At 39.5% G+C, this 144179-nt stretch overlaps 1 long non-coding RNA gene across 2 annotated transcripts; it reads right to left on the reverse strand.

Moving 5' to 3' along the window:
- Window positions 1–18678: 18678 nt before the first annotated feature.
- On the reverse strand, window positions 18679–75263 carry LOC137096437 (uncharacterized). Of its 2 annotated transcripts, XR_010909474.1 has the most exons (5): window positions 75118–75263; window positions 66386–66444; window positions 64872–64977; window positions 19990–20173; window positions 18679–19150 (listed from the first exon to the last, which is right to left on the reverse strand). It is a non-coding gene; the product is annotated as an uncharacterized lncRNA (long non-coding RNA). The 2 variants fall into 2 exon arrangements; XR_010909473.1 differs by having other exon boundaries at window positions 18679–20173.
- Window positions 75264–144179: the final 68916 nt, after the last annotated feature.

Here is a 144179-nt window from a genome sequence, read left to right on the forward strand (position 1 = left end):
GAATGATTGTAGGTGAACTACAAATCCCAACAACTACCGCTCCCAAGTAATAAAATCCGTCAGTCCCACCAACCAAACCCCACAAGTATTCAAATTTGGGTATATCATGTGTTTGTGCCAAATTTGGTCAAATGAATGAAAATACATCCTGCCTATCAGATATTTACATTACAACTCATAACAGTAGCAAAATTACAGTTGTGAAGTAGCAATGAAAATGATGTTATGGTTGGGGGTCACCACAACATGAGGAACTGCATTAAAGGGTCATGGCATTAGGAAGCTTGAGAAACACAGTACTAATCCCTGAGTGTTCAAAACCAAAACTGAAACTTATCTCAGCCTCTAATGATGTCACAAGGGGCAAGCATGAAATATAACTTTCCAGAACATACATTAAAAAAAAACCCAACCCAATGGGAAGATATTTTCTTGTGGTGACCTAAAAGCATCAGATCCTGTCTGATCTTGGAAATTAATCAGGGTAAACTCTTAGGATTTGAATGGAAGACTACCAATTAATAGCAGATGATGTAGATTTTTTCCAGGGAAAGGAACTGGCAATACTACCTCTGAATATTCCTTGTCTGAGACAAAAAACTATGGATAAATGGCATTTCCACAAGTCAACAGATGACTTGATACAGTCACCTAGTGAACATTCTCTCCCCCTAAGTCCTGGCACCAGCGAGGGGAGAGAAAGGGAGCTAATGGGTCCTTTGGAGAGTCTACAGTACCCACTTCAAAGTAGCTTGCAAGAGCAAAACATAGTACCACACCAAACATTTTCATTGGCTACCCCAAGGCTGTTGAATGCCCTGCCAGAAAAGATCTGACTGCTAAAAGAGCTGTCAGAATTCAAAACACAACTGAAGACCTCTCTCTTCCAGCAGGCCTACCCAGTGAGTTATAACTATGAACTTTAAAGTCACATTGTATGTTTATTGTGTTTTAACTTTTGTTTCATGTATTAAAATATAAACATGTTTTAAAATATGCATTTATGGATGTATTTTAGCTATGTTGTGACCTGCCTCGAGCCATAAGGAGGGGCAGGTATTTAATACAATATTATTTAAATAATAATAATAATAATAATAATAACCTTTTGAACTCTCACACATGCATTCACGGAGAAAGAAAAAATGAGAGAAGATTCTTTTCAAGGCCTGAGATTCCTCCCCACTGCCCTGAGGACCAGAGAAGAGAGTCCAAAGATCTGTGGTCCTTAAGCACAATTGCTGTACCTGACCTCCCTAGAAAAGGGCATAGCAGGTGAATCAGACTTCCAGACGGGCCCTATATCCCAGGATCTGATCCCAGGTTTTCTGTTTATCCCAGATTATCTAACAGTGGGGACTCATATAATCCAGTTTCATGTAGAAAACCTGGGATCAGATCCTGGGATATAGGGCCTCTCTGGAAATCAAAGCAGAAATTGTCCAAGTGCTCCCTCTATTTCAGATCAAGTACTATTCCACATAGAACAGGTTGCAGCCCTTATTCTGACAGCTGCTTCTAGCTGCTAGAGATCTGCTTTAAAAGTGGGTTGAGAGCATATGTCAAAAAGCTATTTTTGTCATTTTGAAAAGTTACTTTTAGATGCTTAAGTCCAGAGTAGTGATAAGCAAGTGCCATACAGAGCCTTGAAAACAGTGTTAAAAATTTACAAGACAAAATCATCATGTAAAACATGGCATCCCTAGTAGCTTCAGCAAGCCATCAACTTCACCATCCATCATCATCAGTCACCATCTTATCACATTGTATGACACAGCCATCAGCACATATAAAAGAGGAATGATTTGTAAAGGCAGAATTTGTTTGTAGCTTGACATAGTGAGTGAAGTAGACTATCGTTTCACCTTGTCTAAATATTATCAGGTTTTGTGAAGTACCTTTCACGTTTCTTTGTGTGTGTTTTAAAAATGGATCGTTAGCCTTTCCTAGCTGGATGAGTGCTGTTTTCTTCATCACCTTTCACTGTCATGCCTGCTGAGGTACATATAATTTAAGCTGTCATCTTCAGTGTTGAGCAGCAGCATACCTTTGGACTTTCCCACATGTACCAGTTTGTCTGGGTTCATGCTTTCTTCCCAAAGGAAATTTCAGTAAAAACCACAGAGGATGTGCCCACAAACCAAACCCAATGCCACCCATGTTTTTAAGCTGCCTCACCAATGAGAATTTGCTGAAAAACAAGACGTTAAGAGAAAAATCTCCCCAGGAAAGCTACTATCTCACACTAACATAGCTGGGCAAATGGGGCTTTGACCTTTCAGTATACATGCTGGATCCTTCTTACTGGTTGGTGAAATCTGCCTACATAGACTCTGCTAGTGGTAAATGCTTTATTGAGGAGTCATGTGGTTTCTGGAAACCAGAGGAGAGCAATGGCAAACCTATTGAAAAAGTTAGGTTTAGATCTGTTGGTTTTGATCTTTGAATTTGTTAGCTTCAAGGGATCTTAGCAGACACTATTTGTTTAGACCAGTGATTCTCAACCTGTGGGTCCACAGATGTTTTGGCCTTCAACTCCCAGAAATCCTAACAGCTGGTAAACTGGCTAGGATTTCTGGGAGTTGTAGGTCAAAACCTGGGGATCCACAGATTAAGAACCACTGGTTTAGACCCATCCATTCCAGTCTGACCTTTGGCCTTGGTTTCACAGTTGGAAACTGTTTTAGAGAGAGTGTGATGCCCTGTTGCTTCTACTGACCATCTCAGCATCTTTCACTAGTGTTTGTGATATTATTCTACAATGTTTCTCGGGGACGCGAAATGGATGCATGGTGCCATGTTGATTCCCATTCTTCCCAAAGAGATGGATCCAAAAGATTGTGCTAGTGGAATTCTATCTTCCAGTGCCACCTTGTTTTCCGGCTCCTGGCCACTGGCCCTATTATGCTCCCTCACCCCAACCCATAGACACTACCAGAATATTTATCACACCATTTAGAGCCCTTCCACACAGCCCTATATCCCAGAATATCAAGGTAAAAAATTCCACATTATCTGAGTGTGGACTCAGATAACCCAGTTCAAAGCAGATATTGTGGGATTTTCTGCCTTGATTTTCTGGGATATAGGGCTGTGTGGAAGGGTCCACAGAATCACAGAGCTGGAAGAGACCTCATGGGCCATCCAGTCCAACCCCCTGCCAAGAAACTGCATTGAAATCACACAAGGGAAGCATGGCATTATAGTCCTGCCTTTCTGTTTTCCTATCTGAGTTATGACAAAGTTGGAATGCTCAGATTTGGACAGCCAAGATTGGGTGTATTTCTTCCCAAAGGAAAAGGAGTCATCTGACCCCATGGGATATAGGGCTGTGTGGAAGAGACCCCAGTTATGTTGTACTATTTCAATTGTACTTGCAATGATACCTGATGATCGCACTGCCCTTTCCACCCTGGCTCAGGAAGCGAACTCTCTGGCGCATCACCAGATGCAGATGGCCAAACACACAGGAGACACTGCGGGCAAGATGATCGCCCACGCCGTGGCAATCAGGAGGCATGCCTGGCTCAGATCCTCTGGCCTATCAACATCATCGAGGCAGGTCATTGAAGACCTCCCGTTCGATACCTTGGGACTCTTTAACGCTGGGCTGGACGACAAGCTAAAGTCAAATCATGACTTCAAGACTTTGGCTGCCAAGTGCGGGTTCGAGAATCAAAACCAGGCACAGAGAACCAGATGGTTCCAGTACAAACGTCGGCACACGGTCCCGTACCGCACCATCCAATACCGCCAGCCATCCCGTCCTCTGCATGCTTCCCAACAAACCCACCCTCAACAACCTCAACAACAACGGAGGCAGAATACTTAAAAAATAAAGAAAAAAAACAATAATAATAATAAAAAAAAACAAAAACAAACAAAAAAAACAAAAAACAAAAGTAAATCACAAAAATAGTATCACAAGGAAGGAAGAAGCGTCAACGAACTTAAAAGGAATATATACATATACATAAAAATCCTCATCGAATAGATGGAAGTTCATCGTTTTTAATTACCCCATCACTAACCCATCCCCTTCTACCTCTCTTCCCCTCCCCTCCATACCACCTTCCCTGGACCTCTCCCTTACACACCCCCTCTTACCCACCCCCTCTTACCCACCCCTCTCTTACCTTACCCCCTTCCCTATACCCGGGGGAACTTTACCAATAACAGGACTCTCCTGTACTTTTCCTACTATACTATCCACTAAATATTGTTCTCCCTCTATCTATGTATTTATATTTAGCTTTAATAAAATAAAATAAAAAAAAAAAAAACAACAACGGAGGCAGCACCGACAACAGCGTTCACGATCTCGCCAGGCCTCAGGAGGCAACCAGGCCAGGCGCCGCATTTGACGCCCTTGCAGACGATACCGTTTGCAGTTTCGTTACCGATGTTGTTCCCATGTACATTTTATATCCATTTTTGTTTATCTTTTGCTTTATTGGTTTTTATCTATTCTTGGAGAAAAATTATGATTACACAGAGAAAGAGAAAATATGAATTGGGGAACATTTAAACAGTTGTACCCTAATGATGTCATTGGCACTATTTCTTATCTGCATGAATGCTGTTGTCATCACCCTATGTGCCCTTCTTTGTGCTCCATTATTAGTTTGCTGTGATTTTTTAAAAATGGTTGTAATAGCACTATTATCCATGTCATCACTATGGCACATCATCATTGCCCAGATCTCTCATTGTGAGAGATGGCATAGGAAGAGAAACAGACTACACACTGCCATATTTTATGTCTTCATCTTGTGAAGTGCTTATAACACTAGCCAATTACTTCAGGTTGTCCTATTCAAAACTGCTTCACTCATACTGATTAAGCCATAATAACACTATTACAGCATGACCTAATTATATGGCACCTATCACTGCCTCGACCTCACATTGTCAGAGGTGATGCTTGAAAAGAATTGAGCAACACCATATTCTGCCATTTTTGATATCTTTCTTCTATGAAAAACAAAAGTGCTTACATACTAGTCTGTTGTTTCAAGCTGTTCTGTTCAAAAAACACACCATTCTTAAGCCATAATAACACGATTATGACATGGCATCATAGCATTATTACACTAAAGGTAAAAGTAAAGGTCCCCCTTGGCATTAAGTCTAGTCATGTCTGACTCTGGGGGGTGGTGCTCATCTCCATTTCTAAGCTGAAGAGCCAACGTTGTCCGTAGGCATCTCCAAGGTCATGTGGCCAGCATGACTGATTGGAGCACTGTTACCTTCCAGCTGGAGTGGTATCTATTGATCTACTTACTGTGCTGTCGCACGCTTGGCCTGTGCATATGACTGTAGACAGGACATAAATTCTGTGTGCCCAACGGGACGCCGGGGCTGCCTCAGATTAAAGGTCCTTGGATCTCCCCAAAACAAAGTTCTGTAGAGGCTTAAAGTAAGTCCAACAAAGTTCTTTATTGATGAAAACAAACAGGCACTTTAAAGCTTTCTTAACAGTCTATTGGCTCTTGCAATCTTGTTCACTGGGAACAGGCACTATCTTCAGAACTGTATACTAACTAATAGGGAAATCCTTAACTTCTGATCTGGGCAGTCTGTACTTGCCTCTGTTGCCGTGGAGCCCCTGCACCCGGTACCAACTGCGTCTGGCTTCCGCGAGTGACCCTTACCAAGCAGAGCTTTGTAGACTTCCAGGGGAAAAGAAGGAGTTCAGGTTTCAGTGATGGCTGGCTGAAGTCCCTCAGCAAAGGAGCTGTAAGGCTGCAAAATCCTCAGCCAAGCTGTGGGCCTTTTCTCCCCGGCCAAGCTGTAGGGCTGTATAACCCTGGCCAAGCTGTGGGACCTTTCTCCCCGGCCAAGCTGTAGAAGACGAAGCTTTCTACAGGAGCTCTTTGTATTATGTCCTGTGCGAAAGGCTTCTCTGTGTGGACTGACTCAAAAAGGCTCCTATTCCCTCCAAAACTCAAAAAGGGGCAAGACCAGGGAACCTGACGATAATTGACAGGTGGCTTGCCCTATCATTGCAGCCAAAAGAAGCCACCTATCTGCAAAGTCCCTGAAACTTAGGACTATAACAAACATTAAATGCAAAGCAAACAAAATTGGAGCTCCTGGTGCAGTTGTACCTGCACACTCACATTTGCATGTTTTCAACCTGCTAGGTTGGCAGAAGCTGGGGCTAACACCAGTAGCTCACCCCCGCTCTTCGGATTCAAACTACCAACCTTTTGATCAGCAAGTTCAACAGCTCAGTGCTTTAACCAGCTGCTCCATCAGGAGCTACAATATTGCCTGAAAAATGAAACAAAAATTTAAAAAGTAATACTGTGGTGCGTGATATTACAGAAAAACAGTAGACAAATTTTTGAAAAATAGCCCAATCCAGTAAAGGCATCTGAATACAGTGATATCTTGAGTTAAGAGTTTAACTCATTGTGAGTGATCTCTTAACTCAAATTGCTCAATCTCAAAGTGAATTGTCCTATTGAAAAGCATTGAAATGCTATTAATCCATTCCGGCCACTCAGACCCCCTCTGCCAAAAAAAAAAATCCATTGCGTTTTTTTAAATAAGAAAAATGTACTGTATAAATAACAAATAACGTATAAATGCATATTCATGTACGACAACAAATAAAGAAAGATCAACTTTAAAATGGTAGAAGCACAAAGTTGTGGCAAGGAAGCATAAAGCACAACGTGAAGAGGGAGAAGCATAATTTTCTTCATACTGCACTATTTCCAGCCTCTCTTCCTCTTTTGCTTCCTCTCTCTCTCTCTCTCTTTTCATGAAGCCAAACATATCAGGAATAAAAACCACACAAAATTGACTCACACAAAGTTCCTGAAGCGGACAGCAATATCTTAAAATGGACAAGAGCATGAGGCACAGATGCACGAGGCACGAGGCATGGAGGTTGCTCCCTTCAAGCCCTAAAGTGTTGTACTCTCGTGCTAGTGCTCAACTCAAAATTCTGCTCGTATGTCAAAGCAAAGCTTGGTCAGAGTGGCAGATATTAACTCAAAACCTTCTTAAGTTGGAGTCAAGGTTCCAATGTTTTAGCTTTAAATGGTTAATAGATTAGAATTTCAATGTTATTGCACTATCACAACATTATGTGTATTTGTGTGTATATGTATATGTGTAGTCAGTTATGAACAAGACAGGTTATGTATGTTTGTTCTTAAGATGAATTTATTTGTAAGTCAGAACAGGTACATTTTAAGTGTAACTAATAGAATAATAGAATACTAGAGATGGAAGAGACCACATGGGATATCTCAAAATATCTTATTGAGGGCAAGAAGATATTTTCAGCAAGGAAAAAAAATCACATTTCCAAGAGCTGTACTGTACAACAGAGCCAGAAAAATCATAATTTCATGTGGTAAGGCAAATGTGAAACCAAAACATTGATATGATGGTATAACGGTGAGGTGTGAGGAGAATGTAGAAGTCACCTGAAAATTTGAGCCATAGTGTGCAGAATGCAGTGGACTGCAACCCTATCTCTCATTTCCATCTTCTAATTCCATGGAAATGATGAATGTTTTGAACTAGTGACTGGAGATGAATGTGAGAATGTAGAATTTAAAAGCTGACTATACAGAGATCATTTGTGGTAGGAAATGAATGAAGGCATGATATATATATATATATATATATATATATATATATATATATATATATTGCACTCTTACTTCACAATCAGGACTTCACAATCTTGATGGATGTCAAGGTAGCATCACCAGCCAGGAATATGTTTGATCTGTGACCCTGTCTGGATAAAGGAGATATTATCTTACTGACACTGGCTATCTCCAGGCAAGGATGGATGCCATATCACTTCTTTAACTGTCACTACATTTAAACATATTGAATTTTGCAATAGCAACACAGCTTGTTGGGACTAAGGGTGTAGGCCTTGCGAACTCAAAATTTCTTGTGTACCAGTCACAGAAACATTTTGTTGGTGGCCTCATAATTCTGGAATTAGCTAAGCCAGGACAGGGAGCTATTACATTGGGTTTATTGAGTAGACATGCATAGAACTGTGCTTTGCAAGTTTAGTGGGCAAAATCTCCGAATTACAAGGAATTCCATCTTGTCCCACCCAGCTTGCTTTGGTCCTGCTCCATTTCCTTAACCCCACACACTGCTGTAATGTGGAGCTTACTACTTTTATTAAAGAAGCATTGTACATGAGATATGTATGCTGTGATGGGAAAATTATTATTTCTTCAGACGTTTGCACATGTATGTTATGTCTAGATATATGCATCCACTGAGCAAAGGAAGATGCATATGCAAACACATACATAACAGAGACAAATTGAAACCTGAGGCAGAGTTTTCATATGGCATGAGTAATACAGTACTTTTCACCAGAGGCAATTCAGCTGTTTCCATATAATGTATCAATTTAGAAGACAGTGAAGTGTTGGCTAATGATGTGTTTGCATGAATGCATGACCTTTTGTTTTGTGTCTTATTCTTAAGAGGATCATTTATAAATCTGCTACTAGAGGAGGCAGAGCAAGCACGGCAAGCTAAGTTTAAGAACTCCAAGTATGCTTTCCATACAACTGAGAATTCTCATTAGATAAAGAATAAACTGGGTTGCTGTGAGTTGTGTGAGATCTCACGACCTCTGAGGATGTGGGTGAAACATCAAGAGAGAATGCTTCTGGAATATGGCCATACAGCCCAGAAAACTCACAGCAACCCAGTGATTCCAGCCATGAAAGCCTTCAACAACACAAAGGATAAACTCTTTAGGTAGCAAAATACAGAGCACTATTGTAATATAGTTTCCGATTGGAACTTGGGAAATCTAGTTTATTTCCCCAGTGAGTCATGAAACTCATTGGATGATAAAACATTCTCTCTCAGCATAAGTTTTGAGGATAAAGTGGGGAGAATGCAAACCACTTACTGGATGTGGCATTGAATATATTGGAGGGAAAGTGGCATAGATATATAACTAGATGGCCACAATATTATAGTGGAAAGAGAGAGAAGATAACTGCACTCAGAATTATGTGGCAGCTGCACAATCCATCCTTCATTGATCAATTGTGTTGTTTCACAGCCAAAAATGTCAACAAACACAAATGTGTTCAATCCATAAGTACAACCACATGTAATGTGAGACATGTGCAATGGAACCACATGCAGAACTCTACTTCCTCAGCCTTGACTACACTATTCTAAATTGGACAAAAATATCAGGCAACCTACACATGCAAAAAAACTCCCCAAAATGAACATAGTCTTATCACCCACTGTCACTTCTATTGAAGAGTTGTTTCATATTGTTTTAAAATTAATCCTTTTGCTGAAGGAAGGACCTCGACATCTTAAAAATATTCTTATAAATTTCTTCTTAATAGTGCTGGCATCGGAACTTTTGTATTTTTGATTTTTTTAAAATTCAGAATTCTTTTTAGTAATATAAGGCCCTATCAATTGGCAAGAATGGAAATAATTTGAAATAATTTAGTTTTGTAGTTTAATGTGCAGACGGAAAGATAGCAACAGATAATAAATACACCTGCATGAAGAAACGTTATTATCTCTTCCTCTTGCTGTGTGCAATTGTATGAGTCTTCACAGAAGTAAATATTATTTCTGAAGAGATACCTATGTTTGCACCACTTGTCTTTTCTTTTTTTAGAACTGGGAAAGAACAGTTTTTAAATGTGTATTTTGAAAGTTTTGTGGGGTTTTGGTAATTGCGAAGTTCTCATTGTACAATAGAGGTCACAGCAGCATTGCATAATGAATGACACTGTTAGCCTGCAATCATTGGCAGGGAGTTGGCTTGTTTTTTTATATAATTTGTTTTACAAAGCCAAGCTTTATATTAGATGCTTTATAAATAATTAACAGTTGCAACATTGATTGATCCTGATACATTATTTTACTGACCTCACAATTTTAGATCTGTTGACTGAGGGAAAAGGTTACTTGATTAATCACTTATCTTTTAAGCAACTGATTATGTGACTGATTACATTTAAATTAATTTGCATCTTAGCAACATCTCCAGATAGAGAATACACAATTTAATAAACAAAATTGCTATTCATGGCTAAAAAATCATGGATGTTTAAGGTTTATTTCTTCTATTTGATTACAATTGTACATTAGAGGGGAACATGTAATCTGCTGAAATCAGAATGATGTCTTCAGTAGAGCTGCCACTTAAATATTGCTGCCACCAGTGAATTAACTAGAGAATCCACCTTTCCCCATAGGGTTAGTCCTATCATTAGCAGTGAGAAATCTTGCTATCTAGCTGTCCCTTTCCTCTCTAGCTATTTCCTTCATTTGCAGGTAGAGTTGTGTACCTGTGACACAACTTGTTCCAGGCCACAAAATAACCAGGCCCCATCTGTCGGAACACAGATGCCTTAAAGGGCCAGACTCAGAGTTAGTTCCAAAACAGAGCTTATTAAACAAAGGAAAAAGACTCAGAGACACTTAACTCAATGCCGCTGGTCAAAACTCAAAGGTAAAAACCAGTCCTGGTTCAAAAGGTTAACCAAAGTAATAATCCGGATTATCCGGAGAAAAGAACCGGATTAAACAAAGTACTCCGAAAGTCACACAAAACAGCACAGCTTGTAAATAGTTAACAAAACAGAGAAGCCGCAAGGAAGAAAGCATAGTCAAGCAAACTCCAGGGTCGTAGCAAGTAGAATCCGAAGTAGGAAAGTTCCAAAGTCCACGGAAGCAGCATTGTAGTCAAACCGGTACAAGGTCAAGGAAGGGGGAAATCCACACTCACGAGAATCCAAGCTGAGTTGAAAGCACACACAAACAGGAGCAGCAACCTGCAGATCCCACACCCAACACCAACATGGAACAGGCAGCGACAAGTCCAGACAATACCCAATGCACAACCGTATACCAACACCTTGCCTTCTGCAAAGATTCCCCATTTCAGAGCTTACTTTTATCTTACACACCATCATCAGAAAATGAGCTGACCTCCGCTCCATCATTATCCCTTGCAGCTGTTCTTGATTCCACATGTGAATTCCTACTCCCATCTCTCCAACTTCTCCATCTTCTGTCAAGACTTAGATCCCCCCAAGACTCAGATGTATTTCCCAATTGCCAGTACTCCTTACCAGAGAACCCTAGAAATGTATCACTAGACGTCGGCTCCGCACATACAGCTTGTACTTCTTTTACCTTAGTCTAGTCCAAAGTGTCATCTCCGTCTTCATCACTCCCTAACCCATCACCCCCAGAGAAACCCAAGAATGATTCCTCATCTGTAGGAGCAGTAAGTATATCCCAGATCCTCTTCCTCTGTCGCTCCTCATCCGATTCCTGCTCCTGAGTATTTGAGGCTGGATCTACACTGCCATATAATGCAGTTTCCGAATGCATTTTAACTGCATTGAACTTGATTCTAAGAGTCTACACTGCTATATAATCCAATTCAATGCAGTTAAACTGTATTCTGAAACTGCATTATATGGCAGTGTAGATCCAGCCTCAAATATGTAATAAACTACAGTAAGCAAAGGAAGGGTCTTCTTGCCATTAGGTGTTTTTAAAAAGTCTGAAATACTTCTCCAAATTGATATGTTAGCATCCAGGTTAAATTTGAATGTAGTTTCAAAAAGCTTTAAAAGAAAACACACTGCACAAAGAGAGCACAGCTAAAGCTTGTTTGTGCCTTGCAAATGTTCTCTACTCCTCTATTTTCAAGGACAAACTCTTTTTAGACATAGCTATCCAATTTACAGAGTTGTTCGTCTTCATATTCTTTTGAACGCAAAGCACACTTTTGACTATCCAGGGATGACAGATTGACTCTTGTAGAGCTGAAGAGCTTTAATTTAATGTCCAGTCATTGGGAAAACTACACAAAGGAGCTGAAGAGGGTTGATATAACAGCAGCATGACTCGAATTTACAACTACCAGCCTTTTTGGAGAGAGTTTTTAAAAGCTTTCCTTAGTACATTCATCATGTTGCTGCTTTTGTGTGCTCTTCAGATCCCTTTTTGAAATCTTTTTGTGCCTCTAAATTCTGATTTCTATGATGACAAGAAACAGCCCCTTGTTTGGCATCAGAGTTTTCATCTTCCTTTTCAGATCAAGCTTTAAGGCCAGTGAACATGGGGCACATACCCCAAATCAAACCAGAAGGTGCTCCTGGACATTCTCGTAATTATGATGAGGATGATTATAAAAAATCATCATTTTTTTCTCTTATATAAGCCGATGCAACAAACTAAACAAGGAAAGAAACAATTTGTGGCTATGCCTACACCAGGTGAAACCATCTGGAGTAATTGGTCTGGAGACATAGAGAAAATAACCTTGAAATATGTGCAATTGATCTTTGGAACAGCCCCAGATTACGATGGAAAATGATGTGATTTTAATAATGAATGCAATGCTTTATGTTTTTAATGTGCATTTAATTTTAATTTCAATTTCAATTTTAACTTAAGTGTATTTTAACTGTTTGTTGTCCAAAGGCATTGAATAGTTGCCATATGTAAAGCCGCCTTGGGTCCCCTTCGGGGTAGAAAAAGGCAGGATACAAATAGAGTAAATAAATAATAATAAATAATAAATAATTTTCTCCTTTTCCTCCTCTCTTCATAGAATCATAGAACCATAGAGTTGGAAGAGATCTTGTGGACCATCCAATCCAACCCCCTGCCAAGAAGCAGGAAAACCACATTCAAAGCACCCCCAACAGATGGCCATCCAGCCTCTGCTTAAAAAGCTCCAAAGAAGAAGCACCCCGCACATTATGGGGCAGAGAGTTCCACTGCTGAGCAACTCTTTGACCCGTCGCAAACTCTGTTCCTGCGGGAGGAAAATTGCTAGCATGTCCCTGACGTCACGAGACGCCGCCTCTCGCCCCGCCCCTTTCTCCGCCCCTTTCTCCATGTGAGCGTGGTTTTTCCTGTGCTAGGGTAGCATTGCCCGCATTTTCTCTCAGTTGGCAGAATTCAACTGAGAGAAAATGCGGGCAATGCTGCCCTAGCAAAGGAAAAACCCCGCTCGCAAAGAGAAAGGGGCGGAGAAAGGGGCGGGGAGAGAGGCGCAGGCTCATGACGTCAGGGACTTGCTAGCAAGGTTTTCTCCAGCAGGAACCTAGTTTGCGACGGGCCTTACAGTTAGAAAGTTCTTCCTAATGTTCAGATGGCATCTCCCTTCCTGTAGTGTGGAGCCATTGTTCCACATTTATGTCTGTTTCTATCTCTACTACCACTATTACACACAAAGAGAGAAAAGTGCTGAAGGGAGGCATTATGGAGGGAAGGATACCTCCACAAGATCTTTCCACAAGTAGAGACAAGAGCTATACATCTGGTAGCAAAGCCCCTCTGGAATAGTGGTTCCCAAACTTTGGTCCTCCAATAGTTTTGGATGTCACCTGGATGAGCAAAAGTTGGAAACCACTGCCATAGAAAGTCCAGTTTGTTTCTTTTTGCGCAAGATAATTGTAGTGATTGATTGATTTTGTTAAATTTCTATCCTGCCTTTTCATTACAACAAAAATATGCTGAAGCAAGCTCCCCACCTGACTGATGCCAAAGTGAACAACAAACGTTTAAGATATTGATCTTTCACCCTACCATACACTTTGTATTATATTAAATTCAATTTAATTTTTCAACTATATGAACAGCATATTGGAGGTATATTTGTTGATTCTGCAAAGATTTTTTGATGGTGACACTGTCTCCCAACCTCTCTGCTTTATCATCCTTCTGCCAGCAGAAAAATATGTTATTTTTATTCAACCATCCTTTGACAGATGGAGTGGTCAGATTTTGAAAGTACTAGCTATTTTATTCAGGTTTTTTCTGTATTTTTAGGTGACTCAGATATTATGTTATGCTTTAATCAAGACTATTTATCAGATGTAGATGCCATGACACAGAGCAATGTTTTCACTAATGTTAATCCATTGGGCCATACTGTTCAGTTTTATTAGCTTTGCGACTATAATGCAGGAAACTACTAAATACTGTTTATAAGTAATGAGAACTGATATATGCTTTCCCGATAGCACTGGAACAAAGTGCAGCTTCAGCATGCATTATGTCTGGGTTTTTTTAATGGTACCTATTTGAACACCACTACCTTGCAGATTTAGTAACTTGCAATATCTCTCAAACTCATTATTGGAAAATTAACAAGATCTCACTATATATCGCTATTCCACTGTAGAACTGATAGGGTGTTTATATAACATACAAGTGGAACTAACAGGCTTAATGCATGTCTTACTCATCGATCTGGTCATGTCCTTTTTTTAATTTGTGAAGCAATTGGGAAAAAAAAAAGGCTTGCATAGTTTGCATGCTACCATCCCTGGAGGCATTAAAAGGCATCATACATCAAATCAGCTTTTTCCTACTGAGCGTCCCCTGAAAGTACAACACCCATTACACCCATGTAACAGAGGTCCCAGAGGATCATGACAATGGAAACTACATCTGAAGGGCTCTGGGATGGGGAAGACATTATGGAATTTAGTTTGCAGAATTATTTTTAATGGATGATTTCTCAAATTCCTTTAGTGATTTTGGAGGTATGTGTCATGGCCAGCAATGAGTCTGGCCTGGTTTGGCTGTTACTGGGTGCTTGGAAGGGTCAATCTGATCTCCCTCCCCAAGGAACGCTTCACAGGCTTCTGTGATTATCTGCATAGGCTTAATGAAATGAACAGCAGCTGAGATCTCTGGATAAATAAGTGGTCTGGAAGAGATAGCTCTTTGGGATAATATTGTACTTTGGTATTCACATCTTGGACTTTGGCTGCTACCCCTGGGTTAGAACTCTGAACCTCAACCTTGTTCCTGAAATTCTGTTTTGGACTCTGTTGCTCCTGTAACCTTATCATGGACCTTAGCTTGGACCTTGTGGAATCTGAATCTTGGACTATTTTTCTGGCTTTGACTTATGGACTTGGACTTCAGTATGACTCTTGACTATCTGGCTTGACTTTGGAGCTCTCTCCTCTTGAACTCTGGAACATTATTCTAAGTGAACTCTTGGCATCTGACTTTTGGACTGCAAACTTGGCTACTGTTTATTTTTGCTCCTGGACTAGCTTTGTAGTACTCTTAGCATTAATTGGACTTTAGACCTTGATTTGTGTTACCCCAGCCATGTGCTGTATTTCTGTTTTATTATCCAGATCTTTGAAAGAGTCAGGTTTTTAGTTTCCTGTTTAAGTAAATATGGTCTTGACTCATCCTGTGTTTGTTTGATAAAATTCAGCTCTTCTTACTGGGGGAAAGCCACCCGCAACATAAAAATGGGGGATTCAATCAGGAGATAAAAATTTAAAATGAAGGCACTCTTTTTGTCATAAAGCAATCTTCTTTGTATCTTAGCTTACCACTAGACTTACACTTCAGTGTGCTGGCTTTCACAGCTGATAGCTATTACCTTTTGGGGCATTTGGGGACACTTTTTCTACTCCTGTAATTCTGGTCTACACCAACTTGAATTTTGATATCAATGGTGTTGGGGGGAAGAAAGCAAATAGCACCTTCAAAACTGATATATTTTAGTACGAGCTTTCATGCATATCAATGAGCACAAAAAACTAATACTAAAATAAGATGTAATGGAATAACAGTGCTATGTCAATGTAGTATAACTGTTATCAAGATGGTAAAAGTTACTTAAGAGGATAACAAACAAGTTATGAAATGCTGCATTGCTTTGTCTTTGTCTGCGTCTACAAGGACCAGGCTTTGGTACAGCAGGTTAACCACCAGCTGCAGTAAATCTTGCTAGTCGAAAGGTTAGCAGTTCGAAGCATGGGTCAGGGTGAGCTCCTGGCCTTTAGCCCAGCATCTGCCTACCTAGCAGTTTGAAAGCAAAATATGAGTAGATAAATAGTTACCACCTTAAAGTGGGGAGGTATTTAAGGCACCCATAAGGAAATGCCAGAAAAATGCTGATGATTCAATCAAGGAGAAAGTTTATGAACAAAAGTACTTTGGCAGGGAAGATGGAGCAACAGCACCCCCTGTGACTGGAACCGAGCACAAGCTTCCAAGATGCTGAAGATGGGAAAGCCTATAAAATACCTCTATCTATGTACAGTTGTCTGTCTTGTCAGTTTATAACGTCATTGAATGTTTGCTGTATATGTGTTCTGTGATGCGCCTTGAGTCCCCTCCAGGGTGAGAAGGGTAGAATATAAATACTGTAAATAAATAAATGAATACAAAGAAGGACAAACAAACTTTTGCATCTTGAACTCAATTAGTCCCAATTGAAGTCAGAGGAGTACAAAGGGGGGAGGGAGAAGAGATAAGCTGGGGCATTTTTAAAGCATCTAAAAAAGTGGGACAACACAGGGGACTGTCCCTGCCAAATAATTTGGTTGGTATGCTATGACTGTTAAAGTGGAATTATAATAATATGGTATGGAAGTGCCCATAACAAAAGATGGACCTTTTTAAAGGATCATCAAGGCCAAGGGAACAGTTGAATTGTGAGATGTAAACCAGGAATGCTCCTCCCTATTTGTTGCAGTTGAGAAATGGTTAAGGGTTGAAAAAACAGCTTTCCATACAAAACCTCCCCCCCCCCCCCGCCCCCATTCCTTGCAGATCTTTCTTCAGCCAACAAGTCTACAAGTAGCATGATTAGCTGTATTTTTTCATTACCTTTGTCAGGTTTTTGTTTTTCCTGTGTGTCTGCCCATGCATGTATGAATATGCTGTCAGTCAATTGGTACCATGCATGGGCAGACACACAGGAAAAGCAAAAAGACAGTAGATCCTGTATCATTTGTTTTAGGGGCAGGCCTGCAGAATACACTCATTCTGCTTGTGGATTTTGAAAAGAAGAAAGCTCTCCAAATGCTTTTTGTCAAGTCACTTTTCATAAGCACATTTAACATGTTTTCCAGAACAATGTTCTCCTTTGTAAGTTTGTAGAGATAACTCAGTATAACAATTTAATCTTTCACCCACACAACTGCAGAACCGTTTAGGAAAGCCGTAACCCCAGAGAGAGAATATGATGTGAACTGGTGTTTTAATTATACTACATGACAATCCAGTGTAAAATGAGTGTTCATGTATGCTTAAAGAAATATTCTTAATGAATGAATGTTTTTCCATCTTGTCAGTGACTTTTGATTTTTTTAAAAAAGAGATAAAGCTTATTTCATGCCTCCTTGATGTTGGTGGGCTTTGCCTGCTTGAAGTTTCTCAGATAAGTCATTCAACAACATATCAAAGTCAGTAAGATTTGTCTTCCTATGCTATAATAATATTTTGTGTCATCCATGGAAAATCACAAATGCATTATGTTTTGTACAACTCCCAGAATTTGCGAGAGTAATTTTAGCAAAATCTTTATCACATACAAAGAAGTTATTCATTATGGGCAACAAGTTTAGATCTTTTGACAGCTATAAAAGATTTGAATGTGAATAAGCTTTTTGTCTATAGATGCAACTCTTTCACTGTTTCAATCCCTTTAATTCAACTAGGACATTTCTAATTAACCCTAGCTTCCTGTTTTATAGAAACTGGGAACATGTGATTACCAAGCTCAGAACAAACCAAGCTCTGAAACAAGTTGTTTTAAGGAAAGAGAAACAATTGATAAAACAATGAAACAATGGTAAACTTGATGCTGGAATTTGCAGTTCTCCTAAGCCCCGAGGGACATCTGGTGAGCTAGCTAACCTGGATAGCAAATCAGGAATCAGGAACCAAAGAATCCACCAGGATGAAAGCGAACGACAGAGGCTTTATTCAATTTGCACAAAAGGGACACGTGTACAGTACAGGTGCTTGAAGGGTACAAGTGTAAAAATATATTCACAGGCAGACATCTTTATACACAGGTTTGAGTTCATGAACATTTGCCTTCCTTTTATACAATTTAATAATAAAATAAGAAAAATGGAAGAGAAGCAGTATTTGGGTGATGTCTAGTAAGGGAGGGGGAGAGAATGGAGAGATATGAGAGAAGGGTGAAGGGTGAAGAGTGGGGGCCTTGCCAAGGCTGAGCAGCAGCTGAAGAGGTCATTTGCAGTATTTTAGTATACGTTTTACTTGTTTGATTATGTGTACACTTGCAGAAGAAGGAAAATAAATTTTAAAAATAAGCAGAAGGTGAGAGATGAGGGGAGGGGAGGGGACATACATAGTAGTCAGGGAAAGAATGAAAGAGATACAAAGTGGCTGGGCCAGGGAAATGGAGGTACTTTGGCTACTATGTGGCCACCGGCTGGCGGGGGAAGATGATCAGCTCTGCAACTGCAGAGGGTCGCTGGCATGGACTGGTCTGAGCCGTGCTGCTGTGATGTGGATGTGTGGGGGTCTGGGCAGGCCTGTAGCAAGGGGGGGGGGGGGGGGGTTAGGGGTTCAACCCCCCCGAAATGTTTCAGATTTTTTAAAAAACCCCAGTTTACTCATGAATTTTAACTGGTTAACCAAATCCCCATGCTAAGTCTATGAGATGCAAAAAATTAAGAATCCCTCCAGAACTGCAAGCACTATCTCAAGAAAATATTTATTTATTTATTTATTTATTTATTATTCGAACTTATATGCTGCCACTCCCCTGGGGCTTGGAGCGGCTTTCAAGAACAGGCTAAAATCGAACACAATTTAAAAACAATTTAAAACAATTTAAAAATAACAATATTAGAGATCAAAGTCCCGTTGAAACAGATATGTCTTACATGCCCTGTAGAAAGCTGATAAGTCCCGCAAGGCACGGACTTCAGGTGGCAGAGTATTCCAGAGTGATGGTGCCACTGCTGTAAAGGCTCTGTGTCTGGTTGCTGTTAGACGCACGGTCTTGAAACTGGGAATTTCCAATAGATCTTGGTCCTCAGAATGGAGGGATCTCTGGGGTTGGTAGGGGGTGAGGCGGTCCCTCAGGTACATCGGCCCCAGACCATGCAAGGCCTTAAATATTGACAATTTATTCTCTGGAATACTCTGCTACGGCCCTGGGTCTGGGGGTCATGACAGGTGGATTGCTGCTGGTCCTGGGAACTCAGGGGACCACAGGAGTTGGAAGCCATTCTCAATTCATTTTGGCCTCCATCCTTGGGAGAACTACAGATTGCAGAGTCCACATTCTGTGTATCTTCTATTAAAGGGGGAATCTGGGGTCCATGATAACAAACTGAAAAACATAGTGTTGAATTCAGATACCCCACTAATAGAAAGATGGGTTTATCATTAAGGTGAGATACCAGACCACTAGTATAACAAATTCAAAATTTATATTGTAAGTCCGCATACTTTTTTTTATATTACCCTTCTTTTCATCATGCATTTCTCATGTTAATTTTTACCTCTATGCAATTGTTAGAATCAGTGCACTGGGGAAAATGAAGTACACTACACATTGGGTTTTGCTCCAATATTCATAAGGATTGTTGTACATAAGCTACTATTCATATGGGTTTCTCTGAACAAAACATAAAGGCTAAGCCTGTACATAAGTATGGATGAGTGGAATGTGATATTCCTTACAGAGAAATGAGGCTTTTCCCAACTCCAACTGTTACTGACTAGGAAGTAGCTAATGAAAGGAATCACCTGCCTGTGAGATCAACTGGTTATTTTCCAAAGAAACATTTCCATTTACCCAGTTTGTGTAGGGCCTCTTTTCTTATAGTTCAATTGTCTGTTTGGACATATGTTTGTTTTAACTTCTGTAGCAACAATATCAGAAATAAGGAAGTCAAGAAACCTAATTTCTTTCATTTTGCTTTCTGCTGACACACTGATAGCTGGTGAGAGAACTTCTGGCTCAGTCAATGCTGGGATTGTTCTATGAGGTGGTGCTTTACTAATAGCTTTATTATTTACCGTGTAAGCAAAGGAAGTACTACAGCTTAGCAGGAGCTCAGAGAGATCCACTTTCAGCCTGAAACGAGGCCACTGCAGAGAAACAAGTAATTAAAGGGTACAATGCCTGTAATCAATTGCACACAGGTTATCTTTGATTGCTCTTACCCAGGACAAGGTATCCACCTGCCTTGCCAGCCAGGAGGGGAAAGAAAAGTACTTCCATTATCTTTTGTTTGAAGCTCCTTTTCTGTGAAAACAAGGCCATTCTTATTTGAAATCTCCCCATTTAATTAACTGGGTCCAAATGCCTGCTGAAGATGATACGTCCCATCAAACATGGCCCTGGAAACTGCAAGGGATGGAATGAAAGAAAGAAGAGTTCATTTTCTACAAAGACTTCCCACTACTACCACCTGCCTACTTTCTTGTTCACATATGCTGGAAAGATGAGTCACTCATGCTCTAACATCCCTTGGCCCTGGAGGAATAGCTGCTTTTGAAATCACATATATTTTTTTGTTACAGAACATTGTTTTAAGGAACTGTAGGGAAAATCGCCCCCATTTGGGTTCAAGAATGGAGGATTTGAAGACAGCAGTTAATTTAATAGCAAGCTGGTGCAGATTTTTAGCATTCAAACTGAGCAATCTGAAACTGATTCTGGATTTTTAAAAATGCTTCCAAGATGTGGATGCAGAATCCATGGATACAGAGAACTGACTGTACTAACTAGTGGTTATTCATAGCTTTTATGGACATTACTTTTTCTAATGAATCCCTACACTTATTCTTCAAAAATTACTCAACTGCCTCTAAAGACATCTGACCTCATCAGATACTTTTCAGTGGCATATGCCTTCCCTTTTGCGAATGAGTCTGCCGGCTCCCATCCAATGATGTAGAGTTACTTCTGTTAGGGTTCCATTGCAAAAGTGAAAGTGAACTAGCATATGTCACCATGTTGGCAACATGGGAAGCTTCCCATGTTAGATAGAAATCAACAGAAGGGAAGCAGGGGATGGACACTTTACCCCCATGGGATGAGGTGGGGGGGGGAACCTGAGTGAGGTGGGATGTGGGGTAATGGGTACCCCTTCCCCCCACCCTTTGGGCACTGCTGGATTCGCCATGATGCATGACAATTTCGGCCGTCAGTATGATAAGGTCCATTGTCTATGGGGAGATATAGATGTCATATGGATTTGGGGCCAGCTTGGCCATTATACATAGGTAGACATTTTCCTTCAAAAATTCAGCTGCGCACATCATCAAGCCCAAAAGACATGCTGTTTCCTAATTGTTTCAAATATTACTTGAACCCTAACCTTTCTGTGCATTTTCATCAGAACACATACCATTATTTAAACATTATTTCTGATGGATGACTACTTGCGCCACTCATTAATTGTCAGTAAATGTGCAATTAGGATAATTGAGGCGTAATTGTGATGAATACCACAAGGTGATCTTAGAAAAACCTCCATGTGTGTGGCTTAAAAATGCGTTAGGGTTTGGGGGGCAGAGGGAGATTGGTAGAGGATTTATAATATAAATATGATCACAGTTTTTAGAGTTAGACAGTTGTAGCAGATCAAGTGATTTTATAAAGTCAATCTACATGAATATTCTAGTTGCTTCTAGAAATGGGAAAAAGAGAAAGTGTGTATAAGTCTACAGACAAAAGTTTGTGTAATGATTAAGAAGAATCAGAGCCACTTCTTTCCTCTTTATTTTCCTCACCCCCCACCCCCCCTCTCTCTGTTGCCATTGGAATCTTAATCTCTCTTTGATGCCTTATTTATATATCTGCATGGAAACATGGAGTGTTCTAAATTGCCTTGTGGCACTGATGTAGTCGGTTTCCTGCAGGGCGGACAAAGTGGTAAACATGCTTTAATTGAGATGTCTTCCACGTATGTGCCAGGAGTTCTTGCAAAATAAAATTACATCCCTTCAGCACAGTGTATTCACTCCTTATCACATCGGCAACAGTGTGGGAGTGATAGGATAGAAGATGGAAGCACAATACCCAAGGCCACATAGTCAGGGAAGGCTTAAGACAGCAGCATTGTTATAACACTTGGACATCTGTCACTTGAATAGTTACATGATAGAATTTGGATATAGTAACTCTTATTGTACATTGGCTCTTTGTCAGCAAAGGAAATTTGACTGATAGTAAGTATTTTTAGTCTTAGTGCTATTTCAACTTTGACTTAGTTTTCAAATAGCTGTATCTCTCACACTTGATACATAAAGAAATTGCTCTGTTCTGGAATTCCCTACTAGGGACAATAAAGTCTAAGCTGGCTCTTTTTCTGTTGTTGTTCCATGAGCCGGCAAAGACTTTTGGATTAGGGAAGGCATTTGGGAGCCAACCAGTTGTTGAGAAAGGAGCTTCTAAACAAGTGGATGCTGTATTTTCTCCCCCATCCTCATTGATGATTGTGAATTGTATTATTAACTTAATTGTAATTTAAGATGTGAATTTGCTTTGTATTTTTACTGCATCTTTGTTTTGTTATATTCTAAGCTACCCCAAAGCTGGTTTCACTGCAGTGATGATGATATTCAAATATTCCTTCTTTGCTTTTTTTTTTTTTTAAAAAAAACCTCTAACATTTATACCAGTGGTTTCCAACCTTGTTTTCGATTAGAGACCACTTTGACCAGGGACCACTCTCCAACATTAAATTCAAAATGGTTATGAATCAGTTTTTGGCCAACTTTAGATTTGGTTTGGTTATTTGGGGTGCTGATTCAGAAAATCGCATTGAATAGACCACGCCAACTCTAGTTTCTGATACAGAACATATGGCATCCAGTAGTAACCATCTGCTCTCCCACAGAAAACCATATTGAGTAAGCCTCAGCACTATAAGAGGGTTTCACAAAACCAGTCACTCTCATTGTAACAGTGTAGTAATGGTGAGGCCACAGACCACATTTTAGTTCTTGTGGACAGACCGCAGGTTGGGAACCACTGGTAAATATAATGGAATGCTAGCATTCCAGAAGAATTTGGATAATAAATTATAGCCTAATGTATAATTATTATATAATATTATTTGATAAGGGCTACAATTAATCCTTTTCTACTTCTTTAATATACTGCTCACACCATGATAGGTTGTTAGACAATCAATTGATTTTTTTTCCTTCAAATTCATCCTAGTTACTTTATCTCTCCCTCTTTCTTTCCCTCTTTCTTCCCCACTTTCCCCCATCCGGTTTTTAGCAACCCTCAACCTCTTTTCCTCAATTCTTATTATATTGGTAAGGTTGGATGGCTGCAGATGTAATAGATTGCATTGGGGATTTCTGCCTTCTGGACACAAAAATCTGTGCTCTGCCATTGATATTTGGAAAGCACACTTCTTGATTTGGGTGACAGGACAGCAGAGAGGAAGCAGAGAGGCCACAGTGATTCAGTTGTGCAGAAAAAATGTTTTGCATATGTTCAGAAACTTTCAAACATTTCATGTAAAGAATTAACTCACTGATATTTGCAATTAATTCTTTATTTCAATACTTGTAGGAGATCAATGCTCTCTAACTGAAATAAACCACTCTTTATTAATTTTTAAATGAAGTAAAGAGATTATAAGCCTAAACCCCATGGTTTGGGACAGCTTTCTCCAATTAGATGTGCTAGGCTTCTATCATCCCCAGGCACCAAACCAATGATGGTCTTTATACTACTTGTGGGGAAAAATTCCAGGTGGGAGGAAGTTAACTTTAAGAAGTAACTTTTGAACGAGTCATTCTCTGTAAATTGCATGGTTTGGTCACTGAAGGTATCTTAATCTACTGAAGGTATCTCAATGTCTTTGGATTCTTTTATCATCAGACACCACCACTGGTACTTGAAATTAAAAACTTAGCAGCTCTATTTATTCTACTTTATGTGGTAGCTCTGAAAAATGACAACAATAAGAAAACAGTCATACACATTTCTGGATAGTTATGATTAGACATGCTCTGAATCAAAACTTTTGCCATCAATTCCTCTCTATCGGAAAGTTCTGATTACAATTATGGTAACAATCGTGCATGCGCGATTGGTGGGGATGAGAGACAGGGCCTTCTCAGTGGTGGCTCCTTGTCTGTGAAATTCCCTCCCCAGCAAAATTCAATCAGCCCACTCTCTCCTGACCTCAGGAAAAAAACCTAATACATGGTTTTGGGACCAAGTCTTTGACCAGTAATTGGAGTAGTGCAATAAGTGACCATGACTGAATGTGATAGACAAATTGAACAGCCTTGGATTATGATTTGGATTGAGTGATTTTAATTGATGTTTTAATAATTGATGTTTTAATTGCTTGGATTTTAATTGTTTATTTTATGGATATATTGAATTGCTGCCTGTTGTAAGGCCACCCTGAGTCTCCTTCGGGGTGAGAAAGGCAGGGTAAATATGTGGTAAATAAATAAACAAACAAATAAACAATGGATAGGGAAGGCACAGGGTGTAACTATATATAGATAAAATGAGAATAGATGGGGCAGAGACAGAAAATAATTGCTGCTTTTAGCTATATATTTGCCTGACTAGCTAACCATTTTTGTGGCCCAGTAACCTATCCTCTGAATACCTTATTTATCCTGACATCTGTTTAAATCATCAAGGTGCTTTAGGGTAAGTCTTTCCTTCATAAAAAAAATCCTGAATTTCTCTTACAGCAAATTCTCTACTGTACATTTTCTCCTTATGCTAAGACCTCCAGCTGTGTTTTTCAAATAACTACAAGAGACCTAGTTATGGATGGAACAGGGTATGGTGTTTTGTTTGAAGGTATAGAAAGCATGTTTCCTGACAAGTTTTCTAGTCTGAAACAGAGAGAAAAAACTCACAGCACCTTGCTGGAGATCCACCTCAGTGAAATGCCAGACCTGTCAATCAAAGTGATTTATTACATCCTCAATTCCCAAGTCATTTGTCTGAACAGAAGCTGAAGTTTCTAAAAGCCATTAGGAGTCTTTTAACCTAAAAATGGCTCTGCACAAAGAAGCTTAGCAGAGGAAATTATATATTCTGAGCAGCAATAATAATGTGATGTGGACCCTCTTGTAACACTGCAAGCTTCGCAGACCTTTGGAGATGAAGTTATAAATAAACATTATTAATGGGCTCAGCTAATAAATATTTTAACATGGGCACAAACTTATTTTTGTTGAATGCTTACCGATATCACCAAATGTCAAATGATATTTAAGCCCAAAGAAAAAAAATGCAACAACCTTCTATAGACAATGTTCTTCTGCTTACAAATTATGCTCATGACAGGAAGTACTTGAGATTGGGTTGTTGTAGGTTTTTCAGGCTATATGGCCATGTTCTAGAAGCATTCTGTCCTGACATTTCACCTGCATGTATGGCAAGCATCCTCAGCGATTGTGAGGTCACAACCTCTGAGGATGCTTGCCATAGATGCAGGTAAAACGTCAGGAGAGAATGCTTCTAGAACATGGCCATATAGCCTGAAAAACCTACAACAACCCAGTGATTCCAGCCATGAAAGTCTTCAACAATACATTATACTTGAGATTAATTTCTATGTATATTTGCTCACTTGTCTAAATCCAGAGAAAGGTAAGCATTGTGAGCATTTCAGTGGAAGAACTTGGTGCTTAACTCTTTCCAGTTTGGATTAATGAGATACAAAAGGATTTGGTGTTGATCTAGTGCACATGTGTCAAATGCAAGACTTGTGGGCTGAATCCAGCCTGACACATCATTTTATGTGGCCTGCAAAGGCTTTCAATGCCATGCCAACATACCATAGTTACATTTATATAGCCTTATCATTACAAATGGCCCTTTGAAGGCAAAGGGTTGACATGGCACCCAGTGAAAATGAGTTTGACAGCCTCGGTATAGTGGGAAGAGAGAACTGAAGCATGCCTGGTTGGAACCATCCAGCCATTGCTTAGAAAATGCTATGAAGGAAGAGCCTATTAAGAAGAAAAGATACATAACTAAAGCTTGTCTTTGACTGATGACAGAAAAGAAAAGAAGACATAGAGATAAGGACAATCAGCTGGAGGAAAATATAGACTTCCACTGAATTTCTCCCTAGAAGTCTCTAGGTCCTCAAGCATTACTGGAGGAAATTGGCTGTAGAGTCACAGTGGAGGATCTAGAGCAGGCATGGGCAAACTTCATCCCTCCAGGTGTTTGGACTTCAACTCCCACAATTCCTAACAGCCTATCTAGAGTTTTTGAATCAAATCAGTGAATAGCCAAATCCACAAATGTCAAAAATGCAAATGTGGAAGGATAAGTATATTAATGAACTTCTACTTGTTTATTACTTTTGTATAACTATGTCTGGCCCTGTTAGGTTTGATAGTCTAGCAATGGTTACTACAGTGAACCACTGAACCACACAGCAAGAAGAGGACCAGGAACCCAAATCACTAGGGGGCCAGCCAGGATTAGGGATTTATTGCATGTTCTTTATGACATGCAATATTTGTTTCTCCATGCAAGATACTCCACTTTGGCAGAAAAAATGAAATGCAAAGATACAGAATGGGGGACGCCTGGCTCGAGAGCAGTACGTGTGAAAAAGATCTTGGAGTCCTCGTGGACAACAAGTTAAACATGAGCCAACAATGTGATGTGGCAGCAAAAAAAGCCAATGGGATTTTGGCCTGCATCAATAGGAGCATAGTGTCTAGATCTAAGGAAGTAATGCTACCCCTCTATTCTGCTTTGGTTAGACCACATCTGGAATACTGTGTCCAATTCTGGGCACCACAATTCAAGAGAGATATTGACAAGCTGGAATGTGTCCAGAGGAGGGCGACTAAAATGATCAAGGGTCTGGAGAACAAGCCCTATGAGGAGCGGCTTAGGGAACTGGGCATGTTTAGCCTGAAGAAGAGAAGGCTGAGAGGAGATATGATAGCCATGTATAAATATGTGAGAGGAAGCCACAGGGAGGAGGGAGCAAGCTTGTTTTCTGCTTCCTTGGAGACTACGACGCGGAACAATGGCTTCAAACTACAAGAGAGGAAAGGAGATTCCATCTGAACATTAGGAAGAACTTCCTGACTGTGAGAGCCGTTCAGCAGTGGAACTCTCTGCCCCGGAGTGTGGTGGAGGCTCCTTCTTTGGAAGCTTTTAAGCAGAGGCTGGATGGCCATTTGTCAGGGGTGATTTGAATGCAATATTCCTGCTTCTTGGCAGGGGGTTGGACTGGATGGCCCATGAGGTCTCTTCCAACTCTTTGGTTCTATGATTCTATGATTCTATGATTCTATGATTGACTAGAGAAACAAAAAGAGCTAAAGAAAATAAAATACTCTTTAAAAGGGAAATTTTAGAAATAAGAATTAGCTAACTATAATTAGTTCTTTCTGTTTTGAGCAGGATGCAGTCTGTATTTTTTTTAAAAAAATACATTATGGTTTTAATGGTCTTACAGAGTTTTGAAAGGGGTATTTTTTTTAGATGACAATGTGTATTATTTCATTTATATTCTGCCTTTGGCTGTGTAGAAGCATGGATTTTTGTCCTAAAGTCCTGTTTTATTGGCACTCTATTTCAGTTCTGGCCAAACAAAGAAAACTACATCCTTCTGGTTTTCAATAGAACCTCTGCAGAAAACGGTTATCTCCATTTCCTTACAATCAAATCTCTCTTTCTCTAAAAGTATATATCTAAATTGTAAGCCTGAGGACAAGTTTGTTGTATTTTTATTGAGATGCAAGGCACTCTGGGAGCCTTTTCAGCTGTATTGCAGCATATAATAATGTACTGAAATAAGAAAGCGAGAGCAAGTGAATGAGAAAGACTATGGGTAGGTGTGTTTATGTGTGGAGTCATGCTTAGGTACTCTGAACACCCTCTTGAAATGCTTTTAGTCTGAATTGAATCTGCAACAAGCACTTTTAAAGCTAAAAAAAATCAGCCGAGGAAATATATATCTCTGCATTTGCAAGGAAAAGTTATTTCCTGTTGGCCAGGGCTGCCATCTTCTCTACAATTCAATGTAAGTTAAAGGAACAGGAAATAGATCAGCCAAAATATTTGGCCACAAATGAATAGCATTGCTCCAATACAGATGGAACTCCAGATAGCAGCTGAACTTAACACATATTAGGATGAGCAAAAGGTATATTCCCAGGAGTCTTGTGACCAGATGTTGACTAGTTTTGCTTGTGCTCTGCATAGACTCCAAAGTGCCTTTTAGATAATTCAGTTAAATTGGATGGCATGTGAGAGTGCTATTATTCACTGGGTGACCTCTGTCTAATGTCTAACATCTGACAAAACACACTTGCTGAACTCCCAGATGTGCATCACCAGTCTAGTGTGGTACACATCAGCAGTACATGGTTCGTGAAGAAATACAAAAAGATGTAAGAAGTGGAGAACTTGTAGCAGTGTGTGTGTGTATTCAAAGAATCTTGAATGCATTCCTAATAATTTGATAAAATTGCCTCTATTTATGACCTCAGGGAAATCCTATACTAATGTCAGCTAATCATTTCATCTCTCTGAAAGTTGTGCACAAAAAAAGAACTGGTTTCAGCAAAATAATTTGAAACTAACTAGATGTAACCATTATTTCGGCATTGAATCAGGTGTTATTTGGGCATTGAATTAAGCATGTGTATCACCTAGCTCCATCCCCTAATATAAGGAGCCCCCAGTGGCACAATGGGTTAAACCCTTGTGCCAGCAGGACTGCTGATTGACAGGTCAGTGGTTTGGAGCTGGGGAGAGTGGGTTGAGCTCCCTGTGTCAGCTCCAGCTCCCCATGTGGGGACATGAGAGAAGTCTCCCACAAAGATGGTAAAAACATCAAACATCTGGGCATCTCCTGGGCAGTGTCCTTGCAGACAGCTAGTTCTCTCACATTAGAAGCGACTTGCAGTTTCTCAAGTGGCTCCTTACACAGAAAAATAAAATCCCCTAATATCACATGAAAATAGGTATACTATTTATTCAGTTTATATCTCACTGTTCTCCCAGCATGGACCACAAGGATTCTTGCATCACAGATTGAGGTTTCATTTATACTACATCACTAGAGTACATTAGCACCACTTCAGTAGTTGCTTCCTACGGAAACTGGGTTCTGTGCTTCATTGAGACACTACAACTCTCTGGTACAGAATTACAAATACCTATTGGAATTTCAATTCAGAGAATTCCATAGGATTAAATTGTAGCAGTTAAAGTGCTATAGTAAACAATATGGCCAATATGGCCAAACAGACAAAATTTCACAAACAAAAATACTAAATAATAACTTAAAAATACTGAAGCACAAAAATGACAATAAAGCAGATGATATTGTATGATTCTTCTATACACTCAGTTAATCATCAAATATTAACCACCATAAGCCTTTAACTTATATAGTTTGTTCATGTGCAGCTCATGCTTAGTTGTAGACAGTGACACCATGTGCAGCTATAGATATTTATGTGCTGTATGTAGACATCTAGATGCTTACAGGCTAAATGGAGGGCTGCACAAACACAACAAGGACCAAATACCGAAAGCACAATAATCCCAAAGGGGACGATCTCAGGGGATTACGTACCTTTCCACTAATGCACAGAGAATGGGAAATAAACAAGATCAGCTTTGAGCACAACACCACAAATATGATGTCTTAGGCATCACTGAAACCTGGTGGGATGATTCTTATCACTGGAATGTAGACATCAAGGGCTATAACCTCTTTCACAGAAACTGAACAAAGGGGAGAGGAGGCGGAGTAGCCTTATATGTCAAAAATTGTGTCCAATTCTGGCCACCACAATTGAAGAGAGATATTGACAAGCTGGAATGTGTCCAGAGGAGGGTGACTAAAATGACCAAGGGTCTGGAGAAAAGCCCTATGAGGAGTGTCTTAAAGAGCTGGGCATGTTTAGCCTGAAGAAGAGAAGACTGAGAGGAGACATGATAGCCATGTATAAATATGTGAGGGGAAGTCACAGGGAAGAGGGAGCAAGCTTGTTTTCTGCTTCCCTGGAGACTAGGATGCAGAACAATGGCTTCAAGCTACAGGAAAGGAGATTCCATCTGAACATTAGGAAGAACTTCCTGACTGTGAGATCTGTTCAGCAGTGGAACTCTCTGCCCTGGAGTGTGGTGGAGGCTCCTTCTTTGGAGGCTTTTAAACATAGGCTGGATGGCCATCTGTCAAGGGTGCTTTAAATGCAATATTCCTGCTTCTTGGTGTGGGGTTGGACTGGATGGCCAATGAGGTCTCTTCCAACTCTATGATTCTATGTGTACAATGCCAGGATGCTGGGTTCTGGCTTGTGGGTTGCCATACTGTTTGAAGCTGATCCTGTTTGAAGCAGGCTGGTTCTGCCAGCAAACATGGATGCCTAGAAACCAGGGAGGGAGGATAAAGGAACTGATGGGATATAAAAGAGTTTTCTCAGTGAAGCCCTATGGCCAATGTATATCTGTATGAGTTGGAGTAGAGCTGAATGGAAACAACATGTTGTAGTCTTTTTATTGTCAGCCAAAATTTCCCAACTCCTTATTGGAAAAAGTAGACTGGCTAATGTAGACATGGACAAACTTTCTAATTTGGGGATCTCATTCTAGAATTCCCTGCTAAGAGATCTGGCTGATGGAAGGAAGGAAAGGAAGGAAGGAAGGAAGGAAGGAAGGAAGGAAGGAAGGAAGAAGGGATGAAAGGAAGGATGGAAGGAGAAACAGGTAGAGAGGGAAGGAAGGAGGAAAGAGAGAAGGAAGCAAAGATGGAAGGAAGGAGGGATGAAAGGGTGGAAGGGAATGGAGAGTGGAAGAAAGAGGGAGGGAATAAGGAAGAGAGGAAAGAGAGAGGGAAGAAAAGACAAAAGGGAAGGAAAGAAGGAGAAAGGGAGAGAGAGAAGGAGGGAGAAAGAGGGAAGGAAGGAAGGGTGAAAGGGTGGAATGAAAGGAAGGAGAAAGAGGGAGGTAATGAGGGAAGGGAGGAACAAAAGAGAGAAGGAGGAAGGAAGGATATGATGGTGAAAGAGAGGAGGGCCTGAGAAAAGAGCCCATGGGTCCGCATCTGGCCCCCGGGCCTGGGTTTGCCCATACGTGTGCTACTGCAACTGTCCCCCTTCTCTCTCCTCCTCCTTTCCTATTTTCTCCTTAGCTCACTTTAATGAGTGCAAACAGAGTCCAAAGCAGATTAGTTTGTCCTCAACTCAGCTGGGAGGAGCAGGGAGGGAGGGGACCTTGCACTTGCCTGTAACCTCAGGTAAAGGAAAACTGCTGCAAATTCGTCTAGCTTTTGTGTTCTTTCTGATTAGCAACTTGACACCACACAATAACTAATTAAACAGATGATCAATCACATGTGTTCTCTTTTTTGGGAAATACTAAGGAAGAAAAAGATTCAAATGAACTGAAGCAATGGAAAGATGATGCAACCTGCTCCTTAGTTTTAGAAAATCTTCCAGTTACGAGAAGCACAATACAGGATGAAACATTCTTCTCAAATAATAAAAGAATGGAACGGGGGAAATCCACTTATTTCATCGTTCAGGTATGCTCTAGCGGCTCATTGTACTCAATTCTTTAACAATGATTGCAGTAATAATGACACCATGGAGGATTTGGTCCTTGAGAAGACTTGAACAGATGGGGTCTTGGGAGATTTAGATCAACAATAAAAAAGGTATTGTGAGATAATTGAAACAAAAAAAGTGAAAGATGAGTGGCAAGTGAATGGAGATATACTTGACATTGATGAATCAGTTCAATAGAAGCAGAAAGTTACTAAAAAGAATAAACACAAAGTTCAGAGCAGTGGCAGATTTGACATTCATTGAGATTAATCTTTTTTTTAAAACTTGAACTCTGTTCTCCATTGAGCACAACATGAGAACTTCCTTTTTTGACTCTATTTGAAAAGATATAAAAACAACTCTGATTAAGCCAGTTGGAGCATTATGAAGCATAAATTACTTTTACACGCTCTTCTGTAAGTCTGCACACAAAACCTTCTTCTTCTTAACCGCAGACAAATTATTTTCCATTTACGATGACTTACAAGCACCCTCTCATCAAGTCCTGCTCAGGTCTTGCCAACTCAAGACCATGCTTCCTTGGTTGAATATATCCACCACAATTGAAGAGAGATATTGACAATGTGTCCAGAGGAGGGCGACTAAAATGATCAAGGGTCTGGAGAACAAGCCCTATGAGGAGCGGCTTAAGGAGCTGGGCATGTTTAGCCTGAAGAAGAGAAGGCTGAGAGGAGATATGATAGCCATGTATAAATATGTGAGGGGAAGTCACAGGGAAGAGGGAGCAAGCTTGTTTTCTGCTTCCCTGGAGACTAAGATGCAGAGCAATGGCTTCAAACTACAAGAAAGGAGATTCCATCTGAACATGAGGAAGAACTTCCTGACTGTGAGAGCTGTTCAGCAGTGGAACTCTCTGCCCTGGAGTGTGGTGGAGGCTCCTTCTTTGGAGGCTTTTAAGCAGAGGCTGGATGGCCATCTGTCAGGGGTGCTTTGAATGCAATATTCCTGCTTCTTGGCAGGGGGTTGGACTGGATGGCCCATGAGGTCTCTTCCAACTCTATGATTCTATGATTCCTTGCAAAACTACAACCCATAAATCCCCAAAAATGGGGCCACAAAGTTAAAAGAGTCGTCAGAATGCTACAACTGTGTAAAACGAATACAGCCTGAGAATTATGGAAATGAATTCTTATGAAGTGTAAATGAGGATGCTGTAAAAATATTTGTTAAATTGAAAATAACAGATGGTTTACAGGTTTACAGCTTTCTAGATTTTATTTGTACTATAATTTGACAATAGAATATTTGTGACTACATAACAGCAGTGTACAGTACAAGATTCATTCTTCTCTGGAATGCGAAATTGTGTATTATAAGAAAAGATAGCTGATTGCCAACAGATAAAGCAGAATGAGATTTAGATAACAGTACCTGTTGATGATTGTGAATCTTTGGCTTTAAAAAAATTACCACAGAAAATTATTCTGCCAAAGTAGACAAATGCATTTAGTAGTGGGTTATTATCATTTCCTTTTATTGTACGTTGTCATTCTCATACAATGGTAGCATTCTTTGATGCATCTGAAACTCCAGTTAAGTGCCTGAGAACACTTATGAAATTGATCTTAATCACTAGTACCTAATGTACCTTTTATTGCGTGAAGATTTTTTTTGTTAAATACTTTGAAAGCTGCTTGGTGAAATTTAACAAAAAAAGTAGTGTCCTGGTTATGTGATAGTAGTATATTTGAAGAAACAAGAGATCGCATGGCGTGCTGATGGGATCATCAACTGCCCAGGAGAAAGAAGGTTACATCCAACACTGGAGTAGTTCATGGAGGAGTGCATGAATGAGATGAAAACACAAACACCATTGATCCAAAGATAAAGTACAGAATTTTTTCAAAGAAGATTCCTCTGAGCAATAATTGGTCATTGTTCCTTTGTTTATTTACTCTTAAATTTTCTTTTCCTTATAAAATGCTAAAGGTACCCGAAGAACACAAAATACAGAATTGAGAAAAACAACAATCAATGAATGTAACTATATACGGTATAAGGAGCCATAACATAATAGACAGTAGTATCACGACTGGATAAGAACAGATAGCAAAGAAAATACCATCCAGTCAAAACACATTAAGATAAAAATACAGATTAAAATACCGAACAGGAGAACGAGATGAATCGGCTTAATGGGATGACACATTGTTGTATCAGTCTTTATAGTAAATTGCATTTTAACAATGTAGAATGAAAAGACCCGTTTTCATATTCTTGTCTATTTAGTGGTATAACCTTTTGTTTTTACTTTGTATCCGTTGTGCACTCTTGGCTTTTATTGATTGCCACTTAAAAATAGAGACTAATTCAAAGGCTATCAATGCCACATAGCTGTTTCTGAGAAAGCTTTGTCTTCTACGTAATCAGGCCTGTTGCAGGAAGTCACTTATGTGTCTTTTGGTGGGTTGTCCAGATTTCAAGAGGGCTTCTTATGCCATTAATAGGACTGCTGGTTTTGGTGTAGGACTTTTTTGTTCTGGTTGATGGGATTTCTCTCTGAATCTGCATACAGTACCAAGACCTGAGCTTGGAAAATCTATGCTTGGATTTCCACAATCATCCAGGCCAAGCAGCCATTGGTCATGCCTGTTGTATCATTCTGGAAGTTGTAGTTCAAAAATAACTTTTTCAAGCTCTACTGAAGACTGGACTTTGCTATACTGTGGAGCCAATTGGTGTCAGTTCATCAAGTAGGCTGAACAGCTGCACCATTGGTGGTAAATGGCCATCTTTCACTTTTACTACTTCAGAATGGCATTTAACTGGCCCAGAGCAAGTGGCATGCCCACCCTGCCTTCCAACACATCTTTACTGTTCTCTATTCCCAAGTATCTGCTGCTGCTTTACTTTGTCTAATAGCCTTGAAGTGAGAAATAGACCTCAATGTCAAGGAAGGCTGACTAATGTTCTGTGTTGATATTTGAAACACATTAGTGAGTGACTCGATTCTATGAACTCTATGGTGTTAAAAGGGCTGGAGAAAAAGGAAGTGAGGGAAAAGACAGCATGCAGAAGCTTTGGTGGCCAAGTTTTGTCAAATTCCACCAGGAGCTGTCATGAATCAGGGAACTTTTTCTTAATGGTTATTAGGAGAATGACGTAGGATTTGGAGAACTTGTTTTAGAAGACATGCCAATGGAAAAGGAATAAAGGAAATGGAAGGCAGTCCTAGTGAGGAAAATAAAGTTTGTTATTTGCTCTGGACATCTTCTTACAAAATTATATTAAACTGTAGGCACCTTATTATAGCAAGCTCTGGTAAGGAGCAGTAAAAGGTTAACAAATGAGAGAAGCAGAAGATGCTGATCACAGCTTGAGTCAACTGTATTTCTTCATTTGAAAAGCCCAGAAGAGTTAATTTTGGCCATGTTTTCTGCAGAATTCTGGGAGGCGAGAAAATGATCAAAATGTCAGGGAGGTTCTAATAGTTGTCATCCCAAGAGAAGTGAGGCTGGTAGCTCCAATATCATTGGGGTAGTTCATCTACTCTGACTTTTACCCCAGGCAGTTTAAGTCCTGAATCTGAAATGAATTCATTACCTCATCCTTCACCATCATAGGAAGTAAAAGTTCATGTATCTGGTTCTTTCTGAGTTTTTCTATCTTCTTTCTTCTATTTTGTCTTTTTTCATGTGCTATCTATTCAATTTCCTTAGGCAAAAAAGAGGTCAATTTCAAAAAGTGAGAATGAAATCACATGCCTTGAAGTACAGAGGACATAGGAACTATAGCTACTGACAGTGACATACACCAAAGATCACATTTCCCCCCAAATGTGGTGTTTAGACATTATCCCACTCCATCTCGTGGCATGGTTACTAAAATGATTCGAAATGGCTAACAGTACAGTAATCATGTGATAACATGTGACTGGAGCAATAACTGAGGTTCTTGTTTTTGCACATTTGGATGGAAAAAGCAAATTAAAATAGCAATTATGACACTGAGGATGAGCTCAGTGCTTGGAAGGGGAAAAGTCACATGAATACAATGTACTATGTTGTCTTTTGGCTTCAGGCTGTGGGGGAACACAAGAGACCTGGTGTATAGGAAGTAAGAAAATATAAACTGCCCATTTATTTTTTTTAAAAAAATTGTCAAACAGATAATAGAAAGTGTGCAAAATATAGAAATATATGTCATACTTTTCCTTTTGCATTACTATTTGAATCAGTGGCAGAATATCTTACATCAAAAACTAGCAACCCAAATTCCAGATCTAGAATTTGAGCCTACATGTATGATTACATTTAGATTACAATTAAAGGACTAGTAAGGTTAATTATCCCGTATAAAAAATGCTCAGGACTAGAAATGTTTTGTACATTTTTTAAAATTTTGGAATATCTGTATTTGTGTGTCCACATATAATGAGATATCTTGGAGATGGGACCCAAGTCGAAACATGAAATTTATTGATGTTTCATGTACACCTTATACACATAGTCTGAAGATAATTTTATACAGCCTTTTAAACATTTTCGTGTGTGAAAAAAGTTTGTGTGCACTGAACCTTCAGAAACCAAAGATATTACTATCTCATACGCCCATTCAGCCATTTTTGGATTTTAGAATATTTCAGACTTTGGAATTCTGTTTAAGTGATGCTTAAAGTTCACTGTTCTAATCATGTTGACCAATTGTGTACTGAAAACCTGGACTGGGGAGATATTCAGATAAGAGTTTAGAACCCTTGGTTCAATAATATATAATGACTATCAATGTTAATGCATTTTGACCATTGTTTTCAACAGATGCATGTTCTCTTGTTTATATGTTTGCTTTGAACAACATATTTGATTTATTTGTAACATGGAATGCTAAATTTCAATAAAACTCCCAACACAGTTCACAGCAATTCATCAAGGCAGAATACTGTCATTCTCCAGAATCATGGTTTTTTGCAGAATCTGTATAGTTGGATTACAGATTATCATTGTCTCATGATCAAACTACAACGCAGCAAAAGAGAACCAATGAACTTGGATTGTCAGTAAAGTGAACCAATTTGGGAGGGATGTGGGATGTAGTTATTGAAGTTCACAAAGTGTACATTAAATCCTAAATTTAATTCTGACCACAACTGAAAGCCTGGCCAATACCTTCAATGCACTGAAATTTTCATAGTATGGTCAGGAAACACTTTACAGATTGTTCAACTTATTTTTAAAAAAATAATGTATTGGTGAATTTGCTTTAAATAGAATATTAAATATAATATAGAACATCTCCTAAATACCCTCAAAGCCCCCAAACTGTTTGTTAATTTAAAATGGGTACTTTTTCAGCCACAAAAATGGTAAAAAATAGGTCAAAACTGCTCAAAATAAGTCAAAATTATGCCTATCCCCTACAAGATGCACACATACTCCAAAACATGAAAAAAATGAAACCGGAAATGACATGACATTACTTTTGGTCATTTTAGGTGTGGCAGTGTAGCCAACCAGGAAGGTACAGAGGCAAAACATGGCTCCAACTCCTTCACAGTTGCCTACTCCAATGTAGATTAATATCAGTAATGACTAGAGACTCCAAGATTAGTAGGCTTAATGGATTCACTTGGGGCTTTAGGCTTTTAATGAAGCTATCCAAGGTGCTGATATTATTAGGAGGTTAGGGTTCAGCATCCTAGATAATTCATTTATCAGATACTGTGTATCAACAAACAGCTAGACCAGCATTTCTCAACTTGGGGGTCAGGACCCCAGTGGGGGTCATGAGAGGGTGTCAGAGGGGTCGCCAAAGACCATCAGAAAACACAGTATTTTCTGTTGGTCGTGGGGATTCTTTGTGGGAAGCTTGGCCCAATTCTATCATTGGTGGGGCTCAGAATGTTCTTTGATCGTAGGTGAACTGTAAATTCCAGAAACTACAACTCCCAAATGTCAAGCTCTATTTTTCCCACAAACTCCACCAGTGTTCACATTTGGGCATACTGAGTATTTGTGTCAAATTTGGTCCAGATCCATCACTGATCTAGATTAACACAGCAGTTGGGGCTATAACTGTCCTCAAAACCAGGAATGAAGGCTCAAGTAAATCAAAATGCAATTATAGCATTCTGAATATCAAGGAAGTATACCTACTTCCTTCACATCATAGTGCTAAGTGTGCCTCTTTGAGGATGTTTGACATTTGGGATTGTAAAACTGCAAAGAGCCTCTTTTAAGCAAACCAATTTGATTTTTTCTTTTTGGGATGAATTTATTATCATGAAGTTAATATTTGGCTTTTATAGCTCAGAAGGCGGTGGGATGAACTTTTAAATTAACACATGTACAATTGCTACAGGTGGACCAGGAACAGGCTGGTACATCTCTTCCTATATTTAAAGGACTCCTTTAGAGAATGAGGGATTTCGGGTATCACTTCTCATGACCTGAATATTTGAGGAATTTCACTCTTGAGAAAGCTTTTCCTTCCTTGTAGATATAATTATTAGGGAGGTTTCTTTTTCTTTTTAAAAATGCAATGAAAAAAGAAGGTAAGAAAACATATCTTCTTTACTTTATCTAAATTTTAGAGTAACATAATGGCATTTTAATACCAAGAACAAGATTGTTTGTGTTAGATTATCTAATATATAATATTTCTGTTGTTGTTTCATGCACACTTAAGGAAAGTGCATGAAGGTGTTAATTTCATACATGAGAAAACCCAAGTAGTGCAGATTGGGAAAAATATGCCCTTTGTAACATAATTTTAAAATGGAAGGGGATGTATAATCTTAAAGCGGTGAAGCAGCTGGTAGCATTTCACAACACAACTGGGAGGTCATAATAGTGACCATATTGTAATCGTTAATTTAGAAAGCCAAGGTTTGTTACCACTGTGGTATAGAAACTATCCAAAATTGGCACTACTTGTCCAGTTCAGGATTTATATTTTATAATCATTGCAGTCAGTACATGCCCTGAAATAAATATATTTGTGTTTTTCCATATATAGTGTTTAAAGCAGCTTACCTACTTTACAAAGGACAGCAAAGAATAGAATTAAAAAGATTATAAAATGATCAGATCAGCGAACACTAACAGCTTTACAGAATGGATTGCAATTACAGGACTGAAAGAATAAAATGATTTTCGTTTGATGCTGCATTATGACAGTATAAAAGTGGGAGATACATTGCAAAAATATTCTAGAAGTATGATAACATTAATAGGAAGACTTTGGTTGGTTAGTAATTGCTGTATCTCATTTGGGGAATATAGCTGAGAGCCCAGAAATTTCTCTGGGCAGATCATTCTACAAATGTAGCACTGGTTAGATAGAATATGTGTGCCCTAAAGCCTGTTGTTAGTCTTGACCCACTGGATCCATTGGATTTACTTATGTTTTGATTGACCATTCACCTATTGATAGGTCTACTGTAGCTGGAATGAACCAATAGGATTCCTGCCAATGTGTATGTAGGCTTTCCAATACCTACTATTTACTACTGCTAAACATAATAACATAACATAACAGGGAAGATGGGAAGTACACTTAGTTGTGTGTGTGTATGTGGGGGAGAGTGTGGGGTACGCAGAATGTATTCAAATGTCATGGTACTAGCCTGGCAAGCTGTTAAGGCTACAAGATGCTCACCAAACCATAATAATAAATAAATTATAAAAATTTATTTATACCCTGCCACCATCTCCCCAAGGGACTTGGAGTGGCTTACATGAGGCCAAGCCCAACAACACATCAAAAACAACCAGCAATAATAAAATAACAAGCAATAAACAAAATAAACAATGCAATTAATATAACTCACAAGTAAACAATAACACACAAGAATTTAAAAACCTATGACTGAGCCAAATGTAATAGTTAAAACTTTAAAAATAAATGCTGGACATGAACAGAGGATGTATCTATTTGGGGGGTTTTAAATCAAAAGTAAAGAGCAATCCAACGGGTAATTAAAGTACTTCTCAGAGCATTTGCACGAGATTTTTTCTTTTATTCAGGGAAGGCACACTGGAACAGCCACGTTTTCAGCTCCTCCTAAAGACTGCCAATGTGGGGGCTTGTCTGATATCCTTGGAGAGTGAATTCCAGAGTCGAGCAGCAACCATGGAGAAGGCCCTCTCCCTCATCCCCACCAATTGTGCCTGCGAGGGAGGTGGGAGCGAGAGCAGGGCCTTCCCAGATGAACAAAGAGATCGTGTGGGTTCATACACAGAAATGCGGTCACACAGGTAGGCGGGTCCCAAACCGTTCAGGACTTTGTAGGTCAGAACCTGCACCTTGAATTGGGATCGGAAAATGAACGGCAGCCAATGGAGCTCCTTAAACAGGGGGGTTGACCGCTCCCTGTAAGTCACCCCAATAAGTAACCTGGCTGCCGCCCACTGGACCAATTGAAATTTCTGAGCCGTCTTCAAGGGCAGTCCCAACCAGAGTGTTGAAAAGCATAAAGGTTGTCTAGGAGTAAGTGGATCATTTCAGGGTTTATAGATCAAGCCAGCCCTATGCTCAGAGACAAATGGAAACCATTCTATTAACCTATTCTACACTGTATGAAGAATAGCTCTGAGACATCACTGATTCTTTAATATATAGCCCAACATATTTTGGCTATCCGCACATTTCCTCCTCTTCCAGAAATCCTTCTTTCTACATCACTTTTTCTTGATGCTATTGTTGCTAATGGTCTGTTTTCCAAGACACAATCTGAAACAAAGCTTGGGAAATGACTTTTTGGAAGTAATCTGTTTCTGCCGCTCACTGCTGTGTTTAGAAGTAATTCATTGGCCTCACTCAGTACAATGTTAGAAGGGCAACTCGTGCTATTTTTTCAATGCTTTAAAAAAATCTGGACATCTTAGAATTGTTGTGAATAGCACATAGCTTTCAAAACATACCCGTAAAGTGTTTTCAAATTCCTTTAAAAGGTAATTTTTTAAAAGGTAACCGGAGAAATGTAACTCTATGTGCAAATGAAGTTTTGTTTCCAATCATTACATCAAGTTTGATAAAGGTTGAATGTCCTTTACCTGAAATGTGTGGGACTTAGAAATATTTTCAATTTCAGATTTTTGGGGATTGGTATGTCATGTGTCTTTCAGAGCGATGAGGATGGCAGCCATATTTATGCAGAATGGAATTTATAGCTGTCATCAATGTGTGTCTGAATTCATCTCTGCTGAAGGCAAGAGAGACTAGAGGCAAGGTCACTTCTGTTGGTGGAATGTGCGCCCTATGATGGAAATTTCTCTCTCTTGGTCTGTTAGAGTGATATCTTGAAGATATACATAACAGATCAGAACAATTTCCTGGAGGGGTGTCTTAGCCATCTGGATTCATTTTCTGATTCAAGTATACAAAGGGAAACAAGATCAATCAATGCTAAGGTTTTAGTTTTATTATGCCTTTGCAGCTGTTGAGCAGGAAGGAAGGCACTCACAGGTGTTCATAGCAGCCACACTCACTTCCTCCCACTCTCCACAGGTTTCCCCTCCTTCAAATCTTTTAAAGGGGCATTGCTTTTTAGAGCAAGGTTTAGACAAGGAGATGTGAAATACTTCTATATATAACTGTTGGGATTATTTATTTATTTGTTTTTTAAAAAAACCAAACAGGTATCTGATTATGTTTCTGCTTTAAATCACCTCTATGATGGTTTGGAAAATTAATTAATTAAAAACCAACTATATGTTAGTTGAATGTTGTCAGCTCATGTTTTATTTTAGAAATCCTGGCAATAAATAACTCCCAGTATTCCGGTGCATGTTTGTCCAAACTTGGTTCCAGCTGCTTGTTGCCCTAGAACTAAAGGAACCAAAGAAGTCCATCCTAGTATCAATCTCGTTGAATGCCTCCTACAGCACTGGGATATCACATGATAGACAGATGAGTTCTCAGGCTTTAAATACCACTAATAATAAAATGCATAGCTTGTATTAGGGATCAAACACAAAAGGGGGGCAAGGAAGAAATTCATACAAATACTTCTCAATATGTATGAAGACTGTTAAATATTTATTGACCAAGGTATTCTGTGCTATTTCTTAATGTAAGACTTGTACATCTCCAGAAGTTTTATCAGATGTTTCCAGTTTCTTCAACCATGACAGACTGATGCAAAGAATTTGGTGGTATCATATCCCCTTTTGCATGAAAAAACTGTGAGGAAAAACTGTTGAAGGAGTAGGGTCATTACCTGAGGAAACATGGTGGTTTAGCAGTGGTTCTCAACCTGTGGGTCCCCAGGTGTTTTGGCCTTCAACTCCCAGAAATCCTAACAACTGGTAAACTGGCTGGGATTTCTGGGAGTTGTAGGCCAAAAACATCTGGGGACCCCAGGTTGAGAACCACTGGTTTAGGGCTCACAGAAAGATTGTGTGAAATATATAGGTCTATCCTCCGAGGGAACAGGGGATTCATGAGGATGAGTTGAGAAGCTATCATTTCTGCTCTCAAGCATTTCACATCTGAGGGTCCTTCCACACAGCTACATAACCCAGAATATCAAGGCAGGAAATCCCACGATATCTGCTTTGAACTAGAATATATGGTAGTGTGGACTCAGATAACCCAGGGCCCATCCAGGCAGCCCCTTTATTGCGGAAACTTCCTCAACAAAAGGGGGGCTGTCCAGATGATGTTCTGGCCAACCCGCAATTAATTCACCACAAACCAGGAAAACACTGCTTTATGGCGAATTAATTAGATAGCAGATTTATTCTGCACCTTCTTGGAAGGCATGGGATAAACCCACTACTTCTGGTGTCTGGACTGCAATCCAGACATCATTCCCACGGTTTTCCAGACTAAATTAGTCCAGAAAACTGTGGCAATCCCACCTTCTCCCCCACAGCCCCAAAAACCTTTTAAAAAGTAAAATAAACTTACCAAGTCTCCATTACAGTCTTCCTGGAGGTCTCCTGACATGTAGAAATGATGTGCCAAGAGCGCGCTTTCCATGCACATCATTTGTATGTGCCAGGAGAGGTCTGGCAAGACTGTAGTGGAGGCCGGGTAAGTTTATTTTACTTTTTAAAGGGGTTTGGGGGCTGTGGGGAAGGGGGAGGGTCTCCAGATGTTCTACCAGGCCACTTCTGGCAGAACATCTGGACATCCACCCCAAAAAGCATGCACTTTCTGGGTGGATGTAGACAGGCCCCCAGGAACATCTGTGTTTTTTAAACACAGATTCTCCTGGGATAAAGGGCTGTTTGAAAGTGCCCTTAGATCAAGGCAGATATTGTGAGATTTTCTGCCTTGATATTCTGGAATATAGGGCTGTATGGAAGGGCCCTGAGAAAGTTGTTTCATTCTGTTTAGTAGTAGGATTGCATCTGTTTTCCTATATCACTATTGCAATTAAGTTCTGTAATAAAGCCATGTGTGATAATCTTGGCCATTATATCAAGAGCCTTTCACAGTGCACAAGTATAAAAGTATGATTCTACTTTAGATGCTTTGACTTCACCCTATGAAATCCAGGTGTTTGCTATTTACAGAGGCACTAAAGATGCCTGACAGAGAATTCTAAACACTCTTCCCTAAACTGCAGGTATCAGAATTCATAGCAGTTAAACCATGGCAGTTAAAATAGAGTCATAATACTATAACTATGTAAAATATAATGGCCCCCTTGAGTACTTCATTGCTGGATTTTTAAAATGTATTAAGTGCAAAATATGGTGCCTTTATACGTATTTAAACAAAGTGGGATATAGAAGCCTACTGCTTCCTCCATGACTGATGATAGAGACACATTTAGTCAAGCTAAATTTCTATAATAACATTTTATGAGCACTGCATCGCACAAATAGTATTTGTGATGATTGTGTAAATGTTCTCAATTCAATTCAGCATCCTAAGGTCCTTCCACACAGTCATACAACCCAGAATATCAAGGTAGATAATCCACAATATCTGCTTTGAAGTGGGTTATCTGAGTCCACAGTGCAATATAATCCAGTTCAAACTAGATAATGTGGGATTTTATACAGCAGTGTGGAAGGGGCCTATTCAGTGATCTGGATTGGGTTCTGATTTGATTTGAACTAATTCAGAATTAATCTGTACTATTAGGGACCCTGATTCAACACTGAGATTTGAAACTCTGATTTTTTTTGAATGAGTTTACACAGAAAGGGAGGGGGAATGGTGAAACAGAGAGAAAAGAGAGGGGTAAAGAGAAAGAAAGAGAAAACAGCTAATAGGTAAAAATAGAGGTGGAGAGGAAAGTAAAACATCCTTCCCATGTGGGCACCTCCCATAGTGAAGGTACCATGCTAGAGTCCTTATCCCCCCCCCCCCCAATACTAGAATTCAGACATAGCTGTACTGAAGAGCACAGATTAAAAATTAGAGGTAGTAGACAAAAGTGAAGTACTACATTAATGATCTCATCACATGGGGAATTGTTTAGCATCCTAGGCTGCTTCCCAGAGCCCCTGGTTGCACAGTGGGTAAAACTGCTGAGCAGCTGAACTTGTTGACCAAAAGGTCACAGGTTTGAATCCAGGGAGTGGGGTGAGCTCCTAATGTTAGGTCCAGCTCCTGTCAACCTAGCAGTTCAAAAACATGTAAATGTGAGTAGATCAATAGGTACTTCTCCGGTGGGAAGGTAACGGTGCTCCATGCAGTCATGCCAGCCACATGACCTTGGAGGTGTCTACCCACAATGCTGGCTCTTTGGCTTAGAAATGGAGATGAGCACCATCCCCTAGAGTTGGACATGACCAGACTTAATGTCAGGGGAAAACCTTTACCTTTACCTTAGGCTGCTTCCCTGCCAGTACAGCAATGGATGTGCCTGTTGCCCATCACACAACATCCCTGAACTTCCAACGGAAGCCCTGGCCACAACTGGAGTGAATGCTTTGTACGATGATTCCTTAGCAACATGGGAGTCTTCTGTGTTGTGCTGGCTTCAATAGAGGTAGCACAGATTTGTGCCACTCTAGCGATGCTTCCCCCATGTGATGGGAGAAGTGTCACTGCCATGAAGCAGTGAACTGAGCACCAGAATCGCCCCACACCCCTGCCGTTTCACCACAGAGGCTGGTGAAACAGCACTTGGGGGGGGGGGGGAGTGCCCTGTTTGATAAGGTTGTAAGAGTTAAGTACAAGCAGTTAGGCAGGCATTCATTGTTACCAGTGGTAGATGATGGCTTTCATGTCCTTTGGGTTTTAGTCAACATTTCAAATAATCTCTCCAAGGTGCAGAACTCTATCCTCTAAGTAGATTTAGCACCCTGGAGAGTTCCTTTAAAGTCAGATGAAAATGCAGAGCCGATTCATGGTTCCACCAACAATCTACCATTGGCTCCTATCATGAACTGAACTCAGAACAACCTGTAGGAGAGAACTGCATATATACAGCTAAATGCATCAACAATATTACACCATATCAATTCTCTCCCAACTTGGAACTCTAGAAGACCAGGGTTCAAATCAGTGTTCAGCAATGGAAACCGACTGTATCAGCTTGCCTATTCACACTCTCTTGGCCTAAGAGGAAGGCAATAGTCAGCCTCCTCCAAATAAATCATAGGAGTGGGGGGGGGGGCAACTATGAAAATCTCACTGCACCATGGAGCTGAACTGAAGGCATGTGGCAGTAGATTAACCAGTGGCAACATGCATAGCTTTTATCCTAGATTTCTCTGTGCATGAAATAATCAGGATACCAAAGCAAAGCCACATGGGATTCACTAGAATGGTATGGACCAAGTTACTTCTGATGTTGTCCTAACCTGCACATTCTTGCAGAAGAAAATTGGGATCAGGCATATGTAGAGATGGGAAGGCCTGGAGGGAAAACAAAAATTGGGTTTCCAAAGCCATTTCCCCCCTGGAAAAATTGGGGGGAAAGCGTGTAGAATCAAAAAATCTCAGAAGTCTTTCATTAAGGTCTTCATGTTATATAGTTTGAATATGTCATAGATGTATTATTTATCATTGAAAAAGAGCACGTTCTACACATTTTCAAGCTTTCTAGAAAAATGGCTTTAGAAAAAACAGAAAAAAGCTGTCTCCTCACCCCCAATTTTTGTTTTTTTTCCCAGGCTTTCCCATCTCTAGGCATGTCCAGCTTCCTAACCAGGTAGAGCAGGGGTAGAAATTGTGCAACTTTCCCAAAGCTGTTGAACTACAAATTTCAGCATCACTATGTAGAATAGCTGATGAAGGCTGAATGATTCAGAGTTGCAGGCTGCATGATTCCCACCCTCATGATATAGCATATTGCAGACATTTCTGTGATGTCAGCACATATATAATGATTTTTACAAAGCTGAACTCTTCCCAGGAAAAGGTCAAGGGCCTTTGAGTCAAGTGACTATTATTCTCAGATTGGATATTGAAAACCTTATCAAAAACTGCTGTGTGAACTAACGTAACCTATGTAGATGTTTGGGGAATTTGCCTTTGAGTGTACTTGATCCCTTCTACTCAGTGAGCTCATTGCCACTTATGAATTTTTTAATCAACAAGAGAAATTATGTGAAAGTCAAATCTTGCTATTGCTCTACCGAAACGTTTAAATTTAATCTCACACCTTTTTCATTTTATCAGGACTAACTTGCAGATAAAATCTTGCCTCTTGATTGTGTGGTTGACACAATCTTTTCAACACATCATGTTCTTAACAATCCAAACATTAGTATTATTATTGGTTAACCTTCACAAGAGGGTTTGTACTCATGGAAAAACACTGAGCTTAATGCCAACAAAGTTGCATATATGACGTTTGTTTCCAAAAGGTACCAAATGCAAAAGGTGGCAGCAGAGTAGGCTAGGAGTAGATTATTGTGTACAAATCCAAACTATCAAAACGTATCAAATCACTTTGGTACAGAGCTTGGAAAATTGCATTTTATAGCAAAGGAATGCATATCCTCTACTTTTTTCAGTTCCTGTAAAATTTGTTCAGATGGATTTGGTACCTTTTGGAAACAAACTCCACATATGTATTTACATGTTCGTTTTATTGTGCTAGACAGAAACTTTTCATGATACAAACCTTTGTATAAAAACACTTGTATATCAAACATTACAATACTGGTAAACCATTTTATCCCTTTGCTGCTTCAGTATCCTTCTTTTTGTTGGTATACCATATTACACAATTTCTCTCTGCCATTTCTACCAATTCCATTTGTGGTTTGAAGGGAATTTTTAATTTGTCCTGTATTTCTTTTGCTATAAGAATTTGAATAGATTTATGTCTGGATAGCACGGACTTGGTTCTTCTTCCACATAATATATTTAATACTAGAATCCTAGGCTTGGAAGGGACCACAACCCCCTTCCATTCATGGATATACAACTAAATCACTCCTGAAAGACTCTCATTGAATTCCAGAGGCAGGATGTTCCATTGTTGAACTGCTCTTACAGAAAACAGGCCTCCGATTTAGGCAGAATCTCTTTTCCTGTTATTTTAATCCATTGTTTTGTGTTCCAATCTCTGAACCAGCAAAAAACAAGTTCGTTTCATCTATTGTATAATGTTACTTCAAATATTTAAAGATAACTATAATTTCTCAGTATTTCTTCTCCAAGTTAATTCTCCCAGTTGATCCTTGTAAGACTTGGTTTCCAGACCTTCCATAATTGTGGTTGTCTTTCTCTGAATACATTCCAGCTTGTCGATTTCCTTTTTGAACTGTGGTATAACAGTAATCCAGGTGAGGTCTGGCGAAAGCAGAATAGAGGGGCACTACTTGATATGAACATTATACCTCTGTTGATGCATCCAAGAGTTGCATAGGTTTTTTTTGGCCACTGCAGCACACTGATGGTTCATGTTATGTTTGGAGTCAACTAAAAGCCCTAGATCCTTTATACATGCACACCTTTTAAACCAAGTCTCACTCATTCATAGAGGAGGAGAAGTTATTTAGATGTCTGCACAGATAGAGCTTTTCATGGACAGAAAGGGCATCTCCGGAATTCCATACATTGCCAGCTATATTTTACTCTGTTCGCTCTTCAATTTCCCTTCAACACTTTTGTCTTATTTAAAGATGTTCTATTTGTTGTCCACTGTCATTCATGGAAATGAAAGAAAAAGCAGAGTGCAGAGTGACACAAAAAAGTACTCAATCTCATAACTTCTACTGGGTATATATGAAAGACAGAATGATTTATGGATGACAAAAGGTTGAAGCAGCTACTGGCAAAATACTGATTTTGTTCTTTCCTTTAAAAAGAAAGCTTCTTTTGAGTGTCATTCCTGAGAAAGAGTGTAAAAGACCTAGTATGAGGCAGAATGAAATGATAAGAGCCTGATATAGACTGTACGTTAGACTGCATGCAGAGGATGCAATGCAATTCTTCTATATTATTCACTTTGTAAGTTAATGGTTAGCATGTCAAGGATAATGTTTGCAGTGCAGCCCACTTACAATGTGTGAGGATATATGTGTGTATGTTTAATTGTGGAAATTTTAATGTGATTTTATATGGTATAACAATTAAATATGTTAGAGCTGGACTAAGAGGAGCTGGAATTAAATATTTCCAAAGCCATTAAACTTGCTGCCTGGCCTTGGGTGAGGTTCACTAGGACATGGCTTGAAAGGTTGTTGGGGGAAGGAGATATGATGAAACATGTGGACAATTTCAACAGAAAGGAGGAAACCATGAAAAACTCTAAAATCAGGACAGTAAATAAAGAGGAACACTCAAAAAACAGGGGAATTCCAGACAAAAATCAATCAGGGCCGGCTAACACCTCCCAACAAAGGACCCGCAGGCAGCTAATCAAGGTGGCCAATTGCAAAATTCACACTTGCCTCCAAAAGACAAGAGTTCTTTCTCCCACCCTGGACATTCCATAGATATATAAACTTCACTTTCCTAGTTTCCAACAGACCTCACAGCCTCTGAGGATACCTTGCCATAGATGCAGGCAAAACATCAGGAGAGAATGCTTCTGGAACATGGCCATACACCTGGAAAACTCACAGCAATCCAAGGCTTCCAACATGTTAAAAATACAATGCAAAATCAAATAGTCAAACGTATAAATATAAAACACGGTAAGCAATCAAGGAAAAAACATAAATAAGGATTTAAAGCAATATACATTATTGTACTGTCCTATTATTAATTTCCTATTATCATAGCTAGAACAATTGTATCTTTTTAGTGAAACTTTTGCAAGAGGGTAGAATCTCTAACAAAAATTCTTAACACATGCAGTCCAATATATTGTAGTTCCCAAGATTAATATTGTAGCAAGGCTGTGCCCAAATACTCTGTTTAATTGAGAACAAAGGCTGACTTATCTGGATAGCACTGAAACAAGATTTTCTATTTGGTGATGGTGTAAAATGCTTTTAGTATCAAAATGTAATTAAGTGCTGTCAGTTCACCTTTACCTTCATTGTGATTATTTGAACTTCAACTGCCTTAAGGAAGAATAATATGGAAGTTTATTACTCATTCTAACACATCTGTTGCCATTTAATCGACTCAACTGCCAAGAATTTTATGAAGCATCACTTTGTAATTATCCAGGAATACATTATGGGCTCAGAATACATGTATCCTATGCTCTCTATCTTACCAGAATACAAGATTTCCAAGAGTGTTCAAAGAATGTTACATTCCTTTCCTTATAAACTATTTTAGAGGTTTTCCAACCTGCTTTCCCCATTGCTTGCTGGTGTGCTCTTTTTTTCTTTTCAGAAACAGAAGGGGAAAATAGAACTTCTGTGCTGAAGATCAGCTAATAAAACTTTTGCCACATTATATGGAAACCACAGAAAGGTTTTTGCCAGAACAATGAACTTCCATGAAGATTGTGAATGCTTCAGTTTATACGCAGTCATAGAAAATTTACCACAAAGCAAAACATGCTGAGAGTACTATTTCTTATATTGACATTAGCAGAGGTCAAGGGAAAATTACTATTGGCGGGTGGGGGGGGGCAACTCTACCATGGCCACTGGCCATACTGGGAGTTCTAATTGAAAACTGATTTTTCAGGGTCTGGACATGAGTCTTTGCCAAGGTGGTCCACATTCTTGTTACATCCTGAATAGTCTACTGCAATTCGCTCTATGTGTAGTTGCTTTTGAAGACTGTTCTGAAGCTTCAAATAGTCCAACAGAGTGTGGTCAGGTTGTTCACTGGAAGGCGTACAGGGAACATACTAGCTCCCTGTTATGTCAGGTCCACTGGCTGCCAGTCTGCTACCTAGCACAATTCAAAGTATTGGCTTTAGCCTATAAAGACCTAAATGGTTCTGGCCCAACTTACCTGTCTGAATGTATCTCCTTCTATGAACCACCTAGGGGGATTAAGATCATCGGGGGAGACCCTGCTCTCAGTCCTGCCACCTTCACAAACGTGACTGGTGGAAATGAGAGACAGGGCCTTCTCAGCGGTGGCCCCTCAGCTGTGGAACTCCCTCCCCAGTGATATTAAAGTAGCTCCCTCCTTCCTGGCCTTCAGAAGGGAAGTAAAAACCTAGATCTGTGTTCCAGCCTTCGGAGATTAACTACAGTGCATTTAAAAGTTTGCTTTTGCATTCTCATTTATCCACTTTAGATATATATATTTAGGAGGAAATAAGACTCTCATGAACCCCCACAACCTATGTGTCAATGTGTAATTGAAATTAAAATATTTACTAATTATTTGGTTCACAAATCATTTCATCTTTTCCCCTGATAATAAAGGATCCGGGTTTTTTTTGTATAACCATTTACTAAGGTTTAATAGTTAGCTCTTATTTATTATTCAGGATGTTCAGTATCAATATACAGTTATCTCTTTAGGTAAGAGTCGGCATTTTGTGCTGTCTCCCAAATAATGCCTTTTTCAAAGAGCTTGTCTACATTATCTCATGATAACATGTGTGCCAAGAAATGGTTGCTATAGGGATGAAATCTTTTTAAAAGCTTCTTTAGTACAAGCTGGTGGAAGATTAACATGTTCAGCAGAATCTCAATGTGCAAAGTTTCAGGTTTTGTTTTGTTTACCTCAAAATAAATGGATTTGCTTTTACAAGGGAAGGCAACTCTTTTTTGTCTTTGACTTCTGTCACAATGTGAGAATTACAAGAAGAAAATTGAGAACCTTGAAAGTGCCCAATAGCAAATTGACAAAGATAGGCTTCCAATGCAAGGGGACCAGGACAATAGATCTTAAACTTTTGTCGAAGGCTTTCATGGCTAGAATCACTGGGCTGTTGTAGGTTTTTTCGAGCTATATGGCCATGTTCAAGAGGCATTCTCTCCTCAGGAGAGATTGCCTCTAGAACATGGCCATATAGCCTGAAAAAATCTACAACAGCCCAGATCTTAAACTGTTGTTAAGATCTGGCCTCAACTCCTCCATCTATCATATAAGCAGCTTTTAATGGCTCTGAAACCTTCTTCTGAAATCCACTCTGTTGAAGTTAGTATTATTGAATTACTGTCCTTTTGAAATCAGATTTCAGAAGCGTATACACAGAATGCTGACACTTCACATCCCATTTGTTTTGGATGTAAAAATATTCTGAGTAACATTGAAATTGATATCTCATGTCGCCGGGTCATATTTTCAAATGGATTTAGTTTGGAGCTGAATATCCTACAGAATCATGCAAGAGAGTAATTCTCATTGTCATCATTGGGAATGCACCTCTAAATTCATATACATAGTATGATAGATTAGGGAGCATGCATTCATTTTTTCCTCACAGAGTTCATTGCTATTGTATCCATTTCTGACTGCATGGTTTGAACTGGGTTAAAATCTGTTACAGTAAGTTGTAGCAGGATCAAGTGCGTGTTAAAGAAAAACCTTACGATGTTAATTATTATGTACAGCTGATAATGTAGGTCAGCCAGCATGTTTGGGTCACACCCGGTGGTGTATAACTGTATGGATTTTAGAATACAGTTTGGAAAAGCAATATGCTACTCTGAGGAGAAGCAATATGCTGTAATGCTGCTATGCTCTAACAGCAATACTCTTTGCTATGGTGGAATAGCTATTTACTCAAGGTTTATGTTTTGCTCTCTCATTTGAATGAAGATGAAGAAGCCTTATTCTGTGTTACTTACAAGGACTATGTAAGTTTGTTGCACTGTTTTGCAAGTGTATGCCTCTGCTGATAAGAATAAAGTTTTTCTGTTCCTTTTTCCTCTTGTTTGCGTGTCTTTTGCATGGGACTTGGCTAAAATACACTGCTATGCAACAAAATCTTCTTGTGACTAGAATTCTGCTTATAAAAATAACACCCCATGCCTTCAATAATGTAGATATGGAAATTGTTGACCCTTTGGGTGTTTGAAACCTTATGGACCTGCTGACTTGAGTAGGTGGAAATTGTAGGACAAAGCATCTGGTTCCCTGTTGCTATAATACTATATATTTATTTAACTTAGGTATGAAAGCCCAAGTCTCAGCTCAGGATGATTGAAATTTGATCTGGAACATTTGGAAGTGTTCCTCGTACACGGGAGGTAGGTTAAGGAGCTTTAAGGAAGTGTGTGTGTGGGGGAGGGGGGGGGAGGTTGGTTAACATTTCATTCCCACTTTCAAAGGTGGTAGTGTCCACTTTTGTATTCATGGAAGTATTATAGCCCAACTTGATGACTCCCTTTGCACACAACATAACACTCTGGGATCATTGATTTTATACACTAAGGACTTTATCACACTAAAGAATGAATCCACTTTAAAAACTGGTTTCTGCCTCCTACGGAATTCTGGGGTTTGTAGTCTAAGAAGCTGTTAAAGGCTCCTCCCTAAACTACAAACCCCAGAATTCTGCAGGAAGCAGCAATCGGATTTAAAGTGGATTAATCCTCTAGTGTGATGAGGTTCTAAGACCCTGTATCCACTGAAGATACATTCAAAGGCTCCTGTGAATACCTGAAACTGTGGAAAAATAGCAACTCCTGTATTTTGACTATATCTGTGCCAAAAGCATACCATAGAATAGCACTAGAGGATGTAGAGAGGCTCACAAACACTTCAAGAAGGGAACTTTTTTTTTAGCATGAATAAGTCAAACAATGGATATTGTGTCCACGAATAAATGGGTCATACAGTATAGATAAATACAAACAATATAATGTGGTTTTGCTCCCCCCCCTCTCTCTGTGTGTGTAGAATTTCCAATAATTAGACCACACAGGTAGTTTTTTTTGTTAATGGTACTTGCTGCAATCCACTTATCCCTGATTTTTCTCAGATCTAAATTATCCCAAGTGTAATTTAATTTATCTTAAGGTAGATTCACCACAATGAATTGGTCTCCCTGGATATTATTACATGTTAAATTAAAAATTAACTGCACACCGTCTATCGTTGTTTTACTTTTTAAAAATTCATCTCCTGTTAGAGTACAAAATCGAAGATGCATTAAAACTGTCACCTCAAAAGCATAAAAGTAAAGAGTAGTATGGATCTAATTCATATGAGTGCCTTTCTGGCATTACTTAAAGTGCTGTGTCTTAGCATAACACAACACACCAAACATATTCAGATGCCCTCACTATGGAGTAGTATTACCAATTAAACCTTGAATATTGTAGCATGTAGTACATTTTACCAAACACTTCCAAGGAATAAACTGAAAGGCTATTCAGAATTGAAGTGTCCCATTATCTTTGAAGAGAGTAGTATTGTTAACCTAACCTCTAGAAAAAAAATTGTGAGCAAGAAAGTCTAAGAAAATGAATGAAACAAAAAAGATAGGTCCATCCTTCATGTAGCCTGATTAATTGTGAGGGGGGAAAGTGGGGAGGGGGTGAAGACAAAAATGGATGGAATTCAGAAAAGTCAATGACATGATTGAAATAGCAGTGTAGAGGAAAATAATGGCTATGGACCATATCTAAATATTACAATGAAAGAGGTCTGCAGGGGAAATGAGAAACTGATGTTATATTAATCCTATGCGCCTCCCCTTTTTTCATTGTCACCATTTTCCCTTTAGTTTTTCTTGGTTTCTATAGGAATCAAATGGATTACAGATTAACCTCTGGCCCGACTACCCAGTGCCCACATATTGGGGAGTATGCACTACTGGGCAACAAACATATGAAGAATGGGGATCCATAACCATGCTCATCATTCCAGATGCTTACATTTGCAGAAAGATAATGACTGACATTCTGTTTGTTAGTTACTATGTTGTAAGATACACTTAGGATCATATATCTCCTTCCAATTCACATTTATGATGGTGATACAGTGCTGACTTTAAGATTTTGAAGATAGGAAAGAAGTAGAACAGTAGCGGCTTTCATGCTAGTGGGGAAATACATCTGCTTTAAGTTTTAGAATGAACTAGGTACTGAACCCTCTCGATAGACTACATTCAGAACCTTGGAGAGCTTCTGATGTGTAGATTAATACTATGATGGGACTCATTGCTTCCAAGGAAAGAAGGAAAGAAGGAAGGAAGGGAGAGAGGGAGATCATCCCAAGGAAATCAGACAAAGTCTTGGAGTTCCTTCATGAAATATAAGCATTTTTATTTAATATCCTGCCATTCTCCCAATGTTGAACTCAAAGCATCTTAAAATATGAGTTAAAATAGAATAGCTTAAACAATATATAGTTTTAATTGATTTGACAAGCAGTTTGTTTAAAGCATTAATTTAAAACAAATAACAAAATGCATCCATCACATGGTTTGAATAAGGTCTTTGCCTGCCAGTGAAAAGAGGGCAAAAAGAGGACCAACCAAGCTTCTGTTGGGAGGGAGTTCCACAGCTTATGAACAGCCACCAGGAAGCTCCTGTGTTCTGAACAGATGACTCTGTGAAGGAATGGAAGAGAGAAAGGCCTCCTTCTAAAATTATTAGCTTTTTCGTGAAAAAAGAAATTCCCCAGACAGGAGTAGGGAGAATGTAGCCAATGGAATTCAAGGACACTTTCAGGCTTCCCCGTGGCTTCCTTAGGACAAATAATGGTACAGAACACCATTGGGTACAGCATAGAAAAAAACACTTCAATTTTTTTTGCAAATACAAGAAAAATGCAAATTTGAAGGCATTGGTTTAATACAATGATTGTTTGGCTTATTTCCATCTGTATGGATTTTTTTATGTCATCTCTGGAATGAAATGCTGTCATTATTCTATGAATGTGTCATGAAGGGTCCAGGTCATGATTTAGCATGCAATGGCATCTTTTTGAAGTATTTGCAATGGTATGCTCAATTAGAAACAATTCCCGCCCATAGATCAGAGATCAGGTTCACCACCTCAGCATTAAATCTGACAAGAAAATTCACCCCAGATGGAAAATAAAACCCAAAGTGGTGGCACAAATTGGCTTCTTCATCCAAAAGAAGACACGTCCCTAAGACAGCACAAGCAGCTGCTTCATCTGGAAGCATTCATCTTTGTGGGGCAAAAGCTGCAGGGGTGCCATTTTAAGTCAGGAAGACAGGGTTTCATGCATGTGAAGAAAAAAAGATTTTGGTAAGTTGAAGCAGAGATTCACAGAAAGGTTCAAAAATCTGTTCTTGCCCTACCCCCCCCCCCCCCCCCAATATTATAAGGGAGAGTTGTAAGAAAATCTTTCTAATAACATGTTTGAATGCTGTACCTCTCAGTCAGTCAATCAATCAATCATTTTATTTTATATCACAGTCTTTTTCCAAGTATGAGACTCAAGTTGACTTTCAGAATAAAAACAAATAAACCCAAAATCTCATACAAACATTAAGACTAAAATAATATTAAACTAAATAAATATAATAATAACATACTGTTTATATTTAGTTCTGTTTTAATATTTGTGTATTTTAATGCTCTGATAACATTTTTATGTTAAGCTTCTTTAAGTCCCTTTCATGGGGAGATAAAGCAGTGTATAAATAAATATAATATATATAAATAAAAATGTAATGTTTGTTTGTGGGATTAACATAACTCAAAAACCACTGAATGAATTGACACCAAATTTGGACACAATACACCTATCAGGCCAACAAGCAACCGTCACTCATAAAAAATCTGAAAAACATAGCAGAAGAGACTTTAAAAGCAAAAACAAATACACTGCAATGCATGCGAAAAACCACACATACACACACACATGCAAATACACATATAAACACACATACACAAATATATACAGACAAAACACATATACACAGGCTGGGTCATAGCAACGCATGGCACGTGACGGCTAGTAATAATAACAATTGGTTCCAAAATTAATTTGATTTTAGAACAGTACTAAAACAGAAGGCTTATTGAAGAAAAAATCAGTTCCAAAACATCTTCAGAAATAGAAAGGTATTTTCCTTTATGACAAAAAGACAGCAAGGGAAGAGTGTGTCTAGGAGCTCCTGCATTCCCATCAATGAAAGTGGTAGGATTGAGTGTCTTTCCTAACTATAGTAGAATTTGAGCAGGCCCATTTGACCTACTTTTCTCTAGCTGGTGGCCTCTAGGTGTTTTGAATACCTCTCACCTGACTATTGATTATAATTGGCTAGATGTAGATAATATAGTACTTCAAAATGGCTGGTGGACATCAAGTTGGAGAAGGTTTATACAGCACCATAATTAAAGAGGCAGATACTTTGTGGAATTGTTAGTTTGAGCCTGAAGCATATACATCATTAGTAGTATATGGAACATAAAAGGAAAATGAGAATATAATGATAATACCCTATTTAATAACAACTGAAAGAGATTTTATGCACTATTTCCTCAACCCTAGTCTTCAACCACCTGCTGCAAAAGTTGCTTCTTCCATTTCTGTCACCATCTGTAGCTATTGCAGAAGGATGCAGAAGTGGGAATTGGTGAGTTGGACTACTCCACCAGTCCTGCTGAGTCTCCCATGCCCCAATGGTTACTACTGGTCACAATTCCTGTAGGATCCTGGAAGATGTGAAACAATAAGTAATCTTCCAAAGTATATATATTTTTTTGCCTCTTTCCTCCCCATTCTTTCTGTTAATTTTTTTTAGTGTCTGCGCCAGTGGTCAGGCATTTCATTTATCAATAAATGTAAGGCTCTTCAGAAAATAATGAAGATATAAATCATATTACCAACTGCTTCTGGTACTCCTCGGCCACTAGAATCTGCCCAGGACCATGCTCCCACAGCAACAGTTCATACATTAAAGGGCTGTCACCACAACTAATTTAAAGTCCTCTCTTGTAATATAAGTGATGCATAATAAGAGGTGGTGATTTTTAAACTGCCTACCTTCCTAACCTTATTGAACTGGAACATCTCTGGAATATATGATTCAGTGCTTGCAGCTATAGATTCTTTCATCTGTTGCTCTGCTTTCCCAGTGTTCCCAAATGGTTGTATTTGTGGCTAGTGACAGCTGGCCAAACAATGGAATGGGGCTTCACAATTAACAGAACACCCCATTCCGAATTTAGGGATATTGTGTTTGAGTTGCTTATCGCTACAGCTGAGACCCTGCGCACTGACTATCCATGGGTGATTGGCAGGAGCATTCCCCAGCTGATCGTTTGAAAGCTGTGCAAAGACTATCTCAGCTGGTCATGTCAGGCACTAATACAAATATTTCATTAGGAGGAGAACTCTAGTGTCATTTTGTAAGGTATAAAAAATAAGCTTCTAGTATCATTAGGATTCCAGGAAGTCAAATAACCATAAGTTTATGGGATCGATGCAAAAATATTGCCATGTTCTGTTTTGCAGTGAGGCATCAGCATTAGGTCTGGCTATGACCCATAAGTGATGGAAGACATCAGACATTAGCATACCATTGGCCACAAGGGAAGATGTTCATCCGGTTGTTTGCACTGCAGTTTGAACTTATGCATTCTGTATGACTGGTGGCTAAAAGTAGTTTTACTTGATCTGTGAGTATGACCAAGGAGGCTACATAGGGACCACCAAACGCAGCGCCCAAACACAAATCAAGGAACATGAAAGGCACTGCAGACTACTTCAACCAGAGAAGTCAGCCATAGCAGAGCACCTGATGAACCAACCTGGACACAGCATATTATTTGAAAACACAGAAATGCTGGACCACTCTCACAACCACCATGTCAGACTATACAGAGAAGCCATTGAAATCCACAAGCATGTGGACAACTTCAACAGAAAGGAGGAAACCATGAAAATGAACAAAATCTGGCTACCAGTATTAAAAAAACCTCTAAAATTACAACAGCAAAACAACAGAGAGGAAACAATCTGGGACATCTAATCACCTCTCAACAAAAGATTGCTCCAGGCACTGCCAGGCCATCAAATGCTAATTAAGGTGGTCAGTTGAAACATTCATACCTAGCTCCAACAGACAAGAGTTCTTTGTCCCACCCTGGTCATTCCACAGATATATAAACCCATTTTCCTAGTTCCAACAGACCTCACTACCTCTGAGGATGCTTGCCATAGATGCAGGCAAAACGTCAGGAGAGAATGCCTCTAGAACATGGCCATATAGCCCGAAAAAACCTACAACTACCCAGTGATTCCGGCCATGAAAGCCTTCGACAATACATTGACCAAGGAGTTCTTGATAAAAATGTTTGACTGGAGTACTTCTGGAAATCAGTAATCTTGGACCTAACATTATTTTGTGAATTACCTGTGATGTTCACATTCAGGTTATTAATATCCATTGATAGATGCAGTCCCAGAAGGTTGAAAGGTGTAACTGAGTTCCCCTTCTTTTTCACTCCATAAGTCTGCTCTAGATTCAGCAACATGCTAACTGTTGAGTGCTAGTTTGACATTGGTTTCTCCCCACCACACCCACATCATGCTTCTCTCTTGCAGCTTTCCAAAGTATCTGAGAATCTGCTCTGAAAAATATGTGTCCCTGTGAAGGTTTTGATAGGGAACTTGCAAAGGAAACAATAATTTCTTTCTCTAATAAAAGCAGTTCCAGCCCTAGTCTGTTGGGAATGCATCACCTACAATTATGCACTTGTAACTGGGTGGTTTTCATGTTCCTTATGGAGCCTCTAATTTAAGGGACAGATAGGAATGAAAGCCCCCCAATCCCCAATTATTGGGAAGCAGTTACTGAGATCTATGATCTTGTCCCATCCTAATTTTTCCCATTTTTTTTTACCAGCTTCTTACGCTGGTGTAGCGGAATCCCATGGTGGCTGTGCCAACATGCGAAGACAGTCAGATTAGTGTGTTTTCAGGGGTTGGGTGTTCCCCTGACTCCTGATAGAAACAGCAGGAGGAAACAAAGGAAAGTAGGGAAACGTAGTGGGATGGCTGGCCATCCCTGAAGACAGATCTTTCCAGAATAGATTGCATCTCCACTATTAAGGAGGCTTTCTCCCACTTTCCTCCACCCCTCCCCCTTCTCTCCTGCCCATGGGTTAAGGTCCCTAGAAGGGCTCATTACCCTGTCACTCAAGAAGCTGCTGACTGATATTCCCCATCATTCCCCTTGCATGAATGTGAGAGGAAATTGTAATAGGGATCCCAATCCTGACTGCTGCAACAGAGATTGCTGATAAAATGAGGAGGGATGGAAATGTCGGTCAGTTGCTTCCTGAATAGTACATGAATAGACCTCTGTCAATCACAATGGTTGCTTCCCGGTAAGTAGGGATTGGGGTCTACAGTGCACCGGAATTTGATCCATTGTTCTAAAACTACAGTAATTAAACATTTTGAACTATCCAATAGGATTGCAACCCTTGTCTATAACATTTCAATCACTGTGATTTTTCAAACCATTTTTTTCTTCTATACGGTACTGAGAAATTGTCATGTAATCCAAAATGGAACGCTTAAGTCTTTATCTAATTTGGTGGGGCATTGCAAGTTAATTAAGGAATGTAATTAATCAATTGTTCTTTGTATTCCCCAAACTAGGACAATGTGACTGGTGAGAGAAAGTCATTCATCATTTAACCTGTGCTCCTGTCTCAGCACAGCTGGCAGCCTTATTTCTAAAATGCTCTTAAATCGTTCTTATTAAGAATTGACTGTCAGCAAAATCTAAGGAATTCTTTCTCCACTGTGGCATGTTGACGTCACGAGCTGGAGGCTGCTTGGGATCTCACTGGGGAGGTTCATTTGAAACAGATTCTCTACCATGTTCAAGAAGCTTCCATCATGTTGTTTAGATTGGCAGTCTCCTCTGGTTACTCCGTTGCAAGTCTGCCAAAGGTATAAAACATCTTGTGGGAGGGAAGGCTAATTGACTAGGGAGCTCTTCCTTGCAAACTAGTATTCTGAGGCCACACACAAACGTCAGATGCATATTGATCTAGGTGCCGGTGTTGGGAGATTTGTCTGCATCAAACTGATATAAACACTGCCTTTTCCATTATGGCAGAAAATATAATGTTTTTTTTAAAGTGCAGATGCTTCTCTTTAAGAAAGAGAACAGCGTGGGATGCAAGAAACAGGTCTCTGGAGTGAGGAAACACATTAGACTGTATTTATTGAAAATCTAGATGAGTTCATAGCCATACAAATGTGATAATCTTCTAATCAAAAAGCAGAAGAAAACTTTCTGTTCAGTGTGTTTCATGGTTTTATATAACACTAGCTGTCCTCTGCCACGCGTTGCTGTGTCCCAGTCTGTGTAAATGTATTTTGTGTGTGCATATGTATATATATATGTGTGTGTATATATTTGTGTATATGTGTAAATATGTTGTTTTGTGCATGCATTGTAATTTTTTTTGCTTTTTTAGTCTCTTGTGCTGTGTTTTTCAGTGTTTTTATAAGTGATGGTCACTTGTTGCCATGATATATGTATTTTGTCCAAATGTGGTGTCTATTCTCCCAGTGGTTTTTTTTAATTTATGTTAATCATAAATACATAGACAGTATTTTATTTATTTTTATAGGATGTCTTTAGCAGTGCTTCTATACTTTTTTAATGGCACAACCTCTTAAAGCAGTTCCTCATGTTGTGGTGACCCCCAACCATAATACTATTTTCGTTGCTCCTTCATAACTGTAATTTTGCTACTCTTCTGAATCATCATGTAAATATCTGATATGCAAGATGTATTTATGTTGAAAATCTTCGACAATACATTGTATTTCAGTTGTTATAAATTGAACATAATTAAAGCATACTGATTAATCACAAAAACAATAAGTCTGGGGTATGGACAACGAATGATGGGGTTTGGAGTAACTGATTCAGCTCAGACTTCCACAGACCACTAAGACCCCCGTTAATGACAGATCGAAACCAAACTTGGCACACAGAACCTTCATGGCCATCAGAAAATACTGGAGGGGTTTGGGAGGAATCCACAGTAAAAGAATCCTAGTGTTGAAAGAGACCTCCAAGGGCCATCCAGTCCAACCTCCCTCTGCCATAAGGGAAAAACACAATCAAAGCACTCCTAACAGATGGCCATAGAGACTCTGCTTAATATTATTATTATTAGAAATAGAATCCTAGAGTAGGGAGACCTCCAAGGGTCATCCAGTCCAACCTCCCTCTGCCATAAGGTAAAAGCACAGCAAAACACTCCTGATAGATGGCCATTTAGACTCTCCGTAATAATAATAATAATAATAATAATAATAATAATAATTCCTTTCTTCCTCCCTTCCTTCCTCTCTCCTTTCCCTTCCTTCCTTCCTTCCTTCCTTCCTTCCTTCCTTCCCTCTCCCATCCCTGCCTCCTTTCCTTTGCTTCCTCTTTCTTTCCTTCTACCTTTCTTTCCATTCCTATCCTTCTCTTCACCAGTCCTTTTCTTCCTGTCTTCTCTCCTTTTTTCCCCTTCCTTCCTCCCTTCCTTCTGTGGCAGTTTGTAAGGGGTTTGCATCCTCCCTTCACCCGACGGTCCTGAGTGGGGGGACGGGTGTGTGCAGCCGCTCCTGCAGCCAGTGATTGTTTTCTGTGCTCTTTAAAGTGAAGAAAGTATTAGGCCTGGGTAACAACGGAAAAATTTGTTTCTAAAATCGATTCGTTTTTTGGGGTTTTTGCGTTTCGATATTTAAAAGAATTCTGAAATTTTCCTTGAAAAAAGTTCGATATTTACGAAATTTCGTAAATGGTAAAAAAATTACAAAACAATAACGAAACAATAACGAATCAATTCGTTAATGGCGGCCGCGATCGCGCAATACGCTAAAAAAACTTCTGAAGCTTCCCTCTCCCTCTGTTGTTGACTGTTGGTGTGATATTATAATTTTTTTTTCACTAATTAAACAAAAAACAACTATAAAACTTGCCCCAGACATGCGGAAATAATAACAAAACGACCTCAAACCAATAACGAAACGAATACATAACAAAATACGAAGCATTTACGAAATGAATTGAAAAATTCGTTTCGTTTTTAAGTTGCTCCAAAATGGTTCGTTATCGCTTCGTTAACAAAAAATAACGAATTTTTAACGAATTCCGAATTAACGAAATGAAACCGCCCAACCCTAGAAAGTATAGTCTGTAATACACGTTGTCCTTGGATTCTAAAGTGTGATTCTTAAATTTTGCCGAGGGCCTACAAACCCTAGACCTCCCAATTTTAAAAAAAGTGTTTTGCCCCCATTTTCAGGTGAAATTTTCCACAATAAAATTTGCCTCCAACACCTTTGCTCCCAAAGTTGCAAATGTTGTGACCTGCCTACCTCAGACCTTCCCAAGCTCCCAGAGGCCTTTCCCAATCACCCCAACACACACAAAAAGCATCAAGATACAAGCCAAAATGGCAGCTGGAGGTGATATTTCATCATTTTTGAGGCACCAATATAGTTTGCTGGAGTGTTGCATGGCCACTGATGTAAAACTTCCCAAATGTCTGAATTCTTGGGGCATATTTCTTCTTACATAGAGTAGACCTAGTATTTGTTTATTGTTTTGCTTACACTCACTGTTTCTCATTTTGCCAGGATGGAATATGTGAGCTGAAATTCTAAATTTAACATGCATGAAAAAGAGACTTTCAATAATCAAATAAGAACATGGTGTATGTTTCTGCAGTGTTTGGGCAGGCTCTTCCATCATCACCACCACATGGGACTTTCCTTACACAATAAACACAATATTGATAAAATGTGTTCCGTAGATTATATGTCAGGCAGAAATTTGTAAATATTTCTGCAACACAGAAAAATGAATAGATATTTTTTCAGAGCTCTGTGTTTAACTTTTCAGCCACATTTTTTTACAGTTTCAAGCAAACTCAAAAGCAAAACATTGATTTACAGTCCATGGTTTCAACAAGTGACCCTTGGTGGGTCAGTGCTTTTTCAGCTGGCTCTCTTGCTGAAATTCAGAGAAATGACCCATCTATGTCTCTTTTAGACATCTGGTTGATGGAGAACTGTTCCAGCATTTGCTCTTCCCCTAAATGCTTACATATGACTTCTTCATATTATAGCCATCTGCTGCTTATCTCATTTTGGGACTACATTTTTCTCCTTGGCTGTGTGTTTTATTGGCTATGTTATTGTCAGCTATCCTTTCCGTAGCCCCTTGAAATATTTCTTTCCTTACTTTTGGGGGTGGGGGTTCTGTGGAGAGGAGTTCAAGTCATCTGTCAAAGCTTGCAGAAATAAGAAAGAACTTATAAATACCTATGGGATTCATCTTAAAGCTGACACAAGCCTTTCATGGGTAAAAGCCAGAGTTAAAAGACTGGGCTGAGTCACAGCTGTAACCATGATTGGGAAATTAACCACGAACAAAAGGTAGCTGTTGTCCCCATGGAATTACCAAGAATGTCTTCCTTACACATTATTAGAATATGCACTAATGTATAGAGTATGTCCTTTCCCAGAGGTTGCCTAGTTCAGAAGAAGTTACGAAATGAGCCATCTCTGAGAATCCACCTGTTGAACTATATTTCAAGTGTCTTTTCATGCCCCTCACAGATGTTAATGGACAAAGTTTGATGGTTTTTGATTTGAAAAACATCACACAAGCAGCCTTCAAAAAGGATTTGTGTCTGGAATTCAGATTTCTTTAAAAACCCATCAAAGCTGCAATAAACAACAGCAAGGGAGCACCACTAAATTCCAGGAAGACATGCTACAGCTGCTGTCAAAACAAAAGCATAATTGTCTATCCCTCCCACTGAATTATGGGGAGATGGGGAATCCAGCTTCCATGCAATTTGGCAGTGAAAATACTAGCCAGTGGAGTACATCTGTTAGTGGGACTGCATTCATCAGCAGAACAGGAAGGGAAGGTTGAATGTTCTGGCTTTCCTATTGCGGCCTCCCCCCACCCTCCCTGCTTCCTACAAATGTGCTCCAGAAGGCTAGAAGGATTTACGTTGTTGCTTTTGTTGTCATGTGCTTTTAACCCTAAGGGTCTTTCTTAGCAGGATTTGTTCGGAGCTGGTTCATCAGTTCCTTTCCCTGAGAGGGTATGACTTGTCCTAAGTCATCCAGTGGGTTTCCATGGCTTCATGGGAATTTGAACCCTGTTTTCCCAGAATCTTAAGCCAATACTCAAACCCCTGCATCACACTGTTTCTCTAGCATCTCACATATGCAAACTGGGACATGTGTGGCCAAACAACATCAGAATGTGGTCAAAAACAATATGACTGCAGAACAAGAGGCAAAAATGAGGCACCCACCCCAACCTGAATTACTATTTTAGGTAAAGGCATTTATAAATTAGGAGCCTCCAGTGGTGCAATGGGTTATACCCTTGTGCCGGCTGAACTGCTGACAAAAGGGAGTGGGATAAGCTCCCGTCTGTCAGCTCCAGCTTTTGCAGGGACATGAGAGAAGCTTTCCACAGGATGGTAAAACATCAAACTTCCAGGCGTTCCCTGGGCAACGCCCTTGCAAACAGCCAATTCTCTCACTCCAGAGGTGACTTGCAGTTTCTCAAGTCACTCCTGACATGATTGAGATAGATAGATAGATGGATAGATAGACAGACATTGTTTTATTAATTCCTAATCTGGATTTCCAGAATCCAAGATTGTCCACTTAGTGAATGATAGTGACACTTTTTTTCCTTCTGATGGTTCAACATACATAAACCTTGCTTCATGCACAAAATTATTAGAAATATTGTATAAAATTACCTTCAGGCTATGTGTATATGTAATATATATGCATTTTATGTTTAGATTTGGGAATGAAGGGAGTTGTAAAAAAATGCATAAAGAATACCTGAGTGGTCAAGTTTGAATTGAAATCTAAAGACAGACTTAGCAACAGTTGTTCACTCTGCATAAAATATTCCTCTTATCAATTTAACAGCAAAATAGCACCAGCCCTACTAAAACACTCTTCCTTGAGTAGTAGTAAATAAAGAGTTCTATTTTGTATGGAAATTCAGATGGGTGTTTATGAGTTTTCTATCAACATTTCAATTTGAATAAATATTAAATATCTGGAGCAATTCCATTCCAATTATTGTGATTCATCTTCCGGGATGAAAAAGCAGAACGGGTTTACAATAAATTAAAAGATTATTTATCTTGGCCACAAACATTCAGGATTTCTTTCTTTCCCAGACGTGATTTTGTAATAGTTTTTTTTTAAAAAACCCCAAAGGTTAGAAGAAAAGATCTGGACAGGTTTAACAGTAAGTCTATTTTTGCACGCCCCCCCCCCTTTCCCCACAACAACCTTAGACACTGTACCTTAATTTCCTCTTGTTTATCTGCCTCCTTTTCCCTGCCTCACTTTTCAGAGCGGCAATCTCTCAGAAGCACCTGTCCTGCTTTCTAGACCCTTCAAAATTGCTTCCTGGAAATGAAAGTTGGAACAAGAATGTTATACACACAATACAAGAAAAAGTCAGTGGTCACAAGAGTAGAAGAATGGATAGTAAAAATCTTTATGCTAGGATAATGGATAAAATAGCAATGATGATGAAAGAAAATTCTCAAAATAGCTTTATAAAGGATTAGGAACCTTTTTAAAAATTTTATACAAAGAAGAAGAAGGAAATAAAATTGGTTGAAGGTTCTGAATTTTAATCAGGATTCTACTCAACTCCAATGTCATTAAAATACAATGTATGGTTAGAAAGATATAGTTAAATAAATCTTCCTGTTATAGAAAGGAATATTTTGCTGGGTTTTTTGTGGTTTATTTTTTTGTTAAACTGTCTTTAACCCAAAGGAAATCCAACCAAAGGAAATCCATGATACAAGGAGAAGAGGGAGATCAAGGGAGTGGGAACAAATGAGATCAATTAAAAAAGATATTAATTAAAATATTAGTGTATGACAAGTATGGGCAAACTTTTTTGCCCTGGGGCTGGTTGAAGTCAGCCATAGCAGAGCACCTGATGAACCAGCCTGGACACAGCATATTATTTGAGAACACAGAAATGCTGGACCACACCATGTCAGACTACACAGAGAAGCCATTGAAATCCACAAGCATGTGGACAATTTCAACAGAAAGGAAGAGACCATGAAAATGAACAAAATCTGGCTACCAGTATTAAAAAACTCTAAAATTACAACAGCAAAACAACAGAGAGGAAACAACCAGGCACAGATTAACACCTCCCAGCAAGAGATTTTCCCAGGCTCAGGCAGGCCTTCAAATGCTAATGAAGGTGATCGGCTGAAACATTCACACCTAACTGCAGCAGGGAAGATCTCCTTGCCCCACCCCAGCCATTCCACAGATATATATATAAACCCATTGTCCTAATTCCAACAGACCTCACTACCTCTGAGGATGCTTGCCATAGATGAAGGCGAAACGTCAGGAGAAATGCCTCTAGAGCATGGCTCTATAGCCCGAAAAAACCCACAAGAACCTTATTATTATTATTATTATTATTATTATTATTATTATTATTATTATTATCACCACATGCTGTCCTCCCTTGCTCTTTCAACATAAGGCCATGGCAGGCCAATGCCTCCTTAAGCCCAGAGGATGGGGAAAATTTGGAGAGTCAGACATGAGTGCCCAGAGGGCTGCATCTGGCCCACCAGTCTTACTTTGCCTATGCTTGGTATATGAGTTAACAGAACAAAATATGACGATAATTGTTTTAATGTACTATGTTGGGTATTTGTATGTCTAATGAAGTTATGATATATGAAATAAATGTATAGAAAATAGAAAAATGAAGGTCACTCTCTTGATGGTTACTTGTTTTAATCATTAAAACCAATGTTTTAATATTTACCTTTTGTATGTTTCTAATTGTATTGGGTTTCCAGTTGTAAGTTGGTTTGGGCCCCTATTCTGGGAGAAAAGCGAGGCATGAATATAATAATAGTAACAGCAGCAGCAATAGCGACAACAGCCATAATAGTCAAATACGTGTTGCCAGATATTGAAACATTTACCAAAAGGCATCCATAAAGCTTCCACCCTTTGCTACTAAGAACTCAATTTAGATGGCAACCAACAACACCCAGGCATCAGTCACAATGTCTTGATGAGTTATAGTTCTCATGGATTCAGATATTGTCTTTTAGTTGAACTGAATAAAGTTTCCACTTATTAGCCCAAAGCATAATTGAATGTTTTGGCTCAAAGCCTTTTGCCTGAACATTTGTGTTTGTCAATTCATGGTCCCTCACACTCAAACACTTTAAAATATCACATGCTTTCTGTCAAATATTATGGTGCCATTTTTGAATTTTAGAGAATTATCAAAATTCAAATCCAACACAAGCTGGATATCTTTTGAACTTAAAGGGATGGATCTGAGAACAGAGGTGGCTTGAAAAGTGTTCTATAAAGTATAAACTCTATTTCTCTTAATGTGTCTTTGGTTAGGTCTCATTTTTCTTGTTCTTCTTCAGTTCCTTGGCTTTCAAAATATGATTTAGGAAGAGCAATCAGGCTGATAAGAACAGTAGGTGCTACTTCCTGAAACAACTGTCAGCAATTACAAAACTAAAAATATCTTTAGATTTATTCCCGTGCCCATTTGGCATGTCCTTGTTGGTTAGGGATGTGTGAATGGGAGGCAGGAAATTAAATGGCAAGCTCTCCATTTGCCTCACTTGCCAACCTGCTTTGCACACTGCAGAGCTGAACAAGGCATGTCATCTTTTGCCCAATTTGTCAATGTCTGGAAAGTGCATTGTCACTCTGGCTGAACTTACTTGACTTGTAGATTTGTTATCAATGTCCCAGTGATTGAAATGGCATTTAACCTCAACTTCAGAGTGAAAAATATTACCCATTAGTTCAAGAGAACTGCTATGCTGGTTCCCTTTTTTGCACTCAAAAGGTGGTCAGTTCTTAGCCTTAGATGGATTTTGATGTTGAGAAGTGCCCATCATAAATATGCCTGTTTCAGTCTTCTTCTTATTCCCTTGATTCCCCTGATCAGTGTGGAAGGGAGGACATTCTGTCAACCTCTCCCAAAATATTTGCATGCACCTGTTTCCTTCAGAGGTCTTTGTAAAAGCCTATCTATACAGGCCATGTGAGTTGGTATGGAGATGAATGGACTCTGTGGTGTTCACGAGATCCAGTCACCTTAATCAGAGAGAAGGCCACTTAACACAGCCTTACCCCACATTTTTAAAAAGTGTAGGATGCTTCAGAGTTTCCCTATATTTATTTATCTGAAATAGCACCTCTTTAGAAATCTCTAGATCCTGTAATGTGACTCTTTGATCAATTTACACCAGCAGACTTAAAAATTCTTTTTTAAAAAAATTGTTTTTATTGAGATTAAAATTGCTCACCAGAGCATGGAGTACAATAGAAGAGCATATTTATGACTGGTAATAAAAACAAAAGAAACAAATACAGCTGTTATTAGATAGGAGAAGATCTTGTTCGTGTTGCTATCCATGTCAAAGTTGGTGATGCCTAATAAAAATTCTTATAGATACCGTATTAATCAACTCCAAGAGTAGTCACACCCACAAAAGTTAAACTTATAAAAATGGAGGGATGACTATTGTTGAACTCATTTTATCTGTTAAATTAGAAATATTCTTATAGAAATTGTCAATTAATTAACATTTTTTAAGTTAATTGGAACATTAACGTAACACCAGCGTTAAATTATTAACTTACTTAACAAATAATTAAGTAAGAGGTAATAATTTACATTTCTCAGATAGTTCTTTATCCTAAACCTGGTAAAGGCAGTCCCCGAGTTACAAACATCTGAGTTACAAATGGCTCATAGTTAAGAACGGGGATGAGACTACATGAAGTAAAAATAATCTACCCCTAGGAAGGGAAATTCATTTCCGAAATAGTTATCATGGAGAAAAAGTGCCTCCGCTGAAGCTTTGTCACTGATCCATGTTTCCACAACAGGCCATTTTTTTCAAAATCCAATTGTAACTGGGGCAGAAAATTAGGTGAAATCTTCTGAACAGAGGCACAGAAGATACAGCAAAACAAACACCATAGGGATGTCAACCCTTCCCTATGTTACCCAAAGGATGGATGGATAAATTCAACTTAAGAACAAACCTATCTTGTTTGTAACTTGGAAACTACCTGTACTCTTAAGATGTGCAGAACTACTTGCAATTTAAGATCTACATGAAATTGCTGGAGAAATCATCCAGAGGCATGAGACTGTGAGCTATCAATATATCTGTGACAACCAAATACACTTCTCCATGCCTTCAAAAGTTGCATCAGTTACAGATAGTGACTTGCACATGGGTTTCAGCCAGCCCCAGTTTAACCTACAGCACCCAAAATGAATGTTTCTAGGTCATGCACAAAATCAGCCAGACAGCTTCCTCTGTGTCTTATCTGCTTGCCGTTGCAAAGGTTTATCTCTCTGCTGCTACTGTTTTTAATTAAACACTCTGGAACAGTCTTTTTCTATCAAGCAACCTTGATGACAATTTTTATTTTCTTGTTCCATTACTTGGTTACCTAACTTTATACAAGGAATTCTTACAGCACAGATAGACCAGCCCAGGAAATTACATCTAGACTTGTCACCATGACATGGCAGGACATGTTAAAGGAATCGTCCAGCTTCCACACTGAATAATTCAGTGCCTGTCCAGCTTGACACATGTCTGGTGGATTTTTTTTTTCTGCTCATGGCCTAACCACCATATATTAACCTAAGTTTCATCTAAATGGCTGCCTCAAAATGTAATGTGTGGGATGGAGAGTGGGTGGGAAACCTGATACTGAATCCAGACAAAACAGGGTGCTTCCTGTTAAAGGTCCTATCCTGGGGAAGGAGTGTGTCAACCAGTGGGGTTATACTCTACTTGAAATGGGGTTATACTCTACTTGAAAGACTGCATTCATAACTTGAGGGTGCTTCTGAGTCTGTTGCACCAAATGACAGCCTAGATGTTTGTGAGAGCCAGGTGTGCTTACCATCAGCTTTAGTTGTTATGCTAGCTGTACCCCTTCTTCGAACTGGGGCGGGAGCGGGGGCGGGGGCTAAAGATGGCAGTGCACACATTGGTAACTTCAAGGACAGACTTCTGCATTGTGCTGTGGATTGGTCTATCTCTGCATCAAGTTCAGAAACATCAGTGCAAAACATGGCAGCCACATTGATTAATGGCACATCTAAGAATAATAATTTTACACTAATATAAAAATCCATTCATTAGCTGCCAGTTAGTTTCCCAGCTATAGAAAATGTTGGTTATATCCTTTAAAAACCTAAATAATTTGTGTTCAGACTAGTTATGGCATGCATGCAGGTCTTCTGGGGCCATTTACTTTAATCAACCAGGAGTAGGCCAGCAACTTCTAACCAATGGTCCTTTTCTTTAGTTCCACCCAAATTGTGACCTTCCAGGAGACTGGACAATTGGACATGCGGTTTGCATTCAAAACAGCATTAAGGACCAATCTCATCTAGCAGACCTATCCAGATGGTTTTTAAATTATGAATTGATTGTTTTTAATATTTATGGTTTTAACTGATGTTATGCTCTTTTAACTGATTATGTATTTTTAATTCATGTTAGTGTTTTTAGCCACATTATATGTCTACTCATTGCTATATTTTAATCTGTTGTTCCCTACCTCGATCCACAGGGAGAGGCAGATAAGAAATAAATGTTATTATCATTATTAAAACTTTGCATAAAACATTTTTTCATAGTAACCACCAGAACAAAAGATGCCAGATGCAAATATTATTAGTTCCTGTAATGTGTTAAAGACACACGAGGAAGTAAATGCAATATCCTGTAATCTGAGCTGATAAGATTGATGGTTCTATAAGGGTATCAAACTTATCCACAGAGCAGGGGAATTCTAAGCTAGAGAAAGGAGACTTTTCTGAGGGTTGTTCCCTCTAACACAAGGTAAAACAAACTAAATTTGTCTCCTGTTCAATTCCTTTAGCAGTTAAATGTATCTGCAGTTCAGACATACAAAGAGACTTACTGCAATCTATCCACAAAGTGGTTTAGTGCTTCATACAAAATTAAAAAAAAAATCAGTTTTTCAAAAGGAAGTGTTTGCCTGCTGCTAACCGAGAAAGATTTTTATTGCTTTTCTTTTACTTCCAAGCCACCTTGGGGTGTCTTAACCTTTCCATTTTCATCAACTATTCCTTAAAAAAAACACCTTGGACAAGATGCGGACCTATGACTGCAACACCTTTCGGCTTATGAAGAAATAATCAGACTTCAAAGCTGGCATGATATATTTCAGATAGATAATTCTGAAAATCAGTGATTACCCAATGAACATGATGACATCTTCAGTGATGTGCAGAGCATCATTTGAATAACAGAAGGGGGTCATTTCCTCCTGCTCCTGATGAGCCCCTCTCTCATAAGCTGCTAAAGGATATCACTCCAGGACTGGTCATGGAATAAACTGCTTTAGGGCCCTTTCAGACAGGGCCCAAAATATGGGTCCGGACAGACTTTTACCTGTCTTGTGCATTGTAGATAAAATTCAAATAGATAGTAGAATATTGTTTGCAAAGAATTCATAAATTACCTCAAAATAAGTTGATGAAAGTGACATTCTGAAATCTGGTGGGCTACTAGTGGAAAATGTATGGTACAATTATAGCAAGTTTCATCATGATAGCTCTAAAAATGAGGGAGAAATGAGCCCCTGAAATTTCCCCACTTGCTCAATTACTTAACGAAAAAGTAATGAAAAATTTCTTACTTTGTTATAGTTACAACAGTTTTAGGTCCATAATTTTGGAAACACACTAAAAAAAGATTCACCCCTCTGCAATTTTGTAATGAGTATCAAAACTTTTTTTTCATTTATTACACAGTCCTAAAAGTTACATAACTTTTTTTTGGTATTGTTGAATTGTGTTGCCCTGACTGAATAGAGATGCAGAAAAATAACTTGATTTGACATGTCCAAGACTGTTACAATCTATAGCTTATAGCAGCAGTTCTCAAAGTGTGCTTTGCTGAGTCCTTGGGGCTCTGAGGAGCTTTCTCTCCTTTTTCTTGCTTCTCCCCCTCCCTGCCTCCCTCACCCCAAAAGCCTATTCCCCCACCTTCCTTGCTTCCACAGTTGGGGGGTGCTTTGATTGTACCTTTCCTGCATGGCAGAAGGGGGTTGAACTGGATGGCCCCTGATATATAATATACAAACATTTCTTGGGGTTCCACAAGATATTTTTGGTTCAAAAGGCCTCTGCAGTTGAAAAAGTTTGAGAACTCATGGCTTAGAGAGTAGGGGGACCCTTATTCTCATGTGTATAGAATGGTCCTACATTATGCTTATGTCCCTCAACAGTCATATAACATACTTATGGTGCATAATGTTCTGCTAGTGCAATTCTACATGCATTCTGTCTGACATGGAAGGCAACTTCTAAGCACTAAGGACCTCATCATACTACACTTTAAAGAGTAGATAAAGACTGTGGCTACCTCTTGCAGAATTCTGGGTCTTGCAGTTTAGTGAGGCCCAGGTAGGAACTCTCTTGTTGAGAATGTTAATGGCTAAACTTCAAACCCCAGAATTCTCCAGAAGGCAACTACAGGATTTAAAATGCATGCTATACTGACTCTTTGAAGTGTAGTGTAGTGTTGAGGCATTATAAGTCCCTCTGCAGCAAATTTAGCCTGGAGGGAATGTAGCTAACTGGGAGAAGCCAGAAGACTTTGTGTGCATGGATCTCCAGCAAGTCTGGAAAGGCAACAGCTGTTTTGTTCTGGCTTCTAGAACTGCATACTCGTCATCTCCCTTAGCCTCTAAATGGTCATAGGGGCATGTTCTGATACTTGGAAGGAGCTTTCAGTGTTTAAGTAGGAGAATATAGCATGAAGAGGAGTTGAGTACCTCCTGCAAGGTCCCCTAAATGCACTATGCTGGCCCCAGGTTATGGAAGAATATGTCACCAGTAAGATTATTGTCCTTGGATGCACTATTTGAAAGTCAACCCATAGCAAGAAGGTGGGGACAAAATGTAGGGGTGCAAATGTTCTCTCTGCACAGCAATAGAATGCAGGTTGGTGACTCCCCCTGCACCTCCAGTGATATGGGGTGATTCTGCCTGCTCAGTCTTTGAATCACCTATGCTTTTCTTAGAACCTGAAGAATATCCAAAAGTGTACTCACCACTAGGTGTCTGTTCCAGTGCCAGAAACTTTATGTTCCCCAAACTCTGATTGTTAATGGGCTCTTACAATGAGGAATGCAAGTCCCTGAACGAGCGCTTCTTTTGAAGCATTCAATTACTTAGGATTTATTTGTTGTTTTGCTATTTGGTATCATCAGAAATAATGCATTTTATATTCATATGGTTGTCATGCATATCTTTTCATGAATTTCATTTTCACCCAGCAGTCATTATGGCTTGCTAATGAACACTTTAAGATGAAGTTTTTCTCTGAAATTTTTGCAGAATTACAACAAACTGCCTGAGGAAATGCATGTGACACCCACATGGGGTCTGAATAGACTTGCTGTGTTAAGAGTTCATTTGCTGAATAGCTGTGTATGAGCTGGGAAAGGTATTAAATGGAGCAATATCTGAATGCCTATTCTTTGTGACTCCCACAGAATGCGAGGAATTAACCTACATTGTTAGGATTTTCTCATTTTGTAGATGAGTGGATATAGTTGACATTCATTCATCACTTCAGGGAGATGGCAAGCAAGAAGTATATTTTGAATAGGTAGAATTATATGTGCACACACACACACATTTCCCCTCCCATCCTCACGCTAAGAAAGTTGAACATTAAAATAAGTGCTAACATTTAAATTATGTTCACTCTTTCAAAAACACCAAATATAGTTTCTAGAATGGTTCAAAATATAAAATTCCATCTGTGCAAAGATAGTTGAACACACACAAACAGCTTAAGTCTTGAGCTAACTTTGTAACTTGAACTGCATATACATTACCCTGCTCAGAGACTTTCCATTGTACTGATAGACTTTCAAGATATGGACTACTTAGCATAAGGATCTTTCATTGTTTTTTCTCCGCTCCCCAACAAATAGGTGATGGATGCTATGAACAGTACATGTTCCAGATCACCCAAATACAAAACAGAGTTAAGGACAGATATTTGAGTAATCTCATGCTATCTGAGTGATCCTGGGAGCTATAGTTCAAAAAAGTGACTTTTCTCGAATTCTACCTCCTACATTGGTTGATATTTTCTATCCAGACATATTATCTGAATAGGGTAATTGTCTCAACAGTTTCTGCTTAGACAGAATTCCTCTGCTTTCTTTACGATAAAAACATAAGTAAACACCACTGAATATCCACAAACAATTGGCTACACAGAGAAGCCATTGAAATCCACAAGCATGTGGACAATTTCAACAGAAAGGAAAAAAACCATGAAAATGAACAAAATCTGGCTATCAGTATTAAAAAAAAACTATAAAATTATAACAGTAAATAAAGAACAAAACCCAAACAGAGGGGAACTCCAGACAAGAAACAAACAGGAACACCTAATCACCTGTCAACAAAGAATTTTCCCAGGCAGTAACAATCCACACCTAAAAACTGTCAGGCCATCAAATGCTAATCAAGGTGGGCAATTGAAACATTCACACCTAACTCCAACAGACAAGAGTTCCTTTTCTCACCCTGGACTTTCCACAGAATATAAACCCAATTTTTCTAGTTTACAACAGACCTTACAACCTCTGAGGATGCCTGCCATAGGTACAGGGGAAACGTTAGGAGTGAATACTTATAGAACATGGCCATACAGCCTGAAAAACCTACAATAACCCGATTGCCTTTTCTTCTCACAGTTCCTCACCAACCATCTTTAACATGTAGGTTTAGTGCATGGCAATGGGATATCAATTCAAAATCCATTTGCTTCTATTAGCTCATGTCATTGTAACAATTTGAGTCCTAGACTCCCTCTTTGGATGAACACAATGACAGGATGCACTGTGCATATAGGCCATATGTCTCCAAAGCAGAGCTTTCATTGTAAAGCACAAAAATATTGGATATAAAGCACAATATTGTTTGAATTTTGCTTTTTTTCCCTTGATAAAAGACATTAAGAGAGAAATATAAGGAATATAGTTAAGCTAGATCTTCAATTCACTCATAAAGCCACATGAATTCGATGAAAGCTTTTAAGGGTTAGCATCCATTTGACCATCATAATTCTTTTTTTTTTAATGGTCATTCTTCAGGTCAGCATTCACAACTGATTATATAACAAACAAAATCCTGCCAACCCATCTTTTCACAGCAGCAACCTTACTAAACATGATCAATTTCCAGTCCACATAGAGAGAGGAGTAGGAGATGTGGTCCCTGAGCAATGACATCATCTGCAGGACTCTCCAGAGAATGCCTGGAAGTTCCTGCAAATGCAGGTACAGGAAAATAGTTGAACACTTGCCTGCTTCTTCCTCCATCCTCCAACCATGAAATCGTCAGGTTTAGGAGCTACAGTTTGAAAAAAAGGTGAATTTGTGGGAGAGATTAGATGGGAGAATACAATACCACACTCTTGTACTTACATTTCCTGAATCAAGATTGCGGTCACTGTTTGTTTTTGATTTCATACATCAGTGAAATGACTCACACTACTAAGTGTCTTAGACATATGTCTCCTGTGCTGAAATTACCTAAATACAAAACAACCAACAGTCATTATTTCAATTAATAGCAGTAATCAAAAAACAGTGGTAGTACGTAACAGAAGGGATTAGGGAAAGTTGCTAATCAAATTCACACCACTGTGAAAGCTGGGGCAAAGAAATAGCAGGCATGAGCTGTTGGGTGTTGAGGACTGCTGAGTGTCATAATAAGAATTTTGAGTTTGTTTAGTTTTAGATTTCCAGTAAATAAGTTTTAAATTCCATTCAGAACAGCTAAGTTGCAGATATTTTGGATTGTGTCATACTTTGCAATTAATATTTTGTCTTAGGTATTTGGAGCAGAGGAAATTAAATGTATTGGCACATACATTGCATATTCTGAATGTATCCCCTCTCCTTTCAACAGCTTCTTTTAAGGTATTGTATAAGAGGCTTTCATTCATTTTTCGGCTTTAAAAACTCTCTGACTTTGATGTAATATGATGTGCTCTTTCTTTGCTATTTCTAACCATTTAGTTCTGGAATATACCTTGAGCATCTTTTATCTGGAATTCTGAAATTCAAAATACTCCAAGCACCAAAACTGTCCACATGAGTGGTTATACTAGTGACTTCCTTTCATACACAACTTTGGACTATGTCTGTATGGTGGATATGAAACACCTTATGTATGCATATGGAAATAAAGGTATTCAAAAATCCCACCCACCCCTCAAGTTTCCCAAATCCAAAATGTTTCTGATTCCAAGGATTTTGGATAAGAAATATTCAACATGTGTGCAGTCTATCTGAACTGTAGTGAAACTTGTACCCTTTCTTACTTTTGACCAGAGACAGAAGAGAAGAGTTGAAAGAGTCAGTCTATGGGAATGACAAACCCATAGTTGTGAGGCCATCGCTTTCTAAGCCCTGGTAGTATGTGCTGAGCAAGGCAGAACATGGGATTGGTTTCCCACCTCTCCTGATTAATTATTCTCCCCCTTTCTAATTGATGTTGGGACCCCCAGTGGAGCAAGGGTTAAATCCTTGTGCTGGCAGGACTTAAGACTGACAGGTTGGAGGTTCGAATCCAGGGAGAGCATGGATGAGCTCCCTTTGTCAGCTCCAGCTCCCCATGCTCCTCAACATCTGGGTGTCCCCTAGCAATGTTCTTGCAGATGGTCAATTCTCTCACACCAGAAACAACTTGCAGTTTCTCAAGTCGCTCCTGACATGAAAAAAAATATGATGTCAATAGGATGGACAAACAGTATGTGAACCATGGAGTTGTTGGAGGAATTATAGATTCAAGAGCCCTTCCTTCCTCAACTCCCCTCTACTATGTTCATAGAATACCACATTTCTCTTCTTCACCACTGCACCGTAAAAATGATAAAGCATAATGCTTCTATATTGGGGAAGAGTGGGGTCCAAAGGGAGTATCAATGCTGCTCCATTATTTTGGATACAAAAATGTCTCATTTTTTTCTATATTTCTCTGAATGCTAGGTCAATTTTGTTCCCATCTGTATTTGTATCTGGCCTAAATACCACAAAGTCACCAGATCCTGTCTGGTCTTGGAAATTAAGCTGCACCAGCCCTGGTTATTACTTGGATGGGAGACTATCAATAAAACCAGGCTATATAGGCCAGGCCCGTAGCCAGGATTTCGTTTCGGGGGGGGGGGGGGGGGGGCTAAAATTTTTCAGGGGGGGTTTCGGGGGGGGCTGAGTTTCGGGGGGTCTGAGTGAAAGAGGGTCTAGCCTAGCAAACATTTTGTATCATTACCCCAATACCCCCATGCATATGGGATATATTGAGTATGGTGATCGGACCATGATATGAATAAACATAACAGTTTAAATAATGCACCAGTAAGGCCTTTTTGCGAACCACCATGAGAATTTCGGGCGGGGGGGGCTGAAGCCCCTCAGCCCCCCCCCCCCCCACCCGGCTACATGCCTGATATAGGCCATATTTCAGAGGAAAGAACTAATAAAATTGCTGCTATGTATTGCTTAGATGAAAACCCCCTAAGAAATCCATGGGATCACCATATGTTGACAGGAGGTTTGAAGGTGCACACACAAATACACACATTGTGAGACATGGAGGGAAGCATGGAAATTCATGTGTGTTTTGGCAACACCTTTCTGAATTTATTTACTAGTAATGCATTTTGAACAACTTTGTTCCGGTGACTGTAACATACACATTTTTCAAATATATGCATTTATTTCCATTTAACTCAAAAATAATCTTTGTATTTCCCTCAATGGTGAGAACATGAAACAATGCTCATGCTTTATCTAATACCCTTAACAATCAACATAGGGGATAAAGGAATTAATATAAATTCGTTTTCTATCACAGCCTACTGGTTGAGCTTCTGCTTTCTATTTCTGTAACATCAACCAAGATCCAGCATAGGTTTATAAAAGCTAGGTATGCAGAACTACTCCACATCTCCTTTCTTCTCTCCCTGTAATGCCCATGGTAAAAGAGGAACATCCTACTATGTCTTATAACCAGACACATCATGGTGAAGACATTCTTTGGCCTCCTCTATTCTAGGACTTGTGGAGGTCTACATAAATTGAAGCTGACTTGATAGTAAATGGAAACAACAAAGCAAAACTATGGTATTTTGCTGAACTCTAGGTCTCAGCAGCCCTAATTTTCTTGAATTGATGAACTACTACTCCCATCCTCAGTGGCCATGAAAATGTATGGAGACTTCCACAAGTCCTCAACATCAATAATCTTCTCAAATCCCACAAATTCCAAGTCATGACCATTTATTGAATCTATTTGTAATGGGGTCTTTCTATTTTTCCAACTATCTCCCATTTGTGGGATTTTAGAAGATTATTGATGTTGAGGACTTGTGGGGGTCTCCATAAACTGAAGCCAACTTGATGGTAAATGGAAACAACAAAGCAAAACTATGGTATCTAAAACTTGCTGAACTCTAGTTCTCATCACCCCTAATTTTCTTGGCCACTGAGGATGGTAGTAGTATTTCATCAATACTGGAAGGGTCAAAAGCTCCCCGTTTCTGCTGTAGCCCATCAAAGATATGTGGGGAGGCTGTAGGATTGTCTCAGTCTCCTTTGTCTCAGCTCTTCAAATATTAGAAGACTACATTTATGATTTCTCTGGAATGAATTAAACACACCCACTCCTTTCTATATTTTATATATTTTCACACAAAACCTTTCATTTGTCTCTTGATTCTTCTCTGAAATCTTGCCATTTGGTTCACAGCGTTTTCAATGTTTGATTAATAAAATTACCACGAGAGTTAAGACTAAAATTAATAGCTTTGCTTCTTGGCACTAAATATGGCATGCCCAACTTGGTATTATGGAATTATGAAAGGCTAATTTTTGGCACTTTTTATGAACAGTTTTCTTTTACAGATGGCTGAGAGGTGGGATGGGATGGTATAAACTGCATAATTGAGCTCTGCTGCCTGCTGAGTGCAAAACAGTGTGGTGTTTTTAAAGAAGAATACACAAATGAAGCTTGGCACCTATTCAAAGATATTTTAGTAATTGGGAATTATAATATTTCACTGCTAAGGATCAGTTGGTCTTACCCTCAAATGTGGTGCTAGCTGGCTTCCATATCAGTGTGACAGGGAATCTGTATTGAGAACCTATCAGTGGTGCTAAACCTCATCATCAACTAGATCAATCCCTTTGGATAGCTCATTTAAAGTTCCAACTAAAACCTAGAGTTGCTTCCTCGCTTCACTGACATAGAAGCATTGAATGACATTATTATAGACTTGGAAGAAACTGCAATGACTGTCCAGTCGAATTCCCTGCCACACAGAAATACACAATCAAATCATTCCCGATAGATTAGATAGCTATCCAGTCTCTATTTAAAAACCTCTAAAGAAGGAGACACAGCCACACTCCAAGGCCACACTCCATTCCACCACTGAACAGCTCTTACTATCAGGTCATTTTTCCTAATATTCAGGAGGAACCTCTTGCACCAGTGAAACTTACAAAAATGTTGACTTACCAAGTCCTGTTGCATAAATGGGTCTACTTTAACTAGAAATAAAAATTGTATTTATCCCCCTGATTTTGAATGCCTTGGTTTTACATTGAAGTGGTATAATTTATCAGATTCAACCTATTAAATTGTAATAATTATTGATGCTTGCTTGTTCATTGATTACATTAAGCCTCAACTATGTCTCAAATGAGAACTGTTCTCCCTCTGTGATAGCAGCATTTAAGTTTATCTTAAGTATTTCCATTCCTAGCAGGGAGGCTGATTTTCCATTGAAAGTCCTGCTGCTTCCCAGTGGTTGCAATGTTTAATGGATAGACATCATGGAAATTTGTAATGAGTGATTAAATATAATTTTGGTTCATGTATGAATTAATCTGCATTTGATCTATGGCAGTTTTTCATGCATCCAATGCAATACTGTATTGTACATTTTGTTTAAAAAATCTATTTGAAAATCCATACATATTTTTTAAAGATTTTATTTATAAATTTGTCAAACAAAATGTATAAGCATACATTCTTCTCTCTTTTTACAGTATCTTAGACAAAAGAGTATGTCATATTATATACAATCTAACAGTAAATAAACATCAAAAACATCTTTAATCATATTTCTTATTGTTATTTTTAAATTTCCATTACAACTAATGCTACATATAACTCTATCACACACCTTTTATCCGCTTATACATATTGTATTTCTTTATAATTACTTTTATTATACAGTTTTTCCCCCTCTTCCTCTTACCCTTAGTTTGTGCCCCCTTCACCAGGACCAACCAACTCATGTTGTGTCAAACAATGATATTTTGGAATGGTGAAACAACATGAGAAAAATGGAATGGTCATACATATTTTTATATGCAACATAACACATAGCTTTTGCACATGCCATGTCATAATATCAATTTTTTAATTTTAAAAATGTATTTTTCCTCCTTGGAACACATAGTTTTTAACTTAAAACGTTTGTTTTTATACTTAATTTTTCAGCCAAAAGCTGCAAGAACTGAAAGTGAATATGAACTCTATGTTCCTTGAGCGGAAGGATCTTTGCATATCACTATGTATATTGTTGCTCCAGGAGTTGTTTAGATTGGGCTATTGACAGTAAAAGCATAAGGACTGCTAGAGGTGTGCTATGGAGAAAACAGATAACATGAGAATGAATATATTTCCAATGCACTGCAAAATTAAAGATTCTCTGGGATGATTTTAAGAAATACTCTGACCTAAATGTCATTAATATTTCAAGCATTTTTCAAGCAAATTATGAGCTGCAGTTTTGAAGAAAAAAAGCAGGCCAAATGAAATAATTTGGCATGTTGTCAAGATTTATGTTTATGAGCATGAGCTTTTTTTTTTCAAAGGATGCTAACTTGACAAATTTGTAGCACACATTTATTTGTATTAAACATGGTGGCTAGACAAGCCCTTTTTTGTCTCACCACATTCTCTTAGGTTGTATCCAGATGGTAGCTTTCTCCATGGCTGATTTATTGATGTAGCATTGAACCAGAAGTAAATGGGAAAGAAATGTGGATGGAAAGATGCAAATAAGCCCTGGGAATTCACACCGGTCACTGCCTCAAATTGTGCCACCTGCAGAGCCTGAAAATTGGGACAAGTCCAAAATGTGTGGTCGAATGGTGGCTGCAACAAACCCTGAGATATGAACTTTAATTTTTAAAGGAATATATTGATCAATTGTTTATAAACATCATCAATACACACAACGTGGGTAAGTTGTTTTATACTGGGTCAGCTTATGTTTAGCTCTGCACTGTCTAGCAATGACTCACCAAGGTGTCAGTACAGGTTGAGCATCCCTTATCTGGGATTCCAAAATCCTACAAAATCCAAAATTATCTGCTTAAGATATTGACATCTGTGTTTTCTAATGTTTCAATGCACTTTGCTTCATGCACAAAAATATTGAAAATACAGTATAAAATTACCCTCAGGCTATATGTATGAGGTATATGAAACATAAATAAATTTTGTGTTTAGGCTTGAGTCCCATCTCCATGATATCTCATTATGTATGTATATGCAAATACAAGTATTGAAAAATTACGAAATTCAAAGTATTTCTGGTCCCAAGCATTTCAGTAAGAAGTACCCCGTTAGCAAAAGCTCTTTAGCCACTGACTATTGCTGCTGCTGCTGTTGTTGTTACTGATAAAGTGTAATTTATTTAGCTGTTGGATCTCTCTGTCAGACTATCCAAATATATGAGGTACCATGTAGGAACCTCAGGAACAAAAGAGGTAGTAACAATGATTCAATATTTGAAGCATATGTACTTATTCAAATCCAAAGTTTCAAGCACTAAGTATTTAAATACTCTAGATCAATGAAGACATTTGTCAGTCTCAATCTCCTCATTCTATTTTTGTTAATATTGTTATTATTTTCATCGTCTCATGTGTTAAGAAATTTGCAAATGTTGGCAAGTGCTCGGTTACGGGGAACTGAACCCAACATAGTTCTCATCTATGGCTTTACTACACAAAAATGCATCACTTCCCCAGATCCAAGTTCAGTTCCTGAATATCATTCAGAATATTCTCTTTTTTCTATGACAATTCTGCTTGACTGAAACGATAATATGGGCAAATCCACATCTTTCAAAACTCCTGGTCTGTAAAATGAGAATAGAGATAATTAGAATGTTTTGACAAGTAACTAAAGAAAGACAATAAAGCTTTTCATCCCCAAAATGCTATGAGAATTATGAGGGATTGTGAATTAATGGCTTCTTCATCAGACATAGTGATGTGTAGCTTTCAAGGTCTAAAAAAAGTAAGTCTTCCTTTAAAGAGTGCATTATCTTTCTGAGGTTAGCCAAGGAAGCAACTTCTGAAACTTGCCTACTGCATCTCTGCTCTAAAGGGCATTAAATACGTGTTCTGAGGTATTTTGCTTACTTGCTTTTCCTTGACCTCCATTAATAATCCATACCTCTTATTCTAATATTCACAGAGAGGAGCATATGTGCTGACTTTATATATGCAACTTCTGCCTACTGCTGTTTTTAAAATCCCCATAATTGGTTGCATCCAAAAATATGTATGTTATTTCCTTGGCAGGTGGCCATTTTTGATAACAGAAAAGGGGAGAAAAGCATTCACACATTTCAAAATTCACATTATAACTTATCAAGCCCCATATGGCTTGTGTTTCAGATATTATTTCCCCTATATGTAAAAAGTCTTCTTCTTAATCCAACCACTGTCATAAGGCTTCTTGGTCCCTGCTCCCAAAATTTGGAGTTATCTTTCACAGAATAAGACAGTATGCTGTTTTCTCCCACTATATTGGTAGAAATGTCCAGGATTAGTGTTGGACAGGGATATGAGATATCTCAATAGGTTAAACCACTGAGCTGCTGAACTTGCTGACTGAAAGGTTGGCAGTTCGAATCTGGGGAACAGGCTGAGTTCCCACTGTTAGACCCAGCTTCTGCCAAACTAGCAGTTTGAAAACTTGCAAATGTTAGTATATCAATAGGTACTACTTCTGCAGGAAGGTAACAGTGCTCCATGCAGTCATGCTGGTCACATGATCTTGGAGGTGTCTACGGATAATGCCATCTCTTCAGCTTAGAAATGGAGCTGAGCACCACTCCCCAGAGTCAGACATGACTAGACTTAATGTCAGGGGAAACCTTTACCTTTACCTTAATGTCTCATTGAGCTTTGAAATTCATTAGATTGATTCTCTCTTTCTCTGTCTCTCTGCCTGCCCTATCTCACAGGGCTGCTATGAAGATAAATTAGTAAGAGAGCCATATAAAGTAACGAGTTTGTTGGAGGAAGAGGGACATCAAAATACAACTAAAAAGTAATACGATCTCTCTTTTTATCCAGGTCTATGACTGAGCTACTCTTTTCTTGTGGATATTTTGCTTTGCTGCTTGACATGGGCCACAAGAGTGCTAGAATATGCAGAAGAAGAAGCATAATTCATAGACTGGAGCAGCTTTTTCCACAAAACATCTGTGCTACAATTCTGTCTCTTCCTTTCTCTTTATGTCAGAGGTTTTCTTGCCTGCTCCTTCTCTTATCCATTTCCCACATTCTTCCTCCTCCTTCTTATCCTCCTCCTCTTCTTTTTGTCTGCCTTTCCACACAACCCCTCCCCGCAGTCAAAAGAGCAGTGTGGAGCTTTCCTCCTGAGACTTTCCATCTCAAACTGCCATATGGGTTTAATGTATAATGCATGAGAAGCTGCACAAGCGTTGGATGATTCAGAAAGAAGCATGGCAGAGGTTGGGCTCAGGAGGCACTAATAATTAGAAAATCAAACAGCATTTCGCTGTTGTTCTAGTCATTTCATTGCAATTTAATAAGCCCAGTGCAAACATTTCCATTTTACTTCCCCCCAAAATATTGACACTTCCCCACCATCCTAGTGCAGCTATTGCCTAAGTACATATCTTTGTTATTGCTGATCACATACTCATTTTTTTTGCCTTCCTTTTCAACATCAGTGCACCAAATCTAATGATATATAAAAGAAATCTTGATAAGGGGAATGGATCTTCATTAATTTGGACTTTGACTTCCAGAAGTGACCAATGATAAAAATGATGGTAGCTGTGGTTCAAAATATTTGGGCATATTTCTGTAATCTCATCTAAAATGAAATATCTGCACTTAGGACAGTTTGAATATACTAATTGAAAATGGCATTTCAGTCATATTTGCTTTATATGGGCTGTCTTCTCTTCAGTCAATTTTGTTTCAGTTTGTTCACTGGGATTCAGCTACTGTATATATAGGAATATTATTCAGAATTTTAGATCAGCATACATCACAAGTGTTCCTGGAAATATCAAAGCCTCTGGGTGTTTTTTTTTACCATTAAAACTATGTGTTTCCTATTGAGCTCCAGCTCTCACAGCATTTAACAACAAATGGATGGAAAAAAGTAGTGAAGAGCAATCTCATATTGCTCTTGGAGTCCTCAGTGGCACAATGGGTAAAACCCTTTTGCCAGCAGGACTCAAGACCAACAGATCGGAGGTTCGAATCTGGAGAGTGCGTGGATGAACTCCCTCTGTCAGCTCCAGCTCCCCATGTGGGGACATGAGAGAATCCTCCCACAAGAATGGTAAAACATCAAAATATCCAGGCGTCCCTGGGGCAACATCCTTGCAGATGACAAATTCTGTCACACCAGAAGTGACTTGCGTTTTCTCAAGTCACTCCTAACACATTCTAGCTTCATTAAGTGGCTCAAATGCTTGCCACATTTATTAGGGAGTCAGTTTCACTGACCTTAGCAACAGATATTCAAGTCAGCATAGGTCATATAGCAATAATTTTTCCCTTATGAATTAAGTAATGATGCGTTAAAATTTGTCTTGACCTAAATTTTGTACAACAATTAAGAACTATATCAAAATCCTTTTTCATGACACTTTAAGCTCAAGACACATCAACTAACACATCTGCTTTTAGAGCTGCAAAAACAAAGTCTTAGACTGAGAAAATGGTGTGATATTCTGTAGTACCATTGGAAATCCAATGTACTGAGGGTAGTAGTAGATTTTGTATCATGGTGAGGATCAGGGCAACGGCGGCTGTATTTCAGCACCTTGAATAGCTCTGCGAAGAACCTAAATTGATTCATTTCCCCACTGACATAGAACGTACAATCTAACATTGGTTTGGATTCAGTGTAGATTTCTTGTATTTCCATTGAGTCACATACTTTCTATATGCAATCCTTATTAACTTAGTAGCAGAGATCAAAATTATGAGTTGTAGCCTCTTCAAGGGCAGCCATCTGTAGAATGCACTGCAATAATCCCAAACAAAAATCAGAAAAAAAAACACTACATGATTCTGGTAGCTGTATTAAGGTTTGGGAAAGACTTTGGTGGCAGCCAGGAGTGTGTATGCTAAATTAACTTTTCTAAGCTCTGTCCAGATCTGAAGTAATTAAGGAACTGATCACGTTGGCCAAGTCTCTGGTCAAGATACCTCCGTGTGTTCCCATGAAAATATTATGCATTGAAAAGCATTCACACTAGTAAATCCTGCAGACAGATTGTTCAGCTATACTCCCCATCTAAAGCTTATAATGGGATTTGCCAAATATTTGAAAAAAATAGAGTGAGGATTACGAGGCTGTGTTTGGGGTATATAGAATAATCCAGGATTACAGTCGCAAGTAATCCTTGTGTTTATGTGGGCAGGAAGGGGGAGAAAGAACCACAAGAATACGAAAAAGACAAGATTTAGAAGATGGGAAATATCTAGAAGAAATACATCTTAAAGAATTTAGGCTCTTTTAGAAGGCTTCATAGGAACGTGTGCAATGCTTCCTTACTCACATGTTATGCCATGTGGATGTATTTAGAAGTAATAAGAGAGTCATGGCTGAATTTGAGAAAAATTGGGTGAAACCCTGAAATGTGTGGACAAATATTTCTCTGTTGAGGAGTGGAATGAGAGTGTAAGTGTATACTACCATGTCAACTATTCATCAGCATTTCAACAAGCAGGTGGAGTGCTTTCCCCTACATAATTCTGCATCTCTCCTGCCACCAGAAAGCAGATTTCAGGTGTTTGGACTGCACTGGTATGGTCATTTACTGGATGGAAACTCCCAGGGTGATATTCAGAGAGCACTTAATCCAAGTTCTCCAATGGGAGAAGAAAGCAACATACATTTGATAAAGCAATGCCCATTCTTTTTTCCTTGCTGCTGCCCAGTAATGCCTGGATTTCTTCTCTCCACCAGCAAATTGCGGTAGCAGTGTGATCCAAGCATTTTGAAGCTGTTGGGATGGCATTCTACAAGGAATTATCAAATATCTCTTTATGCAGTATCTATAACGTGTGTAGCCCGAGACTGCATATGTATATGACACCAAAAGGATTCCAACCATTGCCTGTTAATGTAGTTGAGCTTGAGCATAAAATGACACCCACAACAAAAAGGTGGTAAGATGGTGCTTCCACTGAATCATTATAGACAGCATGAGTATCTAGTTCAGTCTTTTTAAAAACATATGATATGACCTCACTCTTTGGGTAAATATGGTACTGTCCATCCAGCGATGGTATATATGATAGGATCTTTCAATGGATAATACTGAGTAACAAACAAAATCTGTTTACATCTAACTCTGGAGTCCTCCAAAACTTTATCTCTGCTAATCGTGTTTTCCAACATCTCATCTTGAGTGTGCATGAACCACCAATGCTTAAAAATAACTTTCCAGACTTTGCTGCCTCCTCTAGTTATAACTTCCAAAGACTTCTAGACAGCAGCATATAGAGGTTTTGTTGATCCCAGTTCGACAAGCCTCAAGCCTCTTCCTGATCAATCTATGTCATTGTTTATTTCTGAAATGCATGAGTTTTTCTACATCTACCTCAATTTGAAATTATGACATTGCCCATAACTGCCAACTTCGAGGAAACAGCAAGTCACTTTAGCAATTTTTTTCCTACTGAAAATCTTCTTTTAAAAACAAATTTCTATTTGCAATTCAGGACCAATTCTCCCGTATCTAACATCTGGAAGCTGAAATGTTCATCTCCACCTTCATATGCTTTTCCAGCAGTCACATCTGGTCTTCTACCTTTCCATGACTGAAATATCCACCTCAACAGTTTGGCAACACTAGCTGGAAACATACATAAACTCCCCTACAGAAGCACTTGGTTATTTTTGACTAATGTCAAATATCCCACACTTGGTTCAAGTTTGCAGAAGTGGGCTTGTGCATGTGATACTATTTCAAATGCAGGTATATATGGATGTCTGTGGTACACAATCATTTACTTGTGCATTTAGTTGCACATTTGCTGTCTTGGTTGAGATGCACAACACTGCAATTACAACCCCAAAAACAATGTAGCACAATTAGACTGCAATCCTGCATATTCTACAAATGCACATAAGTGCAATTTATACGCATCTAGGGATACATCTACACTATAGAACAAATGCAGTTTGACATCACTTAAATTGCCAAGGCTTAATGTTATGAAATTCTGGGATTTGTAGTTTGGTGAGGCACCAACACTCTTTGGCAGAAAAGGCTATCAACCTTCTAAAATAACAACTCTCATGATTCCATAACACTGAGCCAGCTAAAGTCATATCATACTGCATTCATTCTACAGTGTAAGGTAGGTAAAGGTTTTCCCTGACATTAAGTCCAGTCATGTCTGACTCTGGGGGTTGGTGCTCATCTCTGTTTCTAAGCCGAAGAGCCAGCATTGTCCGTAGCCACCTCCAAGGTCATGTGGCTGGCATGACTGCATGGAGCACCGTTACCTTCCCACCTATTGATCTGCTCACATTTGCATGTTTTCTAATGGCGGCGAGGTTGCCAGAACCTGGGGCTAACAGCAGGAGTTCACACTCTTCTCTGGATTTAAACCTGCGAGCTTTGGGTCAGAAAGTTCATCGGCTCAGTGCTTTAACCCATTGCGTCCCCGGGGGCTCCTTTCTACAGTGTAGATGCACCCTAATCCCCTTTTCAGATAGGATGCAGTGGGCTATTCTTGTGCCCCTGTGTTCTGTCCAAAAATCCCCCATGTACAGTAACTATCACTTTTTGATTTTAGTTATTGTATCATGTTGTTGGGCTTGGCCTCATGTAAGCTGCCCCAAGTCTCCATCGGGGAGATGGAGCTGGGGTATAAATAAAGTTTATTATTATTTATTATTACCAGAGGGAAGAGGTGAGTCAAACCATGAAGATTAGAAGCTTTAAGCTCACGGGGAGAGAAAAATATGAGTGCAATCTTTTTGAGAACATGACCTTATTTCTCTCTTTCTCTCTTGATCCTCCTCCACTACTTCACCTTGAACTTAATTCCTCTCCTGCTTCCCAATCAGTAAACAACAGAACCAGGGATACTTCCTCAGGCTTGATAGCTGCCTGTTTTTGTTTTTGTTTTTGGGGTTTTTTTTTGGGGGGGGGGGGGAGAGACAGAACTATGTATGCAGAACTATATATACATGCAGCATCTCTGCCTGAATGTGTAACACTATATGCATGTTATGCAAACTAGGATTGCAGTAATTCTGTGGCATTAGCTGGGCCTTCCTCAACATTGTCATCAAATGATGGTCCAAGGTCTGTAGTCTATGGGCCCTTCCACACAACTGTATAGCTTTGAATGTCAAGGCAGATGATCTACAATGGGTTATCTGAGTCCACATTGCCATATAATCCAGTTCAATGTGGATTTTATACAGCTGTGTGAAAGACAGCTATATTACACACTCACAGAAATACGTTTCTTTGAGATGATCCTATGGGCTAAGGTGGGGTGTACACCTTGTAAGGCTGGGTGCAATGTATATTTAGTGATGCCTCATAAAATGAATCTCTGGGGAATCTTGACATCCTGGGGCGACATCTGTGAAAATGAGATAAATTCTTCCATCCCACCCAGAGCTCTCAATAGTAACACACTGTGTAAATTATAGTTCAGCACATAACATTCAGCCAGATAAACTGGTATATTGTGGAAACTTAGTCCAAATGTGGGGGAGTACCACTTCGTGTTGATCTTCAGGTTTATTATCAGTAAAGCAAACTTTCCATTTTAGACTTTAATAAAAAAAAAAAAGAAGGAGAAAATGCTTTGACGCAGATTGCAATCCTAGTTTCTATTCTGAATCATTACTTTGGCAGCCTTTCCCACACAACTTCCACGTACCAATTCCCTGTGGCACTCCATGTGTATTTACTGATGAAGTGCTCTCTGGTTTTCTACACCACTTTCTCCCTCTTAATTATTCTGCTTGAAGTCTTGGTTTTTAGATGGGCTTATTACAAGACACCTAGAGTGGCAGATAGGGATTTTTTTTGTTCCCAGAAAAAGGAAGGGGTATATGCTATTGCTTATTCTCTGGATAACTTGTGTTGTGAAGAGTTTAAAGGGCAATGCAAGAATGATATGTACATGTGTGTGACATGTGCAAAATTTCCTGTTCCATTCTGTTATGTATGAATTAATTCTGAATGTTTTTCAGAACACAGACCATGGGAAATGTTCATGTTTAAGAGCCATCTCCCCAGAAAATTGGTAATGTTTCAAGCATGCATTATCTCTATCTACAAGTATGGCATTCTCCCTTTTTTGTTGATGCAGTTGGAAGTGAAAAGACACTAAAGCTCATGAAACACCTTGCACAATCGGTGATGGGTGATACCTTCCCTTTCAGTGAGATGGTAAATTTGCTCAGTGTTTTAGTTTGATCATTAAAGTATTCTATCCAAGCCACTGTATCATATTCTCAAAAAAGGTTCATCACCTTGGAAGTTCTTTTAAAGTTCAACTACAACACAGAGTGGATTCACTGACTTAGTGACACAGAAGTCACCAACACCACTCTGCATAAAGGTGTGTGGATTCAATTTTTGAACTGGTTGTTTTGGGGATAGTTGATATGCGATATTAACAATGAAGCTTGGTTTAACTACAGGTTCCTTTCTTTTATCAGTTCATATTGAGATTACCCAATCATATCAGAATTTAAGTATTACAGATGTACTTACTTCATTAATTTCATTCGCAAAAAAGGCTGGGAGTAATAGCTATTTTCTTCCAACCATGAGAAAGTCTCCATAAACTGTCATTTTCCAAGATGACTTATAATTTTGGTCTTCTTTTGTTCAAACTTTGCATTTGTGCAAAATAGCAATTATTTTTATTTCTGATGAAAAGGCTAGTTTCTCTCCAAAAAACAATCTGTACAAATTTTTACATAAAATGAATTCTCAACTAGAAAGAGTCTCTTTCATATAAGATTGAACTAATCACTCAGGCAGAAAAAAAATGAAATTGAAAGATACAGAATGGGAGACGCCTGGCTCGATAGCAGTACATGTGAAAAAGATGTCCTCATGGACAAGTTAAACTTGAGCCAACAATGTCATGTGGCACCTTAAAAAGCCAATGGGATTTTGCCCTGCATAAATAGAAGTATAGTGTCTAGATCCAGGGAAGTCATGCTACCCCTCTATTCTGTCTTGGTAAGGCCACACCTGGAATACTGTGTCCACTTCTGGGCACTGCAATTGGAGGGAGATGTTGACAAGCTGGAATGTGCCTAGAGGAGGGCGACTAAAATGATCACGGGTCTGGAGACTCTGAGGAGCGGCTTAAAGGGCTGGGCATGTTTAGTCTTCAGAAGAGAAGGCCAAGAGAGGCATAATGACCATGTATAAATATGTGAGGGGAAGCCATAAGGAGGAGGGAGCTGCTGCCCTGGAGACTAGGACGCAGAACAATGGTTTCAAACTACAGGAAAGCAGATTCTACCTGAACATAAGAACAATTTCCTGACAGAGTATTCAGCAGTGGAACTCTCTGCCCCGGAGTGTTGTGGAGGCTCCTTCTTTTGGAGGCTGGATGACCATCTGTCGGGGGTGCTTTGAATGCATTTTTTCCTGCTTCTTGGCAGGTGGTTGGATTAGATGGCCCATGAGGTCTTTTCCAACTCTATGATTCTATGATTATAAGTTTCCTGACTGCTTGAAAACACAGGTTTTTTACCTTTTTCTGAATGCTGTATAATATTCCTCTGAACTCTACTAGACATAAAGATAGTGAATATTGGACCCTTTGCTGTAGTCTTGCCCTCAATCAGGGTCTGTGTATTTACATTCTCTATGGAGAGAAAAAAGGTTGGTGGTTCAAATTGTTTTTCACAATGTCTGGAAAAATTCCACTGGAGTAGTAATGTTGTGTGATTTGGAATACGGTCTTCAGTTTGTATGAGTGTGCTAATCTGAAGATAGAAAAAAGTGTTTTTGGACTATACCTTCTAGAATCCCCTTCCAGCATGATTAATTCCTTTTTGGATTATAATATCCACAGTCATTACTGGGAAATTCTGATAGCTATTGCCCAAAAATAGCTTTCTAGGCATATCATCTTGATTTTATGAAATATTAAATGAAAAAGAGAATCCCCTGAACTTCAATTATAAGGTTGATGCCATAGCCCTGTGATTTCTTAAGAAAAAAAGCAGAGAAAGTTGGCTGAGGAATATGCCATTTAAAACTAGCAAAGCAGTGCAACAAAACAACTTGGCCTTTCAGTTCTTGGCAAGTGACCTGAACTTTCAAAATGCAGATTATATCCACTAGTTTCAGATGTGTTACTTAACAGCCATCCGTGGCTTGGGAAATATAAGCAACATTTGTTGCACATAACACCATTTGGTCTGAAAAATCTCTGTAGACTTTCATATTGACAACAAGAAGAGAGGGCATTTTCTTAGTAAATTGAATGCTGTTAAAAGAAGGCATGTAATTTTTGAAATGCAGTCAGCTGCTCTTAAGGGAGGGAGGGAGGAAGAGAGGAAGGGAGGGGAAGAGAGGGAGGGAGGGTGGGAGGGGAAGGGAGGGAGGGAGGGAGGGAAAATGTGAAGTAGGATTCCCCGAGGGATGTATTTGTGATTAATCTAGTGCAGGGCAGTTTGAAAAAGAGTATAAAAGGAAGAAATAGGATATGTTTTGTTCTCCTATAAGTAAGTTTTAAATCTAGCTCACAAAATAGAGAAGGGATGTAATAAAGGTACAAAGTAATTTCCCATATTTAATCTATGACAGCATGGTGCACTGAAGTTCATATTTTCAATTAGACTGATATGCCAAACTCATCATCTGAATTCACTTCTAGGCAAGGAAAGCTAGCCAATGTTAACTCCTGCGCTGATATCTTTTTTGTTACACCACCCTTATGAATTTTATATGGGATGACCCATGAAGACAGCTTAGTTGTTCAGTGTTCAGGATTTTCACTGGGATGATGTACTCAAGATGGTATTTCACCAGCTTTGAGAGCTCTTCAGTGGTTACTACTTTATTTCAAGTCCAATCCAAGGTGCTCACTTTTGACTTTTATTCTCTGGCTCAGTTCCTTAGATATCGTCTGCTCCCCTAATCATTCTGTCATCCAGTGTTTGATTTATGCACTGAGACTCTGGTTAAAGTAACCATAATCATCATCATTAATTAAAGTGCGTCTAATAATTTCAGAAGAAAACGTATGTGCTTTATATATTATAGCAAAGGTTTTGATGGTGTAGATCATGAAAAACTATTGATTGATCTTAAGGAAATGGGTGTGCCATGATATTTGATACCCTGATGTGTAACCTGTATTCAAGACAAGAGGCTACTGCCAAGACAGAATAAAGAGAAACAAAATGGTTTCCAACTGTCAAGGCTGCACTTTATTACCCCATCTCTATAACTTGTATCCTGGACATATGATACAAGAAGCAAGCTTAAACACAGAGAAAGAACATGTGAAAATGGGGGTACTGAAATGTTTGTGTGCATTTTACAAATGACACATCAAGAGTGGGCTTTTGTGATGGTGGGTGGATGAGAACATCTAAAATTCCAGAATTTGAACCAAAAATACTTCATTGCTGATTCTGAACTTTAATTTCATCACAAAACAGTCATCACTGCATCATAGTTGCACCTCCATTTTTTGGGTTGCCAAAAATAGGTTGTTTTTTTTTGTTTCCTTACATAATAGTTGTGCCTCCATTAGAGGCTTGTCCTTCTTTCCTTCTTCAAAGGCAAGGCAGTTTAAAAATGATAAACTGAGGTCTCTAAAGTTCTGCTTTTCCCTTCTTCCTCCGAGGCCTTAAGGCAGTTTAAAAATCATTAATTTTATGACCTCATGTCTAAATGTTGTTTTATTTTATGTTTAATTGTCTTCTTGAATTTAATGCATAGTTATATGTTTTGTTTAGATGTGTGATTTGGTTTTATATATATTTGAAGCATTTAATTTTGCCATTATTTGTTATAAACTGCTTCGAGTCCCCCCGGGGTGAGAAAAGTGATATATAAATACAGTAAATAATAATAATAATAATAATAATAATAATAATAATAATAATAATAAGGGTGTGACCAAGCCAGCATTATTTGATGGAGCTCAGAAGGCCCTGTCCAGGAGAGGCAAAAGGGGCCTTAAAAAACCCCGTGAAGATGTCCCTAGTAGTGCATCCTTTAGTTGTGCTGGCTAAAAACAATTGTGCTGATTCCTTCCTAAACAGAATATCCTTCATTCTTACAAAATGATGCTATGGTAGCCCTGACGTTACTATGTGGCCAGACAAATACTCCCCATGTGGTATAGTTGCTGTAACAATGAACTTTCCATTAGCTGCTGTGTGATTCTTAATCATGTATTTCTACACCATTGCGTCCCTTCTGCCCTTGGATTGACTGCTGTTGACCAAAGGATGACTAAGAGCTCATGTTTGACATTCCTCATCACATTCACTAATTGCTTTTCTCTATTCAGAACAATCAGACTGTGGTCTGACATGGCTTGGCTCTGACTGCTATGGCTTGGCTCCTTTCCATGGCTCATACTTGCCTGTTCTGGAAAATGTTATCAGATTCCCTCCCTTACCATATGTTAGAATGACTGCTTGACTAGACCATTGGCGTAGTCTTCATTACAAGTTTCTCCATGCCAGATGCACCTATCAATGGAGACAGTAACCTATGATCCCACTGGCTTGGTATTATTATGTGATTAAGCCTTCATCCCATGATTTATGAAGCTTTTTTCAAAAAAGTAGAAAGATAACAATGGCTAAAACATAGAAGAGCAACTTCTGAAAAATATATTACAAGCTGTAAAAAAATCTATGAACTGTAGTAAATAATAATTGCTATTCCATTAAAGTCATTCATTATCACTCATTATACAAAAACGTTTTACACTTGAGATTATCAAAGTTATTTAAAAACCTGTTAATGAATTCTAATCTATGATGTTGGAAGTTATTATTAATAATTATAATAACTTGCTTCCTCATTTACAGATGACAAAACATTTCTAGAGTGAAGTTAAGCAGTGTGTCCACATTTGATATCTATGCTGTTGAAAGGCTAAATATATCAGCCTCAAATGATAGGTTGAATCTTACTGGATTCACCATTAGAGTATCCTATTAAGTACAATTAGAGTAATCAATTAGAGTGACCTATGACTTTCAGAAGAGTTATGTAAGTCCCATAAATGGCTCCAGGTCTTTGTCGTGGGTGCTTCTCCCCCAAAAGCCTGGGAGGGAGAGATGCCTGGCTGGATGGCTGGGCAAGGAATAAGCCCCTCTGGCATGGCCAACCCAGAGAGAGACAGGCAGAGACCACACTCACAATGTGGCTTTAACATGGGAAGCAAGCTGAATTCTGTTAAATGTAGTTTAGGGTGGAGCCTTTTGAATTCTCTACCACAGGTGTCCTTGCCTTCCCAAACTACATTTCCCAGACTTCTGCTTACTCCCTTGTGTTGCCGCCTCCTCCTCCTCTCTGAAGGTTTTTGCGGGGAAAAACCTATGTTCATTCTCTAAAAGGGATTTCAAGATAAAAGGAGATTGTTGGGAGTTGAATCAACCCTGTCAAGTAGGCAAAGTTGAGAGGCAGTAACTCCAAAGTTTACTAGTAGGTTTCCTATTATTATTAGCCCCCCCCCCCGAGTCCCCCCTAGAGTGTTGAGAAGGGAGAGGTAGAAATGCGCGAAATAAATAAATAAATAAATAAATATTATTATTATTATTATTTCAAAGGCTAGATGGGCATCTGTTGGGAGTGGTTTGATTTTGCTTTTCCTGTCTGGCAGAAGGAGGTTGGACTGGGTGGCCCCTGGGGTCTTCCAGTGAAATAGTACTATTAAGTTTATGTTGGTTAAAATGCCCTAAAAATCAATAGATATGCAAATCTTTCTGAAACTTTGGAGGAATGAAGCCCGAGTTATGTTGTATCATTGAAAATGACATTCAAGGAGACAGCTCTTGTATTTGGGTTTTTAAAAATATTGTTGATAAAAGCTTTTAAAAATTCCCAAAACTCAATGGATATGTGAAAGAGAGGGGGGATTAACAGTGGTAAGTGTCTTCTACAATTGTAGCAAGTTTCATTCCAATAGCACTAAAAATGAGCAAGAAAGGAGAAATGGAAACTTCCCCCTTGCACAATCACTTAACAAAAATGTAACCATTGTTATATCATCATAGTTACAATACGAATCTATAACAATATTTTAGAAACAATTTGCTGCCACCCCCTAATTTAGTGATGAGTATTAAAAAAAATCTTGATCGCACAGGCCTAATATATACCTGTGGAATGTCCAGGGTGGGAGAAAGAATCCTTGCGTGAGTGTTGCAGTTAGCAAGCTTGAATTAGCATTTGAGTTGCCATGAAGTTTGCAAAGTCAATCGGCGAGGGTATCTGCATAGAGGTAGTCTGGCCTTTGTTGCCTGGAGGCATCTCCTGTTTGGGAGGTGTTCACTGGCTCTTGATAGCTTGTCTGGAGTTCTCCTGTTTCTGATTGGTGTTTATTATTTACCGTCTTGATTCTGGTGTTTGTTTGTTTTTTTTAAATCTGGTTAAGGTATACGAAATATATATAATATAATACAAAATATATAAAATATACTATAGAAAGTTCTGTGTATTGTACAATGTGTGTATGTAATCAAGAAGCAAGAAACTGCTTTGTTCAAGGAAATTATAATAAAAAAGTGGGTTAACAAGAGTTAACCAATAATAAATCCAAGGCAGGGCAATGGCTGATGTAACCTGATGCCAGAAACCAAAATATAACACTATATGATTACTTGGGTACTACCTGCAATTTCTTGAGGAGGAAACAGAAAGCAATCCTCTGAATATTAGGAATAACTTCCTGATAGTATGGGTGAAGTCTTTATCTTTGGAGGTATTTAAACAGATACTGGATGGTCATCTCTTGGGAGTGCTTGGATTGTATATTCCTACATAGCAGGGGGTACAACTGGGTGGCCCTTGTGTTCCCTTTCAGCTCTGTGATTCTGTTATTCTATGGACCTTGTCACATTAGGGCAAATTCGGAGGCATGTCCAGTTCACCTATTTATGACGGAGTCCGCTGGCTCCCATCCCACGACGCACTACAACTTCCAGCAGTGCTCCACTGCTGGAAAGGTGAATCAGTGCATGCCACCATGGTGGCAACACAGGAGGCTTCATGTGTTGTCTTGGATCAATAGGGAGAAGCCAGATGGTTGATGCTTCCCACCATGGGATGGAAAGCTGGTGAGTCGGGGGATGTGAGTCATGGGGTGACAGGTTCCCCATGCCCCCGGATGGGCACTGCTGGAACTGTCATAATCCGTGGTGATTCCAGCGGCCTTTGTGATGAGGTCAAAGGTCTCTTGTTTTAATTAGTTCAGATGTGTCAGCTGGTGCAACTAGGAAAGATATGAAACAAGCTGAGCAAGAGAGTGAAGTAAGGTGGCTGAAGTCTGTCTCTACATATGATGATAAACTGTTGCACTGCTCTTAACTGTTGATGAATAAGAGAGGATGTCAGAGTTTTCAAATTGTTGTTGTGTGTTGTTTATGATTTATGGTCATCATAAAATGAAATTTGGCAATATTTGTTCAGAGGCCTGATTTTCTTGGCAGCATTTGTTCAGAGGCGTTTGCCTTTGCCTGCCTCTGAGGGTACACCTGCATTGTAGAATTAATGCAGTTTGACCCCACTTTAATTGCCATGGCTCAACGTTATGCAATCATAGGAGTTGTAGTTTTACAAGGTGTTTTGCCTTCTTTGTCAAAGAGTGCTTCACCAAACTGGAACTCTCATGATAGATTTACTATGGTCCTGGGGAGCTCAAGGTTAGACCACACCTGGAATATTGTGTCCAATTCTGGGCACCACAATTGAAGAGAGATAGTGACAAGCTGGAATGTGTCCAGAGGAGGGCGACTAAAATGATCAAGGGTCTGGAGAACAAGCCCTATGAGGAGTGGCATAAGGAGCTGGGCATGTCTAGCCTGAAGAAGAGAAGCCTTAGACGAGACATGATAGCCATGTATAAATATGTGAGAGGAAGTCACAGGGAGGAGGGAGATAGCTTGTTTTCTGCTTTCCTGGAGACTAGGACGCGGAACAATGGCTTCAAACTACAAGAAAAGGGGTTCCATCTGAACATGAGGAAGAACTTCCTGACTGTGAGAGCTGTTCAGCAGTGGAACTCTCTGCCTCAGAGTGTGGTGGAGGCTCCTTCTTTGGAAGCTTTTAAACAGAGGCTGGATGGCCATCTGTCAGGGGTGCTTTGAATGCAATATTCCTGCTTCTTGGCAGGGGGTTGGACTGGATGGCCCATGAGGTCTCTTCCAACTCTATGATTCTATAAGGGCTACATGGAAATCCCATATGGGACACGTAAGCTTCACAATCCCATTTCTGGTATAGGATAATATTGTAGGTTTGGCCTCAAGGATCTTTTCTCAGGTAAACCTCAGTTTCTAGAATGTAAAAAATGAGATGTACCTGTTGAAGGATTCTTAATGCATACATATAGCAACTAAGGCTAGCAGTACATTTATCAGATGGTTTTAGGTCTTTATTTTTGATTTAGCCCTACTTCAAATGCTTCATTTGTTGCAATTTAAATCACTTTCATTCTGTGAGGGCAGAATCATAAAAATAGAAAGTGAGGTATAGCAGTAGACAACTTATACAGTAATAAATCATTCATATTGGTTGATGCCGCTGGAAAGAGAAACTCAAGGTTAGAGATATGGTTGAGATGTCAAAACTATATTAAAATTTAGCTCTTATTTCTTTCCTTAGCTTGATGCATAGCTTAAATTGATGGACTTGTATTTAAATGCTTCTTCATTTATTTGCAGTTTTTAATGTAACCAAGATTTAATGTAACATTTCTATCAATCTGTAATAGGAGTATTTGAAAGGATTCTGCAGCAGTTGACAGAAATGGAAACTATCTAGTTACATGTATTTTCTTCAACCTCAGAAAAGTATGCAGCTAACAGTTGGTGATGAAAAGTTTTTTAAAAAAGAGATTAAATCCATTTGTTAGTCTTTATTACAGTAGATCTATTGAATCAATGTGGTTTATATGAGTATTGACTCGACATTCAATAATGGATTCAGTGGGTCTCATCTAGTTGGGACTAGGCTTGTGCATTTGGGGTGAACCTTGACCCGTTTGTCCCCAGCTCGCAGGGGGGGAGGGGCACTGATTCATTTTTTTGGAGATTCCCGAAATTGGGAGGGTTGTTTTTAGTTCGTGGCCCAGAAAATCTGACCATTATTGGGGGGGGGGGGGGTTCCTACCCACTGCTCCCCATCCTAGCATGCAAGTTCATTATTCTTATCTCTAAAGTAAGAGGTGCTCTGCTACATGCACGCTCCAGGCTTGCCTGGCTGTCCCACCACACACACACACTCTCAGAGTGTGAGTGTGGCTGGGCATGCAGACAGGCCTAGAAAGTGTGCATGCCTGCCACTGCCTGCAGTCAAATGCCTCTTACTCTAGAACAGTGGTTCTCAACCTGTGGGTCCCCAGGTGTTTTGGCCTACAACTCCCAGAAATCCCGACCAGTTTACCAGCTGTTAGGATTTCTGGGGGTTTGAAGGCCAAAACATCTGGGGACCCACAGATTGAGAACCACTGCTCTAGAATAAGAGGCATTCAGTTTGAGGTGTGTTCCAGGCCTGCCTGCACACCACACCACACATGCACTCTCATTCCAAGGTAAGGAGGCAATTTCAGTACAGACAAAAGCAGGCTTTCATATCAAGCACACATAAAATTGGGTGACTTGGAAGGCGCTGAACAGACTGCACTCTGGCACCACAAGATGTAGAGCCAACCTTAAGAAATGGGGCTACAAAGTGGAATCCACGACATGCGAGTGTGGAGAAGAGCAAACTCAATCCCATTCCATGATGCTGCTCATCTTTGCCAATAAACCTATTCAGCTCTCATGGTGCTGATAAATAAATGTCAAGCAGATTTTCGTATGGGGAGGGGGCTTCTCATTTTGTGCTCCCGAAGAAACCAACTGCTGCAATGGAACCTGCTACATGCACAATGGAGGACCTTCTTATAATAATACCAGAGGCACTCCAAGTGGCCAGCTACTGGTCAAAGGACATTTAATCAACTACCAAGTTTGCAAACTTTGTGTTTTGTTTGTTTGTTAGTTTGTTTTTAATGCAATACAACTGTTTGGTTCACTCCTGACATGATAAATAAATGTCAAGCAGATTTTCGTATGGGGAGGGGGCTTCTCATTTTGTGCTCCCAAAGAAATGGAAGACACAAAAGAAATGGTATAAACAGTAGGAATGAATTCCATGAACAACTCTAGGTGGGACTAACAAACAAATTGAAGCCTAAGTGTTCATGCAAGTTCATTAAAAACAATCATTTTATGCAACTATATCCTGCAATAAAATACCATAATGTAAAATTCTCTTGTTCATGACATTAGCCAACTAGCCATGTCTTTTCCATGTTACTCAATCCCATTCCATGATGCTGCTCATCTTTGCCAGTAAACCTATTCAGCTCTCATGGTGCTGCTTTAGTTCCAACAGCAGCAGCAACTGTCCCCACCTAAAAAATCTGTTTTGTGGTAATGAAAATCCTGGATTCGCCCAAGTCTGTGGATACTTCATTTTTGTATGTAGAAAGTAGCTTCTGAATGTTCTTGGGTTGCAATGCCTATTAAGTCCTAGTTGGTGGAAGGAGTAATGAGAGGAGGTTCAACAACATTTGGTAAAAAAAATTTTTATGCCCACTTGAGACATAGATGTATTCCACTGTTTTGCATTCAATTTGTATCTAAACTTTCTTTTAGAAATGGGTCTCAAAGTAATTAATAAGATTAAAATAGAGCCCTCGGTGGTGCAGTGAATTCAACCACTGAGCTGCTGAACTTGCTTACCAAAAGGTTGTAGGTTCAAATCCAGGGAGTGGCGTGAACTCCTGCTTCTGCCAACCCAGCAGTTCGAAAACATGCAAATGTGAATAGATCGATAGGTACTGCTCCGGTGGGAAGGTAATGGCACTCCATGAAGTCATGCTGGCTACATGACCTTGGAAGTGTCTACAGACAACGCCGGCTCTTCGGCTTAGAAATGGAGATGAGCTCCAACCCCCAGAGTTGGACACAACTGTACTTAATTTCAGGGGAAAACCTTTACCTTTACCTTTATCTAGATACAAAATGTACCCTAATAAAAATAGACCATCTCAAATTCATATGAAAATATAGAATAATAGAATCTTAGAGTTGGAAGGGACCACAATAACCCTGCAGTTCAACCTTCTGTCATGCACAGATACATACCCATCCAACCCTTTTTGAAAGATGTCCAAAGCAACCCATGTTATCGGTGCATTCCTCTCTATGTGCTCATAGACTATTTAATTTTTGATCTAGAATCTTTCCTGGTATTGCCATGAAGCTGACTGATTTATAATAGCTTGAATCCTTCCCCCGCCCCTTTGAAGATGACAGTCATTACTGGCCTCCAATTTCATGTCCTCCAAGAATTCTCAAAATTATTGACAGTGCTTCTGCGATTACATGTGCAATACAAAAGGGATTATATCCCTATTATCTTTAGACAGCTGGAGGCAATGGCTGGCATTCTGTATTGTAGTTATGGATTCAAATGCTAAAGTTACATAACCACAATTGCTTCATATTCAGTAAGAATACATAGACTTATTGCAAGATTTCACACACACCCAGATACCGGCACATGCACCTTAAGAGCCTGAAGCTGCATCAGGCAAAGGAGTCCTGGTCATCAATAAGGAAGGAAAACCATGTTTCTAATTCTCCCTCACCAGTGCGCAAGGCTGTGACAATCACAATCAAGACTCCTGTTGCAATTCTCCATGCCAGCCTCACTCATTTGTTGTGCATCCTAAATGGCAGTTGGGCAGGTTGCTGGGTGTTAAAGCAGACTTAGAGGGTGATAGATCTAGGATATGTTATTTTGGATCCTGTATACCTTTTAGTTAATGTAAATTTGCATATAGTTAGCTAAATAGCAGAAACTTTAAGAAAATATGCACATAGTGCACTTGATATGCATCAGTACACTATACACATTGGTGTATGATGGGGTGTGCAAAACTTCAGAGCTCTGTTTGAATTATTCATCAATACAAATCTCCAAATTGTTAATCAAAAAGGACCCCTCCAAAGCATTTATGAATTGAAACACAAGCCTCAGAAACTTTTGGAGAGCTTAGTAAAGATTTGTTCTTTCTGAGATTTTCTTTTTCAATGTAACACTCCATCAGCCATTTTGCACACCTCTAGTGCATGATGCGCATTTGGTAATTTACCAGCTTTCTTAGGTAGTAATGTAACAGCAGTTCTTGACTGGATATGAGCATTAAGAAATTGACCAATCCTAATCCCTGTATCCACGATACCACTTACAAAGATGTACCTCCCATAGTGTTCTGCTGAGCAAGGCTGATAAGCATCAGGCACAGAATGGTATAGGAAAGGTTTCTGACAGATGGCCCATTTCCTCAAACATCCAATGGTTTGACTTGTTTAAGGCTCAGATCCAGACTGTTTACTGGACTATGAATTTTATCATGTGGAGGTGGAAACCTGTGCAGTAGCAGGACCTTTGGTGATGGTCCCTATCTGACAATGTCATAATGTTGTGTGGTACCTACTGCCAGTACCCTACCTCCCTGTGATAAATCCATCAAAGAAAAAGCATGTCACTAGTCATGAATCAAGCAATGGACAGTGCTGTGAATGCTTTTCTATTCCATCAGGCTTTTAGAAGTTTACTGTGTTGGCTTTTTAGTAGTGTTCAGGTTTGTTGAATTTTTTAAAGTTCTCTTTTTAAAACATTTTAATGGTTTTGACTCTAGAGATAGATTGTGTGCATGTGTGTACACACCACATACAGATTTTCTGAAGTTTTTGTATGTCTTTAACTGAGATTGGTTTTTATACTTTTAAGTCAAATGGGATCTCAGTATTGGAAAATGAGCAGGAGATAAAGGAGTAAGGACTTCATCCCAAGGGGTAAGTAAAAGGAAGTAAATCGTTGGTTTGCCCTTAAGCTTCACCACGCCCCATTTTGAAATTAAATGGGAGATTTGCCTACTCCCACCACACCAAATTCTTTTACCCAATTTCTTTAAGATTTGTCTATTTGATTTGCCACCACACACACCTCTCCTGTCATTTGCTCTCATACCCAGACCTGAGTTAAAGCATCAGTCTTAAGCAGGGGCGGCCCTAGGTAATTTTCAATGGTAAGCAAACATTATTTTGGCGCCCCCCCCCCAAAAAAACCCCAATCACTGAAAAATAAAAGGTAGAAGGTAGAGGTGAATAAAGTGTTACCTTACAAACCAGAAGTTTACTTACAACATTATGTTCATGTAGTTACATTACATAGAATTAAAAAATGCAAATATTTTATTAAACTTGGCAACAATTTTAAGTTTTTGTTGTTATTTTGGTCTACAAGTACTACACAAAGGTTTCACAGAAAATACAAGATCTTTGCATCACGACAATTCTGCTGAGACAATTGAAGACAGAACAGCCCTTAATACATACATACATATACATACACATACATACAAACATACATGCACACAGACACACACACATACATATATTATTTTATTTGGAATTGCAAATGGCAATGCATTCCATCACACACACACTTAAATAAATATTGTGTGTTTAGGGAACTAACGGCTTCTTTTCTGCAAGGACTTCTTCTGGAATGCATGGCAATTCCAAAGAAAATAAAATATTTTGGACCATGACAAGTAAGTCCACTGTGACGACTAACGACAGAATAACCTTATCTATATAAATAAAAATATAATGTTCGTTTGTGGGATTAACATAACTCCAAAGCCCCTGGACGAATTAGCATCAAATCTGGCAGCAAAACACATACTAATCCAATCTATGTCTGTCAAACAAAAAAAATCTTTAAAAATGAAGGGGAAATAACTTTTAACCCCCCCCCCCCCCCCGCAAATACCTTACAGAGCATGCACAAAAGGCCCCTCCCCAACGCAGCAGAAGACTGATGCACCAACCATTGTGAGGGAAGAGAAGCCTAGCCATGGAATCCCTTTCCAAGCAGGAAGGCAGGGTCCACTTTCTTTTGGGGAGGAGAGGGATTGAGGAAAGGAAAGAGGGAAGGAAGGAGAGATGGAGAGTGTGGAGTCTTGGCAAGGCAAGCCCTGGCAGCAGCTGGAGCCAAGTGGCCCCCAGGCAACCCTCCTCCCAAAACCAGATGGGAGGGATGGGAGAGGAAAGTAATGGAAAAGAAAGGGAAGGAACAAGGAAAGAAAGGAGGAACTGGTGAAGGGATAAAGAATCAGAGAGCCCTAGAGTTGGGAGAGACCTGGTGGGCCATCCAGACCAACCCCATTCTGTCAAGAAGCAGGAAAATCACAAAGCACCCCAGAGAGATGGCCACCCAGTCTGTTTCAAAAAGGTTTTTTTTTAAGTGTTTCGGTCAGCATGACTATCACTGAAAAGCCTTGCAGCGTCAAACCCTGGCTGCTTCTCATTACTTTATTTTCCATACCACCACACTACCCCAGAGTACTGCTATTATTATTATTATTATTATTATTATTGAGAGTCTAAATGGCCCTCTATCAGGAGTGTTTTGATTGTGCTTTTCCCTTATGCCAGGAGGTTGGACAGGATGGACCTTGGAGGTCTCCCTACTCTATTATTCTATTACTATTATTAATAATAGTATTATTATTAAGCAGAGTCTCTATGGCCATCTGTTAGGAGTGCTTGGATTGTGTTTTTCCCTTATGGCAGAAAGAGGTTGAACTGGATGGCCCTTGGAGGTCTCTTGCAACACTTTTTTTTTTGTCGTGTCAGGAGCAACTTGAGAAACTGCAAGTCACTTCTGGTGTGAGAGAATTGGCCGTCTGCAAGGATGTTGCCCAGTGGACACCCGGATGAATTGATATTTTTATCATCCTTGTGGGAGGCTTCTCTCATGTCCCCACATGAGGAGCTGGAGCTGATAGAGGGAGCTCATCTGCCTCTCCTATTACTGTAGGATCCTATTACTGTGAATTCCTCCCAAAACCCTCCAGTGTTTTCTGCTGGTCATGGAGGTTCTGTTTGCCAAGTTTGGTTCAGATCTGTCATTCATGTCTTAGTGGTCTGTGGAAGTCTGAGCTGAATTAGTTGAAGGTACTCCAAATCCCATCAGCTTCATTAGCATTCAATGGCCTTGCAGACAAGAGTCAATGAAGACCAGCTAATACCTCTCAACAAATCATTCCCCCGGGCAGGAAGCAGCCAGGCTTTGAAGCTGCAAGGTTATTTGCTGCATCAGAAGCAAACCAAGGGTAAATTTGTAATGTATATAGAAAACACAAACTTTAAAAACTTGATATTCAGCTGCAAGGTCATTCAGTGCTAATCAAGGTGGCCAATGGCAACATTCACACTTGCCTCAAGCAGGCAAGAGCTCTTCTTCTCACCCTGGACATAATTCCACAAGGATATATATATATATATATATATATATATATATATATATAAAAAAACCCCACTTGCCTAGTTTCCAACAGACGTCCCAACCTCTGAGGATGCCTGCCATTTATAATAGATAACTATCTAATAAATATAAATAATTCATGATCAAAATAATAACATAATAAATAATAATTGTAAATATAATAATAAAGATAATAAAATTAATAATAGTAATAATTCAAAATCTGAGAATGTAATGGGGACGAGGCAGTTTCCAACAGACCACCCAACCTCTGTGGATGCCTGCCATTGATGTGGGCAAAACATCAGAATGCTGCTAGGATATGGCCAGGCAGCCCGGAAATCTCAAAGCAACCCAATAATTATAAAACTACTAATAATTTATAATATGATAGATAATAACCTAATAAATATAAATAATTTATAATGAAAATAATAACCTAATAAACAGTAATAATTAGTGAATATAAATATAATAATAAATATAATAAATTATAATAAATAAATAAATAATTTGTGATCAAAATAATAATGGAATAAATAGTAATAATTGATCAAGACAGTTTTACACAGTGTATTCTAATATTGAGACAAATGTTTTGATTTCATGTCCCGGTATTGAAAGTTTGCCGTATATATGCTGTGCTCCGCCTTGAGTCCCCTGAGTCAGGTTGAGAAGGGCGGAATATAAATATGTCAAAATAAATAAATAAATAAATGGTAAATATATTAACAAATATAATATAATAATAATATATATAATTATAATAATAAATCCAAAGCCAAGAATTCAATGGAGGCGAGGGAGCAGCAGCCTTAGTTCTTCCTTGGCTGGCTTCCAATTGAGGCCTAATCATAATACATAATATAATATAAATAGCTTATATTAATTATAAATAATTTCCCAATCAGGTCTAATAATAAATATATTAATATAAATAATTTCTCAATTAGGCCAGGCAGGAAGATAGAATTACTATTACATTAGTATGCATTATTATTATTGTTGTTGTTGTTGTTATAAGACTCAGGCAGTTGGAAGGGAACCCCAAAGGTCATCTAATCCATGAACAAACATTTTCTCATGATTCTGAAATCCATCAACCATGAAACTGAATTAAACTTGGCATACAGGACGCCCATGATCAAGAAAAAAATGTTGGGAAGGTTTGGGGAAAATAGACCTTGACATTTGGGTGTTGCTGGGCTGTATAATTCCTCCACCATTAAAAATAATTCCAAACTGCAACAATCACTGAATTGAACTAAACTTGGCATATAGAACTTACATGCCAAGTGTGAGAGCCAGGCGACCCAAACACTGACACAGGCCTGGGCCCTGCAGGGAGCCTGCTTCTCGGCTCGCGCCATCCCCAAGCGCAGCGGACGGCGAGATCCACGTGACCCAGGCTCCCAGGCAGTTCCTGGCCATGCAAGGAGCCCGTCGCCTCGGCTCGCGCCATCCCCAAGCGCAGCGGGCGGCAAGAGCCTGGCAACCCAGGGCGAGAGAGGAGGCGGCGACAGAGGAGGAGGGAGGCCCAGCACAGGCTTTTCTGCAGCCTTGCTCTCCTTCTCCCTTGTCCCATGTGCAGCCCTGCGTTCGCCTTCCTCGGTGGCAGAGGCAAAAAAGGTGCACGAGGGAGCAGAGAAAGATGAGCGCCTTTCCCTCCTCCCATGCCCCGTGCGCGCCTTTACCGTCGCACGGGGCATGGGAGGAGGGAAAGGTGCGCACCTTTCTTACTCCCTCGCATGCCTTTCCTGCCTCTCTGCCGCCGAGGAGGGTGCGCGCAGGGCGAGAGAGGAAGGGTAGAGGCGCGAGCCTTTCCCTTTCCCCTCGCCCCATGTGCGGCTTTTATGCCTCCTCCTGTCGCTGCTTCCGCCACAGCGGCTGCGTATGGGACGACGGAGGCCCAATTGGAGGGGCATCTACCCAGGGGCCTCAAGACTAAATGCGCCCCTGGGCAAAACAAACTGTTCCGCAAAGGCTTACCTGGCGTAACGCATAAACCGCCCCTGGTCTTAAGAAACCACTTTGTCTGGAATTTTTCGCCTCATATCCTTCAACTAAACCTGAGTTAAGGCATCAGTCCTTTCCCCACAGATCCTTCATTTCAGTGGTTCTCAACCTGGGTTCCCCAGATGTTTTTGGCCTACAACTCCCAGAAATCCCAGCCAGTTTATCAACCTTAGGATTTCTGGGAGTTGAAGGCCAAAAACATCTGGGGACCCCAGGTTGAGAACCACTACTTCAATTAGACCTGAGTTAAGGCATCAGTCTCAAGAAACCATTTTTTCTGGGGTCATTTACCCTCAACATCCTTTCAATGAAGCTGAGTTAAGGAATCCTTTTTAACACTTATTTCAGTGCAAGCCACACCACCCGAAGCAGCATTAACAATGGTTTAAAAAGATATAAATTACCTCCCCAGTTCTAAAGATTATGGCAGAAGAAATAAACATACTGCCCATCCAGGCTCCTTCCCCCATGATGTTATCATTTTATTCACAAATGAGGAAGGGGGGATTCCCATCACATGTTAAATTCTCTATGTGGAAAAATAAGCCACTTGCCAATTGGCTTAGGAATTGTGGGAAAAACCCCACTTTTTAGAAATGGCAAGATACCCCTACCCACATTTGGAGTTTGGGTAGTGTGAAGGGCATCACTTGTGACAGTTTCTTAAGTGAGTAGAAACATTTAATTGTGTGTGATGAAGTCATAAGATGATGAGAGTGATGATGCAGATAAGGATGTTGATGACTTATGTGATACATGGCATGCAGTGATCCAAATGCAGTATTATTATGACTATTATTCTCTAATTTTGTAGGATTATGATGCTAGGAGTCATAGAGTTGGGAGACACCTCATGGGCCATCCAGTCCAACCCCCTGCCAAGAAGCAGGAAAATCACATTCAAAGCACCCCTGACTGATGGCCATCCAGCCTCTGTTTAAAAGGTTCAAAAGAAGGAGCCTCCACCATACTCCAGGGCAGAAAGTTCCACTACTGAACAGCTCTCACAGTCAAGTAGTTCTTCCGAATGTTCAGGTGTAATCTTTTCTTGTAGTTTGAAGCCAAGTAGTGAAAAGTACATCTTAACCACTTTTACCAGTTTAAAACTACAAAGGGTAAATCCCAGGTGTTTTTTTTTTGGGGGGGGGGGGTAGATTATATATGAATGGTGTATGATGTATGGATGATTGTCAACAACAACTACATGTCTATTGGTTTGCAGATGTAAGAGCAGACAACCATAGAACATGTTTCCTATGGGTCAAAAATGTTTATGTTATATTATTGATCCATTTCCTTTGCATCAGGCAAAAAACAAACTCTGCAGCTAGTGTCAGAAGATACATGACAGGGAACAATGGGATAATTTGTCAATATTGGTTTTATGGCACAGTTTTCACTATAATGCTTGAAAGTCATGCTGCAATTAGTCAACAATATAAGAATGGAAATGCGTGATCCAGATAACTTGTTCTCTCTCTAGTGAAAACATTCAAGCCATTCATTCAATGATCACATACAATGAAATGAATATTAATGGCTTCTGATCTGAGATAAGGAGAGGAGGGGAGAGAAGATGGTACATACTGTAATATTATGTGGGTAACCAAAATCCCAATTTAATTGACATGAATACAGAATTCAGGAAGACTAGATATTTCATTTCAGAAGCTCTTAAAAATATATCCCTGAAAAAGAAATAAGAACATCAGAGGAAAGAAAATTAATTCTCCAAACTCCCAGAGTAAAAATGACCTAAGGATCTGAAATAATTCTGTTGAGGTTTCTGTATAAAATAGTTGGTAACTTCATAATCCCTAGGCTCACTTCCCCCCCCCCCCCCCCCCGCTTGAGCAACGGTTTATCGTTTCATAGCCTATCCAGATTTATCACTAAAACATTGTGCCGTGTAGAAATGAAGTGAATGTGACAGGAATTAAAAGCATGGAAAATTATTCTAGCAAATCCAAACATCAAGTTGGATGATACTTAGAGAGGCAATATACTACAAGGATGTGAGAGTGAGGAATCAGATTCTACAATTATCTCCAATGCTAGCTGAAAACAGATTCTGTGCCTTTGCAGAACAAAGTCTCAGTGGATTCAAAACATGGTAGTGGAAGGGTACACTGTGAATTGTCCATAACAATTCTGAATCACAAAGTGTAAGAAATTGCTTATTTGCAGGACATTTAAGTTTAACCAGCAGCATATTCATGGTTGTTGTCTTCTTTCATAGAGCCATCAATATAGCCTACTGTTAAAAACAGGTAGAACGAAATACATTCTGCTATTATAACCACAAATGAGAGTAAGGATCGGGAAGAGTAGTTCTTACAACTTCTGAGAAAATGGCTCAATAGACTTCTCTAAAACTTTCAGTGTAGAAAAGATTGCTTTGAAGATGTTCCTTATCAATTAGAGAGATGAAAGGCAAAGGAACTGTTAGTTTATAGTGCCTTGAAAGTTAAAAAATGACCTCCGGCAGCTTGTCTTTCCCCAGCCTTGACTTTGTTGGATTTAATTTTGTCAACTGATTTCTCCATTTGCACAGTGCCTTTCAGGAAACTTGTTCTATTGGGTCAAGGTGATGGTCTAACATGTATATGCCAAAGATGGGCCAACATGAAGCTTTCAAGGCTTTAGTCCCATTTCCCTTTTTTGTGGCAAGAAGATAAATGGCATCTCCTGGAACAGGCATGTAGCGGGGGGGGGGGGGGGTGGCTATAGGGGCTTCAGCCCCCCCCCCCCCCCAAATTCTCATGGTGGTCCACGAGAAGGCCTTACTGGTACATTATTTAAATTGTTATGTTTATTAATATCATGCTCTGATCATCATTCTCAATATATCCCATATGTATGGGAGATTGGGGTAACGATACAAAATGTTTGCTAGGGTAGACCCTCTTTCACCCAAACTCAGCCCCCCCCCCCAAATCAAGCTCAGCCCCCCCCCCCCGGATCAAAATCCTGGCTACGGGCCTGTCCTGGAACCTCCTAGGAGTGACAACTCACTTTTTAAAAGGGCAAAAGGCCCCTTGAACTGTTTTAAATACAGTAGAGTCTCACTTATCCAAAATAAATGGGCTGGCAGAACGCTGGATAAACAAAAATGTTGGATAATAAGGAAGGATTAAGGAAAAGCCTATTAAATATCAAATTATGTTATGATTTTACAAATTGAGCACCAAAACATCATGTTTTACAACAAAGGCAGACTGTGTTGGATAATACAGAATGTTGAATGAGTGAAGCTTGGATAAACGAAACTCTACTGTAATGTATTGTCGAAGGCTTTCATGGCTGGAATCACTGGATTGCTGTAAGTTTAAAATAAAAATAAAAACAGGCCAGAAAACGACTGCTATTCATTTTTGTTTTGGTTTTTGGTCTCTTTTCCATTTTTGACAGACTTTACAGGCTCTGAGTGGCCCTAAAAGCATCAGATCCCATCTGATCTTGGAAGTTAATCAGGGTCAGCCCTGGGTAGTGCTTGAATGTGAGTCTATGAATAAACCCTACTTATTGTAGTCTATATTTCAGAAAAAGGAACTGGCAATCATCTCTGAATATTTCTTGTCTATGAAATTCATGGGGTTGCCATATGTTTACATGCAACTTGAAAGCATGTACACACAGAGAGAGAGGCCCAGGAATTAGACCCCAGACTCACCAAAGCTGTAGTATGCTCTAGTAGCTGGTGTAATCTTCTTTTTGGTGTAATTTTTGGTCTGCATATTTTCATGAAGCATTACCTATCTTAGTGAACTTTATGTGTACAGTGTCATGATGAAGAGGGCAAAATGAAAAAGAGTTTGGCTAGTTGCCATGGAGATGGGAGAGTTTGTAGAAAAAGAGACCCAATGGTATATTCTGTCTCAGAGGTATGATTTCAAAAGAAAACTGAAATGTTTCAGGAAAAGAGAAGTGCCTTGAAAAATTAAAGGTCATTTCAATTACATCTGAATTGTGCAAACCATTTGTACAACTGTTATGATAGCTGGTTGTCATCATATTTCTTACTTTACCCTAAATATTTTGATCCACTTATTAGTAAGAGAAACTGGTTCAGGGAGAAAGTACAAAAGTATATGCATTTTTAGACTTAACCTACCTCTGGATTTTTCTAAAGCAGTTATGAATGTGTAGCAATATAGCTAAGCTATGTACTGTATCCCAGCCCAACCTCATGTCACAATTTCTTAGGCAGCAGATACTGCGAGTAATAGGAGTCTGTTTCCCTATTGATCAGGAAGGAGCTGACTGGCATTCTCATCCTCTCCTCTGAGGAATTTCTAGTATGACAGGTAAAAGCAGGGTATCTGTTGAAATTCCAGTCATGCAATAGGAGCCGTGGTGGCGTGATGGGTCAAACCCTTGTGCTGCTGAACTGCTGACCTGAAGGTTTGCTGAACTGCTTACCTGAAGGTTGGCAGTTCAATCCGTGAGATGGGATAAGCTCCCATTTGTCAGCTCCAGTTCTTGCCAACCTAGCAGTTAGAAAACAATCAATCTTGCTGGCTACACAATCAGGAGATGACTACACATGCTACTTGCCTTGAAAATAGAGGAAAGAACCTCCCCAGAGCCAGAGATGAGCACTGCCTCCAAAAGCTGGAAATGAAAAGGAGAAGCCTTTTCCTTTGTTTGTTTATGTATGTCTCATTGTATATGATTGTAAAGGCATTGAATGTTTGCCTATGTATTTAAATGCTGTAATCAGCTCTGATTCCCCTAGGATCAGGCATGTAGCCAGAGGGGGGGGGGGGGGCTTGAGGGGCTTCAGCCCCCCCCCCCCCCCCGAAATTCTCATGGTGGTTCACGAAATGGCCTTACTGGTGCATTATTTAAACTGTTATGTTTATTCATATCATGATCTGATCACCATACTCAATATATCCCATATGCATGGGGGTATTGGGGTAATGATACAAAAGGTTTGCTAGGCTAGACCCTCTTTCACTCAGATTCAGCCCCCCCCCCCCGAAACTCACCCCCCGAACCCCCCCAAAAAATTTTTAGCCCCCCCCCCCGAAACGAAATCCTGGCTACAGGCCTGCCTAGGAGAGAAGGGCGGAATATGAATAAAGTGTAGCAAAGTGTAGTATACAAGGAGGTGAGTCGGGACATCAACCAGCTGCTTACCCATTGAAAGGAGAACAGATCCCTGTTTATTGCCAGTCACAAATGTATCTCTAGGTTATACATTCATAACTGCCTTAGTAAATAGCTTATATTCATATCAGAACCTATTGTACATTAGTAAAAGTTGAGCTTATGCGCCCATAAAAGCATTGTACTATTCCCAGGGTCAATTTCTATACCTGTCTCCAAAAAAAGACAAATTAAGGAATTGATTATATGTTTCTGTATGGCAGAGAGTTAGATTGGATGGTCCTCATGATCTCTTCCAATGCTACGATTCTATGCTACAAAGAAATAATTGCAGCAAGTAATTTAGGTGTTTCAGAAGAAGCACTTTATTTGAGTGTGTATGCGTTAAAATAATTACATCGTACCTTAGATCCAAAGAATTCAGGGTAAGGTACAAACTATAAAACAACATTAGGCCACTGAAAACTGCTTGGAATAACTCTTAAAAACAATACATAACAATGTAAAAAAATAGGAATCTAAAGAAACCAAAACAGTATCAGTAGGAGGTAGTGCAGTGTGAGCATCCTTGGTCAGTCTCCTTAGTCCCCTTTCAATTCTTGTTGGTTTCTTCTTTGAGACAACCCTATGAAGTACAATGTTTTGATATGTTTTCTTTTTAAAAAAAAATATTCACAAGAGCGGAGGGATGTTCCCGTGTAAAGACTCCCTTTCCCATGTTCCCGTATAAAGACTCAGTCCACAAAAGTTGTGACATATAATGTTCTAAAATTTTGCAAGCTTACTGATTAAGCCTGATTAGGAGCCTTTCCAAAAATAAACATCAAATTTACAATAATCAGAATAAAAAGCAATTTTTTTTTGCCTGCATCTTTCCCCACTTCAAGAACATACATAAAATCACTACACCCATTGGATTAACACTTCATAAATTTTGATCCCACTTCAGGGCAAATCCCTCCATATTTTCTGATTATTTTTTAAAAAAATTGTAGTTTTTAACAAACATTGAGTTGAACATACAGTGACGTGAAGCTCAGCAGAGAAAAATAAAAAAAATGAACAGTATGAACAAAGGATTCTGAGCCAAAAGAAAATCCCACATACATTTTCTGCATAGAGAGCAATATAAATGTGTGCAAAAGCCCACACATATTTCTTCACTGAATGATTCACCCGGAATACTTTGAGATTTCCAAATGCAAGCAAAATGCTGTGGAGGAAAAAAAACTATGGCAATTGTTCATCCTTGCATGAGAGGATGTAATAATAAAGAATTTACATGCATACTGATTTTCAATGGGAATCAACGGAAGCAAAACAAAAGGTGGATTTTGCCATTAAACAAATTCCACAGCCTCTGAAATAGTCCAAAGCAAATCCAGCTACCTCCTGAATCACTGAATCACTGAACTGAAGTGATTGGTGCACATTTCAAATATAAATACCTTCAGCAAACAAAAAACCCTGCTTGAGCTATTGAACAGAGAGTCTACCTAAATGTAGCATCAGTGGATTAAAGGTAGAAATGTGAATAGTCACTTGACATTGTTGCTAATGTATGAATCTATTAACAAGGTCAAATTGTGACTGGGAAGAGAAAAGCACCCAGTATTTTTAGCCAAAACAAAACTTTAAAATATGTATATAGTTCTTGGCAAACATTGCTTGACTTTTCAAAAGAAGTGTTCGCTTTATACAAAAAAAAAATTACCCTGCACAGTTGAGAGAAGAGCCATTTTTTTCAGAACCTATAAAATCTCTAGTGGATTTTAGAGTTGGTAGATTTACTGTTAAGAGGAATAAGAAACAAAAAGTAGCTTATATTACTTCAGCAACATTACTCATCATCTATGCTGATGTTCGGGCCATTACTGCTCAAGCAGGGAGCTTTGAATGGTTGAACAGAAGCTCTCCAAAGCTCTAGGTGCTCTTACTGCCTACTACAGAGAAAACCAGCCGATCCCTAATCCATCTAAAACACAGACATATGCTTTTCATCTCAAGAACAGACAAACATCCCGAGCTCTGAGGATTACCTGGGAAGGAATCCCACTGGAGCATTGCAACGCACCCAAATACCTGGGAGTCACTCTGGACCATGCTCTGACCTACAAGAAGCACTACCTGAACATCAAGCAAAAAGTGGATGCTAGAAACAATATCATACGAAAGCTTACTGGCACAATCTGGGGATCACAACCAGACAAAACCAGTGAAGACATCTGCCCTTGCGCTATGCTGCTCTGCTGCTGAGTACGCATGCCCAGTGTGGAACACATCTCACCACACTAAAACAGTGGATGTGGCTCTTAATGAGACATGCCGCATTATCACGGGGTGTCTGCGCCCTACACCACTGGAGAAATTACATTGCTTAGCCGGTATTGCACCACCTGACATCTGCCAGGAAGTAGCAGCCAATAGTGAAAGGACCAAGGCAGAGACAACTCCAGCTCATCCCTTGTTTGGGTATCAACCAGCATGCCAACGACTTAAATCAAGAAATAGTTTTCTAAGATCTACAGAGACACTTGCTGAAACACCTCAGCAAGCGAGAGTCCAAAAGTGGCAGGCTCAAACCCAGAGCCTCAATCAGTGGCTGACACCCAATGAGAGACTCCCCCCTGGGCACACAGAAAACTGGGTGACTTGGAAGGTGCTGAACAGACTACGCTCTGGCACCATGAGATGCAGAGGCAACCTTAAGAAATGGGGCTACAAAGTGGAATCCACAACATGCGAGTGTGGAGAAGAGCAAACTAAAGACCACCTGCTGCAATGCAACCTGAGCCCTGCTACATGCACAATGGAGGACCTTATTGCGGCAATACCACAAGCACTCCAAGTGGCCAGATACTGGTCAAAGGACATTTAATCAACTACCAAGCTTGCAAACTCTGTGTCTTTTGTATGTTTGTTTGTTTGTTCTGTCAAAAATGTAATACAACTGTTCGGTTGACTGACATGATAAATAAAATAAAGCAACATTACTTTTCTTCCCCATTCTTCTTTCCATGAGACTACACTTCCTCTTTGGAAAAGAAAAACAGAAATAGAAACTAATGATATTTAAAGTAATATTCAAAGCAAGGTTCACAGTGTAGCAAAAAAGACTTCAGAACTACAGACAGGGCAAATATAATGTGTAGTCAGAAATTCCATTTGGTTCAAATTATGGCAGCCAGACTGGTTACGGGAACATCTAGAAGTGAGCATACTACACCTATCCTGAAGTCACTCCACTAGCTGACAATTAATTTCTGGGGAAAATACAAAGTGTTGACTTTTAAAGCCCTAAATGGTTCGGATCCAGGTTACCTAAAGGATTGCCTTCTCTCGTACTCCATGTCCTGCTCTGAAGCTGGTTTGAAATTGGTCAAGGATGTGTGTATCATCCAAAACTGTCTGAAGTTGGCGGGCAGTCCTGGAAGGCTACTTTTTTATATACTTTTTTGCTGTTCTTAGGGCAAGGAATGGCAATCTGACTCCCTACCTTAATTTTCTTCCTTCCAGAAGTCTGACCATCCACAAGCTGAATGAAAAGTTGCTGGGCCGTGGGCTATAAAATGTAGTCTTTGGAGGCTCAAGACAGAACTTTTATTTTCCCCAAACCTTGAAACAGAACTGAACCAAGGCACTTCATTGTAATGCAATAAATTTCCATTTCCAGTTTACAGCTAGGTTTCTACTACACATCAGGTATCAGGAAGTCCATAGCCTCATAAGAGTTATCTTTTGTGGGCTACAGCTCCCCAAATCCCAAGATAGCCAAGGAATTCTGCAAGTTTATCCAATAAAGGAACTCTTGCTAAACTGTGCCACCTGAATGGTTTGTGTGATGTGACAAATTCACTTACGAGTGTACACTTTGCTGTACAACATGAAGCAAACAAAAGAGTGCTTGACAATTATTTTCAGTTCCTCTGCCCATCTGTGTAAAAACAAAGCATCAGCAAGTCCAGTGCTTATGTCCACTCTCTATCAGGACTGTGCCATCATGCTATTGTTTGACTACTGAAGAAGATGAGTTCCATTGTGTATTTAAAGAGTGAAAGGCAGCCTGAAAGAAAAGCATCAGCAGTGTTGGTGCCTGCTGGGGTAATGATGAGCTGCCCAAAAATCACTGTCCCCAACTGAGTCATTACGGAATAAAAGGGCGATTACGGGAATAGGAGCAGACAGTGCTCCAGGCTGTGGCATAGATGTTGTTCCAACAGTGTTTAAACTTCTTCAACTGAACCATTCCAAGCTTCCTTCTTTGTTCTGAAAATGCATAAGCATTGCCTTTATATTCTCAACATGACCACAGGAAACACCACCTTTAGCATCTTTCTTCCCTCTCCTCCTTTAGCCTTTCCAGAATAATACTACAAAAATATATTTTCCTTTTTTCCTGCCATGAAATTGCTTTTCACAATCTCCTCTGGTTCCCTTTCTGAATTGTGTCTGCCTTTCTCTGCAGGTTATTTAATAATTTGGCTTTTCTTTCACTATCAACGTGTTATCATCTTGCTTTTTTCCACTCTAGGATGCAGTGTTCTTCATATGCTTGTTTGCTTGACAATCTGTACTTGCCTTCTTTCTTTTAAAATCTATTGTACTATACCATAGCAGTAAAATCAACAAAATGTATTTCAACAGCGATAAATGTAGGGTACTATATTTTGGCTGAGAGAAAAAAAGACAGATTAATGAGTATAGGGTGGATCACGCCTGGCAGTAAGTGTGAAATGGATTTGAGATTTCTTAGTAGAACATTCACTAAACACTGTGATACAGCAGCAAAAAAAGATGTAATTTTAGCCTGCATTAAGAGAAACACAATGTCTAGAGCAAAGCAAGTAACAGTACCTCTCTTTCTTCCTTTGCAGACCTGATGTGCCATTTTATATCCTGTTCTGGACACTGTAATTTAAGATTGACAAGTTGTAATTTATTCAACCAACATGGTAAAAGGTTTTGAAGGCCCAGAGTAAATTGTAAATGTCATGAGGAAGAACCATACCAAGTATTTCATCTAGATTGAGCTGAAATCCCTAAATCAGTCCAAATCACTTTGGACTATGCCATTCTGCTCTTTTCTAATTCAGAATTGCCCAAAATTAATCAATCATCTTATTCAGTTCAAGATTCATGATCCCAGTCCTAAGATACATACATATTTGTATATAATAATATGTATGTTAATCAACAAATTGAAGATGATAATAACATCTGGGTGCCCCATAAAATTATGTGACAGAGGCAGGCTGATTGTGCAATAAAAACTTTGGAAGAAGCTTTGGTCACAGTCATGGCATCTTGAATGGAATAAGCACTACAACTGCTTGGCATGAAACCATTTCCATCTGGCCTCTTTTTAGAAGCTGTAGCAGGAAAAAGAGAAGGCAAAGTTCTCAGTCTTCAGTTTCCAGACTCCAATCCCTTCAAGTTTCTCACTCACTCAACAAGCAAGTGAGGAAAGTAACAGCCATCATTCCAGTGGTGCCAATTCTGATTACTAGAATTTAACAAGGTGCAAAGGCCCAACTGAATTTTATACATGAAACTTAATGTTTTATGATAACTGATACAGAATGCTGTATTCATACCCTGCATACCGAAAGCATATGTTTGAGCATGACATTCCTCTGAAAAAAAGGAGCAACTTTCCCACAGATGTCAAGGATCACATGGTTTACTGAAAACTATGATAGAGTCTGCCACTCTAAGAAGTCTGCATAATAGAGTGCCTGTTGTTTATTCGTTCAGTTGCTTTTGACTCTTTGTGACCTCATGGACCAGCTCATGCCAGAATTTCCTGTCAGCCGTGGCCACCCACAGCTCCTTCAGAGTCAAGCTAGCCACTTCAAGGATACCATCCATTCATCCTGCCCATGGTCTTCCCCTCTTCTTTTTTCCTTCTATATTTCCCAGCATTGTCTTCTCCAAGCTATCCTGTCTTCTCATTATGTGGCCAAAGTACTTCATCTTTGCCTCTAATATCCTTCCCTCCAATGAGCAATCGGGCTTTATTTATTTATTTATTTCCTGGAGTATGGACTGGTTTGATCTTCTTGTTGTCCAAGGCACACTCAGAATTTTCTCCAGCACCCCAGTTCAAAAGCGTCTATTTTCCTTCACTCAGCCTTCTTTATGGTCCAGCTCTTGCATCCACAGGATACTATGGGTAATACCATTGCTTTAACTATGCGGATCTTTGTTGCCAGTGTGATGTCTCTACTCTTCACTATTTTATTGAGATTGATCATTGTTCTCCTCCCAAGAAGTAAATGTCTCCTGATTTCCTGGCTGCAGTCTGCATCTGCAGTAATCTTCGCTCCTAGAAAGACAAAGTCTGTCACTGCCTCCACGTTTTTCCCCTCGTATTTGCCAGTTATCAATCAAGTCCATTTGCCATAATCTTGGTTTCATAAGTGCTAGTCATGTCTTACTAAATAGAGACAAATTATAATGATCACATGAATCAGTATCTGGTGCTGAGCACTAAACCTGGTATCTAACCTAGGTTCTGTATGAAAGCTTATAAACTTCTGAATCTTCTGTGTCAATAGTTCCTAACTTCTGGCCTGAAAGGCAGGAGATTTGGATTTCTGGCCTGAAAGGCAGGAGATTTGGATTTCCTTCACTAGTTCTCAACATTGCCTTTCATTCTTCGGGATGTTGTTGTAATTCAGTATTTAAGCATGCTAGAGGTGGCTTAAGGCGAGGGTGGGAACCTGTGGAACTCCACATGTTCTTTGACTACAATGCCAGTTCCTCTGATAGTTAAAATCAGAATGGCTGCTTTGCTTGTTCTAATTATGAATAGTTTTAAGACAGTATTAAAAAGACATTGATTTAGCTGGGCTTTAAACATGTTTATTTGCATATTTAATGTTTTAATTATACATTTTTAATTATCATTCTCCTCAGGGTCCCTGGTGGATTGAGATGCAATAAATAAATGCTTTAAATAAAATAAACAGACTCATCAGCCCTCAAATTGCCAGTGTTGGATATAACTGTTGGAAGATCACATTTCTCACCCCCATATCAGGGGAAAGTTTGAATTATTTGGAATCTACCTTTTTGAGGAATATGCAAGTTATGGAGCCCCTTTACACTGTATTATAGCACTACAGCCTCTATTTAATTACCACAGCAATATCCTGCAGATTCCTGCAATTTGCAGTTTGTGGATGGATTTTAAGGGCCAGCCTTGGTTAGTACAGGGGGCTACCAATGAATCCTAGATGCTGTGAGCTATGTTTCAGAGGAAGGGTTTGGCAAAACCACCTCTGTGTGCATATTCCTTGTCTAAGAAAACTATATGAAATTCCTGTAGTCTCTATAAATGAATATAAGGTAACTTGAAGATATATATGCAATCCTACATCTAGCATTCTCTGGCAGAGAGGTGTAGTATCTCATTAAACTACAAAACTCACAGTGTTATTGTATTAGCTAAAATGAAATCATATTGCCATAATTATATAGGATGGAAGGATGGAAGATGGAGTGACAGCACCTCCCACCCTCCCCATGGCTGGAACCAAGCACAGCCTCAAAGATGTCAAAGATGGAGAAAAGCCTATATACCTCTATCTATGTACTGTTGTCTGTCTTGCCATTGTATAACAGCATTGAATGTTTGTTGTATATGTGTTCTGTGGTCTGCTCTGAGTCCCCTTTTGTGTGAGAAGGGTGGAATAGAAATTCTGTAAATAAATAAATAAATACAGTGTGAAAGAACTCCTGGAAATTCTAGATATATGTTTGTCTATATCATGAGATAACATGCCATGCAGTTTTATTCATCTTATAAATAAGAATGAGGGAATTCACAAAGATATGAACTCAGCCTCACTTAACACATGTGGGAAACTTGCTGCTGATGCCAGTGTAATGAAGACTCTAAACATTGTGTCACACATGGTGAGAAGACATTACATACATGTATTTGGTGTAGACATTTTGTACATAGCAAATCCAATATATAGCACAATGGGTGGGTTTTGAGTTTATAGGATCTACTTTATATGTTTTGGGATACAGGTATTTAAAATAAAACACACCCCACACCCCAGATTGGTCAACAGGAGTCTCATGCATAGAATTCTGAATACAAGAATTTGGTCTGAATGAAGCACCAAAAATAAGGTCAAATCCTTTCACACAAAAAATCCTCCCCAGGTTATTCCCAGTTTTTTGTTTTGTTTTAAAATTTTCTTCCATGACAGGTATTTTATAGATGTAATTTTATTACTACTGATGCTAAAGAATTGAAATAGTTATCAGTTAGCCATATATCCAACAGCATTGTCATGATCTCCTTTCATGAACTATCCAGATCTACCATCTGTTTACTCCACATGTATGTATATTACTTCCTTCCCAACAGTATGGAATTTTGTATAAAGTGATAAGTTAACATCTGACTTTTGACCTCACATTTTCAACTCCTCTTTTCTTACTTACTACCCCATGCTATATACAAAGGACTGTTGCATGAAACACAATACATGTGTGACACTTGCTGTTCAGGATATAAGAATGCTATTTCTAATGCTCCACACTACAATTGATTTCATTCCTGCACGAAGCAGGCTGGTCTATAGTTCAAAGAGTGGCTAAGAAGTATTCAAGGGTTTTCTGTTCTTTTTATTACCCAAAGAGAACATGCAGAGACAGTGCTGGAAACAAAAGAAATGTTTCCAGAATTTATTGTAATGGATGAAGTGGGAAATAGGTTTTCTGTAAGAGTGCTTGCAGTATGGTAATAAAAGCCATTCCAAAACCATTACTGTGTTTCTTGCATTGCACAGAAGAGGTTGCAATAATGAATACCCAGTGGTCTGCTGAATTACATGTATGCTAGAAAATCAAGCCCACTGGAATGATGGACTTGCAGAATGGATGCTATTTTAAACATGGATGTTGGCATGCTATTGCTCATTCTAATTGAAAAACAAAATGAATTCACTTTCATGAATAGCCAGGGATTCAAAAACAATAAACACCTATCCCACACACACATACATACAATACACACAGAGAGAATATGGCTGTATAATGTTTTTTCAACAGTGATGTTCCCTCTTTTCTGCTATATTTATGCTATTGATTGCTTTATGAATGTCTTGCCATAAAACTCAATAGTTTCATGTTTATGTTTAGTGTTTTTTTCGTGTCAGGAGTGACTTGAGAAACTGCAAGTCACTTGAGAAACTGCAATTGGCCATCTGCAAGGACGTTGCCCAGAGGATGCCAGGTTGTTTTGATGTTTTACCATCCTTGTGAGAGGCTTCTCTCATGTCCCTGCATGAGGAGCTGGAGCTGACAGAGGGAGCTCATCCACACTCTCCCCAGATTAGAACCCGTGACCTGTCGATCTTCAGTCCTGCCGGCACAGGAGTTTAACCCTCTGAACCACAGGGGGTTCCTTATATCTAGTGTTAACCTTGACATATTTTTCTTACATTTCCCCCCCGCCCCTCAAAGACATGCATGAGAATATGCTCGCTAGATTTTTACACAGTTCCTCATAATACAATGTGAGATTCTATATTGAATAGGTGTTGACTCAATACCATTCTTAAATGCCTAAAAAAGCAAGACCATTTGAATATTCATGCAATAAATGTATATGCTCCTTTAAGAAGATTCAGTACTAAAATGGAAGCCAAATTTTGAGTTAGATCAGTTTTTTTTTAAATAAAACTGTTTGTAATTCCAGTGTTTTATCAGGGTTAAGGTTTAGATCAATGGCTCCCAACCTGTGGGCTGTGGCCCAGCAGTGGGCCATGAGAATGAAAATCTGGTCTGTGAACCTCTTTCCTCATTATTTATTTTATTTCTGCTCCTTTCCACAGAGCCAGTCAGCCCACCCCTTTTGCTAGTAATATTAGAGAGTGGTCCTTGGTAAAAAAAATGATCCCTGTTCAAGTAGTCCCGGATCAAAGTGGTCCCTGGTCAAAAAAAGTTGGGAGGCAATAGTTTAGATATAAGGTTTTCTTACTATATTTCCTGATGGCAATGAATTTTCTAATATCTAATACCTCCTCCCCAAATGGAACAAAACTATTGACAACCAAAATGCTTTGTTGCATCATGGTTTTCCAAAAATTGTATTGTAATTTGTTATGCCAATATATGTTAAATTGGTTGGGACCAAAACATTGTGTATAGATTCTGGCATAAAATGTGACTCAAGAGTCCTTGGCCATGAGGCTTAAAGATCTGATTTGATTATATGAACTGGGTCTCATGTTCGTATCAAAAGTAATCAGTGGAATAGATGTGTGTGAGAAAAGGTCAGAAACAAATTAACAAAATGCTAATACTAATCAAGGTTGTCAGTTGAAACATTTACACCTAGCTCCAGCAGACAAGAGTTCTTTGTCCCACCCTGGTCATGCCACAGATATATAAACCTGATTTTCCTAGTTCCAACAGACCTCACTACTTTTGAGGATGCTTGCCATAGATGCAGGCGAAACGTCAGGAGAGGATGCCTCTAGAACATGGCCATACAGCCCAAAAACACCTACAACAGCCCAGTGATTCTGGCCATGAAAGCCTTTGACAATACAATGAACAAAGTTATTTCATCACATCACATAACTTCAAATTGCCTTCTCACCTTATAATGATAAAAAACATAATCAGACATCTCCACCTCATCTACTTGTGGAGACAAAGTGTTGAGGAAAGACCAATGTGTGTCAACTTGGCTCATTGGAGAAAATGAAAAATCAACAAAGAGATAAATATTAAAATGGAAAGGAAATGGAAACAAGAATCCACAAACAACTGCATGCACTTTAAATCAAAAGAGAATTTGTTTCTAAACTAGTATACCAAAAGTAATGTCTGTTTTCTTGAAATATTACCTCCTGACCCCTTTTGAGTAACATAGTAAATAGTTGCATGAAATCTTATGTAATTTACAACTTCTGGGAAGCTTTTAAGGCAGTAGCAACAGATACTCTGTGGGCCTCTAGAGGTTGTCCCAACTATCATCTCCCTCAACTAGCATGGCTCCTAGCCAATGGATCATTGAAGCTGCTGTCCAGTAATGTCTGAAAAGCCACAAGTGTCCCAGTCCCATCTTAAGGGTAATTAAGAATACGATAAGCAAGTAGAATCCTCGGGGGGATATTAATTAAAGACAGGTTTGTTCATGAACACTAGAGAAATAAACTTTAGAGTAACATCTGTGTTGGGTTCTTTCAATGTCTTGTAAGATACAGCCATGATTCTCCTTGATTCAGGGGTATAAATTGAGTTGTGCTCACATTCAGATGTTGAGAGACATTATAAGCTGAAGTACTGACACCCTCCTCCCTTATATACCACTCAGTATCTTATCACCTAATGAGATTCCACTAGAACAGTCAATTATATGAACCTATATTGTAAAGCATGGTAATGGATCCTTTTAACACATGAATAATACCACCTAAGGTTGCACTTTGCATGTGAAAAATGTGCAAACAGGATTATACTATGACACTTAATCTATTTATTAAGTCCATTAACAACGAGGGTGAGAATAAGGAGGCAAACACAAAGGTTTGATTGAATTAAGATCACAATTTAACAAATCTAATGAGAACGATCATCAATAGGGAACTGATGTGTCGTGACAACCTACTCCAAGCTAAAGGCCTAAAACCCGTCACCTTAATCTCAGTCTAAGTATGGAGGGTGGTCTTCCAAGAAGTACTATTTTCTAGTGCTTTATAACTCTGGGCAGCTGCTTCTGATTGACCATAAGGAGATCAGGCCTAAAGGCTCTGGGCCAAGATCACTCATCTTCAACACTAGTCATTACACACTGGCTTTCTAATCTCAGAACAAAAGGCCTGCCATTTCTCCTGTCAGTATTAGTTTCATCCTTTAAAGAAGTGGTTCTCAACCTGTGGATCTCCAGGTGTTTTGGCCTACAACTCCCAGAAATCCCAGCCAGTTTACCAGCTGTTAGGATTTCTGGAAGTTGAAGGACAAAACATCTGGGGACCCACAGGTTGAGAACTACTACTTTAATTATTATTTGGACAGTTATTGTCAATATAAAAGTTCCCTATTTTTACCCCAGAAAACAAGACTCCACTCAAGATATCAGTGTATGGCACTTGTGTAGTTTGACGTTATCCTATTTGAGCTTCTCCATTCCTGTGAAGGAAATTTCAGGATCCAAGGAATAATGTGACTGGTGGGTACTTAAAATCTGATCCAAGCTTTCCTCATCCTTCCCCACTCATAATGCCATTTTGGGCAGCAAGGAGTTGAGGGTGGACAAATCCTCATTTTATTTCTCATTCCTAATGGTGTATGGTGTAGAGCACCTAAGCAAAATCTGGATAGTTATTTTTCAAAATCAATCATTATTACAATACCATTCTGATAATGAAAAAATTAATAATTTGCTACAATCTTATTATTTCCTGATATTTTTTGAGGAAAAAACCTCAATGGGATTGATGAGATGACATAAACTAAAAGAAATCCTGCTAAAATGCTTATAAACTGCCATTAGAGGTGGTTTGGAGGGAGGAAGAACTAGAAATGACTATTTATACTAATAGTAATTTTGCTCTTAATTGTTATATTGCATTAAGTTTGCTTTCTTTTACCCTTTTAAGTCCCCAGAGTAAATACTCATGGATAACAATATTATATTACTTCCCATGCTACCTATGTAAAATGCACCTCTCCTATATGATGCCTCTTATTCCAGAAAGAAGGCAGTCACTATGGCAACAGTATCTTTGAAGAGATAATCTGTGGACATAATACCTTTAGGTATATGCTACTCTGATGCCTATAAAGATTCCATATGTCTGCAAGAGGAAGTTTGTTCTCAATTGCAATGTTTCTTAGCTGTTTGACTTGCCACCAGAGACAGGGCAAGATTAATAGTAGAAATCAAAGACACCAAGACAAAGTGAGTGAGGAAAATAGCAGGTTGAGCAATGGAGGAAAAAAAGCGGAGAAGCATAATCCAAGAGACACACTGGGGTGAAAGATGAAAGCAAAGACAGACTGAGAAGCAAGGGGAATGGAAGGGGAGGAGAGGAGAGGAGAGGGGAAGATAATGGTGCCAAGGTTAATGGATAGAGTCAATGTGAAAGAAAGAGGGGAAATGGCCAAAGAAGATAATCAAAAGTGCCAGAATGAGAGACACGGGAAGAAATGGACAATTTTGTTAATGAGGCAAGATAGCTTTTCACAGCAGTGCGTGCAATGGGAAAACAAGAAGATAAATGCATAATCTCATTTTCTCTCCGCCGAAAATGTTCATTTGACTTACTATACTGTGCTTCTACTCTTGTAAACTAATGAATGTCGATAACTCAAACTGAGTTTCTGAACCAAGCTGTTTATTCTGAAGTCAACCTCTGGGTTCCACTAATATAAATCTCTGTGCATAATCCAGTGTGTTGAAGGGAGTGGTGTCAAGCATCTTGCAGTGAAGTGTCCAAGTTTATTTTGGAGAGGTTTCAGAGTTCTTTGGAACATTCGTAATTGGCAGGAAATATACCAGAAATGTAGCTATTTCTAATTCTACCATGGTGACTTCCAACAAGGGTTATTTTATGTTGGTATTCTATAAATTTGATCCAAGTTGAGTGGCTCTCCGAAATTGAAAAGCAGCATTACACTTTACCTGTTAATATCTTTCCCATGGCTCACATTTATAGTGATGTTTGTTTACACAAGAGTGCATTCTGGGACCTAAATGCTATTTCCCTGATAGCAAAACCCTTCAGATGTGTCAGGAATCAAAATAATTACCTTTCCAGATTAAGAGTGCAAAAGCTAAAGAGACAAAGTGATTACAAGCATTGGTCGATTGGTAGATTCTCCACAGAGTTTACACAGCACCCCTTCACCTAAAAATCGAGAAATTGGAATTACATTGGACAAATGCCTAGGCCAGTAAGCATTTCAGGAAGTTGAAAACACTGAGGGAAGAAATGCCATTAATGCAGTCTAAGAGCGCCATGGTGCTTTTGTTTACAGCTTAAAAAAAAAAAAAAACAAATCCGGGCACTTCTGTCCTCAGTTCCTCTTTTACTCATTCATTTTCATTTCTATACCAACACCCTAAAATGTTTTTCTTTCTTTTCCCCTCTGAAGGACCAAGCTGAGAAGAGGAGTATTTGCAAAAGACTGTTAACACAGGAGTCTTTTCAGAGACCTGCCCACATAACTGTAAGGCTTAGAAATTTACTGTGTACTCATTAAACACATCAGTCAGTGGCCTATGTGTTTGGAGGCTGTGTGGGTGGTCCTTTGCTGGCCACTGGAAATGACTCCTTTTTCTTTTGCCATCAAAAGGCTCTGTGCAAAACACTGTGGAAGAGGAATCTGCATGACCTTATTTTCCTCTGTATCAAGAGGCCAGATGGAAGAGTTACCAAAGTCTATAAGCTCACATGCTTCATGGCAAACTTCCCTAATGGGAATATTTGGAACATTCAGTGCTGATTCTGCCATTAGGCAAAGGGAGGAAGTTACCTAAAGCAGGAGATTCTGGCAGCAAATGGTCAGTTATTTAATATCTTCTTGCTATATTCCTATTTGTAGGAAGAGAAAGAAATATATGTGAGATTTTCTGTTCTATAATGCTAACTAACTGGACTGCAAATTCAACTTTGATGGATTAAGGATACATCTACACTTTAGTATTAACGCTGCTTGATGCTACTATCTCTCCAATCAGCCATGGAAGTCCACTGGATGATCATAAATGAGCCACACGCCCACTGCAGAGCAAAACAAGGCTTCTCTCCCCCCACCCCCACCCCCACCCCCACCCCCAAAAAGAAACCCTGTAACAGATTTGCCTTGAGGTCCCCATAATTATTGTTAATAATTATTAATTAATTCTTTTGAACTCCTTAATAAATTTCACCAATGGAAATTTCAGCACAGAGCAAATGACACAATAGCAGTCCCTTTCTAAATAGCTCTAAGGGCGCTTGTTTAGACACAGTTTCACTAGGATGACTGACACGATGAGCATGGCTAGCTGGGGCTGAAGGAAAGCTATACATCCTGCAATCCATGGTGATACAATTGCACCTGAAACCTTTTCCTCATGCTGCCATGGCCTCCTTCAGATGGCAACAAGATTCTGGACTTCATGCTACTGCACAGTTTCCTTTTTTAACATATGGCACATATGTAAAAGTAGATGCAGGTATTCTCTAACCCAAAGCTTGATTTTATAGCTTTCTGGCAGAAGTCACAAGAGGCAGAACCACATGTTGTCCCACACTGGGTGACATGCGATTTATTGCCATTTCCCTTTATAGGAGAGCACATTCCAGAGTCCTTGTGGTGGATCTCTGGAATGTGTGACAGACAAGAACAGGTGGGCATGCCAAAGAGGTGGTCAGCTGGCCACACAGAGTGAAAAATCATACAAATTCATTAAGTAAAGGATGGGAACAGTATAGTATAGAGATCTGAGCACTGGATTGTGACTCTGAAGGCCAGGGTTTGAATCTCTGCTCAGCCGTGCCATGGAAACCCACTGGGTGACCTTGGGCAAGTTACATTCTCTTAGCCGCAGAGGAAGAGAAACAAATCTTGTCAAAAATGTATTCAGTACTGATTACCCTCGGCAACAACGAACAGTGTGCTCTCTGTGTTGTTTTGAAAAGTGTCATTAGATACCTTTAGTTATCCTTTCAGGTTCAAATGCTCATTCAGTTTTCCAGAATATCAAAGCTAAGTATGGGTTGCTGAGCTCAGACATTTTACTTGTAGCACGAGACTTGTTTCTTTTCTTATTAATATAAGCACCAAAAGCGTCATGGAGGAGGGAGAGGCTTCCGTTAACCGAGGAGCCCCCATAGAAGTCGTGGTGGGGAAGGGGAGATACGGGAAAAGGAGACCTTTAATTCGGCCTAGGGAACGCGGAACAACTTTAGTAATCCCAAATCGGTCTCCTGATACGGTAAGTAGGTGTAACCAGGATGGCGGTCCCTCGGGATTGAAAGTGGTGCTGTTGAACGCCAGATCTGTCAACGGCAAAACAACTGTCATCCAGGATTTAATCTTGGATGAGCGGGCAGATCTGGCGTGCATCACGGAGACCTGGCTGGACGAAGCTGGAGGTGTAAATCTGACCCAGCTTTGTCCACCCGGGTTCTCTGTGCAGCATCAACCGAGATCCGGAGGGCGGGGAGGCGGGGTTGCAGTAGTCTATAGAGATTCTATTCCTCTGACCAGGACCCCCATCCCGCAGTCAACAAATTTTGAATGCGTCCACCTGAGGGTGGGTGACCGGGACAGATTAGGGATTCTGTTAGTGTACCGTCCACCTCGCTGCACTACAGTCTCCCTACCTGAGCTAGCGGGGGTAGTCTCGGACCTGGCATTGGAGTCCCAGCGGCTGCTTGTGCTGGGGGACTTCAATGTCCATGCTGAGGCTGCCCTAACGGGAGCGGCTCAGGACTTCATGTCTACCATGGCGACCATGGGTCTGTCCCAACAAGTATCTGGCCCCACCCACAGTGCTGGACATACATTGGACTTGGTTTTCTGTCAGGGATGGGAGGAAGGTGGCGGTGTTGAGGAGTTATCCATCTCTCCGTTGCCATGGACCGACCACTTCCTGGTCAGCTTTAGACTTACTGCACCCCCTAACCTCCGCAGAGGTGGAGGACCTATTAAATTGGTCCGCCCCAGGAGGCTTATGGATCCGGAAGGATTCCTGACGGCTCTTGGGGATTTTCCCGCCACCGCGGTTGGTGATCCTGTTGATGCCCTGGTCGCTCTCTGGAATGGGGAGATGACTAGGGCAATAGACACGATCGCTCCAGAACGTCCCCTCTCAAGTAGCCGATCTAAACCGGCCCCTTGGTTTACTGAGGAGCTGGCGGTGTTGAAGCGAAAGAAGAGGGAACTAGAGAGCGTGTGGCGTTCGGATCCGAGCGAGTCAAACCGAACACGGTTTGTGGCCTTTTTAAGGTCATATGCCGCGGCAATAAGAGCCGCTAAGAAAACTTTCTTCGCGGCCACTATTGCGTCTGCAAAGAACCGTCCGGCTGAACTGTTCCGAGTTGTCAGAGGCCTTTTAAAACCCACCACTCAGGATGGGTGCCCTGATGACTCGGCTGCTCGCTGTGAAGCTTTTGCTCGGTTCTTTGCAGACAAAGTCGCCTTGATCCGCTCTGGACTGGACGCCGCATTAACGGCAGTCTCTGAGGATGTAACACGAGCATCTGCTTGTCCGATTTTGATGGATTCATTTCAATTGGTTCAATCCGAGGATGTGGACAAGGTGCTTGGAGGAATGAGAGCTACCACATGCATCCTAGACCCCTGCCCATCCTGGCTTCTAAAGGAGGCCAGAGGGGGATTGGCCGAGTGGGTTAAGGTGGTGGTTAATGCCTCCCTTCGGGAAGGCATTTTTCCAGCCAGCTTAAAGCAAGCTGTAATAAAACCGCTGTTGAAGAAGCCATCACTGGACCCCACTCAATTGGTAAACTATCGGCCTGTTTCCAATCTTCCCTTTTTGGGCAAAGTCATGGAACGTGTGGTGGCCTCACAACTCCAGGCATTCTTGGTAGACACGGATTATCTAGATCCGGCACAGTCTGGCTTTAGGCCGGGACATGGTACCGAGACAGCCTTGGTCGCCTTAGTGGATGATCTCCGTCGGGAGCTCGACAGGGGGAGTGTGTCCCTGTTGGTGCTACTCGACCTCTCAGCGGCCTTCGATACCGTCGACCACGGTATCCTTCTGGGACGCCTCGCGGGAATGGGTCTCGGAGGTACTGCTCTGCAGTGGCTCCGGTCATTCCTCGTAGGTCGGTCTCAGAAGGTGTCACTGGGGGACTCCTGTTCTACCCCACAACCTTTGTTTTGTGGGGTTCCTCAGGGTTCAATACTGTCCCCCATGTTGTTCAACATCTACATGAAGCCGCTGGGCGAGATCATCCGGAGTTTCGGGGTGCGGTGTCATCTGTACGCAGATGATGTCCAGCTCTGTCACTCCTTCCCACCCGCTACTAAGGAGGCTGTCGAGGTCCTGAACCGGTGCTTGGCCGCTGTGACGGTCTGGATGGGGGCGAACAAATTGAAATTGAATCCAGACAAGACAGAGGTGCTCCTGGTCAGTCGCAAGGCCGAACAGGGTATAGGGTTACAGCCTGTGTTAGACGGGGTCGCACTCCCCCTGAAGACACAGGTTCGCAGTTTGGGTGTGATCCTGGACTCATCGCTGAGCCTGGAGCCCCAGGTTTCGGCGGTGACCAGGGGAGCATTCGCACAGTTAAGACTCGTGCGCCAACTGCGACCGTACCTTGGGAAGTCTGACTTGGCCACGGTAGTCCACGCTCTGGTTACATCCCGTCTTGATTACTGCAACGCTCTCTACGTGGGGTTGCCTTTGAAGACGGCCCGGAAGCTCCAACTAGTCCAACGGGCGGCAGCCATGGTATTAACAGGGGCTGGGCGCAGGGAGCACACAACTCCTCTGCTATACCAGCTTCACTGGCTTCCGATTAGCTACCGAGCCCAATTCAAAGTGCTGGTTTTGACCTTTAAAGCCCTAAACGGTTCTGGCCCTACATACCTATCCGAACGTATCTCGGCCTATCAGCCCACCAGGACCCTTAGATCTTCAGGAGAAGCCCTTCTCTCTATCCCACCTGCTTCACAGGTGCGGCTCGTGGGAACGAGAGATAGGGCCTTTTCTGCGGTGGCCCCCCGGCTTTGGAATGCCCTCCCTACTGAATTAAGATCAGCGACCTCGCTAATGGCATTTAGGAAAAAACTAAAAACCTGGATGTTTGAGCAAGTCTTCAATTGACCTTCGTCGTGATGTTCTATCTGACCATGGATTAGCAATCAAGACAACGAATTGGATGACGATTTTAACTATGAGATGTCCCGATCTGTATTGGTGGCCCAATACTGCGTATGTTTTTTGTATGTATTCTTAATTTTAATTTTTATATGCTCAAGTGAATTGTATTTTTTAACATTGTATATTTTAACATGTTGTAAACCGCAATGAGTCGCCGCACAGGCTGAGATATTAGCGGTATACAAGCATACCAAATAAATAAAAATAAATAAAAAAAATTTTCTGTAGTGGCACATTATAGAGTTGACTGGCTAACTAATTTGCTCACATCATATCCTTGCAGCTCACAAGAAAGTAAACTGTATTAGCAGCAATGAAAGTGACAATATGATTAGGCAGTACACTCTTCTCCAATCTGTTATCTTCTGGATGTGTTGGAACACAATTTCTATTAAGAGTATGTTGGTATTGGCTGGGGATAATGACATCGGCAGTCTCTGGGTTACGGAAGAGTCATTGAGTAAAAGAATACTCCATTTGGTTTAGCATTGTGAAAACTATTTCATGCAACAATATAAAAATCACACATATTTCACACAAAAACACCAGTACATTTTGGGATCTGCACAGGGATAATAAATGAATAATAAAGCCTTAAGGATCATATCAGATGAAGAAAAAAAGCCCATAAGGTCTTTTTCTTAGGGAGGCTCAAGTGAATTTGAAGCAGTTCAGCAGATGCTGTTCCATTGCCTGCTGTGAATGTGTGGTATATTGCTTTGCTCTCCATGGGGTCCAATACAGATTGAGTGTGGAGTAATCCTCCAGCTGAAGGAATGGAAATTCAGTTTGCCCCTTCCTGTCTGCTTCTCAGTCCCCACCCCCAAAGTAAATGGTTCATTTGACAAAAGGGCACCTGCTTCCTACCCCCCTCCCTCCCACTCACTTTTAGGATGCAGCAAATGTTCATCCTGCTGTGCAAAGGACATCATGAAAAAAAGCCAATTTGGAGGGGGGGGGGGAGGAGGGAACAATTATTTTTTTAATGGACTGGGGAACAGGAAGATTGTTCCTCTCAGGTGAACAACCAGATCTGCCTCCAGTTTAATCTACTCACATGTTCACCTGGGAACATAGGACTGGATTTGCGGAAATCCAAGTTAAAGACTGAGGTGACCCTGGCTAAGAATAATCCACAAAACAGAAAATAGCATTTTCTCACAGCATATTGAAGTTGTTTGATGCAATCCAGGCACAATTGAAAGAGCTGGGGGGGGGGGGGGGTTACCTATAAAGGCTAATATGGTTTCGGCCCAGTATATCTAAAAGTCCATGTGAGTCTGCTCAAGATGGGGCTGTGGCGCAGCTAGTTAGTAGCCAGCTGCATTAAATCACTACTGACCAACAGGTCATGAGTTCGAAGCCAGCCCAGGTCGGAGTGAGCTCCCAACCATTAATAGTCTGGCTTGCTGTTGACCTATGCAGCCCAAAAGACAGTTGAATCTGTCAAGTAGGAAATTTAGGTATAGCTTTATGTGTGGAAGAATGAGGAAGCACTCCATCAAAGGACTCGATGTCATAAGTGGACAGTGAAGTGGCAGCTCCCCCTATGGCTGGAATCAAGCATATCCTCATGAAGCTGGAAAAGCTGGAACGTTAGATTCCCTCTGTGTCTGTCTATAGATGTTGTATGTCTAATGGCATTGAATGTTTGCCATGTATATGTGCATTGTAATGCGCCCTGAGTCTTCTGCAGGGTAGAAGGGTGGAATATAAATACTGTAAAATAAATAAATAAATTTTAATGGAGTTTTTTTTTTCTACACCCCACTACTCTCCCAGGTTTGACTAGTAAGTACATGAGAGACAATCTTATGGGCTGCTGTTTCTAGTCTATGGAACTCCCTCCCCAAAGAGGTTTGTTTGGTCCACTTTCTGCTGTCTTTCATCAGCAAGTAAAGATCTTACTGCTTAAAAAGGCCTGATCAGAGTAAAGGAACATGTAGTTAGTTGTGCTTCTTGAAACAAATATGCACTATGTAGTTCACTTGGTATATTTTAAATTTTGGTTATAAAAGTAGTGATTTAATTGGACTGATGGTTTAAGCTTTTTAAACTTTTGAAAGAAATACTGTTTGACTGTTTGAAAGCACTACTTCCCACTTCAATGGGAAGATAATAAAGGCACTGATGCAGCCATGATGACAACAAGACTGGAAGGTGTCTACGGACAACAGACTCCTCATCTTGGAAATGGAACAAGAGCACCTCCTCATGGACAGAGTTGAGCACCACCTCCAGAAAGCCAGAGGTGAAAGGGGAAGCCTTTACCTTTGTTCTGTGTATTTGTTTGTCATTGTTATTCCGCTGTAATCTGCTCTGAGGCTTGGAGGCTTCCTTGGAAACATGGGAGGTTTCCAGTGTTTCCATAAAGAAGAAAGGAGGGTAGCCAGGTGGCGATGCTCCCCCCCCCCCCCTCCGTGAGATGAAGTAAGGAGTGCAGTGGTCGATCTGCAGTGCTGGGCAATGATTTCCCCCCATTGCCCCATGGGTGTGCCACACTGCGTGACGAATCTGCTCGCTGCCTCTCTTCAATGTCATGAGGTCTCTAGAGCCACTCTACTTAACTCCTTTCCACAACACTTTGATTGTTGTAGTGTGCCTTCAAGTCATTTCCAATTTATGATTTTTTCCTAATGGAAATTCAAACCCTGGTCTCCACAGTCATAGTCCAATTCTCAAATCAATACACCAAGCCATAAATTTCCTTTCTGATTAGCATTTCACCACTCCATGGGGCAAAGCGGTGGTCCTCTTTTTCTTACAATATTTATCACAACAGGCAAACAGAAACATTTGGTGGTAACTTATGTCCTTGGGAAAGACCCATTGATCACAACAGTTCTCCATCACACATAATTGTGCTGTTTTAATCATTTCCCTAACAGTTTTCTTTCTTGTTTTCTTTTTTTACAGAAAATCTTTAAGATGGTTTCTACACAAGCAATTGCAGCAAACAAATCAGCATTCTAGTTGTACATAATTGTTTCTTGTAATGAAAAACAGCATGGTTCAGTGTTTGCTAAATGCTTGCTTTGTTTTCAGAGCAGAAGCACCTGATCAAAGAAACTGTTCAAAAGAAAAATAGAAGTGAATAGTTAACACTCACAAAATACCCTCTGGGTTTGGGTCTCCTCTTGCGAATGAAAGGTCAGAGATGTCCAGCATTCTTCTGTGTTGTATTCTAAGCAGATAAAACTGCTTCAGTTACTTTTGAAAATACTTCAGAACCTTCAGAAATAACTATATGTCTTTGGAGGTTTCTTTATTCTTTGCACTCAGGGTTGCAAACATGATGAATGTTAACAGCTGGATATTTATACTTCTGTTGTTAGAGATATTTGACTGAAACTGATGAGCAACAGATGTTAGATTTGTGGCTTTTACAAAGATTATCAACTTTGTTTCCATAGGGAAAAATAATACTAATGTTGTGGTTATGAGAATTGGGAGGATTTCTCCACCCACCTTAGATTATAATATATATAGATTCAGATGGTATTGAAGATCCATTGTTTCTTACAAAATGTTGGGAAAATCACAAAAACAGTCCATACACAAGTGAGACCTTGTATTTGTGTGTATAATGAAAGGCAGCCATGACCTATTCAGAATATTCCACTCCAGCCTAAACTAGGAAAAGTTTCTATTTTTATTATTATTTATTATTCGAACTTATATGCCGCCACTCCCCTGGGGCTCAGAGCGGCTTACAAGAATGGCTAAAATCTAACACAATTTAAAAACAATTTAAAACAATTTAAAAACAGCAATATCAAAAATCAAAGGCCTGTCGAAACAGGTATGTCTTACATGCCCTGCAGAAAGCAGATAAGTCCCGCAAGGCATGGACTATTTTTAAACCACAACTCCCAGAATCCCTCAGCTAGTCTAGCCTCAATGTCCAAAATGCCTGGCGAATTCTGGGAGTTGTAATCAAATTTAACTTTCCCAAGCTCTGATGCCACCTGTTTCCCTCCCCATCTCATCAAACTGAAAAACGTTCCATAGCTATTGGCTATGTTCAGTTATTATTTGGTTGCTATTGAGAGTTTTGACCCTGATGCACATTCTGAGTTTGGTGTTGGTATTCCTTGGGCATCTCTTAGGTGACACTTCCCTATTTTTTCTCAGTGGCTTCACTGTGGCTTAAGCTACACAAAAGATTACACATGGTCCCTATGTCTGTAATAGTTGTGTTAAAGAGCACAGCAAATATAGTTTGTCATTCAAGCCATCTGCTGAAATTCACAATTTCAAACAACTATCAAAAATAGGGGTGGTACATAACACCACAAAAATCAAGAAACATCTATAAAAAATAGTCAGAACAAATCCTGGAAGTGTGAAACCCAAGAAGGTATATTTTACCATATGTGATCGACTTGTGGAAAAGCTAGGAACTATTGAAAGGAGATCCAGGAAATATCCCAGAAGATGCTTAAAATTAAAATCCAAATGAAACCAGAATACTTTATATTAATACTAACAGATATGGACATAGAGATGGACACAAATAAAGATATCCTTTTTAATTATATGTATATGCAAGAAACTGGAGAGAAAAAGAAATACCAACAAAAGACCAATGGTTAACCAAAGCCATGGAAATTATGGATATGGATAAATTAACTCAACTACTGATGAAAAATTCAGGAAGACCAAAGAAAATAACAGTTTGGCAACTATTTAAAGACTATATGAATGTAGAGTAAAGAATGATAATACTATAATCCAATTAGATAAGTACAAGGAATACAGTCCCAATGAAAGGGGGGGAGAAGCACATTTTGAAAAGAAAAAGATTGATGTTTATTAGGTAATCATGAAGAATAAGATTGGGAGAATACAAACTTTCCCCTCCCTTATTTTCCCTTCCCCCTCTCTACTTTTCTAAGACCCAAGTCTAGTAATCCCCAGTCCCTATCTACTCTACCCTACCCAAAGCCTACCTAAACCCATTTCCTATGACATGGCTTCCCTTTTTTATTTAATCTATATGTATACAAAGGAAACCCCCAATAAAATTTATATAAAAAATAGGGGCTCTCCACCCGCACTTTCATGGGGTCATCCTACTGTGGCTACACAATCCCACAATCCCCAGTACTAAAAGCCTGAACTCATTATTAGAAGACAACTGTAATTTTTTTTCCTAAAATTATTATTATTATTATTATTAATAATAATAATAATAAACTTTATTTGTACCCGCCACCATCTCCCCAATGGGGACTCGGGGCGGCTGACATGAGGCTGAGCCCAGATATAATACAACAAAATATGCAAAACAATAGAAAATAAATACAACAAAATACATAATACATCAAAATAAAACAATGCAAAAACATAATAAAACATAATAAAAACGGTCACAAAGAGTGGGCCAAATGTGCAAGATAAAATGCTAAAAACACTAAAAACATTAAAACCCTGGGCGAGATAGGAAGTAAAAAGTGTATTTGTAATGGAGGAGTCAGAGACGGGGGGGTGGTGGGGCATGGGCTTCATTAAGGATAGGGGTAGGGGAAAGTGCATCGTGTAAACAAACTGTAGGTGAAGACTTACAAAAATGGTTTGGGTGGTCACTCTCCTGTATTTCAACTGAAATTGAAATACAGGCGAAATGAAATGAGGAATCTCGTGCTTGGATTTTTAAAGACATTGTATATAGCTTTCCACTGTATAGTAGCCCACTTTTATTATGTGGTAGCAAATTCAATGCATTAACTGAGTTATGTAAAGACAAAAAAGTATTGCCTTTTTTTTGTTTCCAGCAGTCTGCCAGTTTCAATGACAATTAGTTTCATTAAGGTCTAAGATTCTGAAAGGGAGCAGTGGATCACAATTTCACCTTGGACCCCTGCTTTTTGTTGTTCTTTATTTGTTTGTTTCTTCTGCTTAAGCAATCTATTTATCTTGGACAGAGTGCCCCAGGGTCACACCAGACTACAAGGCCACTGCTATTGGAGTGAAAGTGGAATGCAATGCTATAACGTTGGCCTTCTGACTATCCAGATTCTGCATCTCCAGATTCAACCGTTCAGAGCTTGAAAATATTAAATAGAGGTTAATCTCAAATTTGCCATTTAATATAAGGGGCATTTATTATGCCATTGTATATAATAGAAGCATCCATAGATTTTTGGCATCTTTTTAAAATTCAGGAATCAAACCCCAATGGATACCATATCTGTGGAATGAGAGTGGGGCCCCAGTTAAAATTAATGTCCCCGACCATGATATAATGCAGTTTTTGTAACTTTAAACAAAGTAACAATTTGTTCTCTATCAGGAAGGATAAAAAAAATGAGATGGAAAAAAGTTGGGCAATTTTATTGACAAACCACAACGTCTTCTTGCATACATTTTTGGTGAAACTGATGTATACTATGCTCTCTCACACACTCATTAGGGATATAAAGAATATCTTCCCTCTTATTGTTTTCAACAACAGTGGCACACCAAGCCTGCTTGCCAAGAATTTGCAAGCACCCACAAAAGTTCTTGCATTCAGCATAAGAATGAAGTAATTACTACACACAAGTCTGAGGCATTCTCACAACGGGAGGTAGTGGCTATTTACTGTCATGATGACAGGCAAAATTATACAGCCACAGCATTGTGCTACTATGATGCCTCAGGAGTTTGAAGCCATGCTTTCAGGTGGGCAGTATAACTCTATCCTCCTTTGATTTATTATTATTATTATTATTATTATTATTATTATTCTGACACAAAAACACAGTATGACATGGTAGACGATATATAAATGCTGGATGTCACATCCCAAAATCACAAGTTGAACACTTCCCAAGCATTTAGGACTGTGTGATTTGTTGTTGTTGTTGTTGTTGTTGTTGTTATATACATATCAAGACTAGTACACAGCAAACAAGATCACTATGCTGGCTTTTGTGTTCGATCACACATCAAACACTTCCCAAGTGTCAAGGACTGTATGATGTATTGGTGAATAATGCATGCAGATCCAAATAGGGTGAGCTTTTGCAGTTGACAGATGGTAATTTTGTCAGTGCCGATTGTTTTTACATGCAGGCCAAGGTCTTTAGGTACTGCACCCAGTGTGCTGATCACCACCGGGTCCACCTTTACTGGCTTGTGCCAGAGTCTTTGCAGTTCAATCTTTAAATCCTCATATTGTGTAAACTTATGAGTTGCTTCTTGTTAATGCTGCTGTGACCTGGGATAGCAACATCGATGATCCATACTTTGTTTTTTCCATAATCGTGAGATCAGGAGTATTGTTCTCCAAAACTCCCTGTCAGTCTGAATTTGGAAGTCTCTGAGTAGTTATCACCATCATCATCATCATCATCATCATCATCATCATCATTACTGACACTTTACAATTGCAATGCTGGATTTAAAAAATTGCCCCTGATGGGTGTCTTTGTGTCAAGCAAATACAGAAGATGCAGTCCCATCCCAGTGCTTCTAATACAAGTTCATGAAACAAGTATTGTAGATTTGCATTGTTGTTTTGTAGAGGCATTTATTTAGCAATTGCACAAATGTAAGAACCTTTTGTTGAAAGGAGCAGGAAATATCTTACCAGCCAGGAAGAAATGTCTTGCAAGCCAAAAGGAAAATCATGAAGTATGCCATTTTCACATGTGGGATTGCTGCAACCAAGAATGTACTTTCTCAACAATCCCATCCTTCCCCAAAATACACACAGGCAGAAACAAGGTTTAACCATGCACACTTGTTAGTAAAGTTAGCTACATCAAAAGTTACTATCAGTTTTGAAAGGAAAGCTATCACTGTAGTTTTTCTTCAAATGCCAAAATCACCCTGATCATCATATGGATTATATACATAAGGTGGATGTATAACAGAACCTCTTCCCTCAGTCAGAAATGAGTACATCTGCATCTGTAAAATCTCTCTGGAAGCAATGCGAATCTAAACCTTATTTGTCTGGCCATTAGGTTCTGTGCCAATGCAATTTCTAATGTTGCTGTGGTTTATTTTGAAGGAAATTGCAGCTACCTCCCAGGGACATTCGTGTTCAATAAGAAGTAATTTCTTTCTACATGCTTTCCATGTAACATAATTATATCCCAGAAGTTCCTTTTATCATTCCAAAACCCTTTTTAAAATATCACTGTGGATCATTTAATGCCGATACATTTCCAAATGTGAGGCAAATTGGATTTTTTTTTCCTACTGTAATTCAATGGATTTTTGATTAAAGTAGGCCCTTCATAACATTGCGGACTCTCCAGAGCAGAAACATATCTTTGCTGTAAGGCCAGGAGATTAGACGTTGATGCAGTCTGTTGTGCTGTTGCTTCATGTGAAAGTTACAGTACTTTGAACAAAATCTTCTGTGTCCATTATCTCTGGTTTCCAACCCCAAAGCTAAGTATGTTAGTATGCTGTGAAGCCTCTGGTACATTTGATTTCTAGCACACAAAAAATGAGCAAGTTTGGGGTTTGTTTTTTTTTTACAAATAAATACATCACCATGTTGGGACAAACTTTTCTTTAATCTGTGTGAGTCCAAAATATACTGATTCAACAGAAAATTTACTTTTCTTGAAAATGGTCTTGATTATTTATACTAGTTTTTTTCCGTGTGAGAAAGTACCTTAGACTTTCTTATTTCCCTTGATTTTAAAGGTAATACATTGGGTTGCTGGACAAAAACACTAAGAGTGACTCCTGTATCTTTATTGGTTGTGTAGAAAACCTGATAACAAGCAACAAACGTTGTCATTTCATTTTTTACACAATTAAAAAGAGAACATTCCAGTTCTTACTTTGGAAACTCTATGTGGCTCAAGTTGCAAGAGACAATGTTTTGGCAATGAATAAAATTAATGATTTACTAAGGGCATGTCTGGCTGAAAAAGAGAAGACTGAGCAGAGAAATGATAGCCATGTATAAATATGTTAAAAGGATCATAGGGAGGAGGGATCAAGCTTGTTTTCTGCTGCCCTGGATACTACGATTCGGAACAATGGCTTCAAACTACAAGAAAGGAGATTCCATCTGAACATTAGGAAGAACTTCCTGACTGTGAGAGCTGTTCAGCAGTGGAACTCTCTGCCCAGAGTGTGGCGGAGGCTCCTTCTTTGGAGGCTTTAAACAGAGGCTGGATGGCCATCTGTCAGGGGTGCTTTGCATGCAATTTTCCTGCTTCTTGGTAGGGGGTTGGACTGGATGGCCCACAAGGTCTAGTCCAACTCTGATTCTATGATTCCATAAGGATTTGAACCCGACAATTCAACTTTTTACATGTCAGCTTGGGTGATGTGTTCAATGGGCTTTACTTCCAAGTAAGTACAGTAGAGTCTCGCTTATCCGACCTTTGCTCATCCAATGTTCTGTATTATCCAATGCAGTCAGCCTTCCAGATCCCCAGCTGTTTCAATGCATTGTGATGTTTTGGTGCTAAATTCATAAATACAGTAATTAATGCATAACGTTACCATGTATTGAACTTCTTTTTCTGTCAATTTGTTGTAAAACATGATGTTTTGGTGCTTAATTTGTCAAATCATAACTTAATTTGACATTTAATAGGCTTTTCCTTAATCCCTCCTTATTAGCCAACATTTTCTCTTATCCAATGTTCTGCCTGCCCGTTTATGTTGGATAAGTGAGACCCTACTGTATGGGTAGGGTTGACCCCTTGATCTTTTATACCTACACTTTCCATTTTATTTAATTATAAGGCTAATATTATTGATGATTATTAAATCGTTTCAGCAGAAGCACTTCAAACTGCACGGAGTTATTTGCATTTAACCTTTAGCTTCTCAAATGAGTCTCTAATACCATTACAAGAATATGAGAATTTAAAACTCAAACACATTTTGGAAAATTCCTTGTCAAGCCTGGTACGCCAACACTGTGACTGGAAATTCTATTAAGGAAATAAATGTTCTTCAACATTTAAGGTTTGATTCTCTACTGTAGCTTTGCAAGCACTATTACCTAGACTGGGACACTCTGGATAACAGCCCAAGTCATTAAGAAAATGTGTGCTTTAATCAGTTTAAATGCACATTTAATGTCCATCAACAGGCTTTTAAAGATCTGTGACATATATTTTAGAATCTTTTTTCAGAATAAAATGAGCTAAATAAATGCCAAAAGCAGCACTCTGGAAGTAGACCATATAATGTCTCCTTATGTACAGCAATGTGTTTGTAACTCATGGCAATTTCATTGGGAAAGATCTATCAAATCTGCCCATTAACTTGAAAGTTCCACTCAACAGCAGTGTTCAGGTTTTGAAGCTGTTCTCTTTGGAACAAATTAGAGACCTCAGAACATATACTCGTTATATTTGTGCTATATCTAGGAGCTGAAACACTGTTAGATGCCATAAATCTTTTTGGCATGAAAACAGAAAACCCTCCAGAATTCAGGAAACTTCCTAAAAACAGAACAGGGGGGCAGCTGAAAAATGGACACTGAAAACTGGACAACGAAAACAGTGCAGGTTTTTTTCTGAATTGCACACCCCTAGGAACTCCCTCCCTAGGGATATTAAATTGGCCTCCTTCCTCCTGATCTTCTGTAAAAAAGTAAAAACTTGGCTTTTTGAACAAACCTTTAGAAACACAGTGCAACAGACAAACATGGAAATGCAGTGCAATAGACAAAGACTGAAATATGGAATGGCTCAGACGATTTTATTAGGCAAGGAGATTAACAGTGAACACATTGGTTTTTATTTGTTTTAATGGTTTGTGTATGAATGTTATAATGTTTGTTTTAAATGTTTTTAATTGCATATTGTAGATTGTTATGGCATCAAATTGCTGCTGGGTTGTAAGCTGCCTTGAGTCACTTTCAGGTTCAAGAAAGGCAGGATAGAAATATCTTAAATAAATAACTATGAAAAAGGTAGGTTCTGAGCAGAAAATGTGTTTGTGTGTGTGTGTGTGTGTGTGTGTGTGCATGCAAAAAGCCCACATATTTTTCACACTTGGAAATATAAAAATATGGGAAGAATACAACAAGGGAACATTAGTTTTCATCTACAGAAGAAAAACTACTATAATTAATCATCTTTATCTGTAAAGTGAAATAATTGAAGATTTACATTATCTAATATCTAGTATAGAGCAAAGACACAACAGTGCTAACATCCCAGTGTGGGTCTCCTTTCCTGGTATATGATCAGGTCCATCACATATGGAAATTAGGGGTGATTTTATACCCAAGCAGGTCTAAATTGGAAATAAAACTGTCTCATTACACCCATAAAGAGACAGCACTGAATTATATTTGAAATGCACCTGCTGTTTAAAGCTCTAGAAAAACAAGTTTTATCAGCCAAGTGCTTGACCTACCAAAGTTCCCACTTCCAAAATATATTGAGGATGTTAATGCTGCTGTGCACATACTGCCAAAAGCTCTTAGAGGCATAGACATTTATTATCTCTACAGAGCTTATGGACCACTCTACAGAGCTTATGGACCACCCAAAATATAACTATTTAGGTATAACCCTACATGGCAGAAAAATGTCTAAAATGATATTTAAACTGTGGAACAAGAAACCACACAGCTATGTGGGCATTCTATGTGAGTGTGAACTGTATATAAAGTGGCACATACTGATCCTGCCAACGATACGAAAACATGAGCCATCTCCATTCCTCTGACTCTGCTTATATACATTCAATGTGAAGTTCTGAAGCAGGATTTTAGATAAAAGATTCTCAAAGCAGATGAACATGCTCTGTCTTGAAATGGCCCTGCATTACCAAGGTTCATAGCATGTCCAATGAGAGGGAAAGTACGTGGTTAATTAGCTCTTGTTCAGCTGTAAATCCTGGTATTTCCCACCATCGTCTCTGCTGAGTAGGTCTGCTGGACTTGCACTCATCTGGATAGTTAGAACATTCCCTCCTCTGAATGCCAGGTGTTTGGCAAAGAGACTGTGCAGGTCAGAACTTGCATAAGCAGGCCCATTGCTATCATTTGTATTGAACAGGAAAAGCTCTACAACAGTGGCTCTACAACTCCCAGAAATCCCAGCCAGTTTACCAGCTGTTAAGATTTCTGGGAGTGGAAGGCCAAAACATCTGGGGACCCACAGGTTGAGAACCACTACTCTACAATGAGGTGAGTATGGCTGTTGTCTAAGATGGCAGCTATTTGGAGAGAACTCCAAGGTGTTGGAGAGAGCTTACAGCAGGCGAAATTGGATTCTCTATCTGGAACAGAACAGGAAAGGGTGCCATCTTGTTCTTTTACTTCAGGAAGCAAGATGTCTTAAGCCCCATCTACACTGCAATATAAAATACAGATCATCTACTTTGAACTGGATTATATGGCAGTGTAGAAGGGGCCTTAGGATGCCCTACGAAATGCCTGAACTTTCTGATGAACATTTTAAAAACACAATTTTGACTAAACTATAAAATTCAGTTGGAAGTCCTTCTCAGAACATGCTATTAGTTTCATTTTGCTTTGTCCAAAAAGCCTTTTTAATAAAACCTCTCCTTTGCAAACAGCTGGATTTTTCTCTTTCTCAGTCTATTTGTTTTGGAAAGAGTGCATTCCAGGCTTGTGAATGTGATTCTATAATTGGACGCTCTGACAGGTCTTAACATTGGTATTTTTTGCATGCACCCCATTTTTTCCAGTCCTCCCCTGCTATAATCAGAAATAACCTGTCAACCCTTGAACAACTGAACGGTTTATCATGGCAAGTGTAAAACAGGTGTACTTTCTTTCTCCATATCAACTTGCTGTTTGTTGATTCTGTTGTCACTGCAGCTCCAAGACTTTAAATTGACAGATTTGCATCAACAAGGCTCTGATGGGAATGCTGCTCTCATTAGAAAATGGGAGCCAGATTCTTTCAGAGAAAAGAGACTTGGAGGTTTTTCAGCTGCTGACAGATTTCAATAAGCTGTTCTATTCAAACCTCTCTTTACAACTGTCTCCACTCCCACAATTTAACATATAATTTTAGTTTATTTCTTCTGAGTTTGCAATACAGTACATAAAAGAAATATAACAAAAAACTAAATAAATGAACAAATATGATGTGGAAATGCAGACATAATGTTCTTTTCAACAGAAGATTATGATCTGAGCACTCTTAAATCCTGTTCCAATAATGGTGGCAGCCACAATGAAATCCTCCATTCTTACAATGAAGCCAGTGTATATTTTTCATGGATCAATTGTCCGTGATAACATACTAAATTATCTGCTTTATGTCAACAACCAGTATATATTCTTTTAAGATTATCTGTTTATTTATAATGTCCTAAGAATCCTAGAATTTTAGAGCTGGAAGTAATGATGACTGATGCCAATTAGGATTTGAATAAATTCCAGGTTTTACTCAATTCCAGGTTTTACTCAAAACTTAAAAGGTACTCTCCAAGGTGCTGAACCTATTTTGGGGGCTAGGGTTCAGCACCATGAATAACCCACTTTGTCTTTAATCCCTATGTATGGGTGGGAGCAATATGAAGAGCAGTCTCTCCACTAAATGTGGAGGCACCCTATGGAATTGGTGATCCTGCAAAATGAATTGTCCCAATTGTGTCAAGAGGTTGCACACGTAAAG

Source organism: Anolis sagrei, chromosome 2 (genome assembly GCF_037176765.1).
Source record: "Anolis sagrei isolate rAnoSag1 chromosome 2, rAnoSag1.mat, whole genome shotgun sequence".
Lineage (NCBI taxonomy): Eukaryota > Metazoa > Chordata > Lepidosauria > Squamata > Dactyloidae > Anolis > Anolis sagrei.